Source organism: Chlamydomonas reinhardtii, chromosome 12 (assembly GCF_000002595.2).
Source record: "Chlamydomonas reinhardtii strain CC-503 cw92 mt+ chromosome 12, whole genome shotgun sequence".
Classification (NCBI taxonomy): domain Eukaryota; kingdom Viridiplantae; phylum Chlorophyta; class Chlorophyceae; order Chlamydomonadales; family Chlamydomonadaceae; genus Chlamydomonas; species Chlamydomonas reinhardtii.
In genome coordinates, this window is record NC_057015.1 from 44115 (window position 1) to 167500 (window position 123386).

Here is a 123386-nt window from a genome sequence, read left to right on the forward strand (position 1 = left end):
GCGCGCACGCCCTCCCGCTGCTGCCGCCGCCGCCGCCGCCACCGCCGCCACGGTCCGCTGTTACTCCATAATGGCCTCACAAGGATTAATGTGTAGTTCTTGTGCCTCGTTGAGAGCAGACTGATTTCCTGCACCTCGAGAATGCCAAGGCGTGCTCAGCGGAAGGCACGGCTAGCGTTCGAACCAGCTAGCAATCGGAGGGCATGCCCGGTGAGAACCAGCCTGAACAAGCGGGGTATCTTGCAGTACGACATCGCGACTGTCACCCGTGTCACCGGGCTACCGGAGATGGTGGTACTGTACAGGACACAAGGGCATTGGGTAGCCGTGTGTCGGGGGCTTGCCGCCTGCATCGCGATTGCACGTGTGCTGGGGCCAGGCAGTGAGGCAGTGAGGCAGGGGCCATCGGGGGGCCAGCCTTGTGTCCATGGCATGGAGAGTTCGTCCAACGCAAGCCGCTGTAGAGCAACAAGGTTTAGCCGCCGCAACGCCGAAGCGCGCACATTAATACGTCAAGAAATTTGAAGCAGGTGTAGTTGTTATTGGCGAAACGCAATTCCTCGGCATGGCCGCTGCGGTTTCCCAAACGGCAGACGCCTTGATAGAAGAGGTGCGATAAAAACTAGTATTGTAAGGCTTGACAGTTGCTTGAGATGCGTAAAACGAAGTGCACGCGAAATGGAAGCATCGCGACTACAACTGCCTTGCTCCCTACACACTGCAGCTCAAGCGCGATGCTGACAAAGGAGAGCTGCTGCTATGGGCGTCTGCTCGGGGTCTGTCCGCGGACGTGAGTGCTTTGACACAGTGGTACGCAGCTCCCCAGTGGCCTGCGGTGAACACTACGCCATGACGCCGTTGCCCTTTCTCCTGCCGCAGGTTGAGGAGCTGTTTCGTAACGGCGCCGACCCGCTGACTAAAGATAAGCATGGGCGCAGCGCGGGCCACTACGCTGCCAGCGGGGGCCACGCCGAGGTGCTGGAGGCGCTGGCAGTGCGGGGAGTTGATCTGGACGCGGAGGACCCTCTGGGCCGGGGACCGCTGCACTACGCGGCTGCGGGTGAGGGAAACGGACGTGCTTTCTGTTGCTGTCCGCCTAACTTGCGTTGTACTTATGCTTGAAGGTCAACGGGATGGGGGACTGCACTCTGCGGCTCAGGAAGAACTGAGCCGGATGCGAACACACCCCTGTCAACGACTCCGGACCCACAGGTGGCCATGCAGCCTGTGTGTCGCTGCTGCTGTCCAAGGGCTGTTGGCGGGACGCCCCTGACGGCGCCGACGACACGCCGCTGCACCTGGCAGCTCGGGCGGGCAGTGTGGCGGCGGTCAAGGCGCTGGTGGAGGCGGGCGCGGTGGTGAGGTGGAGCGGGGGGGCACAAAGACCAAGCCCATAACGAAAGCCAACGTGCTCTGGTCTTCACGGGTCCGGGGGGCGGGCAGTCGATGGCATGATACTGCGTGTACCTGAGCTGTTGCCTGCCCAGTTCTCCCATGTGTCCTCGTACGTGTGCCGTGCAGATGGCTGTTCGCAACAAGCGCTCTCTGACGCCTTTCGCCGAGGCGGTGTTAGCCGGCCGCATCCCCGCCGCCGAATGGCTAGGCGGGCGGGGTGAGGGCGGTCTGGAGGCGGCCCTGCACTGCACGTACAGGGAGGTGCCGCTGCTGCACTTGGCGGCGGGGCTGGGCCAGGTGGGGCAGCGGGCAGCGGCGGGGAACAGCAGCACGGGGAAACAGGGGTCTTGGACTGTTGGAAGGGGCCCTATGTGTGATTCCTTGCTTAAAAGGCCACGTTGTCCTTGGCTTGGTCCAGTGTGTCGAAACGTTATATGCCTGTGGTGCCAAGTGCTACTTCACCGCTGGGACGCCTGCTGCCCCTGCCCGTCGACCCAGGCCGCTGCGGTGGAGTGGCTGGTACGACGCCAATCGGCCGCCGCCCCCACCGGCCCCCCACCCACCTCCTTCACCGTGGCCGACACGCAACTGACCCCCCTGCACGCCGCGGCACTGAGTGGCGATGAGGCCACAGTGGCGGTCCTGCTGGACTTGGGTGAGAGCGAGTGCGCTGGGGAGCCGCGGGGGGATACCGGCATGGAGGGGCGGCGGCTGTAAGGGAGATCGTACTCTGGGTGATGCAAGCAACGGCCCTATTAACCCCTTGCGGTGCAGCCCATAATTGCAACCGCGTAACAAAACATATTGCCCTTGTCGCGCGCTGCCCCAGGAGCCGACCCTCTCTCCCAGACCTCTGACGGCAAGCTGCCTCTGGAGCTGGTGCCCAAGGTGGCGCCGCGCAGGCAGCCGCCGCCGCCGCCGCCACCAGGCAGCCTGGCGCTGCCCACGGACGCCGCTGCGGACGCAAAGGCCGCACCTGAGCCGGTTCTGGTGCGGTCGGCTCGGCGGGCGTTCAAGGCGCTGGCTCGGGCGGCCGCCGAACAGGGCGGCGTGGAGGTGCAGCAGGGGGTGGTGGCGAGGCGTGTGTGGGGCGACGCCCTTGCTGAGGCGGACAAGGCTGAGGCGGCTGCGGCTGCGGCCGAGGAGGAGGCGGAGGAGGCGGAGCACCCCGCGGCGGCCTTCCTCAAGTCCTTTGGCGCCATGAGCCACCCGCAGCAGGTGTCCAAGGTGGAGTCACTGGCGCGGCAGGACGAGCGCCAGCTGGCGCAGCTGCCCTATCTGCGAGGAGGCAGCGCGGAGGCGCAGGAGGCGGCGGCGGCGCTGGCGGCGTTACGTCAGGCCATGGCGGTGGTGGAGCTGTTTGCGGCGGTGTCGGCGCTGCGGGCGGATTACGAGTTCCAGACCGACATACGGGATGAGAAAGTGCGGACTGCGCTGGAGGAAGTCAAGAGGACAAACAACCTGGAGCGGTGAGTGACCATAGGAAGTGCAGGCCCCTGTCCGCGAGCAACCGAACACAAACATCACATGCCCGCACACACCCTCCCCTGTTCCTACTGGACGCACTTTATACTTTATGTTTTAACCAATCCGTTCTCCACATGCACGGCTGAACCCCCCCTCAGCTATGAGGACCAGCCGGCGGTCATGTCAGTGGCCGCCAAGTTCAAACGACTGCACGGCGTGACTCGCAGGACAGGGCTTAAGGTGAGAGGACATCACAGCACAGGTCTCCTGCATGCAGGCCCTCGAGCTGCAGGCCCTCAAGCTGTTATGGGATTATTATGGGAACCGGCTGCACCAACTGTGCAGATCCGGTCCACCCAGATAGACATCGCCCTCGCCATCGCCTAGGGGGTGGCCCACCCCGCAGCCCACCCCGGAGCGGCGCACGTGGCCACCAAGCCTAAGGCACCTATGATCGCAGCATGGCTGGCGGAAGCACCCTTGTTGCATCGCTGCATGCCCTGGACGAATCTGCCTGCAAACGATTGCCTCTCACCTCTAATGAGCTGCACGCCACGGCATATATGCCACCGCACATTTTGCGGCTGACCCAAGCTGCACACTCCTCCATACATACACAGGTAGTGATAGACGACCTGCGTGCGGAGCTGCCGGGTAACGACCCCGCCTCCACCGCCGCCCGGGCCGCGGAGCTGCGGGTCACCCAGGCCGCCTGCGCCGCCAACGCGACCAAGGCCCTGCTCGCTGCAGCCAGCGCCGCGGTTCCCGAGCATGTGCGCAGCCGGGCGGCCAGCCGGGCCGCCAGCCGCGCACCCAGCCGCGCGGGGGGCTCCGCACCGCCCTCGGCACTGGGGGCTGGCCGGAAGAAAGGGGCGGCCGCGAAAGGGGAGGCGGACAAGAAGAGCGTGGCCGGTACGCCTGCCCCTGCGGCTGCGGTGGCGGCGGCGGCCTCAGGGGCTGGTATCGCCCAAGCCGCTCTGGCGCCTGCCATTCCAGAGGCGGGCGAGGACGTGCAGCCGACGGTAGCCGCAAGGGGGCCGGGGCCGGTGGCGGAGGGCGGGGATGGCCAGCGACAATCGGCGGCCCTGCCGCCTGAGGCACTGGAGGCGGAGCTGCGGCGGCGGAAGGAGGAGGAGCGCGCGTTCCAGGGTGGGGCAATGAGCTGATGGGTAGCATTTGTTGGGGGTCCAGGTGTGAGAGGGACGCTGACGTTTTGGGTGCTGCGGTGCTCAGAACCCCCTGCACGATTTGTACGTCAGAGACTCTCTCAACCTGTTTCCTTGGAGCTACCATGAAGCTCATCTCCCGCTTCATTCCCCACCCCTCTGCACAGAGCGTCTGGCCAACAAGATGCGAGTGGACAAGCTGCGGGCCGCCGCCACAAGCGCCTGGGTCACGGCGCATTCCAAGGAGGACGACGACATCGGCTATGTCGACAAGTGGGTGGTGGGAGAGCTGGAGAGGGGAAGGGAGGGTGCACTGGGGGATCGGTTCGGATGTGATGCTGGCGTGTGCTGGCACAGAAGTGGCTGTGGTGTGATTGCGCGAACACTGCCGCCCCCCCCGGCATTGTGCCTCCATACCCAGGTTCGCCGCCAAGTTCGAGGTGGAGGCGTCCAAGGCGGAGGGCACCTACCGCAAGACCCTGGCGGACTACATCGGCGAGGAGGTGAGACCCCAGGGGGGTTGTAGATACCAGCCCCAGGGGGGGAGCGCGATTAAGGAGGATAACGTGCATGAGACTTCAACTGCGGCATGCGCCTGTCAAGGTCCTCCTTCACGTGCGCAACTCCCTGTCTGAACCCACTCCGCCTGAACCCACCTGCACCCAGGCCGCCCAGTCGCTGCGCCAGACGGGTTTGGCGCTGCTGTTTGCGCTGCTGGGCTTCGGGCTGATGTGGCTGCTGGGCCTTATGCCGCACCAGCAAACCTCATCGCTGCTGGCGCGGCAGGCGGTGGTTGAGGCGGCGCGGAAGGCGCAAGAGGCGGCGGCGGCGCTGGCGGGGCTGGAGGGGATGGAGGGGCCGGCGGAGGAGGCTGGCGGGCCGCGGGCTGCGGCTGCGGCTTCGGCCATGATGGGCGCGGACGCCGAGTACCGGGAGGGGGCAAGCGCAGGGGGAGGCACTTGCCCGGGGGTGTGAGGCGGCGGAATAGGTCCCCACTGGAGGTCTTCCAGGCGGCGCCTTTGCCGCCGGACTCAGGCACGAGTGCAACCATGGGCAACGGGCGACTGGCGCTGACTGGCGTTTGAGTCTGATAGTGGTCGTGTAGAACGAAGCATCTTAGAGCTGGGGATCAGGTCACTCGAGGTCATGTGTTCTATGGGGACGGAGGGAAGCACTGGTTGGCTCTTATGCAGTACAAGTCATGCGCATTGTAACTGCCTTGACTGGTTGTGGCCGCCCCATACACTGACTTGAACGCCATGTCCGCGCTGAGTCCGGAACGCGGAATCGTAATCCTATGGCCAGCCCACCGCTCGGAATGTGTGGTGACTCGTAAGAAGCCATAAGCCGAAATCTGCACTTATAGCGCTATGAGCATTCGGCAACGCAATCTGCCGCCATCCTGCCGAGTGTCGAACATCTAAAGCTGTCCTAAGAAGCAGCAGCTGCTGCACCTGCCTTCACTGCACACCCTAACGCGGCACAGCACTCAGGCACGTGCACTAACCGGGGTGAGGCGGCTCTCACACCACAAAATCGAACCTGCTCAACGACTCGATTGGCTTGACGCAATGAAGCGCCCAGATAAACATACAGGATGCCACCTCCATACACCGCACCCCACATCATCACCCGACCCCCTGCTGCTGCTGCTGGTGCTCCCCGGACTGCTGGCGCTCGTCTACCTAGTGTATCTGCCCAGTAATCCATGGCCTATGTAGCCGGCAAACTCACGGCTCGTCGTTTGAAATCGCCGCCTCGCCTCTACCACACAGCCCGGTCCGTAATACTCCTGAAAGGCCCAGCAGCAGTTCAAACTCGCACTGACCGTGTTGCAGCACCTCAGCAACGCTGAACTGCCAAGGAGCCCCGACCTGCCGCGTTGCCCACCCACAACCCAACCGCTCCGGGCCTCCCAATATGCATGTGCAGGGAGATGAGGACATCATAAACTAGCAGCAAAGAGCTGCATTTCTATTATTCGCACAGGTAAGGCCCCACCGCATTAGTCCTGCATCGGTGCTGGCTCCTATTCACTCGGGAAGCAGTCCTACGCCTGAAGCACACAGGCCTCTGCAGGAGTACCAGCCACACCGCAGCTGCACCTCATGTACGCTACCCGTGCCAGTAGGCCTTCACACCGCCACTGCACACCCCAACCGCACTGACGTTGCGTCCGGTGATGCTGCAGGGCGCTACCAGTGCGATTGGAGCCCCTGCCCCCAGCGTAGCAGTGCTCCCTGCCCACACTGGTCCACATGGCCATCAGCCCATTCCTTAGGCAAACGGGCACCTTTGCCCCACCAGCGCCGCCCAGCGCCGCCGGCTCCAGCTGCACTGCGTTCGCCAGCTCCATGTGGATTGACAGCCCAGACCAGCTTCGTCTTGCCAGGCGCGCGCCCACGCGGCTGCGGCCAACACAGCGGCCGCCCGCCCGCCGCCCGCTTCCCTGCCCGGCGCTCCAGCGCTGCCGCCCAGTCCGCAGACTCGGGAGACTTCGGACGGAGTGCACAGCGCCGCGCTGATTTCAGCACATACTGCCTTTTCCGCTCCGGTCCCTCGGCAGCAGCCCGCGCCGCCCCGCCTCGTCTCCAGCCCATGCCGCTCAGAACTCGGGCAGGAAGAAGCGGTGCGACAGCGCCTGGCTCACACTCAGGCGGCCGCGGTTGGCGCTGTCGCGCTTGGTGATGAGCTTGCAGGCCAGGTCCCAGCCCGCGGACTTGTTGCGGTCCAGCAGCGAGAAGTCGTACTTGGAGCCCTGCAGGGGAGGCAGGGCGAGATGGCGTGCAGCGCGTGATCAAAGCGGAATCTAGGCGGCCGTCACAGGACTGTTCGGTGCATCCTCCCGCACCTTTACTGCCCCCGCCCCCCACTCCAGCACATTTACCATCCCGTGCCGCGCACCACATCTGCCCGCCTACCTTGTACATGCGCCAGCGGTTGAGGTCGTTGTCGTATTGCCGGAGCTCCGTGTTGAACAGGCGGATGTTGGCCACCGGCCGCAGCTCAGGCACACACATCTGCATCAACAGCACGCCCACCGTGTAGCTGTCGAACAGGTCGGGGCGGCCGTACAGCCAGGCGAAGGGCGACAGCAGCGCAGCCACCGCGGGGGCGGGCGCGCGGGGGAAGCCTGCATGGACAGGAGCGGCCGTTTAGAATGCCCGTGTCGCTGCCCAAGAACAGAACGTCCATTATAGCCACATCCTCGCACTTCACCACATTGTCATTATCGTTCAGACGGTCCCCTCCAGCCCCCCCCCCCCGACCCGCCCAGCCCGACCTCTCCTGCTTGTCTGTCCTGTCCCTGATCGCACAGCCCACCCCACGTCTCCCGCCCGGCCCTTGCTGAAGAGGTGCCCAACGTTGCTGCAGCTCCCACTCCCAGTGTGCCCGCCCGCGCCCCCTGCTCCTCCTTCTCGCGGTCACCCACTTTGCGGCATGACCAGCTCCTCGGGCGGGCTGTACCGCGGGTCCAACATGCCGTACAGCGGGTTGAAGTTGATGCCGGTGCACATGTCCACAGCCGCGCCGAAGTCGATGATCTTGACCTACACCGGGGCAGCCAGGTAAGGAGTCAAGGGGGTGGCCAGTCATGCGAACGGTGTGTATTGAAAATGGAAAGGGGAGGGGGGCGGTGACGTGGTCGGCTTACAAGGCAAGCGGCCGGCAAGCTCATTTGCAGGCTCACAGCGCTCCGCATCCGCCCGCGCACCAGCCCTCGCCCGCCCGCCCACCTGTCCGTCCACGGTGACCAGCAGGTTCTCGGGCTTGATGTCGCGGTGCACGATACCAATTGAGTGCAGCTTGCGCAGCCCCACAAGCACTTGCCGCATCACGCTCTTGATCACCTGTACACGTGTGTGGTGAGTGCGGGAAGCTTCAGGCAGGCAGCGGAACCCAACTCTGGCGTCGCTGGCAGCACTGGGAGCAACCCGAGGTGGTAAAGTGCACGCCAACACCCTCTCCTTCGCTAGTCATTGCCCCCTGCCCATCCCTGACACCCTTTCATCAAGTGCCCACCGCCTGCCGGTGGGCACCGCTACTTGAGGTCTGCCAAACTGCGCAGGACCTATCATCGCAGCGTATTCATGCTACTCATGTCATGCTTTACACCCATGGGGCCTTAAACCTCGCCTTCTCAGCGCCCTGCCCCTGCAGCCCACCGTGCCCTCTCACCCACAACCGCATGGCGCCCGCCTGCTCCTCGGCACCTCTACTACATCCACCTCCCCACCCAGTGCCGCCCCGGCCTCCCGCTCCCAGCTCCCCGCTCACGTTGATGTCTCGCTTGTCCTGCGGCATGGAGTCCGGGATGCGGCGGCCCGCCATCATGAACTCCTCCAGGCAGCCGGGGAAGGGACCCAGCTTGCCGTCCAGCGCGTCGCCGAGTGTGGCGTCGCTCTCGAACTTCCATACCAGCCACTGACTGCCCTTGGTGAACGCACCGTCAGCAGTGGCTGGGGAGGGGGGAGCGGTAGGATGGGAGCGAGCACGAGGCGGGCAGGGGGGCCAGGTCAGCCGCATGCTGCGGATCAGCACACGCCAAGCGACCACCACCGGGTCAATGCCATCCATTCCCTTCTCTTGCTGGCGCCTACCGTATCCGCTGCCTCTCGCTTACCCAAAACTTTCATCCCTTGTCACCGCTCTGGACGGGTGGACACTTGTACCGACTTGTTTCCCTTGCTTCTGCTGTTCTGTCATCTCGCACCTCCCCCACATTTCTCTCCTGCCTTCCCCCCCTCCAAACACATACTCTTGACTCACTGCTGGTGAAGTACCCCAGGTACTCGGCGCATGATGACGCCACCAGCGGGTTGCGCTTCACTTTGGCGCACATGTACGCCTCCACCATGCCCGTCTCCGCACTGCCCTTGGCCAGAGTGCCAGTCTTCAGGAAGTCCTGCCTGTGGGGCCAGGTAGGGACGGAGGGGAGGAAAGAGCGAGGGAGAGGACAGAAGGCTGAGCTCTAGAGTCGGGGCGCCGTCGCAGGTGCTGACATGGGAGACAGCACAAGACCCGACAAGAGGCGCGCGGGCGGCGACAAGCACAAAACCATCTTGTTCGGCTTTACCCGTTCGTGCCGCCCTGTCGCCCACCTCCTCAATATCCTTTCAAACCCCTTCCTGGCTCCGGCCCACCTGACCCCCTGGCGGTCCATGTTGACACGCTTCAGCACCACGCGGCGCTTCTTCTGCTCTGGCGTCAACTTGCTGCGCTGCGTCACACCCTGGTCGTCCGCCTGTGCATCGGGAGGGAGGGAGCGGAGGGAGGGAGCGGAGGGAGGGTGCGGAGGGAGGGTTGTAAATACCAGCCCAAACTAAAACGAAAACCGGGAGGGAGGGAGAGGAGCCGTGGGGAAACGGAGGCACCGTCACAGGATGGCTCTACCACCTCGCCATTCAACTACCTTTATATCAGCACCTGTTCCAAGTTCCTTCCCACCTTGCCACCCCCAAACAGACGAAACCCCAGCCCACCTGCAGCCTCAGCCCCTCAAAGGTGATGCCGAAGTTGCCGCCGCCCAGTTTGTCGCGCAGCTGAAAGTTGTCGCTACTCCAGCGGCTGTTGGCGCCGTCAGTGAGGGGCGCGCCCACGTAGAAGTCCCAGATGTTGAAAAGCGGGTTGGGGTTGGTGAACAGCAGGTAGTAGAGCGCCTGGGGTGCCCAAGGTGTGGAGGGGTAAAGGACGTGAGGACTGCCGAAATGACCACAGCAGTGCTTTAGGTCGCACGAAAGGGACATATAACCGGAATGCAAGGCAGCCGCGCCGGGCCAGCAACCATGGTAGGGTGCGGGCGACGGCCGACGGGCACCGGACAACTCGCACACCCCACACACCCGTGCCACCGCACCGTGAGGCGCCCGATGCCCGGCAGCGTGGGCGACAGAGTGGCCAGTGCCGCGACATCTCCACCTATGGTGGCCACCGCTGGTTGCAGAGGCGCGGGCGCAGCCGCAGTGGCCGCAGCGACGACGGATGTCACTGCCTCGGCGAGCGATGCAAGTTCTGGACCAGTAGCCCGGGTCACCATGTGCTGCCCCCGCCTAGTACATGTGAAGCTGCATGGCTTGAAGGCTGCAGCGCGCGACGGGGCAGTCGCTTGCCGCGTCGAGCCAGCGCTGCTCCGTCGGAGAGTACCCTGCTGAGCTTGCATGGCGCAGTGCTACCGTTGGTATATTCAACGATAGATCAGTCTACTCGAAGCTATTGTGGGTGGTGCGGAGCAATGCAGCCCGGGTGCAAGCAGACGATTGCAGAAGCAGAACGACTGGCGTGGAGCGGGTTCTGCCCAAACGCCCCTGGTTATGTATCTTGAGAGGCGTCCCTCGTTATTGTATATGGATACAAGGCACAATTAGGCATCCAGTGCATCAAGAAGCAGCGGGGGCTCCGCCGCGGGGCGGGGTCGATGCAAGCAGACTGTTGCCGAAGCCCGAACACCTAGAAAGCTGCCTGAAAGGGCATTTTCCCCTCCTCAAGACACATGTGTTCCGTTAATGGTATTGCCAATCGGATTGGTTGAAGCCCTAAAGCAACCCCAGTCACCCCGCCACGTTCAGCCCGGCCCCCTGTGCCGACCCCTGCCGACTCTCCCGTCTCCCACCTGCTCCCGATGCCATCTGACCCCAGCATTGCCCCGGCACAATCCAACCCCTCAATCTGGAAGGTATTATGCGATTGGATGAAGACGCCAGCAGGGACTCAGCCAACTAAAGCGGTCAATGACGACCGCCCCACCCTGGCTTTCCCAGCAAACCGGACCTCGCCAACCTTCCTAAACCCTGTCCCATCGCACACCCTGGCTTTCCCAGCAAACAGGAGGACGGTCCCCAGGTCCTCCAGGCCAGGTGGAACACCTACACTGTGTGGTCTCCTCGGACGGACTTTTGCAGCTAGCAGCTTTGACTATTCGCTGATTTGCGTGCCATGCGTGCAGTCTGCGGGACCTTGCCCAACATGTGCCAACTGTTTTGTAGGGTGTTGGCACACCCTAAAACGGCACAGCACTCAAGCACGTGCACTAACCGGGGTGAGGCGGCTCTCACGCCACAATATCGAACCTGCTCAACGACTCGACAACCCAACCGCTCCGGGCCTCCCAACATGCATGTGCAGGCAGATGAGGACATCATAAACTAGCAGCAAAGCTGCATTTCTAGTAAGGCCCTACCCCATTAGTCCTGTATCGGTGCTGGCTCCTATTCACTCGCGAAGCAGTCCTACAGTCCAGGCACACAGGCCTGAGGCCTCTCTGCAGGAGTACCAGCCGCACCGCAGCTGCACCTCAAGAACGCCGTGTGTGCCAACACATTTCCACGAACATGCCCAATGGTGCTTACATTAATGTACTCGAAGTAAAGGCTCAGCTTCGAGGACACACCTGCAGCAGTTGGATGAGACCGTGCTGCTGAAACAGCATGTGGGCCAATTGATGTGGGCTGGAGTCAAGGGCTGAGTCTTCGTTATTGACGTATGTCGTGCAAAAGCCAGGGCCTGGTACTACATTTGTAAGCCGTGCAGTGGATTCGGAGCATCTTGTGCGTGCATGTGTGTATGTGTGTGTTGGGGGGGGGGGGAGACCGGCAGCCGCATAGCGGGTGTCGGAGGTGGCAACGACCTGGGCATACCTTTTCACGGGAACTCTGACCACCGCTTCCAGGAGGCCTGGGAGATGTCCCAAGATTAAACTGGATGCATGTATCCTCTTAAGCAGCGCGGAAAGCCGGGAACTCTTGCATGACCGGGATTGAATTTTCCTGGCTTGCATTCAAGGGCTCGGCCTCCACACAACCATGTCTTCTTTCAAAGGTTTTCTTTGGCCATACTCTGTGGTATACAACCAGAGCTCGACTGCCTCCTTACGTATCGGAGCCGCCAGACAACTAAAAATGCTGACCTTGAGACGTGCCCTGGTGCCATGCGCCGCCCCGCGCGTGGCGATGGCCCCTGTTCGTCTGGCTCCGGCCGTCTTGCGCACTCGGGAGGTCCGGGTGATGTGGAGCAAGCGCGACGAGACGCTCGCGAATTGGGAGCAACTCCGGTCCAACCCCGACGAGTGGTGAGCACAAGCGATTTTGGCTGATTGCATAGGGAGTGCTATTGAATGACGAGACTGCTTGTCGGCAGCTTAGGCCTGGTTGTGTGGCGGCCGCGGTTGCGGAGACTCGATTTTGCCGCGCAGGACTCTCGGCGCGACAGTCCCGGACTGCGCCGGCACCCCCCCTTTAACCCCCCCCCTCATGCACACGTTGGCCTTGGCAGCCGACACCTCAGTGTGACATGGTGGTTCAGGTTGTTTTACACGCGTAACAGAAAGGCGCCGGCTTTGCGCTGATCTGGCCGTGGCTGTGTGCCCAACCAGTTCCCACTGCCATTTTGGTAGGAGATTTCTAATCCCTGCATCCGCCCTCACCTCTTCAGGTACGACAACCGCACCCGCAAGACCAACCCCAAGGCGCCCGACTTCGTACGCAAGGATGATCGCGCCGTTGCTCTCTGGATTGACGGTGCGTGGAAGTGGGCGCACGACCGGGTACACAGCGTAGGACTGGTCCCATCCCACCCGGGGCAGCCCGCCGCACTACCGCCCCCATTGCATTTGTTTCTTCCGGCTCCTGCTGCTGCTTTCGCCGCTGGATCTCACCACCCATTTATCTCACCACCCATTGATACGATCCTAGGCCGCGACGTGCCCACCTGGGTCGAGGAGCTGCTCCACGACCTGGACTCGCGCCAGGTCAACCGCCGCCAGCAGCGTGACAGCGAGAGTGGGGACGAGCGCGGCGGCCGCGGCGAGCGCCGCAGCGGACCCGGAGGTGGCCGCCAAGCCGCGGAGGCTGCCAACTGGGAGGCCCTGCGCTCCAACCCCGACGAGTGGTGGGTGTTAGGCGGGGCTTGGGCTGTGGGTGCGCTGGTTGTGCCGGTTTAAGTGAAGAGCTGCCAGCGGGGGACAGCATGCTTGTACGGCATGTGATGGCATTGGTGGTCTGCTGCACATGTGTATCGATACGCTTGTGCAGTTGATATGGTCCGACCGGCCGACCTCTCGTGCTGCCCCCCCGTCTTGAACAGGTACGACAACCGCAACCGCAAGACCTCTGACCGCCAGCCCGACTTCGTGCGTCGTGACGACCGCAACTCGGCGCTGTGGCTGGACAGTGAGTAGCGGGCCCAGGCAGGCGTTCGGGGAACGGGCTCGGCGACTGCACCGAGGCCATCGATGTGGAGTAAAGGGTTGCAGCTCAGTCTTGATCTATGGCGCCGTTTTTGTAAGCCTCGCATGGTGGCGTAGTGCTGATTACCGCACAGTCATTCGCCAATGCCCTGGGCCCGAGGACATAGATGTAACACTTGTCTGGTTGCGTTCCTGTGCAGGCCGCGGCGTGCCCGAGTGGGTGGACGAGCTGCTTGCTGAGCTGGACGAGCGCCAGGCCGCCCGCCGCGAGCAGCGCGTGGCGGAGCGGGCGGCGGGTGGCGGCGACGAGCGCCAGGAGGGCGGCGGTGGCCGCCGCGGCGCCGAGGAGCTGGCCAACTGGGAGTCGCTGAGGGCCAACCCGATTGAGTGGTGAGTCAGAAGACGGAGGCGCATGGCAAGGCATTGTAGTGTGTGTTGCCACACAAGGCAATGCGGTATGCGTGCAGAGGTTGCGGAGGGAAACAGGTTGAGCTTTGAGGCGACGTGGATGGCGCGTCTTTGGCGTCTGGGGGTATTCGGTGTCTGCACCCCGTGCACGTACATGAGTATGGTTGCGTCTGCATCACATCTCATCATGCTTGTTTTGTACGGCCTGCTGCTCCCCGTTTTGAACAGGTACGACAACCGCAGCCGCAAGACCTCTGACCGCCAGCCCGACTTCGTGCGTCGTGACGACCGCCGCGCCGCCCTGTGGCTGGACAGTGAGTGGCTGCACCTGAGCAGAGGGGGGAAGGAAACGAGGACACGCATATGAAGGCCGCGGCACAGATCCAGGGTCAGCACATCATATCGAGTCCATCTGGGCATTTTCCTCAGCTTAAACGCATTGCTGCCCCAACCCTCCAGGCCGCGGCGCACCCCCCTGGGTGGGTGATCTGCTTGCTGAGCTGGACGCGGCCGCACAGGCTCGGCGGCAGCAGCGGCAGGCGGAGCGCAGCGCCGCCCCCTCCACGCCCGAGCTGGAGGCCAAGCGGGCCGCTGAGGCCGCCAACTGGGAGTCCCTGCGGGCCAACCCCGAGGCCTGGTTTGACAACCGCAACAACAAGCAGGTGTGTGGGGCGACCGGGAGACCAGGGGCGGAAGCGAGCGAGCGGTTAGGCGCACACAGGGTTGGGGTGGTGTCCCTTCCCCTGGAAGAGATTCCAATTTGCTGTGCCTGCCGTAAGCTCGTGGTACTTGTGGTCTGACCCGCTAACACTCGGAGCGCCATCTCTGGTCGCGCAGACGCCCAAGAGCCCCGACTTCCGCAAGAAGGACGACCGCACTCAGGCGCTGTGGGTGACAAGTGAGTGGCGGGAATGGCCTGGCGGGAGGGGAAGGGAGGGAACGTTCGCGTTCGAGAATGCAGCAGTTGCACTGCTGCCTTCTCCCACCTCGTCACTCAACTCCTCCCTGTCACCATGCTTCAGGCTACGGCGCGCCCGAGTGGCTCAACGAGCTGTTGTCGGAGCTGGACGCGCGCCAGGGCGCCCGCTACTAGTGGAGCGGAGGCATACGAGTCTGGAGGAAAGCGGAGGGATGGATGCGTGAGGTCTGGCGGTCTGTCGCCCAACAGAGGGCGTGCGGCCTCTGGCAGGCAGGTGGTGCGACAGCTGGGTGCAGCAGATGGCTACAACAGAACCTGTTGACTCCTCATCAGGGTCTTTCGGATTAGCGGTAACAATTGCGTTTGGTGGTGCTTTTGTTTCGCATGGTTACCTTCACTCCTTATAAAGCCGGTGGCTTTTTGTTTTGGTTGATGCGATGGATGTAGCAGCTCATACGGATGCACTTGCCACGGCCCCTTATTATGGCCGCGCACCCCTGCATGCGTGCTTCGAAGTTAGAGGCGCGCTGGTGCGAGGCGCTTTAGAGGAGCCCTGGTTCGTGGTATGACAGGCAGGCCTCGAACTGTGTGGTCAACCTTCCGGAATTGACAATGTTCCTTACTCTTGTTTGGGTGTTAGGTTCCCGTGCGTTGTTCGTCGTGAGATCGGAACACGTTTGAGTATGACACGCAACTGTGTGGGTGTTGGAGGCATGATCTGCGCCCGCACGGGTCGGGGGTTCCCTGACCGTGGCTTCGAATTGACCGCCAGGAATCTGCCTGAGTGTAGTGCCAGAAATCTTACCGCGGCCGATCGGGGAGGCCGGGCTGGGCCGGGTTGGTCTGAACTAGTCAGAACCCCCATGCCCCTGATCCCAAGTCCCTAAACAGTGCTGTAAATGAATGTGCTGGACGATCACGAGGATGTACTCCAGTTGTGTTCATGTAAGGGCTGCATTATACTGCCAGCGCTTGCTCTAATACGTGACGCACTCCGGAGGCAACGGTCAGAACCGCGTCAAAGAATGCTTTCCTCCCGGGCGAGCCTGCACGGCCCGCACACCAGGAATCGTTGCATCAGGACGTGGGTGCAAATGCCGCTGCCTCGACGCGTTGTCACTGTTGACCCGACTGCTGCTGGACGCAAGGATGCTCGGCGGTCCGGTGTCGAGGCGCTGCGGTCAGCAAGGGCGGCCGTCTACGCCGCCATCAAATCGTCTGGCGCTCTAGAAAAGCGTAATTACATCGAACTGGAGTGCTACACCTGGTCGGTGCAACCGGAGGAGGACGACATTGCTGCGCGCCATCCCTCGCCGCCCAACGCCATCCGAGCCAGCGGCTATCTGTATGGCTTTGGAATAGACGGACATGACGTTATTCGGGTGAGCTCAGTTGCAGACACGGGGCTGGAGGTCATGTCACCGCCACCGAGTCTGCTCTACAGGTGGCAGAACGGTCGTGTCTGCCCTGATGCTGTAACAGGTGCGGGCAGCTGGTTCCGCGGCGGAGGCGCTGCTCCGCCTGCCACCGTCCTCGCACGTCCTGGTCCAGGGGCGCCTGGCAGTGCCCCGTGACGCGCCGGTGGCGGCGCCAGCGAGCCCTGGACAGCCGGCGCCGCCACCGCCACCGCCATTCCCACCGCCACCCTACATCTGGGCCACGTCTGTTACCCTCAAGCCCAGTGCAGCCACTGTTGATAAGACCCCACAAGCAAGCAGTGCCAGCAGCGATAGCAGCGCCACTGGAGGCGGAGGTAGCAGCTTCGGTCGCATGGCTGGCGGCAGCGTCAACGGCCGCATTACCACAAGCACTACTGGCAGTGCCGTCAGCCACATTGACAACAACAGGGCCACGAGCAGCACGAGCAGCCCTTCCGTCAGCAGTCCGACTCGGACAGGAACACTTGGCAGTGCAAGTAGAGGTGGCGAGCGGGCTCAGCAGGTGGTGGCGTTCTGGGAGGACCTGCGAGCCAACCCCGGCGACTGGTGGGACAACCGGGAGGACAAGGCCAGCGGCCGGGGCAATCCCAACATCCCCGACTTCCGTAACAAAATGGATCGCGGCAAGGCGGTATGGATTGTCGGTGAGTGCCCGCGTGAATAATGAAGCGGGTAGGTGCAAGGCTGTGCTACGTTGGCTAGTGTCGGCATTGCGTTGCCGCACTCCCGAACGTGGATCAATCAGCAGATAAGCCAGCTTAGTGAGAGGGGGGCACACCAGGGGGAGTTAGTCCCTCTTGTTGCTGATGACACTGCCTTGCTTTGGGCCCGTGCTCCTATCCTGTTCGGTAATTTGCGCGCAGACCGTTGCGCACCTGCCTGGGTCCGCGAGTGGTTGCAGCAGCACCCGCCCGGCAGCCTGGCCAGCAGCACTGCCGGTGCCGCCCAGGGTGGCACGCAGGCCCAGGCGTCAAGCGCTGACGAGGCGCTGTGGGAGGACCTGCAGGCGAACCCTGAGAAATGGTGGGAGCAGTGCATGATGGCAGTCAAGTAGGGCAACGGGTGTCTGCGCTTGCGTGTGACCTGCACTGTCATGCAGTAGGTGCAGCAAGCAAAGTGGTTTCGGGCATGCTGTGTGTGTATGTGTGTGTGTGTGTGTGTGTGTGTGTGTGTGTGTGTGTGTGTGTGTGTAAAAAAATGACGAAACGAAGGCCGCCCAAGCGGCACCGGAGTTACTTACGGATACCTACCAGTTTACCGAGCGTCGCGTGGCTGCCGTGACCCAGGTAGTCATACTTACCCGCGATAAGCCTCTAACCCACACGGGCGACCATTCGGCCTGACCCCGCGATGTACCTGTATGCGTCCATGCTCCGCACCATGGGCGAGCTAAACAACGTTCACCCAACACGCCTAATTCCCAGATTCCCGCCCGCTGGTCGTAGTCGAGCGCAAAAGCGGAAGCATGGGCATAGGGCGGCAGCGAGGAAGTGTCACAGGCAGGCGAATGGCAAAGGCGACAAGTGTGGTGGCGTGCAGCAGACAAGCTAGGTATCACGCGTCCTAAATCCCGCCCACTAAGTACAATAAAACTAAAAGAAGAGGGCGAGTTAGTGGTGGCACTGTGTGTGTGTGTGTGTGTGTGTGTGTGTGTGTGTGTGTGTGTGTGTGTGTGTGTGTGTGTGTGTGTGTGTGTGTGTGTGTGTGTGTGTGTGTGTGTGTGTGTGTGTTAAAGAGCACAAGGAAAACGTAGCGCAAAGAATGTGTTGTGTGTGTGTGTTAAAAAACGAAACGAAAGCCCGCCCAATGACGCGACGGAGTTACTTACGAGCGTCGCGTGGCTGCCGTGACCCAGGTAGTCATACTTACCCGCGATAAGCCTGGAACCCCACGGGCGACCATTCGGCCTGACCCCGCGATGCACCTGTATGCGTCATGCTCCGCACCCTGGGCGAGCTAAAGAACGTTTACCCAGCACGCCTAATTCCCAGATTCCCGCCCGCTGGTCGTAGTCGAGCTCACCTGATAGTGAACACGTGTGTGTGTGTGTGTGTGTTTGTGTGTGTGTGTGTGTGTGTGTGTGTGTGTTAAAAAACGAAACGAAAGCCCGCCCAGACGACGCCGGAGTTACTTACCGATGTGTGTGTGTGTGTGTGTGTGTGTGTGTGTGTGTGTGTGTGTGTGTGTGTGTGTGTGTGTGTGTGTGTGTGTGTGTGTGTGTGTGTGTGTGTGTGTGTGTGTGTGTGTGTGTAGGGGAGCTTGTGCATAGGGCAGGGTGCCAAATGTATGGAAGTACATGCAGGTCTGGCCAATGGTAACCTTCAGCTGTGGTGCCTGCGATGCGCCTGGCTGGCCCCTGCTGCATCCCCCCTCCCGCATATGCAGGTGGGACAACCGCAAGAGCAAGGTATGTCGCAAGTTAGGAGGTGTTTTTTGCCTTGCATGTCCTCCTTGCACTTCCAATCACCTACAGTGATGCCGTTCAGCTCATGGTAACTCGCATAGAAGCCTAACAAACAGTTCGCCCACGTGCTCCAGACGAGTCCCAAGGCCCCTGACTTCAAGCGTAAAGAAGACGGCAAGGGGTTGTGGTTGCACGGTGAGGCAACGGGGCATGCAATGTCCTATGTGTGTAAGGGCCCCCCTCTTTTGTTCCTGGTATCCACCTGCTGTTGGTCCATCTTGGCCTTCACTGTGCCACCACAGTGGGCTCCATGGGTCCAAACACCCTGAGCACACGGTGGTGCTGATTCCCATGCTGCACACCCGCCGCTGCCATCCCGTACCCACTGTGTTGTAGGCCACAAGCCGGTGCCCATTTGGGTTCTCAAGTACCTGTTCTTCCTCGACCACCCCAACGCCTAGGGCAAGACACACCTGCTGGCGGGCCGGATCACATCCCCAGCACATACCGTAGTGCATGGCGGTAAGGCTGCTGAAGTGCTTGGAGCATAGGGTGCTGGCAGCGAGGGCCGGGATGGCCGGGGTGGGGGTAGGGGTTGGCTGGGATCGGGCTTTGGGGTGGGGCCTGCGGGTGGCTGCACTGGGTAGCCGTATGGGAGTGATGATTGAGAGAGGTGTTCCCGGATGCGATTTGGCTGTACTTGAGGTTAGGGCATGTCCTCCGGCCGCATTCTGGCCGCTTGTCCTGTGCTTGCATGCCCACGACCATGGCATGTGGGGCGAGGCGGGGAAGTGAAGGTTGAGGGTGCTGCACAGTGTGGATGGTGGATGTGGGGCAATCAGATAGGTGCTGGCATTGCCATAGTCTGAGCACAAGGTTGGGCCCGCGTGTCGCCTGCCTGCTACTTCCTTTGCTAGTTTGCTTTGCCGGTACGTACGCATACATGCGCACTGCTCGCGGCATGGCCCACAAAGGACATGGGTACAGGTATGGCTAGGGCATGTACAACGTACAGTGCGCGACAGTAGTGATCACAGGCCCACAGCTCCAGTATCACAACATGTACGGTATGTGCCAATGCCTTAAGGCGGGCTGTCGCTGTGCCATGCTCGTGTATCTTGGTCACAAGTGTGTTTCTGTGTGTTCGCATAAGTACATCTATGGAACGCCATTGGGGGGGACTGTGCGCGGCCGGAGGCACATGTGAGACAGGAGGAACAGCCCGTGCAGATGGGTGGGGCCGAGTCTGATGGGCGCATCTTACTCTGAACAGCCGTAAAACTATGCAACACTCCGGCGCAGCTTCTCAGCCTCGGACCGCCGTCCACCCATCCCCTAACGTACGTAGTCTGACCTGGGCCCAAGGTTCATCATCCATACCAGGGGCAGGAGAAACACCCATAATATTAGGAAAGAGGCAATCTTTTGACGAAGTGCGTGAATTGCGACGGACGCGGAGCACGGCTGAGGAGCCGTTGGTCGTAGCTAGCAGCAGTAAGCAGGGCTGACAGAGAGCGGGGTAGCGTCGCACGTACCGGTGTGGCCATGTAGGCATGTACCCTACCTGGCATCTGTTGGGTGCACACAGCGCAAGGAGCAACTCGAAAGGCTCTGGGCAGCTGAGCTGCAACCCCCGATGGGGGGGGGGGGGGGCGCTGGCATTAAGTGCCAAGGCACCTAGTTATCGCAGACAAGAAAGGGTGGTTTTTCCTCGCAAGGGAAAAGTGGGCTGAGCGCACGCCACGTCTCCCAGTCTGAGGCCGCAAGCGTCTACCTCATCTCCCGGACATAGCCGGGGTCGGTTCGTACAGGTATGGCATCGCGTAGCGGTCTGGAGCCCACTTACGGCTTACAGTTGAACGTTTCCCAAAACTCGGTGTGCAAACGCGTGTCGCTTGAATTATAAGCACCATCGGCGGTGGTACGAACTGACCCCGGCTATGTCCGGGAGATGAGGTAGACGCTAGCGGCCTCAATCTGGAAACGTGGCGCGGGCTCAGCCCACTTTTCCTTGGTCTGGCGCTATAAGGGCCCTCCAGCTCGGGCCATGGCTTGACAGGGACAGGAGAGCACGCATGACCCTGTGTGCATACCACCTATACCCACGCACTCGCGCACACACACACACACAAACACAAACGTTATCTGCCGGATCGATAAAGGCACCATTAAAACGCCCGCGGCTTTTATCGAGAGTTATGCATTGAATGTCATTAACCTCCCCTGTTCATTACAAGCACTCGGCACCGACTTCGGAACCTGCTCCTCCAACCCCTGGCGTACCCAAGCCCAGGTTGAGTCGCCCACTGCTGGCGTTACCTACTCCCCCACGCTCAGGTAGGCCTGCATTGGCCATGTAGCAAGTCCTCCTGCAGCGACTCGACTTTCCACACACATACACTCCCCCGAGGTACCGATATAGCCTATCGGGCTGCAGTTGCGCCGTGTCCCCCTTGCCCCATCAGTCCGGAGAGGCTATCGTTCCTCGCGCCGCCGTGTACGTATTCAACTACCACGGAACTCTTGGCAGTAGCCACTCCCCGAGGCTCCCTATGCACTATTCAATGCTTACATGTGCCGTAGAATCACTGCAGTATGGCTACTGATGCATGTCCTCATCCTCAATCCGTCCTCACCACCCGACCACCATCACACACACAGCGGCACGGCACCGTGAGCTTAGGTGCGCCAGCTGACCTTGGTCTTGCTGCGCCAGTCGTTATCTGTTTGGGCGTAGTTGCCGTACTTCGCGGCCATCTTGCTGCGCACCTTGTCGTACGCCTTTTCCCCCATGGTCTGCGGCGCAGTTTTAGGGTCAAACAAATTATTTAGCGGTCAGTGGCCAGCGAGTAAGCGATTGCGAGCGCGAGGGGGTCAGGGGAGACCTGCTTGGCGTCGGGGAAGCCCCCCCATCCGCACCCGGGAGCCATTCCGGCCCACGACGTGGGTCCAAGCGCCTACACCGCCTAAATGGCATCATGTGACAGTTATAGTTACAGTGACATACAATAGGTCTCTGCATGGTTCCCGGGCATAACTTTGACTAAGAGCCGAAGTCGATGTAGTGACCAGGATGTGTAGGGCAAGTGGAGGTCGCGGTAAGGTGGGGAGGGCAATCCGCATGACCGCCGCGGGGCAGAGGCGACGGCGCCGAGGCGCATCAAAATTGTCATACTATGATTTTAAGTATATAAATACACGCACATATATACACACGCACGCACCAACCACCGTGTCCGAGGCTGCTCTCCCCCGAAGCGCCTGCGCTATGCGCCCGACCGGCTGCAGCCCACCGAGCAGCTCCCCGACCGTGTAGGTCAGTGCTGAAAACCACCGCCAACCTTGAGGCTCGCCTCAAGAGGCTGGGCGCGCTGCGGCCCGGCCTGCTGGCTATCGGCTGCAAGCTGCACCCGTTGCAGTGCCTAGACCCTGGCAGTGCCAGCGTCTGCAGCTGGGGCGGCGCGTGGGGCCACGCCGAGGCGCTGCGGGCCGCGGAAGCCGTGTTGCCGGCAGCCGCGGTCATCGCCAGCGGTCACGGCCATAACCACATGCGCTGCGATCATCTCCAAAAGAAGACCGCAAACAATCTGAGCCGCGTGCTGCTGAACGAGATGATCTGGCCACCCTTCGGTTCGCAACCTGCACGGACTGGGCTACGATGAGATGAACGTGGAGCTGGTCGCCCGGTTTTGGGACAACCCCAGCTTGGGAACCAGGGCGCGTGCGGTTGTGCCATGCGCGTTACAGCGGCACGTTCAGCGTGCGGCTGTACAGCAAGGAGCAGCGCCAAGCGCGCATTGCTCTCGGCTTCTGTGCGCCATGCAGCGGTGGCTGCGTGGGCTGCACGCCTTAGCATCAGTAGCGCCGCTACAGTGGTGGGCTATGGTGGCGATCGCAGGCGTGGAGGTGGGCGTGGCAGCAGCTGCAGACCGGCTACAGCCCATTGAGCAGGCCCCAAAGCGGGTGTTTGCATTGCTCGAAGGTGTGTGGAGCGGTGTGTACGTGGTTGGGCCCGACATTCAAGTATTGACTAGCTGTGCATTGATGTGCGTTAGGGCGTGGCTGGGTTGCATACCTGTCCTGCGGCCATTGGGCGGCCTTGGGACATCCACCACACCGCGGGCCAAGCCTCCCACCCTTTCCCTATCTGCCCGCCCATCTCCGCCCCCAGCCTACCCAGTGCCCACCTTCGATTTGCTGGCAAACTTCTCAATGTCCTTGGCCAGGCTGGATAGCGTCTTGCCGCGCTGCTCGGAGGTCCTGTAAGGTGTGGCGCAATGCAAGTGACTTGAAATGGAGCTGGTTATGCGGTGCTGTGCAACAAGGTATGTGTAGCATTTGATAACTACTGCACGGCACCGCATCGTCCACGCACTGCGCGTCGAAGGCGTCGTAGGGCTGCTCCTCCGCGATGACGAAGCGCAGCGCAATGGCCAGCGCGATCGTGAAGATCTGCAGCACCACAAACCCGAGCGCCACCCAGCGCGCGATGGACAGCTGGTTCGACACTGCGAGGGTACAGGAGCAGCGAGCGTAAGTGACATACTGATTTGACGGTCGTGGGGGCAGCATTCATCTTCGTGCTTGGATTGGATGGGAGGGGGATAAGCTGAGCGCGGTCCTGTGCTTCGTTCTATGGTTCAGGTAGGCCCGTTGACAGCCAACCGCATCGCGCCACCAAAAGCCATTGGCGAACCCTCTCCTGCTGCCCTCGCGCTGCCTGCCAAACGCAAGCCAGGGCTCCCCTTCGCGCTGCCCCACCACACGTCAGTTCCTGCCCACAACATTGCCACTGGCACGCACCCTGACTGTACTTCTTCGGGTCTTCCTTTGGGTCCACAATCTTTGCAGTTACCGCGTCAAACCCAAACAGCAGCGCCAGCACCAGCGCAATTTGCAGCAGAATGGAGAAGCCACCGCACGCCAGGAAGCCTAGCAACACACGCTTCTGCGGGTTGGGAGGGGATGTGAGGTTGGAGCACAGGTCATAGGTGACACTTTGACAAATGTTGGAAGGGAATGGTCCTGCAATCGATTACCTCGGCGACGCGTGCCGCACACTTGCGTGGCATCTGCTGTCAGTATCTTGCGTGTGTATGCGCCCCCTCACCTTGTGGTAGCTGCCCCAGAAGCCCAGAAGCGACGCAAAGATGTTGAGCACGCCCAGGATGACGAACTGCAGTGAGTGGGGTTGGCAGCGCGCGCGGTGAGGACAGCTGTGTTCATTTGCCTTCATCCTAAACCGAAGTCATAGGCTCTGTCAGAACCGCGCAATTACGCAGTACGGTAGTTGCAATAGGAGACTATCAAATGGCGGCGTTCTGGGCGCGGCCACCCACCGAACCGTCACGAGTACAGTGCCAACGGGCACAGGACCATGCCTGTCGTGTACACCCCTGGTAACAGTGACACTCAAACCTAAGCGACCCACTTGGCCGCTTGCTGTGTTGCGGCTTTCCATCGTTTGCCCGCGTCCCTGCCGTGCTGTGCCCTTTCCCAACCGTGCACGCTCCTTCCTCTGCTCCGGACCCTGACAAGTGATGCCGCCCGCGTGCTCCCATGGCTCACCCTGTCCTGTCCACCCCTTATGCCCGCTCTCACCATTACTGGGGCAAAGTCTTTCGGGGGATTCTGCACCTTGCAGCCGAAGATGATATAGGCCACGCCTATGACTGCACTGAAGAATACCGCTATCCGCATAATAATGCCTGATGCTTTAGCACAGGAGACCATTTTTCAGCCGGCCCCGGAGCTCTGCAAGAGAACTCTGCTGAGCAAGAATTGACTGGACGCAGAGTAGGCTTTTCACGCTAGTACAACTCTATCAACAGTCAACTGATTCACGGTATTTTGTAGACAGAAATGTTTTGAGTGCAGACGTGGGAGTAGGTGAAGGCGTAGCGAGGAAGGTGGAGACAGACAGGCCGCGACCAAGGTTTGAGACAATAAGGAAGGAAGGCAAAGTTTGTAGTTTAACTATGTTCCTGGAGTTGCGAGAAAATGCAAATGCCTTGGCACGAACCCGTTCGAGGTTCGTGCACGGGGGCCCCCGGCCTCCGGCTTCCATCCGGTCGTCTGGCCCTCTTGCGAGGTTCGCGCCTCTTCGTAAGAGCGTTCGATGCCACCCAGCCAGCTGACATGGGCTGAGACCCACAATGACTGGGTTACACTGGCACGCATGGCACGCCGCCCGGACCCGGCACCCTTCACCGCCGTGTCCCGATCGGGATGGAGGAGTTCGCTGAGTCCCTGCTGGCACTGGTGGTATTGTTCTCACCCTCAAGCTGCCATAGCCCCCATCCGAAGGCACGAGGCACAGCCTTGAGAGAGTTGCCCCTCCCGGATGGTCCGCTTCCTTTCCCCCCCCCCCCCTCTCCCGCTGCATAGATTGCATTGGTTACAAGAGGGACTTGCTGACACGAGTCGCGAGCGACATCTGCTCTGGACCTCAGGGACGTGCCGCCTGCAACGCCGACGACCTACTCCAGTAGTAGGCTTGCTCTCGTAAGAGCTCCATTGTCTGCATAGTCACCGTTGGTACCACCAACCCTCCCTGTTTAGGAGATTTGAGGAGACTACGTCGAGCAGCGTGGCGGGACGACGTACGGGACTACGCCAACGGCCAACCTGCCCCTTAGCCTACGCGTCCACCAGCGTGTTCACACCTGCCTGCCCAGCTGCTCAACCCTGCTCAGCGCAAGGCTCAGCCGGCTCAGCCCTGCTGTATGCCCACGCCGACTCACCAGCTTTGTGCATTCCCCCTCTACAATTGGAGTATGACCCAACGTACCGATCCACACTGACAACCCCGCGGTATTTTGGCAAAGAACGTCCGTCACTCCGTCTCCTCGTCTCTCCTGAGGCGAAGCCGGGTTTCGTGTTGAGCGGCAATCCGACCCTCCGACAACTACTGGTGCCCAGAATGCGGTAGCATATCGTGTAGTTACTGTGTGTGACTACTGTGTACAGAAGCTACTCGCAAAGCCAGAGTCAAGTGGGCAAAGTGGCCTTCTAGAGCTTGGCAGCATATAAGCAACACATTTCATAGTTGGTATTTCGACTAGTCCTTAGTCGAATTAAGGACCATCCAGTTTAACAAAGTTTCAGACAAGCGTTCTTCCTCCCTGGGCTCTCTAGCACCGCCTGTGCTGCAAGAAGGCCTTTAGCTTACATGCTGGAGAATGTTTGAACACCGTCTGGTGCGTGGGGTGCTGCGAGGTTCAGGGAAGGCATGTCATGGGCACGGTCGCTGTCCTGCACCCGACCAAATGCGGCCAGCTGTTCGGCAGTATCTATCTTCCGTCAATAACGTCGGGGGTAGGGCCTCTGGAGGCCCCGGGGTGACCAGTCGGGTTGTGGTGGCCGGGCTTGTGTTCCCTCGTCGCCACCCTTCCTCATGTCACGCCGGCGCGTGCTATGATGCATGCACAGGCACTGGTGCTTGCGCCTCACCTGGCTAGGACGGAAACCCGAGAGTGCGCCCGCTCTACCGGTCCTTGGCCCCAGGGTGGGGTTGCCGCCAAAGTGGCAATCCTGCCAGGCTTGCGCTGGCCCCGCGTAGCCCTAGCCTGGCGCGAAGTCACAAGCAGCAGTTAACTCATGCTGCCCACTAGCTCCAGCGCTCTAAGCAGCTACACCAGTAGCATCAGCATCAGCAATGGCGTGCTGCCCCACGGAGCGGCGGCCTCCAGTGGAGGTTGGGAGCAGCCCGAGTCGGTTGCCGGTGCTGTGTTAGGGAGCGCAGGTGGAGCTCGCTATGGCGACAAGGGAGACAGCCATGGTGCACTGCCCCCCTCCGCCGCGGCGCAACCGCTGCAGCCAGCAGAGGCATCGGCTCTGGGTGCGCTGCTTCAGTCGCCGGAAGCCGGCAGCAATGTGCTGCTCGGCAAATGGGCTACTGGCGAGGTGCCGCTGCTGGTGCCGCTGGTGGGAGGTGCAGCCACCAACATGTGAGTGGACGGGAGTGCGCGGCAGCGGTGGGTGGCAGAGTGGGTGGTCGGACGTGGCTGGCCGTGCCTTTGTAGTGAGTCCTACTAGGCGGCTGTGGCGAGGGCGTGTTCATGGCGTGCCCAAGGGGGTGAGAGGGTGGGGAGAGCTGTGACCTCCTTGGTTGATACCAACTAGCACACGGTGACAGCAGTGCCCCTCTACTGTTTGATACACACACAGGTCGCTGGATGAGTCGTACGGTGATGCCCAGGATGCGCTCATTGCCCGCTACCTGCTGCTGCTGGGTGCGGGCCAGCACCTGCAGCAGCAGCAGCAGCAGCAGGAGCAGCAGCAGCAGCAGTCTGTAGCTCTGGCTGCGGGCGCCGGAGGGGGTCAATGGCAGCGGCAGCGGGCCCGTGGCAGTGTGGGGCAGCTGGAGCTCAGGCCCCACCTAAACGCTGCCGCGCCCTCAGCCTCGGGCCTGCCCCGGCCTGACCTGCACCTGGATTTCTCCGCAATGCCGCGCCGTGGCACGTCTACCGGCCCTGGGCCTGATATCAACTTGGGCAGTACTGCAGGCGGCCAGGGCTCCTCAGCTGCCGCGCCCTCACCTGCGGCTGCCTCTGCCTCTGCAGCTGCGCCGCTGCTGCTGCGGTCTCTGGGTCTGGACCAGGCCAGTCTGGCCGCCCGCCACATGCCCGAGGCGCTGGTGGGGGCGCTCCACCGCAGCCTGGCCGCCTCCGCTGCCGCCTTTTTCCGCACCTGTCTGGCGGAGAGGCGCAAGCTGGCGGCGCTCATGTCGGGCGGGGAGGCGGTGCCGCTGGCTGACCGGGTGCTGGCGTTTATCATCGGGACAGAAGGCGAGCTGCAGGTGGGTGGGGCGGAGGAGGAGGAGCAGCTGCACGTGTGTGCGCATTAGGTGTCCCTAGGTTGGCGCTGCGTGCGGCATGTTGCCAACCAACTCAATACCCCGGTGCAGAGGCGCCTTCTTTTTCCCCTCCTGACTCTCGACCTGCTCTCTGCCTCACCACCGCTACTCCTCCCCGCAGCCTGCCTCGGCGCTTCCCGACATGCAGGAGCTGAGGGAGGCCGGCGACGTGGAGGTGCGGGCGTAGCTTGGTGTCATTTCCGGGGTTGACAGGAAGATGTGAGAAACACGGCTGTCCTCAAGCTGCTTATCTTCCCTACGCGTCCGTGACCAAGTGCGCATCTCATTCCCGCCCTGTTCCTCTCTTCCTACCCCTCCTACCTCGCCGCAGCTGCTGCTCAACTCGGTGACACCGCCCGGCGCTGCACCGTACCGCCACGCCCACCTGCACCACGAGCTGCAATGGGAGCGGGCGCAGTCGCCGCCCAGCCCGCCGCCGCCGCCCGCGGAGCCTGAGCCTGACCTGGAGGCACTCATGGACATCGACAAAGTGAGGGGCCCGGGATTGCGGGATGGCAGGGCATGAAGGGGTTTGTGCCGACCATCTCTGCAGCAATACCAAGATGGAACCCTAGCTGACGACCCAATTTCTAATGGGAAAGGGGATGGAGAAATGATGCGCAACTTTGCGATGCTTGGTTACCGGAACACCGCTAATTCTTAGGTTTCAGCACACACCGCTGAGGAACCCGGCACTGGACTGACCTGGAGGATAATCCTTCAGGGGCCTTCATGTGCTGTCCTCACCCGACCACTCGCACCCGCCCTCCCACAGATCACCGCTCTGGCAGCCGCCGGCAATGTGCCCGGCCTGCGGGCCCTGCTGCGGGGTCTGGTGAACGCCCTGGCCTACAGCCGCATCAACCTGTCAGAGCGGCTGGAGGCGGAGGCGGCGCGGGCGCAGCGGGAGTGGCAGCGCGGCGAGGCGGCGCAGAGCAGCTGTATGCAGCTGAGAGAGCAGCTGGCGGGAAGGAACAGGTGGGTGTGCAGGGGTGTGCGGGTGCGCGTGGGGTTCGAAGGGTGGTTTAGCAGCATGTTAAATGCGGGTAGTGCTGGGAACTGACAGGCTGACAGGTTATACTTTGTGATTCCTTTGCAGCCTCCGCCCTCGCATACGGTACGCCGCTGCATCCCTGACCGCCGCCCTCATTTCGCCGCTGCAGGGTGCTGGCGGAGCGGGACGCCCAGCTGCAGGCGGCGGTGGTGCGGGCGGCTGCGGCGGAGGAGGAGCTGGTGGCAGAACGGGGCGGCGCAGCGGGTCTGCGGGCGCAGTTGCGGGCGCTGCAGGCAGACAGCGAGCAGCAGCTGGCAGGATTAAAGGTGGAGAGGGCAGGGGCCAGGGTGTGGTGGCTCACGGTGTGGGGTTTGAGGAGGCTTGTATGGCATTAAAAGGCAGGTGAAGGAGCTGGTGTGGTGCGATGATGCACAGAGGAAGGGTAATAAGAGGAGACACCTTGTTTTAAAAGTACAACTGCGTCCAGATCCATGACCGCCGTTTGCAAGTCCTGATCCTAATCACTCCTGCCGCCCCCAATTTCGAACCGCACAGGCGGGCCTGGAGGCGCAAATTGCCGACCTCAAGCAGGTGTGTGCGTATGGGCGCGTTTGGGCAAACGTGCTGGTGGGGTACCTGTTCACGGCCATGGCGGGGCGCTTGACGCCTGCAGCTGCAGCCATCCCTCTCTTCCTCTCCCAGCCATTAGTCATTCCCTCCCAACTCCTGCTCCTCCACTTAACAGGCTCTGCACGGCGCCACTGACGACGTTGGTGGCGTGGGCCTGGGCGCCCAGCTGGCCGCCGCCCGCGCCGACTTGGCGCTGGCAGAGCTGCGTCAGGCTCAGGAGCGGGCGGTGTCGGGGCAGCTGCGCGTGATGCTGGACAGCGCGAGGGGGCAGCTGGCCACACACAGGGACCGGGCTGCGGCTGCGGGTGCCGAGGTGGAACGGCTGACGCGGCTGGTGGCGGCGGCGCAGGACCTAGCCAACGCCTCGTCGGTGGGTGGTGGCTTGAGGGCGGGATGGGGGAAGGGTGGGGTTGATACCTGAGCAGGCACGCGCGCTGCGTCTGGTGGCACACACGATCACACCGGCTGCAGTCTTATGCTCACTCTCATGCACCGACTAACTCGCTCTTACCTCTGCAGGGAGGTCTGAGCCTGTTGGAGCAGCAACTGGGTGCGGAGAAGGCGGCACACAGGCGCACCACAGGTCAGAGGGGCAGGATAGGGGCCGGGGGCAGGAGGGGAACAACTGTAACTTACCTTGAGCACCGCAGTATCCGTGGTGAGCTATGTATGATATCTTCAACCTTGAGCATATCGGTATGCCTTCCCTCAGTCCTTACTCGTCGTCCTTCATAATTTTTGTCCGCCTCCTCCTCGCCCTGGTGCCCCACACCCCGACCTACAGAGCGGCTGCAGGCGGTCAGCTGGCGGCTGGAGGGCGCCCGGTGCTCGGTGGTGGACATGCGCTCAAGGGCGGCGGCGGCGCTGCGACGGCTGCAGACGGTGCTGGGGGAGACCACACTGCGGGCGGCGGCGGCGGAGCGCCAGGCGGCGGACCGGGAGTGGGAGCTGCGGGCGACGCGAAGGGAGCTGGAGGAATTGGGCGCATCGGCGCAGGTGCGTGCGTGAAGGAGAGAGCGTGGCATTTGCGCGAGGAGCATGCAGCTGTCATGCGGAAGGATGACAGGGCGTTGCAAACCGGTACTTTGCATCGCACATCTTCACTGCCTAACACCCTTGGGCATGCCGTCACTCCCCCCTCCTTGGCTCCCGCTCCCCGCCTGGCCCCCACGCCCGCCTTTCTTCCTCTCAGGCCCTCAAGGAGCGCAATGTGCGACTGGAGACGGAGGCGGCTGCGGCGCGGCAGGAGGCCATCACCGCCAAGCTGGACGGCGACGAGGCGGGGGCGGCACTGGCGGCGGCCAAGGGCGCGCTGGCTGCTGCTGAGGCCCGTGTGGCTGCGCTGCAGGAGCAGGTGACGGCGGGTGCCGAGGCGGTGCTGGCGGGCAAGGCGGCCAGTGCGAGGCTGGAGGAGCTGGACAAGGTGAGCACGGCGGGGTGTACATGGGTGGGGGGCTGGAGGCACTGGGGCGAGACCAATGCGGTGCCTGTGCATGCCCAATGCCAAAGCCGCATCAGGGCGCCTAGTGATGCCCTTGTTCCCAAGGCCCTCGATACCGTAAGCTCGCCTCTTACCCCACCCTCGTGCCCGCACCCATCCTCCCACTGCCACGCCGCCCTCCCGCACGTGTGTAGGAGCACGGCGAGCTGCAGTCGTCCTTCACGGCGCTGTCGGCCGCCCACCAGTCCCTGTCCGCCGCACACGCCGCACTGACGGGCGAGCTGGGCGCCATGCGCGAGCGGGTCACGGAGCTGGAGCGGCGGGATGCACTGCGGGTGGACCTCACGGTGCGTGGGTGGAGGGGGTGGGTGTGGTATGTCTGGTATGTGTTGGGGCGTGGCTTGCTTGTGTGGGAGAGGGGCCCAGGATGTAAGCAGTGTTGGGTTGAGCTCTGCAAGGCTTACAGGTAGTGCTCTCAAGTGAGCTCGCGCGATGTTAGGGCACCAGGCCTGTCAATGGCAGCGCATGCATTTACCAACATACGCAGGCACCCCTCCCTATGTATGTTCAGGCAAGCACACGCGCACTCTCACAAACACATCCTCAAGCACGCCCCCTTCCATCCACACACCTCCCCAGGCCCGTCACGACGCGCTGCTGGCGGAACACTCGTCTCTAAGGGCGCTGAGTGAGGAGCTGTCCAAGGAGCTGACTTCCAGCAAGGCTGCATACGTGGTGCTCAAGAAGCACGCCGACGCACTGGCGGGGCAGGTGGGTGGCGGGGGGCGGGGAGGCTTGACGTGTTGTGGAGGTGGGTGCATCGCCGCTGACTGGACAGGAAAGGCAAGGTGTATGCGCCGCGTACAGCAAGCCCACAACCACACGCGGCCGCCGATTTACCCAACACATGTGTGCACACACACGCACGCGCACACGCGCACACGCGCACACACACTGCAGGTCCAGGAGTATCGGTACAAGTCCGATCGCGCCTCCGCGGACCTAGAGCAGGAGCGTGAGGGCCACAGGGCCACCCGGGCGGTGAGTCGCCGAAGGTCTTGACAACCGTATTACTGAAGAGTCTGGCAGTTCCCTGGCGGTTGCGTGTGGCTGGTTAACGTTTCATGTGGCTCGCCATGCACACGTTGAAGCCATGGTGTTTGCGTTCTAACGGGCCTCTCTCGCTAGCTGACCCACATCACAGTCATGTACGTTGTGCTAGCCCGGTACGCCGTCAACAATGGACGCTCGCCCACCCACCCACACTCCCCTCCCTGCCTTCCCCTGCCCTGCCCTGCCCCCTCCGCCTCCGCCTCCGCCTCCAGGAGCTGGACATTACGGCCGCCCAGCGCGAGGACCTGTCGACCCGCTGCGACGCCCTCATGCAGCGAGTGGACGAGGTAGGTGGAAGTGGACGAGGAGGAGGAAGGACGAAGGAGATGGGAAGCTGTCAGAGGACGCATCTCTGTCTCGAGAGGCGGGTGTGTTCGGTCGGTGAGGTTTACGCCACCCTCAACCCACCTGACCCGCACCGCCCTTGACCTCCGCTCCCACCTGACCCCATCAGATGGAGAAGCACGTGGCCGTGGCTGACGCGGAGGCCGCCCGCTGCCGCCGCGCCGCCGACCTGGCTGAGCAGCAGCGTGCGGAGGCGTTTGCGCTGCGTGACGCCTGGACACGAGTGCGGCTGCTGGTGTCGTCGGATGTGCGGGTGAGCAGGCAGACCGGGGCGCCAACAGCCACATCTGCCACATCTTCTGTGTCCCCATCAATCCCATGCACTTCGCCCGCCCTCCACTCCACTCCCCCTGCCCCGCCCTAGGAGTACCTGTCCGCCATCAGCGGCCAGCTGGGCTCCCTGGAGTCCCTGCTGGGCTCCAGCCGGGCCGACCTCACGGCGCTGCAGGCCCGACTGCTGGACCTGCCGCCGGGGGCGCTGGACGGCAGCGGGCTGGCGGCGCCGCAGGTGCCGTACGAGATGGCGCAGAGGGTGAGCGGGGTGGGAGGGAGGGGGAGATGAGGGAGGGAGGGTGGGAGGGAGGGAGGGTGAACGGGTATCGGGCGCGTGTGGCTAGAGAGGACATAGTGACCAGGGCAAGGCCTCTTGTGGGAGAGGCAGGCACCAGCACACCGTGACCCTTTCACGCGGCGGCTTGACCCCCTCACCCGTAATGTGCCGCAGGTGTGTGCCTCGCTGTTCCAGATGGTGTCTTGCGGCGGCCAGCTGCTGCAGACACAGGCCGAGATACGCACAACACTGCTGGACAGGCTGGACGTGAGTGGAGGCACTGACTGCAGTGGTAATGCATACCGTACGGTGGCCGCGCGGGCGCTTCCGCCATTCACCGCTTCTTGCTGGCTGTGTCATCCGGCGGCTTGCTGCCGCGCAACATGCCTCGCTTTCCTTAACACTTATCACCGCACCAGCCCGTCAACTTGGCGCTTGCACTCTGGCCCAGAATCCCAACTCTGCTTTCCCCCGGTCTACCGTCTGCTACTTCCTTAACTAGTCATGAATGTAATCCCCCACCTCCATCCTTGCCCCCGCCCCCGCCCCTGTCTCCCGCCCTCACCCGCACTTCCCCCCTGCCCAGCACGTGGAGGACGGGCTGCAGGAGCGGCTGCGCTCCGCCACCGACTACTGGCGGCAGGTGCTGGCGCTGTCGCGGGGCTCACCGCGGGCCATGGTGCAGGTGGGCAGCCGGAAGGTCGGCTGGGGCAGGGGCAGGACTGGCGCGTGTTTGTGTATGCGTGTGTATGCCGTATGTGCGTGTATGTGTTGGCGATGAGGGCAGTACTGGAGGTGTGCGTGCATGGCTGCCATTTGCATGCCGTGCCTTGCCCAGGACCTGCCCATGCCCAGACTGCCCATGCGCCTCCCGGGCTCTCACCCTGCAGGTTGTAGAGCGCATGACGGGCCAGGTGTGCCGGGAGCTGGAGTTGGACCCCAGCAACCCCCTGGCGCGCATGGTGCCCATTGGAGTGCTGGAGGAGGCGGGAGTGGAGGTGAGGCGGGGGGTTACATTCATGATTAGCTAAGGGAAGGGGGGGGGCACGGGGGACAGGGGGGAGTGAGGGGCTAAAATTGTTGGGGGGTTAGTGCAGGCACACAAGCACTCTGCCCCCGTACACAATCATCTCCGCTGCCGTCAAGACTCGAGAACCCATCGTTGTAACCCCGTGTGAACGTTCCCCTCCACAGCTGAGCACGCAGCATGAGCGGCTGGGCGGTCTGCGCGGCAGCGCCCACGCGGCGGAGGGCGCCCGCGAGGCCGCTGTGAAACTGCTGGACTACGAGCGCGAGGTGGGGGGCAGCAGGGGGGTGGCGTGGCAGGGGCAGGAGGTTAAGAGGCAGGCTCTAGGGCAGTAGCCGTCCATGCACGACGGAATGTTTGCATCTGGATGGGGACCTTGAAAAGCGACCCGCTGACCGCTACCATTGCAACCCATAAGATTTAAGATCTTGGCCACCCGCCCGCTCGGGTTTGGGTCAGGTCGGGTCGCTGTCCAAACGGCCGAATGGGTTGGGAGTTGTCCGACAACGCTCTCCGCCTCCCTCTCCCCTTCCTCCCGCCCTAGGTGTCCACGGCCCGTGCCGCCGAGTACCAGTCCCTGGTGGAGGCCCTGAGCGGCGAGGTGGGGCGGCTGCGTGCGCGTGTGTCGGCGCTGGAGGCCAACAACGCCATGCAGCACAAGGCCACGGCCGACATGCAGCGCATGCTCACCGACGCCGAGTGGAAGGTGCGGCTTGCAGACTGGCAAGGGGGCGGGGGCAGCGCCTGGTCCGTTGCCTGCATAGCTCCTTGCGAGCGAACCTGCATGCCGGCTTTCGTTCTGCTCCTCCCCCTCACCCTACCTACCCATCCCCACCACCCCACTCCTTTCCTCAGGTGTCCAAGGCCCAGGAGCGGGAGGCTCTGCTGGGCGCCAAGTACATGGTGCCGCTGGGCCGCGAGAGCCGCGCCGTGCAGACCGTGTTCTCCGACCTGCACCACCACCACATGGTGGCGCCACTGCAGGGACAATTGCTGCTGGCAGCACCGGGATCATTGTCCGGAGAGGCGCAGGCAGAGGCGGAGGCAGCTGCCGCCGCCGCCCGGGGCCGCGGCCGCAGTCGTGCCGCTTCCCCGCGGCCCACTGCCTCCGCCGCGCCGTCCAGGCCGCTGTCTGCAGCCACCACCGCCGCCTCACAGCGGGCGCGGTCCGGGTCTGGGTCGCCATCGCGAGGGCCGGCCTCAAGGCACCGCACTCGCTCGCGGCATGTGACCAGCGGCGCCGGGCTGTCGGAACCGGGGGAGGCCACCTCGGCCGCGGAGGAGACGGAGGGTGGCGACTGGGAGGATATGCGTGTGACGGGCAGCGGCGAGAGCGAGGCCGGCGGGGTGGGCGGCGCTGCAGTGAGGGCGCTGGAGACGGCATTCGCAGGCGCGGCCGCATCGGCTGCTGCGGCGGCGGCCGCCTCCGCCTCCACGCCCACATCCTCGCCCGCGCAGCCCAGCCTGCCGCTGCACATGTTGCCGTCTGCGAGCGCGGGGCACGGTGCTCCATCACCGGACTCGCCTGCCTCCCTGCCGCCGTTGACCGCCCTCAACAGCCCCGCCGGCACACTAGCGTCATCCGGGCTGTCCCCCCGCCTGCCATCTGCAGCCGGCGGCTCCAGCACCGCTGTGTCCTTTAGCCCCACTGCCGCTGGCTCACACCGACAGCCGCATCCACAGCCCCAGCCTCAGCCCCACAACCAGCGGCCCGCCTCCGCCATGGTGGCGCCCCTCAGCGGCCTGTCAGAGGCGCGCCGGGCCGCCAACGTCCCCAGCCGCAGCAACCCCAACAGCCCCCGAGGCACAGGCGGGCTCGCTGTGGGTGGCCCCGGGGGCCCCAGCCGCCTGGGTGGCGCCAACTCGGTGCCGGGTGCGGCCGCGGGCCAGCTGTCCCGGCTGCCCCAGGCGCAGGCGCAGTCACAGCGGCGGCGGCACCCGGACCAGGTGTCACGTGGCAGTTCTGGAGGCGGTGCGGGGGCTGCGGAGGGCAGCTGGGCGGCGCTGCCTACTGTCAAGTCCACGGTGTCCTACGGGGATGATGAGGAGGAGGGTGAGGGGGAGCGAAGCGGCAGTGATGTGTACGGGGACAGCAATGCGGGAGGCGACGAGGGCGAGGACGAGGGCGGGTACGAGGACGAGGATGAAGGCGACGAGTATGACCTGCCACCAGCCGCAGCACGCACGCCCTCCGCCTCAGCCACGGCGGCCGCCGCAGCCGCATTCGCTTCCCGCACGTCACCTGCCGTGGGAGATGCAGGCCAGGAGGGTGTGTGGCAGCCGCAGTTGGTGCCGCAGCGCAGTGCGGCGAACCACAGCGCCGGAGCCGGCCCCGACTCCCCGCTCTCACCTCTCCGCCAGAACCTCCAACAGCACCAGCAGCGCCCCTACACCGCTGCACCAGGTGGCTCAGGCAGCGTGCACAACCACCCACCTTCGCCAGCGCCTGCCAGGGCCACCGCCTCCATGGGCGGCACAGTGGCCTTCGCCTTGCCCGCCGGATCCCCACTGCCTCAGCACCACCGCAGTGCAGGTGGAGGCGGCGGTCCCACCTCCCCGGCCCCGACGACCACAACGACAGCGTCCGGCATTCCGCACGGCTGGCAGCAGCGAGCGTGGGATTGGGTGCCTGAGGCGGCAGCGCTGGCGGCTCGCGGCGGCCCCGGTGGCGGCCCACTGCAGCCGTACAGCCGGCAGGCGCTGTTGGAGGTGCTGGCAGACATCCACTTCACCAAGGCCCACGCCGACCAGGTGTCGGCCGCCGCAGCCTTCCCGCAGGTAGGTCATCTGGGCAGCTGGAATGGGGCACAGCGGGAGCTTCTGCTGCAACCAGCAGGTGCCCCTCTGCCTCGGGTGCCTGTGCTCATGTCCCGCCTGCGTGCCGCTGCACTGTCGCCGTCATTGAAACTGCCTCGGCTGTCACGTGCCCCCTCGTGACCTGTGCCGTGGTCTGGTCGCCGTGGTGTCGCCCCGCACAGGTCACCATGCAGCAATACGTGGGTGCCTACTTCGCTGCCCGGCACGGCCCCCGCGGCAGCAACCCGCCCGCCACTGAGATGGCGCTGGCGCAGCTGCTGCTGTCGCTGGAGGTGTGTGTTCAGGGAAAGGGAAAACGCGCTTGCCCGGCAACATGTATGTATGTATGTATGTTGGAGAAGCACAAGGGGCAAGGGGTCCAGCCCGACTCCCACGATGCTCCCCGCGATGGGCTAAGCGCATCCCCCACCCACCCCCAGGCCCACTCGGCGCTGTACGAGGTGATGTTGTTCGCGCGGCTCGCCAAACTGGAGGTGAGGACGCCGGAGGCGGCGCTGTGCTGTGGCCGCGCCGAGTCACTGTCCCCTCGCGCGTCCGCCAGCCCCCCAAAGCCGCTCAGCACCATGTCCTCCTGCCCTTCTCCCGCCTTCCACTACCGCAGGCTTACACCAGCAAGCCCACCTCGCACCACCGCAACAGCCTGCGCCCCGCCACCGCCACCAGCCGCACCTTCAGCGCCTCCCCAGCCGGGTCCGGGCCCTCCAGCCCAGCCTCAGCCGCCTCACGTATGCGGCCCGGCAGCTCCCGCCCCGGAATCAACACCTCCGCCGCAGCAGTAGCGGCAACCTATGGCGGCGGCGGCAGTGGCGGCGGCGGCATGACGTCTCCGCGGTCCCCCGCGGCTGGCGGCGGCACAGCAGCGGCCCGCAGCAGTCGCCTGATGTCGGCACAGGCCAATGCCGCTGCGTATGGGGCCCAGCGAGGTGGCAACCAGCACCAACACCTGTTTGCGCATGCAAAGCAGGGGCCCGGGGCCGCAGCCGGGAATTCAGGCGTAGACGAGGGCCCAGCAGGCGCGGGTCCAGGGCCAGGTGGCGAGACCACCCTGCGCCTGCGCACCGGCGCCTCACCTGCAGTGACCAGCAGCGGGAACAGCGCTTACTCCAACGGGGGCGACCCGCAGCAGCAGCAGCTGGTGGCGGTGGTTGTGCCTGCCGTGCCCCGGCTGCGGCTGGGTGGTCAGCGGCAGCGGCTAGCTGAGGTGCTGGTGTCTGAGGGCCTGGCGCGGGCGTTGGCGGAGCTGAGGGGGGTGGCGGGCATGGAGCCCTTCGCGCAGTTCGCGGCGGCGGGCCGGCTGCTGGGGCGGCTGCGGCAGAGCGACCTGGGGGCGCCGCTGAGGGAGGAGCAGGTGAGGAGGAGAGGCCGGGGGGAGCAGTACGGTTGTTTATTTCAACCGACAACAGGGGACAGACTTGGTAGACTGGCATGTGGGTGCTTGCTAGACCTTCTCCAGCTTGCCTACATGCCGCTCCATCGTTTCACACGTGTATCCCCCCATGTGCTTCACACACTTACCCCGCCCCCCCCCCTCCCAGCACCCCGAGCTGCATTACCTGGTGTGCGGCTGCAGCGCCACTCTGGGTCTGGACGAGCCGCCCGAGCTGGTCATGGCGGCCGGGGAGCTGCCGTACGGCCAGGACGTCATGCTGCTGCAGGTGAGCGGCGGGGGCATATGTGGCAGGCCGAGGGGGGTTGCGCCTTCTTGCCAGGGAGGACGGTGGCGCTGCAGCCTTCGGCCAGCGTGTGCGTGTTCTAATAAGTGGCTGGCTCCTGGGTGTGCGGATCTTCAGTAGCCTTCCCGGCTTGCTCTCATCTCCTCCTCACACCCCTTCCCTCCTTTCCCTGCTGTGTGCCCCCCCCCCCCCAGGTGCCCAACGTGGCGCTGGACTCGCTGTCCTATCTGGCCGCGGACGACGTCGACCGCCCCCCGCCTGCAGGCGGCAACGGGCCTGGGGGCTGGCGCCGGCGCGCGGTGCTGCTGCTGTCGCCGGCCATTGTGGAGGCGGCCGCGGCATCCATGCCGCCTGGGGAAAGGCCGAGCAGTGGTGTCGGCTCCCACGGCCAGCCCTACGGCGCCTCCAGTGCTGCCCACTCGTCCGCCGCTGCAGAGCTGGCGGCGCTGCTGGGGTGTGCGCTGGCGCCCATGCTCATGCCGGGAGGCTGCGGCTGGCGGCTGGAGCTGCAGGGCGGCGGGCCGCTGGGGCCGCTGGGAGTGCCACCGCCCGCCTCTGCCACCTCTCGTCCGCTGTTGGCTGCGGCTGAGGTGGTGACGGCGGTCAACCTGGCTGCGCTCAAGCCAAGGGCGGCACTGGCGGTGCTGCCCAGCCAGCTGCAGGTCAAGTGGGAGCGGCTGCTGGCACACCTGCGGGGTGTGGCGGGGCTGGTGGCGGCGGCGGCGGACCGCGGGGCGCTGCTGGCAGTGCAGCAGCTGGCACCGGCGGCCAGGGCCACGTACAGGGCGGCGGCGGGGCTCAGCCTGGCGGTGGCGGCGCCCGGAGGCGGCGGTGGCGGCTGGGCGGAAGCAGGCGGTGGTGGCGGTGTGCTGCTGGGATCCGGGGAAGACCTGCTGCTGCAGGTGAGTTTCTGGCTGAGAGGTGTAAACACACGGTGTTGCGTGTGGACCGGAAAGCAGCTGCTGCACACGTCACTCGGTTGAGTAACGTCCCTCCTATCCTTGCCGGCTTCGGGCTACCGTACCTCCTTTCCGGGGCCTTTGAGCATTTTCATCACCTCCCCTTTTCCCGCATGTGCCCAGGCCCACGCCGCGCCTTGGTCCGGGGACGAGGAACTGCACATGCGCGCCGCGCAGCCCGCGCACGAGATGGCGGCGGGGGCAGCAGCTGCGGCGGCCGCGGCCGGCGGTCAGGCTCAGGCGCAGGGGCAAGGGCAGGGTGGCGCGCAGGAGCGCAGGCGGCACGCGCTGGCCCGTGTGGCTCTACTGGGTCGCTGGGCCGAGTCACAGGAGTACCGGGGCACACTGCGGGCGGCCGTGATGGGTGCTGGCGTGTAAGTGTGATCAAGGCTGGGGTATCACAAGCGTAGGATGGTCTGGTGCCAGTTCGGTCCGTGCATGCCCCCGCCTCAGGCCGTTCCGCCGTTGGGCTCGTGCATGTACCCCCCGTGATGTGAATGAATACGATGTAATGAATACAGCATCCGCGGCCTCTTCAGGTTCTCCTGGTCTCGGGGTTAGCGGGGCCCTCGGGCTCCACTAGGGCGCAAAAGTCGCGTCCAAACAGACACCGGCGCCAGCCCGACCTCTCCCGCGCGGGAGCGCGTTGATCCCGACCCGGTAAGTCCCATCGTGGGACAGTACCCCCAAGGCCCCTTCCATAGCGCAGATGTTCCTGGGCGCTCTCCAGCGTGCATGCGGGTTCTAGGTAGCCACGCCCACGCTGCGAGGCTGGGAAAAAGGCCCATTGTGACAGCAAGCCAGCTCTTGCGCCATTGGTTGCCGGCGACAGCCCTGTGGTGTAGCAGCTTGGGTATGCATAGCTTGTTGGGGTACAGGCGGGCAATGACTCCCAACCTTGCGCGCGTAGGATTTATGAGGGCATCCTGCCCCCTGCGCAAAAACATGAATTTGCACCCATGCAATGCGCGAGGGGAGCAGCTACCCACCGCGCGCTGCCCTGCTGCCAGGTATCAACTGGATTATCAATCCCAATACCCAGGCATTTAGCTGGCATGGCTGGGAAGCGCGAGGGAAAAACCGGCATTCCTGAAACCCGCCACTGACTGTAGCCTTTTCTCAACACCATTCAAAAGTGTTTGTCAAACCGTACAGCAGGCTGGACAATACGCGCAGGGCGTTTAATAGGGGTACGGCAGCAAGCGTTCTCGGCCTAGGAAGCAGCTTACAGAGTGCGGGGCAGTTCTGTAAATAGAGGGTATCAAATTTGATGGGCGGAGTGCCTTGGGGTGCAGGTCGCTGGACGTGACTTCTGCGCCCTAGTGCTCCCGCCGCAGTCCAGGCGCCGCGCCCCACCCGCACGGAGCGGCCATACGGGACCGCCTTCGCCCAATGCGTTTGCGACACTTGGTGTCAGTTAGCGGGTCTGGGGTTAGGCTATCGGCCGAAGGCCGAAGCGGCCTCCCCTCGATACGTTAAGCACATGAGCCCCGCACCGCATGGCCCAAGCCGCCCAACCCTGCTTGCATCCTCTTGCATGAGTGCCGGTCCGCATCCATCAACTTCTGGAGCATTAGGCCACCCAGCTGCATTTGTGTCAATCCTCATGATGCCATCGGGATACGTGTCAGTCGCGGCACGGTGCGGCCTTAGTGGCGACCCAGCTGGACGGTGTGCACGTACAACACCCTCCTGACACCCCCCGGGCTGGGCCCGCTTTCCCCAGCTGACCGTCCACCCGCCCCCTGCCCGGGCACGCCGAGGCGCAAATGGCACAAGTACTGTTACAAAAGGAACATGCGGCCCCTCCGGTCAAGCCCAGACCGGAAATTTTGTGTCCAGTTGACCCCAAACTCGAAGCTCCAAGCCTCCCCTCCTCCTCCCTCCTCTGCAAATTCTACCTATGGTCAGTTCCACACATGTTTATCTATCTAAACCTGGCATCGTCAACATAAGCCCGGGCCAAAGTCGGCCTAGTCGCAGCTCATTCTACCGCTGAGCCTCGCCAAAGACGACCAGCCAAGTGCCATAGAGCGAGCCGCCGGTCAGCAGGACGCCCTGGACGCGAGCGGTCAGCTCGCGGAAGAAGTAGTTGTACCTGCGCGCGGGGATGGGGCCCGAGACTCAGTCCAGCCCTCCGAAAACTGGTGACAGCGTCAAGCAATGGAAGAAGCGGAGCAGCATGCAGCGATAGGTTTGTAATTGCGCCCGGCAGCACTGCAAGCGGGCTCGCGACCTCCATCACGACCGCATCCGCCTTACTTGGGGTTGGTGAAGTCAGTGGCCTTGTAGCTATCGGCCGCAGCCTTCTGCAATGCGCAAGAGTTTTAAGTTCAGAAAACAAGCTCGAACCCAGGCTGCGGGCGGACTTCCGGGACGCTTGGGCACACCCACCAGAGCACGCGAAGGGAACATTTTCACGCCTGTACAACTAAATCTTGCGCTCTAGTTGCGGTCTAGGAATATGAGTAGCTGGTTTGGGGCTTTCTGCTCACGGATGGGCGCCGGATGGGATGTCATTGTGACTCAAAACTAGTACCTGCACCTCACCCTTACAACGAAGCATGCAAAGGATAGTCGCTGGCGATTTCCTGGCCTGCAGCGCCATCAAGTACACAACTGCACCCGCGCTCTCGCAAAAGCGTAACCCGCGGACTAAACGCCTTCCATCCTTGGCGCATTGCGATAATAGCTCAAAAGGGAGCGAGGTCTGCGCGGCCGGCATGGCCGGCTGGCAGCAACTGTCCCGCCGCTGTCCCGCGCCTTCACGCGCTGCCTGCTGCTGCGCGGCCTTAGCGCCGGCCTCAGCCCTTCCCTGCCACCCTAGCTACATGTGGTCACTCACCAGTGTGTCCTCCAAGTACTCCAAAAAGCCCCGACACATGCTGGCGCACTCGGCAGCCGGCGGGGACGGCAAGACAGGCGCATCCAACTCGGGGAGAGGTGTGTGATGACAGCACAAATGGGAGGCGCTTGCGGGCGCTTCGCCCATGCTTGGGCTGGTATTTACAACCCCCCCCACCCCCCACTACTGCCCGCTGCCCTCCTGACCGCCCCAGATGAGGCGGTGGTGGTGACGGCCTCCAGTGTGGCCCCACTGCCGCAGCTGCAGCTGCTGCATGGGGGAGGCGCAGGACCCGCACTGATGCGGCCCGACGGCACAGCGGCGTCGGGGGCGGCGGGCGGGTCCGGCGCAGCAGGCGGCGGGGGCTGTGGCAGCGGCAGTCCGGGGGTGCTGCACCAGGTGCACGTGCACATATACGGGGGGCAGGGGCACGTGTCTGGTCAGGGCAGGGGACAGTACGCGGCCGGCGGTGGGGCGGGGTCGCGGGCGGAGTTAGGGGGCGGGGCTGCGGGGACAGGGACGTCGTCTGGCCTGTGTATCGAGGAGGGCGGCGGGCGACTGGACTTGACCCCGGGTGTGGTGCCCAGTCCGCCACTGGGCCAGCCCTACCAGCGCCCGGGACACACACACAGCGCGGGCGGAGCTGGGCCCGGCCTGGTAAGCGGCCTCCTGACTGACCTGAGTCGCTGTGGGCGCGGCATTGGGAAGGCTTGGCACCAGCTTCGTGCTCAAGCCACTGCAGAAGTGTTGTACCAAAGCGACCACAAACGCCAATGCCAGTCTTACCCACCCGGGAACCTGTTTTGCCAATGCCTCTGTACCCCTGCAGCTGGCGGGCTCAGCCGTGGGCGTGGGACCGGCTTCAGCAGCAGCTGCGGCCGCTGCCGCCGCTGGTGGCAGTGTGGGTGTGGTTGGCGGCAGCAGTGAGTCTCTGGGCAGTCTGGATGCGGAGCTGGTGCGCACCTCGGCGCTGTCGGCGGCGCGGCGGGGGCAGCTGTGCGACTCGGGGCTGCCAGACCCAGACATGTGCGTCTGCGGGGTGCGTGGGGGGGGGGGGAGGGCGGGCCAGGACAAGGCGTGTGTGGCTGAAGGGGTGTGCCTGGCCGCCCATGTTTGATCGGGATAGTGGCATGCATGACTGGTCGTGCCACCGCCACAGGTGTGACCTCACGGATGAGAGCGGCCCGCCTGCGCCCATGCCCGTGGTGGAGGAAGCGCTGAGCAGGTGGGCAGGGGCCGGTGGCGGCAGAGCGGAGGGGCTGGGAAGCGGGGAGGGCGGGGGCGTACATGCACGTCATGTTTGTGTATGTGCGCTTGGGTGGGTGGTGGCGACACAATCAGATGGACACGGGTCCTGGGCAGGTGACAGGGTGCCGCGTTGAGGCGGGTGACAGGTGCCCATGAGGCTTCACCTCATGCCGCTCGCCGCATGTCCACGCCTCAGTCCGCCCCTGCTCCGCCTCCACTGGCACCCCGCCCCCACCCCAACCCCGGCTGCTCCTGCCCTGTCCAGGGGCCGCTGGCTGCTGGGGCTGCTGATTGTGCAGTCCACGTCTTCCTTCGTGCTTGACGCATATCAGGTGGGTTGGCGCTGCGGGGTGGCTGGTAGGCGCGTGGGCGCCCACATGAGTGCTGGCACAGGGGCCGCAGGATTTGCGGTCACGCCCGTGCCTGGGCGAGGACGCGCGCACCGTTGACACCGGTACCTGGTGTGGCCATGTGCTTGTGGCGCCTGCACATGCCCCGCCTACCCCTCCCTCCCTCTCCCTGCCCTTCCCCAGGAACCGGCTTAACCCCCCCCCTAACCCCCCTCCCCCACCCCTTCAGGACCTGCTCCGGGACCACCTGGTGGTGACCCTGTTCCTGACCATGCTGGTGGGGGCGGGAGGAAACGCAGGTGGGTGGGGCAGGGGGCAGGTGAAGGGGGTGCTGGGGCTGGCCGCTGCCCACCCGCCTGCGGCCTGGCGACCAAGGCCTCAGATGAGTGCATTACTCATACTTCCACACACACGCACTCATCCGGCCCCACACGTGACCTCTCGCCAGGCAACCAGTCCGCCATCAAGGTCATTCGCGGCCTGGTGGGTGACGCGTGGGGCAAACGTGTTTGTTAAGAAACAACAAAACGAAGCCCGCCCAGACGGCGTCGGACTTACTTACGGACAGTGTGTGTGTAAATGGGGCTAGGACTGTCTGGTTCCATCGCCAGGGTTGGGTTGGGTTGGGTCGGGTTGGGCCGGGGTGGGTTTGGCTAGGTCGGCACCTGATGGGTCTGGGTCTGGTCACGTGGTCTGCCTTTCCCCGATATCCTGCCTGCGCCTCGCTCCACTGCGCCCTGCACCTACGCCCCGCCTTCGCCCGCCCCCAACTCCACAACGCCCGCCTTCCTCTCCCTCACTCGGTCAGGCCACGGGTGTGATCCGGCCCTCCTGGCCCTCGGCCCGCGCCACCTTGCGGGAGCAGGCGCTGGTGGGCGTGCTGCTGGGCGCGGGTCTGTCTGCGGGCGGCTTCCTGCGCGTGTACGCCACACATGGTGACTTCAACAACGCAGTGGCCATCAGCATCAGGTGAGAGCGGGTGGCGAGGGAGGGGAGGAGGAGAGGGAGGGCAGGGGGAGGGAGGAGGGAGGGAGGAGGGAGGAAGGGGAAGGGGAGGGAAAGAAGGGGGGTTGAGGGGATCGGGGAGGAGGTTTGGAATGGCGTGCGTCATTTGGGGAGCACCTGGGCAGCTGTCTAACACCCGCCTTCTCCCCGCTCCTCGCCCCCTCCCGCCGCCCCCCGCCTGCCCCCTCCCTCCCTCTAGCCTGTTCCTGATCGTGATGACCTCAGTCGTGCTGGGCACCGGCCTGCCCTTTGCCCTGGCACGTGCGGGCGTGGACCCGGCGAATGGTAGGTGGGGGTGGGGGCTTCCAGGCATGCCTATTCAGGAAAAGGCTACGGCGTGGTGTGGCGTTGGGGTTGTGCTGTGTGAAAGGGGCGTGCACTGGTGCTTGTTTGCCAGTGTGCCTGCGGTGCTGCCCGACGTACCACTCGTGACTGCCCCACCCCCCGAGCTAATGCCGCCGCGTTGTGCCTTTCCTTGCCTCTCGACTGGCGCTCTGCTGCCCAAATGCAGCTGGGACAAGCATCCAGGTGGGTCGGGGTTGCTTGTGGCACAGGTGACCCCGGGCAGTCCCTGTACGGCCTCCACTGCGACGTCCCCGTCTGTGTCGTGCTGGCAGCAGCCTGTTCCCAGACAAACAGCATTCCATGTGCCGAGACGCGTGCCCGCCATCCGCCATACTATATCCACATACGGTATCCCAGAACTACTGTGTGCCCCTAAACTAGAAATGGTCTATACTGGGCTGTACATAGTCACATACCGTACACTGCCCGCCCCTCCTGGCCCACACCGCGCAGGTGCTGATGGACATCCTCGGAGTGGGTGAGTGTGGGGGCCGGTGGGGTTGCGGGGGCCGTGCGGAGGGGTGAAATGATGGATGATGAAAATGCCATTGAGCCGCATGGAACTTTGCGGCCGCAAATCCACCGCCTTTTCACCCCACACCCTCCATCCCCCCAACACACACACACACACATACATATGCCGCCCTATGCCCATGCTTCCGCTTTTTGCCTATAGGTGAGCTCGACTACGACCAGCGGGCGGGAATCTGGGAATTAGGCGTGCTGGGTAAACATTGTTTAGCGCGCCCAGGGTGCGGAGCATGGACGCATACAGGTGCATCGCGGGGGTCAGGCCGAATGGTCGCCCGTGGGGTTACAGGCTTATCGCGGGTAAGTATGACTACCTGGGTCACGGCAGCCACGCGACGCTCGGTAAATTGGTAGGTATCGGTAAGTAACTCTGGCGTCGTCTGCGCGGGCGTTCGTTTCGTTTTCTAACACACACACAAACACACATACACACACGCATACACAGCGTACACGCTGACCGTTTCTTGTGCTCTTTAACACACACACTCCTGCCTGGCAGCCATCACGTGCGTCACCTGCAACTTCATATTGGTACAGCTGGCCAGTGGCATCGCGGCCAGCAGTGCGGCGGCGGCGGCGGCAGCGGCAGCTGGTGCAATGTGAGGGCAGTGGGCGTTGGGAGCAGTGGGCGCAGCGTAGGAAGTGTAGGGTAGTTGGGGGCGCATGCCTTGGCGCAAGCCGGGCGCACGACCAGGCGGCGCGTGCATGCTAGAGAGAGGAAGAAGCTGACGGAAGGCCAGACCTGTGAGACTGCCGTGTGTTATCCTACTGTGCATGGGGTTGGGAGTGGCTGCAGCAGCCCTGCACAACTTCAGAGCCACACCATGGCAGGTTTGGGCATGGTATTTACGTATGGTGTTCATAATAGTGGCACAGTATTGGCCCGGCACGGCAACAGTGAAGTGCTCGTGCATTCGGCAGAGCGTATGCAGGAGGGTGCTGCCATGAAAGGTCATGGCGGGTTGGCACCGGCACCGGGGGTACACCTGGTTGGTGCAGAATTGCTGCTGGTGTAAGCAGTGACAGAGTCGCTCGTCATGACGCGCTGAACGTAGAAGTGGTAGTGGTGTTGCAAGATGGGACAGATGCTGGTGGACGTCGGAGCGGCTGAGCAGGGCCGGGGGGGGGGGGAACACTCGTCAACTAACAGCTGAACACTTGCCAAACACAAGGGGTTCCCGCACTCTTGCCTTGATCGGCTTTCCATGCTCATGGGCAGCGCGCTCGCACGTACAGGAGAGGTGCGGGCGCCATGGCATGCCGCGTGTGGGCTTGATACCAAGGGGTGCCTGTTTGGTTTCCCATTGTCCCTCGAAGGTCGTTACGCTTCACTACCAGAGCCAGCCATGCAAGCCAAAGAGCACCAAGCCAGGGGACATGCATACAGTACAGCACCATCTTCTCCTGGTCTCGGTGTTTAACGGGGCCCTAGGGTCCGCCCCTCGTCCAGGCGCCGCGCCCCACCCGCACGGAGCGGCCACCATCCAGCGACGGGACCGCCTTCGCTCTATGCGTTTATGACCAGGGCTGACGCAGGGTAGTATGGGGCTGAGATAATGCCGCCATGACGCTGATTCCCCGCCTCCCTCGCCGTGAGAGGTTGTGCGTGGTTGGTGGCTTTGTGTGTGGGCAGGATGCACGCGTGGGCAACCGTTCTAGTACCTGGACGCTTGCGCCCTGGTTAGTGCGTGCGCTGTGCGTGTGTCCTGCGGCCTAGACGTTTCCCGGCACTTCTGTGCCTAGGCTTGTGACGTTGAGGTACAGCGGTGGGGCTCTGGCGGGTTGAGGCTTGGCTAGGACTCACTGTGCGCGGAGTCACACGGACTTTGCCCGCGGGAGGGTTTGCAGCAAAGTCGGGGTTGGTGGAGTCATGTTGGGCCCTGATAGCATGTGATGGCTCGGCGTCTTCGGGTGCTGGGACTGTCCCCTCTGTAACATCCGCATTCATGCGGCAAACACCACTCGCATTCGCATTCGCATTCGCATTCGCATCTACGCAATTCAATGACACTAACAATCCATACATCATACAGTACGCGGCCGGCGGTGGGGCGGGGCTACGGGGTCAATACGCACACTCTACCAGCGTCAGCAGCACGGTCCTACGCCTAGCCCCTGTACATCCTTGCACACTCGTGCAGTGAGGGTCAACGTCTTCGCCCAACATGGTGTGGGCACGTGTACAACACACTGCGTGTCGTATGTGTGTGTGTGGGTGGGGTGGGGGGGGTATGTGCCCGAGCCCATTAGGTCCCAAGAGTCAAGGAATCGTCGCCCAACCCAGAAATGCAGTGCGAGCTCCACGCATATCCTGCGGTCTCGGTCATCTGGGAGGTGCTGTCGGTAGACGGAGGGGGCTCCCACGCCTGCCTACACTTTGGCTATGGACGATGCTTCAAGGAACCGAACGCGCACGATGCCAGACAAGGCGGCACGGCCTACCGACACGTCCAACACCGGCACGCCAACCCACCCACCATGCATCCACAGGCCAGGGCGAGGGCCATGGTGGCTGGTGTGCGGCGGCTGCACGAATGGGGCTCGCTCACCCGCCATCCTCCGCGAATCAATGCAATCCCGCATTGCAGCGTCCTCCCCAACAAGTCCCCCCCCTGCCCAGCCCCCCAGCTGCTCGCCAGTGGGGCGCGCGCGGCCTCATGAGCGGCCGCTGCAGAGCCCATTCTCCCGCCTCCTGTCCACCTGGCAGACACGTACCACAGCGGGCCCAGCTCCCTCCCGTCCCTCACCACTGCGCCCTCAGGCCCTCCCGCTCCCGTTCCTGCTCCCGTTTCGGCCGCGGCCAGCAGCAGCAGCACCCGGTGGATGGCGCCGCCCGCCGCGGACAGCCACTGCTCGCCTGGGGGCGGGGGCATAACTGGTGGGTGGTTAACGACAAGTATTGTGCGAAGTGCTGCGCTATTCTGGGCCCGCTGAGACAGCTTGCGTGGAACTGGTTGCCTCGAACCCGTGCACAGCCGCAACCATCCCCCGCTTTTTGAAGCCGCTGTTGTGGCACCTCCTTTGCAATCGGCACGACTGCGTTAAGGCTGCCCCGAGGCCCCCCCCACCACCCCCTCCCCGGTCGGGACTTTTCATGTCTACGTCACTGTGGGAATAAAACAGGGGCGGGTTAGTATTATTTGCAATTTGCTGCACAATTTGTGTCTGTCAGGTACGCCTTGTCACATGTCTTTGCAATCGTCAATCCGTGCCGACTCAAACTGCACGCTGCCAAACAACCCTGTCTGTGTACTTTTACCTGTTGACTTTATTGTAGCAGCCATGGCCTCGTCTACTTCCTCTGCTATGGCCAAGTGGGCCGCGCAAGCCGCGCGGGGCTTTGCTGCTGCTGCTCCGAGCTCGGGCAAGGGCCGCAAGGTCGCCGTGCTGGGTGCTGCTGGCGGTATTGGCCAGCCCCTGTCCATGCTCATGAAGGTGGGGTGTCGGGTGCTTCCGGGATTTCGCGCACACTCTCTCACTGCAACACTTCGTCGCGCGCGCAGATGAACAGCCAGGTGTCGTCTCTGTCGCTCTACGATATTGCTGGCACCCCCGGTGTGGCCGCTGATGTCAGCCACATCAACACCAAGGCGCAGGTCAAGGTGGGTGCGCATGCGCGAGAGCGATGCTCCGATTGGTCGTTATGCGACGCCGCGAGGCATCTTTCAGCCTAGATCTGACAGTTGTACCTTTGGATCCTCTCCAGGGCTTCGACAAGGACGGCCTGGCTGAGGCCCTGCGTGGGTGCGACCTGGTCATCATCCCCGCCGGTGTGCCCCGCAAGCCCGGCATGACCCGCGACGACCTGTTCAAGGTTTGTAGGCGCGCTCAAGGGATAGAGGACTGATGTCGCGCCGGGACAGGCGTTCAGGTGCATAGGGGGTGTCACCCTCGACCAGCATAAACCCCTGACCCCGCCTGACATGTGCCCGCCACCCACAGATCAACGCCGGCATCGTGCGTGACCTGGTCACCGCCGTGGGCCAGCACTGCCCCGGGGCCGTGCTGAACATCATCTCCAACCCCGTCAACAGCACTGTGCCCATCGCGGCCGAGCAGCTGAAGAAGATGGGCGTGTACGACAAGCGGAAGGTGATGGGCGTGACCACCCTGGACGTGGTGCGTGCCAAGACCTTCTACGCCGAGAAGAACGGCCTGGACGTGGCCAGCGTGGACGTGCCCGTGGTGGGCGGCCACGCCGGCGTGACCATCCTGCCGCTGTTCTCCCAGGTGGGCCGGAGTACATGTGGCAGCCCACGGTGTCAGCCCGACACCGAGGCAAGGGAAAATGTGGGACTCGATGCGAAGCGCAGGACTGATGTCATTATCGGCACGGCACCCGCAGCTCGCTCTGAACGCCTGCCAGTGGCCAGTCCCAGCTTGCTGCTTGCTCACTCTGCGTCTGCTATCCCCCTCACCCCACAGGCCACCCCCAAGGCCACCATGTCGGCTGAGGTGCTGGACGCGCTCACCAAGCGTACCCAGGACGGCGGCACTGAGGTGGTGCAGGCCAAGGCCGGCAAGGTGCGGCCGCGGGCCCGGGGTCGGGGCGGGTCGGCACTAGAGCAGGGAGCACAGGCATGTGCACCGGCTTGGCTGCTGTCGACCGCAAGTGGGAATGTGGAGCAACTAGGGGCGGGCACATCACAGCAGGGTGGGTCGACTGCAGGTCACCAATGTGCTGATAGCTGTCTTGGCAGCGGAATCCCTTCGACGACCTCCGCCCCTTCCTGCCCCCCCCTCATGCCTTTTCAGGGCTCGGCCACCCTGTCCATGGCCTACGCCGCCGCCCTGTTCGCGGACTCGTGCCTGCGCGGCCTGAACGGCGCCCCCGTGGTGGAGTGCACCTACGTGGAGTCCACCGTCACGGACGCGCCCTACTTCGCCTCCAAGGTCAAGCTCAGCACCGAGGGTGAGACAGCGCCGCAGCAAAAGGGAATGCCGTCGCGGGACCTTGTGGGGAAGGTTTGTTCAATGTGGGACGGGCTCCAAGCGAGGGGGGCCCTCAAGCACGAGGGTTACGCACGTCATTTTTGACAGCCAGTGGGGTAGTACGGGCCTGCAACCCCAACGGAGTGCATCCGCCGGGGTGCCGTTTACGGTGTCCTGACATCAGATGTGCTGTTCACGCCTATGCAGGTGTGGACAAGATCCACGACCTGGGCCCGCTGTCGGACTACGAGAAGGCCGGCCTCAAGGCCATGATGCCCGAGCTGCTGGCGTCGATCGAGAAGGGTGTGCAGTTCGTCAAGGGCGCCTAAAGCGGTGCTCAGCGGTGCAAGATGAGAGCGTCTGCTGCTTGTGGCGCCGCGTTACGGCCGGATTGGGACCTCTCCTAGCCTAGGGTGGGCTAGCCAGCCTGCAGCGAAGGGTGTGGTGTAGTGCTCGTATGATGCTTGGTGTTGTGTGTTGGCAGAGGCGGGGATGGTGTTTGTGGCGGCGGCGATTGCCGGCGCAGCGAGAGCGAGAGGGAGGATGCGCACCAGGCTTTACAACTTGAGTCAACGTGTTCGTTTCGGATTGTTTGGCAAACAGGCCACCTTGGGTGGGCTACCTTGTCATTGTGTGTAAGCTTCTTGACGGTGAGCGCGTCAACCAGTCTGTTTGGGCCAGGCCGTGATTATTCGCACGGGTGTGCGGATGGCGCACCAGCAAAGCAATGTGTCGCGTGTTAAGGACAGCCCTTGCTGTCGCCCTTGGACTGCCACTCCTTGATTACAGCGCAACTGCGGGGCGCGGGCGGCTCAGTGCGTTTTGGGGGCAACTCTGGCACCCGCCTCCCCGGGAGCGCACCAGCAACAAGATGGTCAGTAATACACGAGAGGTGCAGCCATCCAAGTGCGTTACATGCAAATAATGTCACTCCGAGCTGTGCTGCTAGCCTCAGCGGCCGTGCACGGGCTCGCGACGTCGTAATCGGTAATGTCGATCTCCGCCCTGCGGCAATCACTGCAGCCGCTGCTATACACCTTGCTGCCCGCCCGCCAGCTCTCAGTCTACAAGTGTTGTCGTGCGGCTCATCTACACCGGATGCTCGGGGTGCTGCATTGCACCGCACTCCGTATATGCTCTGCCTCGCGTCACCCCTGAGCCATGTTCTCACAACTGCGCCCCCAACGGGATGTCCTTGTGGGCGGTGGCGAAGTAGTCTCATCATTCTGCTCTCGAACATAAAACTCGTCACAAGGTCTCTCATAACCGCACAAACCGCCAAAATTGAAGCTGCCCCGTACGAGTGGGTTGCCAGCCACAGCCCCAAGCAGCTTATAGCATGGGGAGGCTCATCCCGCGCACACACACACACACACAGCGCACACGCAACACAGCACATCCCGACGCACCACGGCCATTCCGCCCGCACCGCGCACGCGCCGTTTATGCTCCGACTCCACGCCCTGTATACGCCCACCCACACCTCCTCCCTACATCCAAGCCCTGTTCCCGCCAGTAAGCCCCCACGTCAGCCCCACCTCCGCATTAGGCGGCCGCCAACCTCACTACCACCACCTCATCTGCTTTCTCTCCCCATTTACTTCATGCGGAACACGTACTGCATCTTGTCCTGCTGCGCCGCCAGCAGCTCCTCGGTGCGTGCCATCCACTCGATCTTGCTCTGCTTGGCCAGCTCCATGGCGCCCGGCAGCGCCTCCGGGTCCGCCAGCAGCTCCTGCAGGTCCAGCGGGGCGGCGGCGCCGCGCGAGGAGCCGCTGGAGGCCGCGTCGCCAGCCACCAGAGTTCTGAGGGTGTGTGCGCATGAGGATTGGGGCAAAGGTCATTCACAGGCTGAAAGCACGCGGCATTGCATTCGGGCAGTTTGGGACGCAGGGCTGAGACGGCGTCCGCAGTTAGTGAGCGGCAATCCTGTCCTGGATGAAGTGATGCATCTGCGAGTGCGTCTTGCCTCCGCCATGGCCCTCCCAGCAGCGCCCCCTCCTGCTGTCCAGCGTCAGCCCCCACACCCACCCCCACCCCCATGTGTGCTGGCGGCCTATGGGCTGCCACCAGCAGCTTGCCTGTCCCCAATCCAAACCAATATCCAAGAATCTATGCCTGGACTTTGACCGCCCCTGTTCAGAAGGATTGGTCCCGTATATACTATGTGCCGTCGTATAGCAGGTGCCGTCACCCTTTCCATCCATCGCATCCCTTGGCGCCCCGACGCCCATGCACCGTTTCTGCTTTCTCCCTGTCCCGCACACTCCTACAGCAGCAATGGCAGCAGCAGTAGCAGCTGTTGCGCTGTGTGACTCACCGGTAGCTGCTGACCAGCTCCCGGTAGGACACGGTGCTGCTGTCGCCCGCCACAGCCAGGTCCTTGCCGTTGCCGTTGCCGCCACGGCTCCACTGAGCCCAGCGGCGGCGGACCTGGACGAGGAAGACGTCCAAGGGAAACGGGATTATGGGGAGGGCGATTGGGAGAGCAGGGTTTGGTAATATGTCTTGTCTTGCGTCTGAAACCAGCAGGCCACGTCATACGCTCGCTTATCTTGGCCTTCCGCTTGCTATCCTAGCGCACCCAGTACGGTCCACCCAGGCCCTCCGCTGTCCGCTTACCTTCTCCTCGGTGGTGAGGAAGGTGCCGTGCTGCACGCCGAAGGGGATCATGCCGCGCTTCTTGTAGGGGGCGGCGCGGTAGAAGTCAATGATCTCGTACAGCGCGCCCTTGAGGAAGGAGCGCGGCACCACCAGGTCCAGCAGCCCGTGCTCCAGCAGGTACTCCGCAGTCTGGGGGGGGAGTAGGTGGAGGGCGGGGCAAGGGGGTGAAGGGGGCGAGGGTGAGGGAGAGGGGAGGGCCATTTCCAGGCCGAAGGGAAAGAGATATGGTGCAGTAGGGCCGTAAGAGCAGTTCCGAGGGTCGACGCAATAAGGCAGCCGCGGTGCGCCGCACGACGGCAACTGGCAAGCCGCTCCTCAGTCAACGCTAGCTTCCACATCCCACCTCGGGGCCACGCCATAACATATATATTTTCCGTACTGACGTGTTTCCTATCTTCGTCCTACTCGCCGACCCTTCCCCTGCCGCGCCTGGCCCCAAGTTGCACCCCAACCATCCACCAGCATTCCGCCAATCAGCCTATTCACCCAACCCCCTTTCCTCTTCTGCTTTTCCACCCGCGGTACACCCGACGCCATCTCCACACGTGCGCCCGCCTTTACCCGCCTTCTGCCACCCGCTGCGCCCCCACCTGGAAGTCGTCGGGCAGCTGCTCCTGCAGCGTCTGCTCAATCACACGGCGGCCCGCGAAGCCGATGATGGCCTGAAGTGGCGACGGTGGACGTGGGGTGGGCAGGGCGTCAGCGTCAGCGGCAGTTGGCAGTTTGTATGCAATACCCAACTCATATGAATTTGACCTCTTGGCTAGACCACCTAGGCCAAGCAGTGCGGTGCATGCCGGTTGATATACAACAGGCCCCTCCCTGTCGATGAGTACCGTAATGTGCTCGTCACCTCGGTTGCGCTCATCACCCGCGCATTGCGGAGTCAACGCTGCACTTGTGGCTATCCAACTTCACATCACACCTGGCCTAGGGGCGTCTGCTTCACGTCATAAGGCCGCTGGTTCCACACCGCCCAGCGCCCAGCCGTCTTAACACACATGCCAACCAACGCGCACATCTTCTTAACACCATGCGGCGTAACCCCAAACATATTCCCCTCGCTCCTTCCCCGTGCATACAACTTACTGATATACGCCCCTCTTGGCTCTTGGACCGTTACGCGCCGGCGCCCCAACAAGCACCCGCCCCCGCATTCCCACGGCCCCGCACGCCCACCGCACCTGCGGCTCGGCGATGATGACGTCTCCCAGCATGCCGAACGAGGCCGTCACACCACCGGTGGTAGGCGAGGTGAGGATGGCGATGTAGAGCAGGTTAGCGCAGTTCTGGTGCACGTGCAGCGCGGCGCTGATCTTGGCCATCTGCATGAGCGAAAAGATGCCCTCCTGCATGCGAGCGCCGCCCGAGGTGCACACAATGATGACGGGCATGCCCTCCTGCGTGGCGTACTCGATGAGGCGAGTCAGCTTCTCGCCCACCACACTGCCCATGGATCCACCCATGTAGGTGAAATCCATGACGCCCAGCGCCACGGGGATGCCGTGCAGCAGGCCCGTGCCGGTGCGCACGCCGTCCTGCAGCCCCGTCTTCTCCTGCGCCTCCTTGATGCGGTCGGTGTAAGACTTGAGGTCGGAGAACTCCAGCGGGTCCACGGGGCTCAGCGTCTCGTCCAGCGGGCGCCAGGTGCCGGCGTCAATGAGGTGGTTGATGCGCTCCATAGAGCTCATCTTGAGATGGTAGTTGCAGCCAAAGCAGATGTGGTGGTGCTCCTTCAGGTGCTTGATGTACAGGATGGTGCCGCACTTGTCGCACCGGGTCCACAGGCCCTTGCTGCGGTCCACAGCCTTGGCGGACTTGCCGGCCTCAGCAGCGGCCACCGGGTCCAGAGCGGGCGACATGGAGGGGTTGACGGAGATGGGGCCGGTCACGATGGGGCTGCCGTTGGCCTCGCCCGCGGCGACCACGCAGGGGGAGCCCGAGCGGCCGGGCACGCGGCCCACCATCGGCTTAGCCTGCGGCGCCTGGAGCAAGCGGGGAGGGAGTTGGGCGGGCAGGCGCACGCAGCAGGCATGCGTTGGGGTAGCACGACGGGCAAAGCAAGCGTGCCGGCGACCGCGGCAACTAGGAGCTCTGGAAGGAACACACGAGTGCCGGCATATCCATATGACGCAAGGCTGAACTTGGTTATAAGTACTGGTCCGGGGGAAGCGGGGTGCGCCTCGCAGCAGGCGTTTAAGATGGGATTCGCGCTCTAACGCCTCCAACGCTCCCAAAGCTCTCCCTTGAAGATCGGGTGCGATTCAACCCCCGAGATATCGCATCATTGACAATCTAGCTGTTCATATTCTTGGCAACGCGCGTAGAGGCGCTTGGCAAACGCTCGTGCAGCAAAAATGCCGCCGCGCCAATGCCACCGCTGCGCCGGACGCATGACCATGCCCGGCAAGCCCACACGTACCATCCTGACTCCATTGCAACCACGCTGCGAGCAGCAGGTCCGCGAGGTCTGGGCGGAGAGCATTTTGACGAGGACGCCCGAGCGTTAGATCAGTAATCTAGCAGCTGCTTAGCTCTGTGCAAGGCAATACCCTCAATTGGGTGGTAATTGGCGCGGCTTGGCACAAAAGCTGAGCTCGCGTGGGGCAAGGATAGGTAAAAGTGCTCGCTGACAAGGTGTCAAAACTTGCGTTTGGTGCTGCTGCGCTATTGCAGCAATAACAATGACGCAAAGCAAGGACAAAGCGTGCTGTGGAGGGCGTCAACGTTCCTCGTGCAGAGCAAACTATGCGATGGGGCATCGAGGGGCGACGAGGGCCTGGGGCCGATTCAACACGCCTCAGCAGACATTGGAAAATTTTCATTTGAGAGCCATGCAACCAATAATTGGGGCCTTCCTGCGGCTGGAGCTTCACTGTGTTTTGCACCTAAGCCCGCCTGCTGTGATGCGACTCCCTGAGCCCTTTGCAAGCGTACCAAGTCCAGGGCCTGACGTTGCCCGACCCCTTCACCCATCGCAATCTCGGTGTACAATGGAATGAGCTGGGGTCGCAGAAACGACACGCACCGTGGAAACACGTTGTTTACTGACCCATGCACGGGTCCCTGGGGGTCCCATCTGCCCGCGGCACTGTCTTTCCTTGGCTGTCAAGCGAGGCGTCGCCAGCAAACGCATATGCATTGTTCTCCCAACATTATGTGTTTTGCTGTCATCGCTTCTGCAAATCATCGCAGGTGACTATGATAACGCTGCGCGTGCGCCCCAAAGATGCTGACGCTCCTGACCCCTGCCTGCACACTGCGTCCTTCCCTCCCCCCCGGTCCGGGTGTCGGCGCATGGCTCAGCACTGGCTGGCACCAACCGCACATGCCACACTACTGCCCCCGGATGGTCAGTGCCCATGCACGTGCAGCCTCCGCTTCAGCGGAGGCGCCGCCAGCTTGCTTGGCCAGCAGGTGCTTGGCCCCGCATAACCAGCACCTGCCGCCGGATTCTGCCGGGCCCTGCGGCCGTAGGCAACGCCGCAACGAGCGCTGTGCGCTTCCCGCCCAGCCGCGCCATTGCAGACAGCCACCGTCCACCTTGCGCCGCTCCTGCAGCCCCGCTTCGCTCCGCGACGCTCCCCCTGCCCAACCCGCCATGCTGCTGTGCTGCTGGCTGCTCTATGCCAAGGCTCGCTGACGCTGACGCTGCCGTGCTGCGCTCCTGCAGTCCGCTACACGCGCACTACGGGACCCCAGACAGCGCCAGTCCCAACTCCACGCGTTACACATGGCAAGTTGCCGTGAGAGCCGCCACCTGGCTCCTTTACTTCTTCATCTTGCGCATCAGGCCCGCCAGCTCCTCACGCTTCCGCTTGCCGCGGATGTGGGTGCCCAGCTGCGAAAGCAATCCGACGGGAACGGTCGTCAGGGGCGCCGCAAAAGCATTTTTCCTTTTGCAAATGCGATCCCTAGCTTGCCTCAGCACAGGGCCTTTAACTGAGCCCGCAGGCGGCAGCCGCCAAAGATGCGTCGCTCACCTTCCGCTTGGCCACCTTCAGGGCGCGCTTATCCTTGCCAACCTTCAGAAGCTCCATGATGCGCTTCTCGTAGGGGGCCAGGCCGGCCACATCGCGAATCACCTCGCGGACGAACTTGACGCGCTTGCCAAGACGCTGCAGAGCACCGCCGAAAGCCCGGTAAGCATGAATTCACATGAATAAGGCCATATAATGCTTCTGATGCCTTTACAGCGACTTACCCCCTTGGTGCGAGACGGGCGCACAGCCTGCTCCCGCTTAGTGACCACATGGCCCTTGTTAAGGCCCACGGCCAGTCCGGTGGCGACCATTTTAATGCTTGTCTAGGAGAGGGAGGTATGCGGGGCGTCCGGCCTAGTTCAGGGCTCGCCGCCCGGGCAGCCGTACGACGCATTGTTTTCGCTGCTGTGAGGCCGCCCCGCCCTGCACTAAAAATTAAAACAGACTCCTGAGGTACCCATACTGTGTACGATAATTAACTTTCCTCCTCGACCGTCTTTTACGCCACTCCGGCTGCGCATCTTCTCGTGCGAGCGAGCCTGAGTCCTTATCTCCATCAGTCGTCTCACTTTGCATCACAAGCAAGCTTCACGGTCGGGGGCCACCACGCTGACGGGCCTTGTACCCGGACAACTTTTGAGCACGCTCTGGGGCCTCCCATACGCTTCTTGGGGCGCTTCATAACGCCCTAGTCTCCGCCCGCGGCAGCTCGGCAGCACTCAGATAGCGCATAGCGGAGCACGCTGTTGTAGCGCCTAGACAGCCAGAGGCACCATGGAGGGCGAGGCCACTGACTTCTTTGCGGCGACGTTCAGTATTGAGGAGGAGGACCATACCCTGGCCAACTCGCTACGCTTCTTCCTCAACAAGAAGTGCGTGGATAGGCAGGGGAGGGGGGAGAAGGAGGCGGGTGCTGGGCGGCAGTATATGGGCTGGAGAGTTTGGAGCACTGCGGTAGCGCCTTGGCAGGGCACCGTGCGTACCTCGACCCGTGGTGGCGCACGCAGGGGTGTGTGCAGGCGTACCCGCGTCCGGCCGTGTTTGTAGAACGTGTATGAAGACGTGTCCAGGAGGGTCGGAGTCGGGCATGCACCCGCTAATTGCTGGGTGGGCCTGTATCGGTTGTTGGCAGCACTGCTCTTGGCTGCGCTGGAAGACGCCACACGGCCAAGCCGCCCGGTCGGCCTCCAAACCTGCAAAACCCAGACGTGCGACCAACGCGCCTCCCCCCGTCATCGCCCCTCGCTCAGTCCACACGTGGCGTTCTGCGGCTACAGCATGCCGCACCCCTCCGAGGAGTTGGTCAACCTGCGCGTGCAGACCACAGGTGCGGCGAGGGGCGTTGGCCACACCAGTGAGGTGGAAAAGTCAACAGTAAGGGTGGCGGGAAAGGATGAAGGGCAGCGAGGGCAGAGAGCCGTAGGCTCGGAGAGCGGGACTGCCGCAACATAGGCAGCTTGTACGCGATGCCGCTGCAGGAGATGCCGAGTCTGGCTTAGTGCTTGTGGATACCTTATGTGCGGAGGAGTGTCCTAGTTGCCGTGGGGCACTACTGACCGTTTACGGAAGCCGCGGACATCAGCCCCAAGCACGGTAATAGGTAGCTTGCAAGCAGAGGGCTGAGCGCGCGTCCAGTTGCTCCACGTGCTTCGCCAGGACTGGCCGTGCCCACCCTCCCCCTCCTCACACTTTACTACTTCATCTGAGATGCTCACAACCCTACCCGTCGTTCATGGACAGCCATAACTCGGGATTGATGTCGACTCCCCCACTGTCCTCGCAGGTAAGGTGACGGCCATGCAGGCGGTGAAGGCGGCGTGCGAGGACGTGTCGCAGGTGTGCGGCCACATGCGGTCCACGCTGCAGGACGCAGTCCACAAATTCCAGGCAGAGGAGGCGGCACGCAAGCGGTAGAAGGTGCCAGCGGCAAGAGGCAGGTGTAGCAGGACGAGGCGGGCAGGCGTGTAAGCGGACGGTGCAAGGCTTTACATGAGTACGGAGAATCATCGAGTGCGTAGAAATGCAGAACAATGCGGGGAAAGCAGTTGTGTGCAGTTGACTGGACTTCATGGAGGCGACGGTCAGCGTCGTAAGGCCTATCGAACAAGAAAAGGTGGCTCTCTAATGGTGCATGCTCATGAGGCGCCCTTGGGACCGCTTGCTCCTACTTCCTCTCCAGACTACGTGCGCATTCTCTTCATAAAGCATCCTCGGTTGCTTGGACCTCAATCCATCCAGCGAGTGCACGAAGAAGAAGAAGATGGCACCCCACGGGCGCACCCCGGGAACATAATCCGATGGGTTAGGGAGGCAGATGGACAGATGTTACCGCACCATTGCTGTTGTTGTCTGGATAAGATTGCTGTTGAAAGGCGGGAGAAGGCCACGTGGAGGAGGAAAGCGCAGCGCCGCCCAAGAAGCGGCGCAAGCTCACAGGCTGAGGAGCCGGCTGGTGTCTAGGTAGCGGCAAGGGTAGCGGTCCGCGGTGGGGCTGGCAGGGCATGCGTAGCGGCATGACAAGTACGGTAGTGCGGCTGTTGACAACTATGCTGCGTCTGGCTGCGGTTGGCTCTGCTGTGGCATCGCGATTGCTATGCACCTGATTCGGCGATGTGCCTGTGGAAACCGACCCCGGCTATGTCCAGGCGATGAGGTTGTTCGGCCTCAGACTGTGGAGGGGCTCAGCCCCTTTTCCGTGACCGGGGAACACTTGTTAATAAATGCTACCAGTTCGGTCTGCAGCCGCAAGCCGCAACGACCTGAGCTGCTTCGTCCATCCGTGACGTTGACCTGACTTGACAGAAATTTTGAATCGTTCCAGCTGTTGTTGCCCACACAGTTCCTGGAGTACACGTGCAGGCCCACAGAGATATGCTAGGATGGGCCAGACCGCAGCCCATCTGTCCACCAGCATGTAGCCCCTAGCATGTGCCCTCGCCGGGTATGCCCCTGGCTGGGTCCTTTCGGGCACCTGTGCGCACTTTCCTCACTGCCTTCGCATAAGCACCCCGTACGGTATGTGAAACAGCTGCTCCGGACCAACCCCATTTGTGTCCCGCTGCCAATAGCAATCTGTACAGGCCTTAACAAAGCCACCACCCGTGCTGCCAAATCGACGCACGTCGTTGGCCCTGCCCGCCCCACCGGCACACTCTCAGCATGCAGACCCTAGCGAATGAATATACACGGACACCCAGCGGCGGACGCCAACTTCGGATGTGACCCTGGCACCACATGCGGCAGCGTGCACCACGCAGTCAACTCCTATCACGCCAGCGCTGCCGCCAAGATATCCAGAGACCATGACCCCATGCAGACCGTGGCCATCGAGGTCCCCTGGCAGCCGCGCGCATGGCCTGCGCTGGCCGCGCGGGGCAGACTGTACAACGCCACATTGGATGCCCTAGTCCAGAGCTGCCCTTCACACATGGCGACGTCTATGGCATTGGCTAAATGCTCCAGTACCTGATCTTGACGCGACCCATGCACATTATATGCTTTGTCCTACTTTGGGACAATGCGGCGACCAGACGGCACGCCACATGCCTTTGCGCCCCGGCGGCATCACAGCATGCGCCTGCACGGTTCATGGAAGCAGTCTAGTTTCCCGAGAGGTTGTTTCTCGCCTCGCCGACGTTGCCCGGCAGCCCTCGCGCGTCCTGGTTAACCGCCAAACTCAACAAGGCTTCAACGCTCACGCGCCCATGCCACCAGCTCATCACGAACACTGCACCGGAGCCACACCCGTTGTCGCGTCCAAGCCATGCTTCCGGAAAGCATCTGGACCTACTGGCGCTCAGCTCACGCCCTGCACAACCCACCCGACGCCACCTCGTGTTCTTCGGCCCCCTACAATGCCATAGACCAGTTTGGCTTCCACACCTCTGCCGAGCCGCCCATGCCGTCTGCTGCTCCGCCCTCCTCCTCGCCAATGACCATGTCCGTGGAGCTGCTGAGGCCCATGCCGCCGCCGCCACCGCCAGCAGCAGCACCAGCCTCGCCCGCCGCCGCTTCCGTCCCGCTGCTGCCGGCTGCCACGGCGCCTGCCCCGCTGCTGGCCCCTGCCCCGCCTGCTGGACTGCTGCCTGCTCCTCCGCGCCCCGGCTCCTCATCGTCGCTGGTGGCCAGCAACACCTCGTCGTCGTCCGGACCCGAGCCGGGCTCGCCTGCGGTGAGGTGCGGTGGTGGGGCGGGACAGGGTCAGTGGAGGAGAGGGCGCGCTGCATTTATACGCTTCTGCATCTTGGAGCGCGGCGCTCTGCCCCTTCTCAATCAGGGCGCTATCCGGTACTGGTGTACAGCCACAAACGCAAGCACACGGCATGCGCAGGTTGGCTGTCGCATGCTTGGGACATGCGTTCGTCACCCCGTGCCTAGGTCTGACACCACCAGCCCTACAGTTGTAGCGACAAAGCCCAAACCCCCAGTCTTGCTCACCTAGCCGTGCCCCTGGCCCGTGCGCAGATGTGCCCGGCTCCGCGTCCTCCATTGGCGCCGCCTCGCCGCCCGCCGCCAGCAGCTCCCGGTCGCGCAGGTTCATAGAGTGCAACGCCTCCGTCAGCCCGTCGCTGCCACCCGCCCCGTCCTCGCCCCCGCCGCCGCCCATCTTGTCTTCATCGTCGTCCTCCTCGCCCACGCCGCCTGTGGCCTCGAACATGGACGTGCCCTTGTACCCGCCGCCTGCGCCTCCCTCGTCGTCCTCGTCCTCGTCTTCATCGTCCCCCTCGTCCACCACGTTGTAGCGGTGGTACAGGGCCGGCTGCATGCCCTGAATCTCGCCCAGGTCCATGTCGTTCTGCTTTGGAAGGGAACGGGGAGGTAGAGGAGGAGGATGGGAAGGGGAAAAGGTAGGGAATAATGGTTGCAAGGCGGCCCGGATGAGTACGGGAGCTCGGTGTATGGGCTCCGGACAACTAGACATATCACAGCGCTTCGAGCCCTCAATTGCTGACGGGCCCCTGCGGCTGCTCCTGCCGCTGCCAGGGCATTTCAACGGTGCCATGGCGACTTGACGACATCCAGGGTCCCCAACCGGCAGCGCGTGCGGTGCCTGGCATGCAGACTCTGACACGTCCCTGGCGCCCCCTGGCAACGTTCCTGTGCGCCTTGTGCACCCTGGCATGTGCGCCGGCGCCAGTCCGTTTCTTACTCCCCTCGACCGGCCTACGAGCATCATTCCGTAGGTCTGTTCCGAATCCCCATTCTCTCCCGTCGCCCAACCTTGCATAGCCCCCAGCCGCGCCGTTACCTCTTCTTCTTGCCGCCATGTCCGCCCCTCGCTGCCCCTGCCGCACTGCGCACCTGGTACTCATCCCCGTCGCTGTCTATCCCCGCTAGGTCCGTGGCCGCGGGCCGGCCGCACTGCCACTTGGAGATGTTCTCCACGTCCTGCCGCGGGTGCAGCTCCGCAGCCAGCCAGGCCTGCCAGCTGGCGCTGGCCGCCAGGTAGGCCTCCACCGCCGCCCGGTTCACCGACTCCGCCGCCGACACGCCCGCGCTGGCGCTGGCCACGCCCTCCAGCGTGCTGCCAATCTGGATCACGTGGCCCAGGTAGCCCGCCCGCAGCACCGGTTTGCCCGCCGCCAGCGCCTCAAAGCCGGGCCGCGGCGCCGGCCGCACCTCGGTGGGCAGACTGGTAAGCCAGTCCAGCAGCTTACAGTGCTCAAACAGATAGGGGATGAGGCCCTCGCTGGGCCGCGCAACGCCCGCCACCAGCATGGCGGTCACATTGTGGTGCAGCAGGTTGTTGAAGGGGTAGGCGCGGAAGAGCTCCAGGCACACCGGCACCGCGTTGGCGCCCACCAGGCCACGCTCCGCCACCACGTCACCGCTGCGCAGCAGCACCGCCATCAGCTCCACCACTTTGAGCTTGGCGCGCCCCAGCGGCGGCGTTAGCAACCCGTACGGCGTGTCCAGGCTGGACATGGCCGCTACGCCCTCCTGTTGCTGCAGCAGCTCCACCAGGCTGGGCAGATGGTTCACGATGGCCGCCACCGCCTCCGCCTTGGCCCGCCGCGCTGACTCCTGCAGCGGCGAGCCGTCCGTCAGAAGCTCTGCGTTGCTGCGCTTAGGCTCCAGCAGCGCAATGCACACGTCCAGAGCCGCAACTAGCACTGCGCGGCCCGGCTGCAGCGCATGCGTGAACAGCGCGCCGATGCACTCCTCGCGCGTCAGCTTGGCGGCCAGCGGGCTGGGCTGCGTGTGCGCGATGGCGGACAGGATGTCTGCGGCGTTGGTCTGCACCTCCACGCTGTGGCTGGAGCCCAGCCGGTTTAGCAGCAGGTTCACCAGCGGCGTGTCCGCCAGCCACTGCGCGTAGGTGGGCATGAACATGATGCTGGATTGCTCGTCGGCGCCCACCAGCCGCTTCACAATCTCAGTGACCGACGTTGTGTCCACGTGGTTCACCAGCTTCTCCAGGATATGCGGGTTCTCCTGAGCGGCAGCAAGCGACGAAAGGGGCATGACATAAGCGGGCACCGTGAAACACGTGCGCCAGGCTACAGGCGGGTGGCGGCGGCCGGTGGGTAAGTACGTGCAGAATGGCTGCAGCTGGGGCAAACACCACGGGGCAACACTCAACCTGTCCTGGTGAGCCCCCACCCTAGGGTTTCTGCAGCCAATAGCGCCCCATTCCCTACGCCGCTGCTCCGGCCACTGTATGAGCGGGGAGCCCCGCGGGGAGCCCCGACGCGCGGCTCTTGGGAGTACCTGGAAGTACTGCATCATCTCATTGGTCTTTCGCAAGAGCAAATGCGACACGACCCGGCCGAAATAGCCCGCCGTCTTGCAAGAGAGCGGCGGTTCCGAGTCCAAAAGCGAGAATAGGAGACGCATGAGGTCCGTATCTTCCAGCAGCGTGTTAAACACGGCCTCCACCTCGCAGCAGAACACCTCGCAGGAGGTGAAGGGGTACCTGGGGAGGCAACAAAGCGTTCTTCCGGGCACCATAAGCGCGCACATGCATCATTACTTACTTGTACGTGCGCTTGGGGTCATCTAGCTCGCCGGGCGGCTCGACAATGTACCTGCATGCCGCTTTAGTGTTAAGCACGCACTCCTCATCGAGCTAGCTGCTACCCGCTATGAGCCCAGCGCTCTAGCTCACTTGATAAGTTGCTCGACAGTGCTCCGTTCACGTAGGCTGCGGCCAGGGGAAGGGCTCGTTGTGTCAATGTCGAGGGAGATCAGCCCCTTGACCCGGGCCCGCCCGAAGCTGGCCACTCACAAGGCAACTAGCCTCCCGTTAAGGGACTTGCACTCCTGCACGATGTCATCCTCCTCAAGCAGCTCCTCGAGCGTGAACTCCTCCTTGTCAAGGATTTGCTGCGCGAAAGCACCAGTGCAAAATCCCCGCCAGTACTGTGATTTCATGTCTCAGTTGAGCGAACACTCAGGTCAGCACCAATCATAGTCTGCAGGCTAAAAAGGAATGCACCCTCAAGCCACGCCCTGCTGCGCGGCCAGAACTGCTAGGACTGACCTCAACTGGCCCTGGGGATGCAAAGCCTGTGACCTTCCAAAACATCTCTCTCTATCGACCTACGGTCTGCGCATTCGGTTTAAGAGTCGGCGGTCCTGGGGTTTGCCATCAATGCAATGTTCTGAGCATATCATGCATGGCAAAGCGTATGTAGCGACGTTGAAATTTGCGCTGGTCTTCCAGAGTCAGAGGGTCATGGCAGGAGCGACCGATGCAGCGGAATGGCTCGCCAAGCACGCTGGCCTTCCCTAGATCTTCTGTCTTAAAACAATTGTGTAAGAAAAAGTATTGGTTAGTTAGTCGCGCCAGCAAGCATCCCTGTAATCCTCGTCGGTCCTGTTTTTGCACACAGCTCTATAGATAGCTACTGACCATAGTATCGCTGCAATAATACAAGGCTTTCCTAGCAAGACCACGATGCAGATGCAGCAGCAGCGCATGCGGTGAGCCAAAGTTCAGGGCTATTCGCTGTCAACGACGACGCGCTTCATCTTGGCCTTCGAATTGTGCTCATTTACAGGTTCTCCCGCGATGCCCGTCGGATCGGCGCCTCGCGCGTGCCTCTGGCCAAGGTGCGACCCAAATCGAGCCTGCCCTGATGTGTTGTGCCCAGTTGTGCTAATTCGCGCCTCGCTGGATCAATTGTAGGCTGCGCCTGGCCGCAAGGTTGTGGCCCAGGTTGCCACTGCTACTGCTGAGAAGGTCGACGTGAAGCAGGGTGAGGCTTGCATGTGGCGGCACTTCTGCTAGGGCTACGCGCTGCTACAAGCGTACAGTGTTACCTTGGTATAGGTCTACTCACCGCTGTGGTTCTACTTTGCGCAGCTGGATCCTTCGACTTCAACACCTATATGGTGGACCGTGCCAAGCTGGTGAACAAGGCCATGGACGAGGCCGTGCCGCTGAAGTACCCGGAGACTCTGAACGAGAGCATGCGGTAGGGAGGAGGGCTAGGAGGGGCCTCTGAGAGGAGGGTGCGGGAGGTGGAGCCGCTGGCCTGGACGTGGGTATGGGGTGCCATGAGGCGCATCAGCGTCACACGGGATCTGGCGGGCGGCACCACCCGCAACGCCAGCCACTCTACTACGACGCCGCGTCACTGTCACTGTCGCTAATGATCAGCACCTCCTTAGCCTGCTTCGCCTTCTCCTCCGCCTCCGCCTTCTGCATCTTCTCAATCACCTTGCGCGCCACCACCGCTAGCTCCGTCAGCTTGCCCTTGCACTTGTCATTTCGCTTGCGAATAACAAAGCCCTTCTCTCCGCACTGCAGCTGTGTTTTCTTATAACAATTTGAGTATAAGAAGTTGGGTCCAGCTCCCTCCCATGCTTTACGCCGGATCTCGTCCCCTTCCTGCACCGCAGCTACTCACTGCTGGCTGGCGGCAAGCGCGTGCGCCCAGCTCTCTGCCTGGCGGCCTGCGAGCTGGTTGGCGGTGAGATGGGCGCGCTGGGTGGCATGCGCGTGCGGCCCAGTCGGGCTTGGGTGAGGGGGCAGATCTTGAAGGCAGCCATGGCCGTAAACGCGTTGCGCATAACTACATGTCGGAAGGACAAGGCAGCGCAGACTATCCTGTGCGTTTGGAAAGGATCCAGATCTAACGGGCGCGTGGCTGCCCTGTGCCAACCCGACGCGCTGTGTGTTTACGGATATGGTTAGCAGTCCTGCGCGAGTCCTGCACGGCAGCATACCGCGGTCAGTGCGCACGAACGCACAACCTTGCGCGACGGTATTGGTTACTCGTTATGAATACGGGCCAATCACACGTCGAGCTGCAATGCCGTGTATGCCGACCATTGCGCCTCGCCCCCCTGACCCATAACACGCGGCGACCGCAGGCGACATCCACGCCGCGCTGCCTGCTGCGTGCGCCATGGAGATGGTGCACACCATGTCGCTCATCCATGACGACCTGCCCTCCATGGACAACGACGACTTCCGCCGCGGCCGCCCCACCAACCACAAGGTGTACGGCGAGGACATTGCCATCCTGGCGGGCGACGCGCTGCTGTCGTTCTCGTTTGAGCACATTGCGCGGGCCACGAAGGGCGTCCCCGCGGAGCGCGTGCTGCGGGTGAGTGATTGGTGTGGCAGATCTGGGGTGGCTGGGTAGGGTGACACGGATCTGGTGGTAGCGTGTTCGGGAGGCGCGTAGGGAGGCGCGTATACGGGCTGGCGGGCAGCAGTGACATCAGCCGGAAAGCCGACCGCATGAGTATTGCAGGGCGCCCAGGGACGGCGCCGAACGGCCGCCAACGTGTGGAGTTGCGTGGGAAGCAGCGATAACGGGTGTCAGGGCGGAAGCAGGCAGGAGGGGTGAGGCGATGGCCGGGCAGGCCAACAAATATGGGCCCTCGCTCTGCTTATCTCGGCAAGTCCTTGCATAGCTGTGGTATCCAGCCCCTTAGAGTGGCTCCCGTCTGGTAGCTGTCAAAAGGGTCACGTGGGGGGAATGTGGGCGTTGGGGCATTGCGCGTGCTTGGCCCTCGCTGACTTTGGCGACTGCTTCCAGCTCACTTGGCCGAGCCAGGCTATGCTCTGACAAAGCACGGCATGCCCCTTCCTGTGGGGCACCGTTGGCATGGCAGCGTGGCAGGGGCCCGGCGCCTTGTTATGTCTAGCGCACGACACCCGCCTGTGCCTCATCCCTCTCCATTAGAACGCCATCTCCGGCATGGCTGCACGTCCAGGTAATCATGGAGCTGGGCAAGGCTGTGGGCCAGGACGGCCTGGTGGCAGGCCAGGTGGTGGACATCCAGAGCGAGGACAAGGAGGTGGGTCTGGACGTGCTCAAGTACATCCACGAACACAAGACCGCGGCGCTGCTGGAGGCGTCGGTGGTGTGCGGTGCCATCCTGGGCGGTGCCGACGAGTCCACGATTGAGAAGCTGCGGAAGTACTCGCTCAACATCGGACTTGCGTTCCAGGTGGGCCGGGCGGGCGAAGCAAAGGCATCTAGGCGCAGCGTGAGGCGGGGCGCTGTACTAAAGTGCGGAGAGAAAGAGCGACACATGCTGACATGCACGATCGCTTCAATGGTTTCATCCTAGTTTATATGGAGCGTGCTTAAACATGGCACGGGCTACTTGCGGGACGCACTCAGGCAGCTGCTGTGCACCCAACATCGCGCCAACCGAGTGCCCGCGCGCCACCTGCTGTTCAGGTGATTGATGACATCCTAGACGTGACCGCCACAACGGAGCAGCTGGGAAAGACCGCCGCTAAGGACCTAGCGGTGAACAAGACCACCTACCCTAAGCTGCTGGGCCTGGAGAAGTCGAAGCAGGTGGCAGATGACCTGATCAAGGAGGCTATCCAGCAGCTAGACGGCTTCGACGCCGCCAAGGCCGCGCCTCTGGTGGCCCTGGCCAAGTTCATCGGCTACCGGCAAAACTAATTGGGCTGCAGCTTGAGACCAGATGCAGTCAGTTTATCCCGACTTACTTACCCCGCTAAAGCTTTGACCGGCGTCAGCGTCGTCAGACAAACAGATTTAGGCTCCCGATGTGGATGTGACGATGCGTAGACTTGGGTAGTGACATGGGGGCGCCACCGGATGTGGGTTTGCGTGATTTCCAGGGGCGCAGCTCGAGAAGAATTGATCCGCGAGCCCATGTGCCGCGCGTTTGGATTGGGGAGTTGTTTGTTGCCATGCTCCGGGCCAGCCGGGCAGGCGCTGTACGGGGACCACGCAGGCGGGTGTCGCCGCTTGGCGCCTAATACCTGGCCGCGGGCCGACACTTTCCGTTGCAGATTACAAGTTAGGATACGCGCGGTGGCAAGGGCGCGCACAGTAGGGTAATATGAGCATGCGGGGCGAAGGTAACGAGTGGAGCTGCGAAGAGCTGCCCGGAGCATGTTAGAAGAGAAGAAAGTTCACGTGATGAGTGGAGTGTGTTGCTGGATGAGTGTGCATTAACAATATTGACCATATGGGGGTCTGACTCGATCGCGCCAAGCCCTCACTCACCCACTGCTCGGAGGACGAGATTGTAATGGATAACAGGCGAGGGGGATTGCGGCATTCAGGCTGGGCTTGGGCGAGGGCGCGCAAGTGTGGCGACCGGTCGGGATGTGCCGTCATGGCGCATGCGGCGGCAGGTTGGCTGGAGCGGCGGTCCTGGCAGGTTCAGCAGGTTAAATCGGCAAGGCCGGTGGGCGAGTTCGCAGGCGTATTCGGGGGGAGGGGGGAGGGGCGGGCGGGTGCCCGGAGGCAGGCACGCTGCATGCAAGTGGACGTGTCAACTGGGCCGAGGCGGTGAAGCACGTGCGGCGACAGGGCGACTGCGCACCGATCTGCCCCACCTCAAATAATCAAGAGCACATGAAGGCATACTACTACAGGTACAAAAGGAATATGGCGGCAGCGGCGGCGGTGGCGGTGGCGGCGGGTGACCGCGCGGCGAAGGAGGGCGCCGAAGGGGCGGCGAAGGAGGCGGTGAAGGAGGCGGCATCCAAGCGCACGGACGGCACCGACGACGACAGCGATTTCGAGGCCTGAGCTGTCGGCCGGTTCACGGGGCGGTCGCGGGGCGGTCGCGGGGCGGTCATGCCAGGCAGCCCAGGCTTCGCACGGCTGCGCTCCCATCGTTTAAACCCAACAATTCTGTGCCCTGTGTCTTGTGCCTCTGGGTGGGGGCCTAATACAGGTAGCGCCGATGGTGCAGATGGAGACTGAGCCAAGGGCGATGGCTTAGCGATGGCACGCGGCACGCGGCAACGATACCCGCGCCAGTTTGGAGACCATACATCCTGAACTATTGATTTATAATATATATAAGAACGCGAAACAATCTAGCACGCCGCTGTCCATTGACTGCGAGCAAAAGAAACACAGTTTGCGGGAGCGACTTGAGCCTCGTCGCGTTGACCATGTGCCGCTGTAACTGTTGATATCAGGTACCTAGCAATGGACAGGCGACTCGAGTGGGTGAAGGAGAAGGCGTGCCTGGGCCTGGGTGTCGAGCCCAACTTGTTCGAAGCGGCTATTGCGAACCCGGAGTCACGCGCCAGGGTCACCGCCTTTCTCGATGGAAGTGAGTATATAACGTAGAACACACCCTGCCGAGTACCACCCTACAGAGCACGAGACGAGCTGAACAATTTGTGCCTCGTCTGCAGCGGTCACCTCGTCTGCTCTCTTGTTCGCCCTAGAGGAGGCAACTATTTATGTGGAAGAGTACCAGGAGGTCCTCGCTGAAGAGTAAGTCAGCAGATTCGAGTGTGGCTGTGTGTGCACATGTAGTGCACTGCAGTGTGGTTTACGGCTGGCTGTTTGTGATTTCAGGCAAGCTCCCGAAGCGGAGGATGGCGAGGGTGAGGAGCATGACGGCCAGGAGCCAGGCGAGGCCGGTGGTGAGGGCGCCGAGGGCTCCACGGCGCCCGGCGACAGCGGCGACGGGCAGCCTGAGGACGCGCCGGCAGCAGCAGCAGAGGCCAACGGTGCAAACCCAGAGGACGAGGCTGCAGCGCCTGCTGATGGCGCTGCAGATGGTGCTGCCGGAGAGGGCGGCGAGGAAGGTGACGGCGCCGAGGGCGACGAGCCGCCCGCGCCCCCCGCGCCGAAGTACGTGCGCAGGGTGATCAGCGTGCCAAAGGTGGTCAGCAAGCTGAACGTGGCGCTTGGCAGCCTACCGGAGGAGCTCAGCGTGTTCCCCGTCTTCTACTTCATCCTTAACCGGTCGGGGCACGTGGCCGCGGAGGAGCTGGACAGCGCTGTGGAGTTTGGGCTGCTGAGCGAGGGCCCCTCTTTGCGCATCCTGGAGCAGATGCTGTCCAGTGTGTTCGTGCCCATCCTGGTGCAGATGAGCGGTGGTGACGTGGCCTCGGGCGGCGTTCTCATGCAGTCAATGACGGACAACTCCCACCGCGAGCTGTTGGGCAACATGCAGAAGTTCCACAGCCAGGTCACACAGGCGCTTCAACAGCTCACCGGGGATGTAACGCTGCAGGTGAGGAGCGCTGATAGGCCGCATGTATGAGGCGGGAGTGGTTTAAGTGGTGGCATGGGTAGGGCTGAGTTGAGACAGGGCAGGGTCAAATCTGACGGAAGTGGGAAACCAAGAGCTAGGGCAGGCAGCATTAGCTGGCAGTGGGACTCACGTTCGGACCAGTACGACGGTCCCGGCACTGAATGTGGCACAAACGTCAGCTGTGGAAGGTGTAGTGCATGGCCACATCACACTTGACGCATGCCGCCTGCTCCTGCTACCCGACTTCTGCAGCTGCCCGACTTCCCGCTTGAGGATATGGACCGGGCCGCGGCGGACACCGACCTGGTGATGCAGCTGGAGCAGTACATGGCGGAGTGGTCACAGGTGGGCTGTGGAATGGAGGGAGTACATGGTGCCGACTGAGGGGGAGGTTGCGGCCGTACAGCTCAGTTCTTTGGCACTGGGCTTACGAAGACGCACGAGCCTCCGGGACCTGGAGTCGCCGTGCTCAAGTTGTGAAAGCTGGCACACACCTGCCGATCTCCCGACTCATCCTGACTTCCCTACCGTGCCTGATGTGACGCTGCAGGTGCTGGCTAGCGTGCTGCAGCGTGAGAGCCAGAAGCACCCCACGGGCAAGGGCCCGCTGGCCGAGATTGAGTTCTGGCGCGAGCGCAACGCGGTGCTGTCCAGCCTGTACGAGCAGCTGAACCTGCCGCAGGTGAAGCGCATGATCCTGGTGGTGGAGAAGGGCAGCGACGACCGCAACCTCATGGCGGGCTTCAAGTCCCAGCTGGGGGAGCTGACCAAGCTGGCCACGGAGGCGCGCGACAACGTAAAGTTCCTGACCACGCTGGAGCGCCACTTCAAAAACATCGCCACGGGCCCGCTGGGCGGCATCCTGGACACGCTGCCGCCCATGATGAACGCGCTGCGCATGGTGTGGATTATCTCCCGCCACTACTCGGACGACCAGCGCATGGGCAGCCTGTTTCAGCGCATCGCGCGCGAGATTGGCGACCGCGTGGAGGCGGCGGTGGACCTGCGCCACATCTTCCGCATGACCAGCGCCGACGCCGTGGAGCTGCTCAAGGTGAAAGGGCGGGGTTGAGGGAATGAGGCGGCGGGTAGGGCGGGAGGGCAGCGGGGCTGGGCGGCAGGAGTAAGTCGGGGAGTGGGGTATGGGAGGTGCGGCGCGGGAAGAACTGCCGTACACGGGCAAGGGCAGGCGGGGTTGAGGAACTGGACTAGACTACATGGGTAGCGCCCGCACTGCCCAGCATGGCTAAGACCAACCAATTAGCTGTGACGTGTGCACATGCAGGTGTGCAAGAGCGTGCTGGAGCACTGGCTACAGACGTACATGGCCATGCGCGAGAAGATTGAGCTGAGCGGCCGTGACGCGCGCTGGGAGTTCCCCAAGCAGCTGCTGTTTGCGCGCACCAACTACATGGCGGAGATCTGCACCGACCTCATCGAGATGGTGGAGATTGTGGACGACTTCTTCCGCTTCCTGGGCCCCGAGCTCAAGACCGTGACAGGTGCGTGCCCACACCCTTAGCTTTGGGAGTCGGGGGCGCGCAGCGGGATGACGTGCGGGTTATCGGGCGCGCACCAGGCGCCACGCCAGACACTTCCCGTTTGAAACTTGCCGCGGTCACCACAACAATTAAACCTCCTGCGTGCCCGTTCCCGCACACAGGCGACACCGCCGGCATTGACCGCGTGGTTCACCGCGTGGTGGCCATGTACGAGCCCATTGAGTCCATCTCCTTCAACGTATTTGACTACGGCAACCAGCACGAGTGGAAGGCTGCCAAGCAGCAGTTCTACGCCGACAACGAGGACATTAAGGAGGCCACGCGCGAGCTAATCGACACCTCCTTCCGCAAGCTGCGCTCCGCGGAGGGTGCCTGCGAGCTGCTGCAGAGCTTCAAGTCCATCAAGTCCAAGGGCGCCATCCAGAAGCAGGTGGGGTTGGGGAGAAGGGCACAAGCGGGATACGCGCGAAGAGAAGGTTAGCGAAGACGCATGCGTGACGCAGTTGCCTACATGCTGTGAGACCCGGCTGCGCACTTTAATGCGTCCTTGCGCCGCGCATCGTTCGTACCGTCCCCGTCCCTGTCGCCACGGCCAGGTGATGAACAAGTTCAACGATATCCTGGAGCAGTTTGCCCGTGAGATTGAACAGACCGCTGACATCTTTGAGCGCAACAAGGATGCCCCGCCCGTGACCAAGAACCAGCCACCGGTGGCGGGCGCGATCAAGTGGGTGCGTTCGCTGCTGGAGCGGCTCAAGCGCACCATGGCCAAGCTGCTGTCCACCGAGGAGGTGAGAGCGGCGGCAGAAAGGCTGCAAGTAGGGAAGCGTTGAATGGAACACGACTGCTTGGAGCGGTGCGCCGCGGCCTGAAGCAGCGACGCGGGCTGTGTATGATCCCGCAGCCGTGCCAAGTACTGCACTGTACGTCATGGGCGTGTCTGGTACCCAATTCGTGACTGTCACATGTGCAGGAGATTATCCGCACCACGGAGCTGGGCCAGGCGGTGGAGTCCAAGTTCAAGTCGTTTGCCCGCAGCGTCATGCTGACGGAGAAGAAGTGGTTCAGCAGCTGGAGCGACAGCATCAACGGCGTGGCCATGCAGCACCTCAAGCAGACCATCTTCCGCCGAAGCGCGGCAACCAGTGAGTCATTATGGGCAGGTAATGGGGACAGCGGTCAGCTCGGGCGGAGCAGTTTTGCCCCGGCCCACTTGCCGCACACCAGCGAACAAACCCACACCGGCATCCTAGCAAGTCGTACCTGGAACTCACACCCGCTGGCCGCCAACGCAGCATGCCACCGTGCCCTTACCTTTATCCTGTATGCGCCTGTGCAATTGCGTTTGCCGTCAGACCGCGTGGAGGTGAACTTCCACCCCGACCTGGTGCGCCTGATCCGAGAGACGCGGTATCTGGACCGCATGGGCTTCCCCATCCCCGAGATAGCGCTCAACGTGGCGCTGCAGGAGGACAAGTTCCTGCAGTGGCTGGAGGGACTCAACTCCATGCTGTTCAAGTACTACGAGGTGAGGGCGCAACGGTGTTGGGAGGTGGGCTGGCATTAGTCGCAGCTACGGCCCCTGCTCTTGCCCGTGCGCTCGCTGGCACGTGCATAAGCACACACGGCGCCGCGCTACTATGTTCTGTGCTCTCCCTAATACTGTACATATATGCGCACTGCTGCTCCCCACCCGCAGTCCATCGACCAGCTGACTCCGGTGGAGCGCGAGCTGATGGAGCGCAAGCTGGAGGAGCTGGAGAGCTGCCTGCAGCCCGGCTTCACCATCCTCAACTGGAACAGCCTGGGCATCACCGAGTTCATCGGCACCTGCGACAAGGCCATTGCCACCTTCCAGCAGCTAGTCAAGCAGGTGCAGAAGAACAGCGGCATCATCGAGCAGGTGGTGTACGCCATCGCAGGCGCGCAGCTGGTGACGGAACCGGAGGAGGGCGCGGAGGTGATGGACCTGCAGGAGTTCTACGAGGACATTGAGCGCCAGCGGCTGGCAGCGCTGGAGAGCCTGGTGAAGAAGTACCGTACCATTTCGCCGCTGCTGGGCAAGATTGAGGAGGTGGTGGCTGGCACCAACAGCGGCAAGAGCCCCGCGCTGTCCAGCTACTACTCCTTCTGGGAGCGCGCCATCTTCAACGCGCTCAACACCATGGTGCTGTGCGCCATGACCAAGCTGCAGGACATGATCGAGCAGCGCTCCAAGCACGCCGAGGGCGGCCGCAAGCCGCCGCTGTTCAAGGTGACGGTGTCGCTGCAGAGCGTGGACGTGGTGGTGCAGCCGCCGATGACCGAGGTCAACAAGGCGCTGGGCCGCCTGGTGCGCAGCCTGGTGGAGTCTACCAAAGCGTTCGTGCGCTGGATGGACGGCACGTGCGTGGAGACGCCGGAGCAGCGCGGCGCCACGGATGACGACGAGCCTATCGTGTTCACCTTCTACTGGGACGTTGCCGCCAACCCGCAGGTGCGGCAGGGGCCATTAGAAGGGAAGGAATAAGGGCAAAGTGCTGAAAGTTTAATACCGTATAAGCGAGAGAAGGTGCGGGGTTGTAATGAAAATAGGTTCGGACTGGTAGGGCAAGCCCGCTCCCTGGAGCACCTACGACATTTCACTGACGCAACGCGTGGCCTGCCACTCACGGTGTGCCTTTCTCAATTCCGCTCACCTTGCTCGCCAACAGGTCATTAAGACCATGCTTAACCTCAACCAGTCCATCCAGCGCGCCATCACTAGCGTAAACAAGTACGCGGAGAGCTGGCGGCGGCACCAGGCGCTGTGGAAGACGGACAAGAACAGCGTGCTGGATAAGTTTAAGGCGCGCGACCCCTCGGCGGCGCAGTTTGAGGACAAGCTGTCCAAATACGCCAAGGTAAAAGCGCCGGCGCAAGGCTTCTGCAGCTGGGCCAGCACGGATTTGTGCACGACCTGCGGTCACGGCACACACATCCCCGGCTTCAGACTCGCTCCCTACCCACCCCCTGCCGCAGATGGCCACCGAGATCTCGGCGCAGGCCAAGGACTTTGACCAGGACTTTATCCGCGTGTCCTGCCACGCGCTGGCGTCGTCCGTGTGCGACGAGGCGCAGGCCTGGGTGCGTGCCATCGCCCAGACCATGCGCGAGCTGGACGCGGTGACGGAGAGCCAGCTGCGGGACAAGATCGCCAAGTACCAGACGGCGCTGCATCGGCCGCCCGACACGCTGGAGGAGCTGAAGCAGGTGCTCAACACCGTCAACACCATCCGCGGCGAGTCCATGGTCATGGAGCTGCGCTACGCAGACCTGGAGGAGCGCTACCGCACGCGGCTGCTGTACGCCACCAACCCTGAGGAGGAGTCGCAGTGCGCTCATGAGCTGGCCAGTGCCAGCCAGGTACGGGCGCTGTGGACGGAGCTGCTGAACGAGGCGGAGGCGGTGGACTGGTCGCTGGAGGAGACCAAGAAGAAGTTCAGCGAGACGACCCGCAGCCAGGTGTCGGACTTTGCGGCCATCACCGCCGAGCTGTGGGAAAAGTTCCGCACCACCGGTCCTGGGCTGCCCACCGTGGAGCTGGCGTCCGGGCTGGACGAGCTGCACAAGTACGAGTCCAACCTGGCGGACGCGCTGCGGCAGCGCGAGCAGCTGGTGCTGGCGGAGAAGCTGTTTGGCATGGAGATCACCGCCTACCCCGAGCTGGCGCAGCTGGAGAGCGAGATCCGCAAGCTGGCGCAGGTGTACGGCGTGTACGCCGAGCATGCCGAGGCGGTGCGGCAGTACGGCGGCCAGTTGTGGAGTGAGCTGGATGTGGGCAAGATGATGGCGGGCACGGAGGCCATCCTCACCAAGCTGCGCAAGCTCAAGAGCCTCAAGCTGCTGCCCGTGTACGAGCTGGTGGAGAAGGAAATCCAGGGCTTCTACAACTCGCTGCCACTCATGAAGGAGCTCAAGAGCGAGGCGCTCAGGTGCGGGCCGAGGGGGAAACTGCTTGCGGCGCCGAGACACGTGGTTTCGGCGTGGTTGGGCACAGCGGCAAATGGCATGCGTAACATGGCTGGCCTTGGCCTGTGTGGATTGGCGTATACAGCCTATACCGCTTCGGCAGCTACAAAGCAAGCCCTGAACAGTGACCATGCATCCAACGTACGCGCTTCACAACCCACAGGAAGCGCCACTGGACGCGGCTGATGGAGGTGACGGGCCAGGAGTTCGACATGGACCCCAAGACCTTCACACTGGGCAACATGTTCGCCATGCAGCTGCACAAGTACGCGGAGGAGATTGGCAAGATCACCAACGCCGCTGTCAAGGAGTTGACGGTGAGCAGCAACGCAACAGCTGCAGGGCCAGCAGCGTGCACACGTGGATAGCTGGCTCTAGCTGGCGGGCTAGCTAGCTCGATAGCCCAACACTCCTCCCCATCTTGCTACGGCTGCGGCAGCTGCTTTGACACTCAGCTGGCATCTGCGCCTGGTTTCCCTCTGCCTTCCACAGATCGAGTCGGAGATCCGCAAGCTAGCGGACGTGTGGCGCGAGCAGCGCTTCGAGCTGGGCAAGTACATGAAGGGCCCCGAGGACCGCGGCTGGGTGCTGCGCAGCACCGAGGACATCCTGGTGCTGCTTGAGGACATGGGGCTCAACCTGCAGTCCATGATGGCCAGCCCCTTCGTGCGCCCCTTCCTCACCGAGGTGGGCCAGGGCGAGGGCGGGGGCTTAACCATGATGCGATGCGTGGGAAAGTGGGTGGGTGGGTGCGGAGCAGGGGTAATATGAATGGGAGTTGCGACAACTTACGGCTTAGCGCCACACTGATGTTTCCGCCCATTTCCCCCATTTTACTCACAGGTCCGCGCGTGGGAGCAGAAGCTGTCGCTAATTGGCGAGTGTATCGAGGTGTGGATGCACGTGCAACGCAAGTGGATGTACCTGGAGTCCATCTTCGTGGGCTCTGATGACATTCGCCACCAGCTGCCTGCCGAGGCCAAGCGCTTCGATAACATTGACCGCCAGTGGCAGAAGATCATGAACGACACCGCCAAGGTATGTAAGGGAAGGCGTTTGGCTGGGCCTTACCCACCCGGCTGCGGCTGGCTTGCCAACTGGTTTCCCCCTCATTCCTCTAATCCTCTTTCCCTGCTGTGATACCGTTACCATGCCACCACTACTCGCCTGCACGGCGGCGCTCCAGCCAGCACTCGGCTTTCCATCTGTCCCCTATCGCCGTGCGCTTGGATTCCGCACTCCCCCCCCGAAGACACCCACCACTAACACAGCAGACTAGGCACGCCACAGCCCCGACCCGTCACCTCCAAACTCATGCGTCTGCCTCCCAACACCCCCCTCAGAACACTGTGGTGCTGGACGCCTGCATGGCGGACGGGCGCCTGGACCTGCTCAAGTCGCTGAGCGAGCAGCTGGAGGTGTGCCAGAAGTCGCTGTCCGAGTACCTGGACACCAAGCGCTGCGCCTTCCCGCGCTTCTACTTCATCTCGGACGACGAGCTGCTGTCCATCCTGGGCACCTCCGATCCCACCAGCGTGCAGGAGCACATGCTAAAGCTGTTCGACAACTGCGCGGCGCTGGTGTTTGGGCGCGGCAACAAGACCATCACCGGCATGGTCAGCAGTGAGAAGGAGGGCTTCGAGTTCCGCAACGTGGTGCCCATTGAGGGCGCGGTGGAGCTGTGGATGACCAACGTGGAGGCGGAGATGCGCAAGACACTCTACCAGGTACGGCGCATGGACGGGGCGTGCCGGTGCTGCGGCAGCCTCTGCGGCAAGCCACAGTGTCTGTTGGAGGAAGCCCCTTGTAGCAAAACTGTCACAGCAACCGCCCTGTAGCTCTCCCGCCCCGTAGCTTTCCCGCACCCCTCACTTACCGTCCCGCCCACCCACCGCCTCCTCAACACGCCTCTGCCCGCAGATTACGAAGGAGGGCATTTTCTTCTACGCCAAGACGCCGCGCACCAAGTGGATCAGCGAAAACCTGGGCATGGTGACCCTGGTGGGCAGCCAGATCTGGTGGACGTGGGAGACTGAGGACGTGTTCCGCCGCGTGCGCGACGGTAACAAGCACTCCATGAAGGAGTTTGCGGCCAAGCTGACGGGCCAGCTGTCGGAGCTGACCAGCATGGTGCGCTCGGACCTGAGCAACGAGGTGCGCAAGAAGGTGAACACGCTCATCATCATTGACGTGCACGCACGCGACATCATCGACACCTACGTGCGCGACTCTATTGTGGACGCCCGCGAGTTTGCGTGGGAGAGCCAGCTGCGCTTCTACTGGGACCGCCAGCAGGACGACATCCTGATCCGCCAGTGCACGGGTGAGTGCTGGTGGCGGGTGGCTGGGGTCGGGGCCATGATCCGGTACAGCGGAAACGGTAGGCCAGGGTTGAGGCTAGTTTATGGCGAGCACGCGGGTTGTGTCGTGCTGAGGTAGCGCTAAGGCTGGCACGGCCTGAGCATGATGCCAAGACTTGGGCTCTTACAGTATAATGAGCCAACGCGCCGCTGTCACCTACCCTGACTATGCCGCCGGCCGCCTCGCCCCACCCCACCCTCTACCCTCCTGACTCCGCCCGCCACAGGCCTGTTCAAGTACGGCTACGAGTACATGGGGCTGAACGGCCGCCTGGTCATCACCGCTCTCACCGACCGCTGCTACATGACGCTCACAACCGCACTCACCTACCGCTTGGGCGGCGCGCCCGCTGGCCCCGCCGGCACGGGCAAGACGGAGACCACCAAGGACCTGGCCAAGTCCATGGCACTGCTGTGTGTGGTGTTCAACTGCGGCGAGGGCCTGGACTACAAGGCCATGGGTTCCATCTTCAGCGGCCTGGTGCAGTGCGGCGCCTGGGGCTGCTTTGACGAGTTCAACCGCATTGAAGCCGAGGTACTGTCCGTGGTGTCCAGCCAGATTAAGAACATCCAGGAGGCGCTCAAGAACGACCTGACGCGGTTCCAGTTCGAGGGCAAGGAGATTAGCATCGACCCGCGCACCGGCATCTTCATCACCATGAACCCCGGCTACGCCGGCCGCACCGAGCTGCCCGACAACTTGAAGGTGGGTAACTGGGCATACAGAGCCTCGGGGGCCACAGGAAGAGGGGAGAGCGGTGCAGGCAGAGCGGAGCGTGGCCCTGAGGTTTTGGTGAGGGCACATGGATTGACAATCTGTAGCTACTGCAGCGGCGCGCTGCCATTTGTTGCAGCTCAGCTTCACCACCATTCACTTCACCGTCTTGTATGAATGCCGACACCCTGCGCCCCTAACTCCGCCAAACTTCCTTACCCATTCCCCCTCCTAACACCCGCACAGGCGCTGTTCCGCCCCGTGACCATGGTGGTGCCGGACCTGGAGCAGATCTGTGAGATTATGTTGTTCAGTGAGGGCTTCGACAGCGCTAAGGTGCTGGCCAAGAAGATGACGGTGCTGTACAAGCTCAGCCGCGAGCAGCTGTCCAAGCAGCACCACTACGACTTCGGCCTGCGCGCGCTCAAATCGGTGCTGGTCATGGCTGGCAGCCTCAAGCGCGGCGCGCCCGACATGTCGGAGCAGCTGGTGCTGATGCGCGCTCTTCGCGACATGAACCTGCCCAAGTTCATCTTTGACGACGTGCCGCTGTTCCTGGGCCTCATCAACGACCTGTTCCCGGGCATGGACTGCCCGCGCGTGCGCTACCCTCAGTTCAACGACGTGGTGGAGGCGGACCTGGCGGACCAGGGCTTCAAGGTGCTGACGGAGCCCAGCGAGCAGGTGGACAAGGTGGTGCAGCTGTATGAGGTGATGATGACGCGCCACACCACTATGGTGGTGGGCCAGACTGGCGGCGGCAAGACCGTCATCCTCAACACCCTGGCTCGGGCCCAGACCAAGCTGGGCAAGAAGACGCACCTGTACACCATCAACCCCAAGGCCATCTCGGTGGCGGAGCTGTACGGCGTGCTGGACAAGGACACCCGCGACTGGACGGATGGCCTGCTGTCCAACATCTTCCGGTGAGCGCCGGCAGGGTGTTGGGGCTGTGGGACTTAGAACATAGGGGTTTGCTTGCAGATAAGAATTGAATGCAGGACAGGTGTAGGTTTGGGGAGCTCTGGCATTTATCTGCAAGGTGTATTAGCCCCCGGCACCTTACCTTCCCCTCCCACGCCCCTCTACCCCCACCACTCACTCCACAGTGAGATGAACAAGCCGCTGCCGGCCGAGCGCGATGAGGCCCGCTACCTGGTGTTTGACGGCGACGTGGATGCGGTGTGGGTGGAGAACATGAATAGCGTCATGGACGACAACAAACTGCTCACGCTGCCCAACGGCGAGCGCATCCGCCTGCAAAACCACTGCAAGCTGCTTTTTGAGGTGTTCGACCTGCAGTATGCTTCGCCCGCCACCATCAGCAGGTGCGTGTGTTACCGTATAACGTGGTGTGTGTATGCGTGTGTGACAAATACACATAGACAGGGTTCGGGTGTGCGTGGCAGGATTTGGGGGCCGAATCTGGGGCCGAACAGCAGCAAGCTTTGCATTCAGAGGTGTTAGGTTTGTAACCGTGTGACCAATCGCCGCCTACCTAACGGCCTACGGCCCAGCCTGTGCTGGTATCCAATGTCAGCGAGCGCTCCTATACTCCAGCGCAAGCCACCTCCCTGCTCGCTCACTCATCCCTCAGGTGCGGCATGGTGTACGTGGACAGCCGTAACCTGGGTTACAAGCCCTACATCTACACCTGGCTCAACTCGCGGGCCAAGCAGGCCGAGGTGGATATCCTGCGCGGCCTGTTTGAGAAGTACGCGGTGCCGTCCGTGGACTGGATCCTGGAGGGCATTGACGGCGAGGAGCTGGTGCGGCGGCCCAAGCAGGCCGTGCCCGTGACCAACCTCAACATGATCACGCAACTGTGCAACCTGCTCAACGCCACCATCACCGACCACCCGCGCATGAGCGACCCGCAGATCTTGGAGGCGATCTTCATCTTCTGCACAATCTGGTCGCTGGGTGGGTGTGTATGCGTGCGGAGCGGAGGGCTGCGCATACCGTACTGGTGGAGGAGCCCGCATACCTGTTAGCTTGTGTTGGCCGATAGATGGCCATTACCAAAAACGCAAAGCCCGTCAACCCGTCCTAAGCCCCGTCCCGTCCCATCTCTCAAACCCCATAATCACAGGCGCTGCAATCGTGCAGCGGCCCGAGAGCCCCGACCGCGACCGCTTCGACGCCTTTGTGAAGCACATCGCCTCCATGGGCTTGGTGGACGGCGAGCGCGTGGCAGCCACGCAGCTGCCGGCCCGCTCGCTGTATGAGTACTGCTTTGACACCAACGAGGGCGTGTGGAAAAGCTGGCGCAGCTACCTGCAGCCCTACGAGCCGCCTGCTGACGGCGCGTTCGCCAAGATCCTGGTGCCCACGGTGGACGTGGTGCGCTCCACCTGGCTACTCAACACCGTGGTGGCGGCCGGCAAGCCCTGCCTGTTCGTGGGCGAGAGCGGCACCGCCAAGTCCGTCACCATCGCCAACTACCTGGCGCACCTGGACTCCACCATCAACATTGTGCTCAACGTCAACTTCTCCAGTCGCACCTCCTCGCTGGACGTGCAGCGCGCCATCGAGGACAGCACCGAGAAGCGCACCAAGGACACCTACGGGCCGCCCATGGGCAAGCGGCTGCTCATGTTCATCGACGACCTCAACATGCCGCGTGTGGACACCTACGGCACGCAACAGCCCATCGCGCTGCTCAAGCTCTTCATTGAGCGCAAGGGGCTGTACGACCGCGGCAAGGAGCTGAGCTGGAAGAACATGAAGGACGTGCAGGTGGTGGGAGCCATGGGGCCGCCCGGCGGCGCACGCAACCCGGTGGACCCGCGCTTCATCTCGCTGTTCAGTGTTTTCGAGATCCAGTTCCCCAGCAATGAGAACCTGCGCACCATCTACCAGGCCATCCTGTCGCGCCACCTGGCCAAGCTGCCGACGGACGAGATCCGCGACCAGCTGGGCGAGCGGCTGACAGACGTGACGCTGGAGCTGTACAACTTCATCATTGACAAGCTGCCGCCCACGCCCAGCCGCTTCCACTACATCTTCAACCTGCGCGACCTGTCCCGCATCTATGAGGGCCTGCTGCTCACCGTGGGTGATGTGTTTAAGACGCCCGAGCAGTTCCTGCGGCTGTGGCGCAACGAGTGCCTGCGCGTGCTGCACGACCGCCTGATCAGCACGGACGACAAGCGGGTGATGACTGAGCGGCTGGAGGCGCTGGTGCAGCAGAAGTTCCCCAACCTGGCGGCGCACACGCTGGCATCGCCCGTGCTGTTCGGAGACTTCAAGTAAGCGGCGGTAGCGGGCGGAACGGAAGTGGGGGCGTTCAGGAATGGGACCTGAGGTCGGCGTAAGCGTGGGAGTGGGCTGTGCCGGGAGTGAGAAAGGGTGGCAGGTCAGGGCTTGAGGTAGGGAGCAGGGGAAAGCGGTCCAGTGGCGGGGGCGGCACAGCTGGAATCGGTGGTTCAAAGATTGCTCACAGGCACATAAGCTAGGGGAATGGTCTCTGTAGACAGCAAGGCATACAGCCCTACACTACCAAGCCCATGCGCACCCCAAACTCACCTGCCATCGCTTGCCTTCCCCGCCTCTGCTTGTGCCCGTGGTACAGGAACGTAATCAACGAGCTGCAGGGCGAGGGCGAGGTGGCCCCGCGCATGTACGACGACCTGGGTGACTACAACTCCATCAAGCCACTGTTTGAGGATGTCATGACCAACTTCTATAACCGCAAGCGCAAGCCCATGAACCTTGTGTTCTTCGAGGACGCGCTGGAGCACCTCACCCGCATCCACCGCACCCTGCGCCTGCCGCAGGTGGGCCGGGCTTGAATTCTTGCTCGCCTGCAATGATAGCAAATTGGATTGGGGCATGGGCGGTGGGGCTCTGCACGCTTAGCGCTTTGCCATGCTGTATTCCTGATTGGCTGTGTTGTTACGCTCCCGCTTCTCACAGGGCAACTGCCTGCTGGTGGGTGTGGGCGGCAGCGGCAAGCAGAGCCTGTCCAAGCTGGCGGCATTCACAGCTGGCTGCGAGGTGTTTGAGATCACGCTCACTCGCGGCTACGACGAGCTGGCGTTCCGTGAGGACCTGAAGCGCCTGTACGCCATGCTGGGCTCCGACAACAAGCGCGTCATGTTCCTGTTCACGGACGCGCACGTGGCGGATGAGGGCTTCCTGGAGCTCATTAACAACATGCTCACCAGCGGCATGGTGCCGGCATTGTATGACGGCGCGGAGAAGGACGGCCTTATCGGCAGTGTGCGCGCAGAGGTGGGTGGAGGGAGAGGGGCAAGGGAAGGCCTGGGCCATTGCTGGTTGTGGATGCAAGGGCGGTCTGCGCGTGGTTTGGGTTCGCTATGCGCCCAAGCAACACCCCCGCCCTTGGCCGCCCAACCGCTCTGGCTGCGACTGCGCTGGGTTGTAGCCCGCTAAACCCCGACGCCGCTGCCGTCCCTCTACACACACGCTGACCTTACAGGTTGAGAAGAAGGGCCTGCTGGCCACCAAGGAGTCATGCTGGTCCTACTACGTGGACAAGTGCCGCAACAACCTGCACGTGGTCCTGGCCATGAGCCCAGTGGGCGAGACTCTGCGCTCGCGCTGCCGCAACTTTCCTGGCATGGTCAACAACACCGTCATCGACTGGTTCGAGCCCTGGCCCGAGCAGGCGCTCACCAGCGTGGCCAGCGTGTTCCTTGCGGAGGAGGCGCTGCCAGAGGCCCTGCGGCCCCAGATCGTGGAGCACATGGTGACGGTGCACCAGAGCGTGCGCACCTTCTCCACCCGCTTCCTGGAGGAGCTGCGCCGCTACAACTACGTGACACCTAAGAATTACCTGGACTTCATTAACAACTACAAGCGCGCGCTGGCCACCAACCGCCGCACCATTGAGGTGGGTTGTGGTGCATGTGGGGCCGAGTGCAGGGCCAAGGGGACGAGAGGGAGGGTGCGAGGATGCTTACAGCGCACACACACCTTCTTTCCCACCTGCTTACCCGCACGTGTCCCTCCGCCTGCCCCCCACCCGCAGGACACGGTGACCCGCCTGAGCGGCGGCCTGGAGAAGCTGATCCAGGCGGCTGTGGAGGTGGACGCCATGCAGAAGGAGCTGAGCCAGGCGCAGGTGGTCGTGGCGCAGGCCACCAAGGAGTGTAACGAGCTGCTGGAGGTCATCAGCACCAACACCGTGGACGTGGAGACCAAAGCCAAGGCGGCGGCCATCAAGGAGGCGCAGCTCAAGGTGGACAGTGAGCAAATTGCAATTGAGAAGGCGGAGGCGGAGGCGGCGCTGGAGGAGGCCATCCCCGCGCTGGAGGAGGCGGCGGCGGCACTGCAGGACCTGTCCAAGGACCACATCACCGAGATCCGCTCCTACGCCAAGCCGCCAGAGCAGGTGCAGAAGGTGTGCGAGTGCGTGGTCATCCTGCGCAACATCAAGGATGTGTCGTGGCTGGGCGCCAAGTCCATGATGGCCGACGGCAACTTCCTGCGCTCGCTGGTCGAGTTTGACAAGGACTCGCTGACGGACAAGCAGGTCAAGAAGGTGAAGGAGTACTTCAAGGACCCCAAGGCGCCGCTCACCTACGATTCACTGCGCGCCATCTCCACTGCCGGCGCCGGCCTGCTCAAGTGGGTGCTGGCCATGGTCAACTACAACAACGTGGCCCGCACCGTGGAGCCCAAGCGCAAGAAGGTGGCGGAGAGCGAGAAGAACCTGCGCATTGCGCAGAAGGACCTGGCCTCCACCAAGCTGGAGCTGCAGTCACTCAACGACCAGCTGGGCAAGCTGCGCACACAGTTTGAGGAGAAGACGGCGGAGCAGCAGGACCTTAAGGCCAAGGCCGACCTCATGGAGCGCCGCCTCATCGCCGCCTCCAAGCTGATTGCAGGCCTGGGCTCGGAGCGCGAGCGCTGGACCCGCGACATTGCCGACCTGGAGTCTCGCCGCGACCGCCTCATTGGCGACTGCCTGCTGACCAGCTCCTTCCTGTCCTATACCGGCGCCTTCACCGCCACCTACCGCCACGCCATGGTGTACGAGATGTGGCAGGACGACGTCAAGGCGCGCGGCGTGCCGGTGACGCAGCCCTTCCGCCTGGAGGCGCTGCTGACGTCAGACGTGGAGACGACTGGCTGGGCCAGTGAGGGCCTGCCCTCCGACGAGCTGTCCATCCAGAACGGCATCCTCACTGTGCGTGCCAACCGCTGGCCGCTGTGCATCGACCCACAGATGCAGGCCGTAAACTGGATCAAGAGCCGCGAGGGCAAGATGCTTGAGGGCAAGGTGAAGACCTTCAACGACAGCGACTTCCTGAAGCAGCTGGAGCTGTCCATCCAGTACGGCTTCCCGTTCCTGTTTGAGAACCTGGACGAGTACATTGACCCCGTCATTGACCCCGTGCTGGAGAAGAACCTGGTGCCGGGTGAGTGGGGTGCGTGGAGCGTATGGGGGTTGGGCGGGGTTGTATCAGAATTTTTGGTGCTTGGGGCGTTAGAGTCGGGAGAGCGGGATGTAAGGAGTGGGAGAGGGCAGTGACATTTGAATGCGCGAGGTCGCATAGGATTCTGGCAAGGGAAGCGTGGCGAGTGTTGCTGCGGGACCTGAGGTTGTGGGGCGTGCCATGTTCCGCATGTGGGTAACTTGATGCACCTTCATGCTCCGCTTGCACTCTTCTCGCATGTCGACTCACCTCCCTCCCCTCGCCTTCTGCACCACCCCCTTTCTTGTATTCCTTCACCCCCGCAGGCAGCAGCGGCAAGTTCGTGATCAAGCTGGGCGACAAGGAGGTGGAGTGGGACAGCAACTTCCGGCTGTACATGACGTCCAAGCTGTCCAACCCGCACTACGGCCCCGAAATCAGCGGCAAGACCATGATCATCAACTACGGCGTCACGCAGCAGGGCCTCACGGAGCAGCTGCTGAACGTCACGCTGCGCCACGAGCGCTCAGACCTGGAGGAGGCGCGTGAGGCGCTGATCAAGCAGATGAGCGAGAACAAGGCCACGCTGCAGGCGCTGGAGGACACGCTGCTGCGCGAGCTGTCCAACGCCCAGGGCAACATCCTGGACAACAGCGAGCTGATCGCCACGCTGGAGAGCGCCAAGCTCAAGGCGGTGGAGATTGCGGAGAAGCTGGAGGCATCCAAGGTGACGGCAGCGGAGATTGAGGAGACCCGTGTGCGCTACTCGCCCGCCGCCAAGCGCGGCGCCATCCTGTTCTTCGTCATCGCTGGCCTCAGCGCCATCACCAACATGTACGAGTACAGCCTGGCGTCCTTTCTGGTGGTGTTCAATGGCTCGCTGCACAGCAGCCGCCGCGACGCTTCCATTGAGGGCCGGCTACGCAACATCATCGACACGCTCACCTACGACGTGTACGCCTACACCTGCCTGGGCCTGTTCGAGCGGCACAAGCTGATGTTCTCCTTCCAGATGACCTGCAAGATCCTGGAGGGCGACACGCCGCTGGACCCGCAGCTGCTGGACTTTTTCCTCAAGGGCAACCTCAGCCTGGAGAAGGCCGCGCGCCGCAAGCCCTTCGACTGGTTCCCAGACGCGGGCTGGCAGGACCTGATGCGCCTGGTAGAGCTGGGCCAGAAGAAGATCGGCGCTGACGGCCGCATGCACGCGCTGGGCAGGTGAGCAACGGGTGGACATGGGGTTTGGGATTTAAGCTGCGGGCCAAAGGAGGCTCATGCCGACAGAGCGGGGAAACAGCCGGAGAGCGGGTGGGAAGGGCACAGCGCGCACGCACACGCAAACACACACACACACACACACACACACACACACACACACACACACACACACACACACACACACACACACGCGCGTGTATGGTGGAATTTTGTTCCGTTTGATTCTTCGTTTCACACACACACACACACACACACACACACACACACGCACACACACGCACACACACTCGTCCCTTACCAGTCCTCCACCTGTCACCCACGCTCCCGCTCACACCTCCCTGTGCCGCATCACACTCGCCTATCCCGTTTGCCCTCCGCAGCCTGGCCAACGATGTGGAGAGCGACGAGGCGGCCTGGCGCACCTGGTACGACCTGGAGGCGCCCGAGGAGGCGGAGCTGCCCTGCGGCTACCAGTCCTTCCTGTCCGACTTTGAGAAGCTGTGTCTCATGCGCTGCCTGCGCATGGACCGCGTCACGGTGGGCATCACGCGCTTCGTTATCGGCGTGATGGGTGAGAAATACGTGCAGCCGCCCGTGCTGGAGTACCGCTCCATCTACAAACAGAGCACGGAGACGACGCCCATTGTGTTCGTGCTGTCGCCTGGCGCCGACCCCGCCTTTGATGTGTTTAAGCTGGGCGAGGAGATGGGCTTCCGGCCCGGCGCCAAGCTCAAGTACATGGCGCTGGGGCAGGGCATGGGGCCCAAGGCGCAGGAGCTCATTGAGACCGGCGCCACACGCGGCCTGTGGATCATGCTCCAGAACTGCCACCTGCTGCCCACCTGGCTCAAGACGCTGGAGAAGATCCTGGAGAAGATCACCAAGCCGCACGCTGACTTCAGGCTATGGCTCACCACCGAGCCTACCGACCGCTTCCCGCTGGGCGTGCTGCAGCGCTCGCTCAAGGTTGTGACGGAGCCGCCCAATGGCCTCAAGCTCAACATGCGGCAGAGCTACAGCAAGATCACGGAGGAGGTGCTGGCAGACTGCCCGCACCAGGCCTTCCGGCCGCTGGTGTATGTGCTGGGCTTCTTCCACGCGGTGGTGCAGGAGCGGCGCAAGTATGGCAAGCTGGGCTGGAACGTGCCGTACGACTTCAACGAGACCGACTTCCGTATCTCTATGGCGCTCATCTCCACCTACCTGACCAAGGCCTGGGACGCGCAGGACGACCTGATCCCCTGGGGCACGTTGCGCTACCTCATTGGCGAGGCAATGTATGGCGGCCGCGTGTCGGACTCGTACGACCGCCGCATCCTCACCACCTACCTGGACGAGTACCTGGGCGATTTCCTGTTCGACACCTTCCAGCCCTTCCGCTTCTACGCCTGCAAGGACTACGAGATCGCCATCCCGCAGACCGGCAGCCGCGACACCTACCTTAAGGCCGTGGAGGCGCTGCCGCTGGTGCAGAGCCCCGAGGCGTTCGGCCTCAACGCCAACGCCGACATCAGCTACTACACCTCCGCCACTAAGGCCATCTGGACCGACCTGGTGGACCTGCAGCCGCGCACTGGCGGCGGCGGCGGTGGCGTGGCGCGTGAGGAGTTTATTGGCGGCGTGGCGCGGGATATTGCAGCCAAGATCCCTGAGCCCTTCGACCTGCCGCAGCTGCGCAAGGAGCTGGGCACGCCCTCGCCCACGCAGGTGGTGCTGCTGCAGGAGCTGGAGCGCTGGAACAGTGTGCTGGGCGTCATGGTGTCCAGCCTGCGAGACCTGCAGCGCGCGCTGAGCGGCGAGATCGGCTTCAGCAGCCGGCTGGAGGAGCTGGCCAGCTCGCTGTACAACGGCAAGCTGCCAGCCATGTGGGCGCGGCTCAACCCCGCCACCGAGAAGGCGCTGGGCGCGTGGATGCTGTGGTTCGGGCGGCGCTATCGGCAGTACAAGGACTGGACGGAGCACGGCGAGCCCAAGGTCATCTGGCTGAGCGGGCTGCACATCCCCGAGACCTACATCGCGGCGCTGGTGCAGGCCGCCTGCCGTGACAAGGGCTGGCCACTGGACAAGTCCACGCTGTACACCAAGGTCACCAAGTTCACCGACCCCTACCAGGTGTCGGAGCGGCCCAAGTACGGCTGCTACATGAGCGGGCTGTACCTGGAGGGCGCGGCCTGGGACCTGGAGGCCAGCCAGCTGCGCAAGCAGGACCCCAAGGTGCTGGTCAACGAGCTGCCCATCCTGCAGGTCATCCCCATCGAGGCCAACAAGCTCAAGCTGGCCAACACCTTCCGTGCGCCCGTCTACGTGACACAGGCGCGCCGCAATGCCATGGGTGTGGGCCTGGTGTTTGATGCTGACCTGGCCTCCGCCGAGCACTCCAGCCACTGGGTGCTGCAGGGTGTGGCGCTGGTGCTCAACATCGATCAGTAACAGCATAGGCAATGCGGGGATGATGGATTGGACAGTGGGTCTAGAAAGGAAGAGAGAACGTGCAAGGAGCAGGCAAACATAGGTTGCTAATGTGGGGGGCGCAACGTGGGCTAGCAGAGACCCCAGGAATGGTGCGGGCGCTGCATGGGTTGGTTACGTGAACATATGCGCGAGCGATACTGCTTGACATTTTGATTGATGCAGGTCCGTTGCGAGTACTGGAAAGCTGTTATGTGCGTGCGTGTGCCGGTATACCAGTAATATGACGCCTGTATGGGCACCTGTTGGATGGATGACAAGGCGCCGATAAGTGTGAAGTACTAAACTGCATGCTGTTACACGTGCTTGAGGCCCAGGGAGGGCCGTGCCGGGTGCTTCCGTGTACGATGTGGGGGGGGGGGGGGGCTTGTGGGGACCGAACAAAGTACCGTGGCTAAAATGGTGCATAAAGGGGCACGCAGCAGGCTATGTAACGTGTACTGCAGAACTCTCCTCAACCGTGCTCAGCGTTCGCATTTCTCGCACTTCGATGACAAGGATACAGGGCAGGGTAAGGATGCGGATTACAAGTGAAGGGACAGCCCGACAAGCGGGGGCAGGGTAAGACAAGGTAGGACTGAGGCGTCAGGAGGCGTGGCCTGCATCGAACGGTGCCTGCGTGCAGACTCAGCTCCCGCGCCCACATTTTCCTCTGCCGTCGGTTCGCTCAAGCTCACTGCTAGTCCTAAATGGGGCAGCAGGGAGAGAGGCTCCGCAGGTGGCTGGCTCATGGGCAGCATGGCAGGGGCAGGTGCAGGGGCCGGAAGGCCGGGCCTCTGCGGGATGCATGGCGTCATCGGCCTGTGACTCGTAAGTTCAATTGGCGCAGGCCCGCCGCTGAACTGTGTGAATGCGCCTAGCTGTTCCATAGCAAGTTAGACCTATGTGCACCGATGAATTCTATTCCTCTTTCGCTGCTTGAAACAGCCGCCCTCACTGTTGCTTCCAACGTTTCCAGCTATTCCAGCCTCGACCGAGTTCCAGAGGACTTGCTGCTTTACATCTTCACGGTAAGCCAAGTGAAGGCTTAGGGCGTGCTGCAGGAAGAAGGTGTATGGGGTGCATAGATTGAATTGCTGACGTCCTCCATCTTCTCTTCTAGGCCGTGCTGCAGCAAGGAAAGCTAACTCCCAAGGTGTTGCGGCTTTTTAAGGAGTCTGGACGAACGGCGGTCATCGAACAAATCAAGCAAGTCGCGGCGGAAGGGTTTGAGGAAGAGGAGAAGGGCTGGGGAAAGGGGTCTACGGTCCTGCTAGCGTGGTCCTGCGCTGCGGCCAGTCCCTCAGCCCTGAGATTGGGCGGGCTGTACCGCTATCACACATGGCTGGCGCTGGCAGGGCGTGATGCAAAGGGTCGGGCTATGGCTAGTACTGTACAGGAGGGCGTGTAGAGGGCGGCGTGTGCGCCATCGGCAGCGGAGTTGAGGTCGAGCCTCTGGTGGTCACCTGCGCCAACCTGCGCTGCGCTCCCTCTGCATGTCTTGTGCCCCCTTGCAGGGCTCTGGGCGTCAAGGACGATCTGCCGCCAGTCATCCGGGACAGCCGCAACCCCTGGCTGGGCGACAAGCCGAGCCTGTAGGTGGTTGATTGGTGAAGATTACAGCACGGGGTTCTTGCAGAATGTATTGCCAGCCCGCCATGCTGTTGCGCGGCTGGCCTGAATGCATCTCTGTCTCTCTGATACCCTGTGCATTTGTGTAACCTTGCAGGTTCTAAGCTGGGGTACTGGTGCTGGGACGGCATGATCGGGCAGTGACCAGCTGCGCGACGTGCCGGCGCCAACTGTTATCGTACTCATTGCCTACGTCGACAGCGGCGCGGGCTTCATTGCAGATGACTTGACACCGGGCACTCTGACGCCAGGGTTATGCATGTGGCAGCGCGGCGCGGCGCAGCTATGCCTCCAGTGCAACGGCGAAGCATGCGGGACAGTGGCTGGCACTACGGTTGCCATAATTGACATCAGCTGGGTGCGCGCTGTCACGAGGCACGGTGCGCTGCCAGCCAGTTGACGACCGCGGGATGGCGAGAGTGCTGGGCCTGGAGCAAAGGCTGAGTGTAGCGGGCTAGGAGGACGGAGCCATGTTACGGTGCTGTTGCACATTGAGAGCTCGTATGTGCACATTGCATCAATGGATGCAAGGCTCGTGTGTTTCGTTTACTGCACCTGTAAGCTGTGACACACATGCCACTCCGACAGCTGCGTTTCTTGGGTCGGGGCATGGAGAGTGATTGGTTTTGAGGTTCTAGGCCAACGGGTGCGGCACCCAAGGCAGCTGGAGCCGGGCGGCCAGCTCGACCAGGTGGCGTGGGGCAGGGCGGCGCCCCGCAGGCCGCAGCCATCGCGCTTGGCCGGACACAATGACAGCCGCTCACTCACTCAGCACCTCAGCGCTGCCGCTGTGCCACAGAAGGGGTGGGATGCGTTTGGGATGTAGCGTAGTTGCTCCCAGCCGCGACGGTTGATTACGGTCATCGCCAGTGAGCCGGCAGGCACAAACGCACAGTGCTGCCCCCCACGCTCCACCAGGTCAGGACCGCTAGGTGGCGGCCGTCTGGTCAACACACGATGACACGAGTACACCAGTAAAGCCGCACAGCACTTTACCACGCGCCGAGTCTTGGTGGGGTAGCTCTACATCTCATACACATACGAAGAACGCAACTCATTGTTAGCAGTCGCCATTTTGTTACAGGTGGATGGCATATGTGCGCATGACCATCATGCTACCAGTGATGAGGAGCGGCTTAGCTGCTAGTCTGCGGGTTGCCAGTCCGACATGCGAGCAACCGTTTGCCCGGCCCCCCTAGTTTCGCCCGGTGCGCGACAAACACACGTCGCCTAGCTCTGCTGGCGTGTTCCCAGGATCCGTTGGGCAGGTTCAGCCAATCTGCTTTGCGCTCACACGCATATACACGTCACGTCCGCATCCCCATGCCACTCCTGCTTGCTACTCTTATAGGTGACTAAGTCGTTATGGGCGATGCTTGGTCGCACGCCTGCCACCCGCGCGCATATCCACGCAAGCGCAACCCGCTGCGTCCATACCGTACGCGTAGGGTGCAACCGGCCAGGCGAGGCTGCGCCCTGCCTCGTGCCACGCAGCCGGCATCGCACAAGCTCGCGCCATGTGTGCGGCGCTATCAGACGTCATCCGTCAGAACACGGTAATCAACAACTCCACACAGGTCGTCGTCACACCCGGATGCCGGGTGCCACAGCCTTGTCCACGTGACGTGTTCACAGGTCCGGAAGGAAGTGTCGAGGCGGCTACCGCCAATACGAACGGTTGCGCGATCACCCTCAAACATGGAACACACCTCCTCACGGCCGCCGGCATCCTAGTGCACACTAAAGTAACACACACAAAGGCAGGCATGTGGACAACGCCTCGCAACACGCGGGCTTGGAAGGCTACCGGTGGTTGTGGCATCACACCACTGCTGCACACGTGGAGGGGTGCAGTCCACCAGATACGCGTTCTCGCGTAGCTCCTCGTCCCTCCTGCCTCATTGGGCATTATCCGTATGCATCCCTAGCTCTAGCCATCATAGCACCCTCCCCACACCCAAACCCCACTCATGCTTTGGGCACACATGCCGCCGCTGATCCGGCGACATCCGGCTCTTGCCGGAGCAGAGGCCGCCAATGAGGCATAGTCAGCGGCTCCAGGGCTCAGGGGCCCGCCAGCATCTACACGTCCCGCCCTGCCAGGGTCGGGTTCAGGCGCAGGCGAAACGCCTCGACGGGCGTTGCGCAGCAACTGCCGCGGGCAGCCGGTGGCGGCGGCACCGCCCTACCCCGCCACTGCAGCAGCACCACAGCCGCTGCACCTCCACCGGCCCAATCGGCCTGCTCCAGCAACCCCGCCCTCCGGTAGGGCTGCCGGCGGTGCCTGCAGCCTGCTGGCCACCGGCTGCGGCCCTGCCACTGCCAGCCAGCTGCGGCATGCGGGCGCACCCGGGCGCAGACCCAGGCCGCGGCCACACCGCATGCCCGTGGCTGCATGCCCTGCTCCTCCTCGTGTCCTCCTCCTCGGCCCACCGCCTGCTTACAAGAACAGGTACTGCGCCACGTCGCTGAGCGAGATGATGCCCTCCACACGGCGGCTCTCGGGCGTCACCACGATGAGCCGCCGCACGCCCGGCACCGCCAGCCGCTCCACCACCGTGCGCAACGTGTCGTCCTTGGTCACCACCCACACCCGGCCGCCCGACTGCGCCGTGATGGAGCCCGCGCCCACGCCTAGCCCCGCCATGTGCGGCGAGGAGCCGTGGTGCGGCTGCCCCCCGGCGGCCGCGGCGGCAGCAGCAGCCGCGAACTCCGCACTCAGGCCGCCCATGCCGGGCTGCGGCGGCTGCGGTGCCGGGTTGCCCAGCGCCGACTGCGAGGCGGACCCCGCCCCTGACTGCGACCAGGGCTGGGGGCTGTTGTTGGCGAGTGCCAGGCCCTGGCCCACCTGCACAAGTGCAAGGTGCAGTCGCACGGTAGGCAACATCGTCGGTCAGTAGGGGCCCAGGAGCAATTGTGAGAAAGGAAGAGCCGCAGCGCAGACATTAACGTATCCCGACATACCTGCCAATCAGTACTATCTTCCCTTCCGCTATCATCACGCCCACTCCATCACCCCTCGCCCGCACTCCACTCCTACAGGGTGCTCCCCACTGCCTGCACACCCCAGTCCCAGCCCCAGCCCCCCAGTCTCCCCTGTCCACGCCCCTCCCCCACCGTGACGTCCTCCCACTGCAGGCGGTTGTATGCGCCGCCCTTGCACAGGTCCGTGATCTGGCTGCGCGCGTAGCAGTCTACCAGGCAGCGCCGCTCGTCCACCACCGGCAGCGCGCTCACGCCCGTCTCAAGCAGCATGGCCAGAGCGGTGGTCAGCGGCGTGGACACGGTCACCGTGTGCAACGGCTGTGGGCACGTGGGTGAGGAGGGGTGTGGACGGGGTGAGATTCACAGCGATGGAGCTGCGCGGCCACGACTGTCAGCAGGAGCCTCCCCGCGCAGACACCGCCCATGTACATACCCGCATGCGTGCTCCCCCACACCCGCCCTGTCCCGTCCCCGCCCCGCCCCATGGCCCCTGCCCCCCAGCACGCCCCACCTGCAGCTTGCGCCACTGTCTCCGCTCCTTGGAGTCGGGCAGGAAGTCGGTGTGCGCCACCGCCGCGTCTGGGCTCCAGGTGCCCAGCGGCAGGCTGCCCAGCGGCTGGCTCAGCAGCGGCAGTGAGGCCAGCGAGGCGCGGAAGTGGCGCATGAGGCAGGCCAGCACGCCGCTCAGGGTGGCCAGGTGCAGCACGTGGGGAGGTTGCTGCAGGGGGGAGGTAGGGGTGGGGCATGGTGGGTTGGAAATAGAGCTGGGTTAACAGTACGATGAGCTTTTGGAGTGAGAGGCTTGCAGCCCGCGCCAGTATGCACAACCCTGAGCCAAGCCACAAGGTCCCCTCTCAACAAGCACACACACACACACACACACACAAGGCGGCTTTGCTCCGTTTGTTTTGTGTTTAACACACACACACACACACACACACACACACACACACACACACACACACACACACACACATCCCATTTGCATTTGCCGTCATGCATGCGCCCATGCCGTCCCGCGCCTGTTTACTTGCTCGTGGTCGCCCACCGTCCGTCTCTTTCCCAAATCGCGCAACCCCTAGTATAGTTAATTGGGCTGGGACTGGGCTGCGTGTTTGCTCTTGCTCGTCGCGCGCCGCCGCGCTAACATGTTCCTTCGCTCTTGTTCGTGACACTCCCCTGCTGCCGCCCTGTGCTCTGTTGTTTTCTTATTCGCTCGTAGGTGAGAATTTCATCGAGGATTGGGCGGGAGCTTGGACTTAGCGGCCAGGAGTAGCGACGCGGAGCTAGGAATCGTAGGAGTGCCTGGGCCTCACGGTACCGTGAGCACATGCATGGGTTTGCACCCTTGAGAGCGTGTGGACACTAATCCCCCCTCGAGGTTAGAGTAGCGGGGGTTGCGCGATTTCCGGTTGGTAAGACCGGCGGCTCACCGCAGCAGGTATGCGAGGTAACTTCAGGTAACATCCGTAAACCGTCGCTTTGCTGCATCGCATACACAGTCTTTGCGCAACGTTTTCCTTGTGCTCTTTGACACACACAAACACACACGCGCGCGCGCGCACGCGCGCACACACACGTGAGCCTTCGCTCTTGTTCGTGACACTCCCCTGCTGCCGCCCTGTGCTCTGTTGTTTTTTATTCGCTCGCAGGTGAGCATTTTATCGAGGATAAGGCGGGAGCTTGGGCTTAGCGGCCAGGAGTAGCGACGCGGAGCTAGGAATCGTAGGAGTGCCTGAGCCTCACGGTACCGTGAGCACATGCATGGGGTGCACCCTTGAGAGCGTGTGGACACTAATCCCTCCTCGAGGTTATGGTAGCGGAGGGTTGCGCAATTTCCGGTTTTGGTAAGCCCGGTGGCGGCTCAGCAACGGGTATACGCGGATACTTCAAGTAACATCTGTATGCCGTCGCGTTGCTGCATCGCATACACTGTCTTGCGCTTTTGTTTTTTCTGTTGCTTTTCAACACACACACACACACGCATACACGGGGGGCTTTGGTTTCCTTTTTTAACACACACACACACACACACACACACACACACACACACACACACACACACACACACACACACACAGGAGCGGGAGGCCAGCTCCCGCCAGCCCATGGCGTCACACGCACACACACCAGCCTGTGTCTGACACTTGCGCACACATGCGGGATACGGGTTATGCGCGGGTTCGGGGGTGACGGGCACACGCCCTTTTCTGCCAGCCGAGTCAGCCCGACCCAGCGTCTCTGCAACCGCCGCCCGCCATGCGCCCCATGCAGTCGGGCGCTATTTGCAGCCGCGCGGCCCCAGACTCGTTCCCTTTCACGGGCATAGTCAGTGGGTGGGCTTTGGGATGCGTGTTAGGACATTAGATAGCTTGCTTGCTGCACGCCGCCCTCTTCCGCCGCTGCCATTTCACATGTCCGTGACACTTCTGTGCTGCCGCCCAATGCCTTTCCATTCCCATGCTTATAGGTGAGCTCGACTACGACCAGCGGGCGGGAATACGGGAATTACGCGTGCTGGGTAAACGTTGTTTAGCGCGCCCAGGGTGCGGAGCATGGGCGCATACAGGTGCATCGCGGGGTCAGGCCGAATGGTCGCCCGTGGGGTTACAGGCTTATCGCGGGTAAGTATGACTACCTGGGTGACGGCAACCACGCGACGCTCGGTAAATTGGTAGGTATCCGTAAGTAACTCCGGCGTCGTCTGGGCGGGCTTTCGTTTCGTTTTTTAACACACACACACACCACACACACACACACACACACACACACACATACACACACGCGGCTATGGCCCTGGTGCGCACCTCCGGTCCTCCCGGGTCGCCGCTGAGCACTGGCGCCATGGAGCACTTGTGTTGCGCCAGGCGAGCCACCACCTGCGGCAGTAGCAGCCATACAGGCAGCAGCAGCAGCAGGTAAGGGCGGCGAGCTGACGCATAACAAGCGGCGAGGCGCGCGGCGCCAAGCGGGGGCTGGGGCACAGGGACGTCGCTGGTCGCCCGCTACACGCGTCCCACCCCCCTGTGCCAGCTCCCTGCTCCCAGCCGGCGCCCGAGGCCAACCCAGCACCCCCAGCGCCGGCCCTTCAGCACATGCACCCGTTGCGCCCCTGCCTCCCTCCGCCCTCTCCAACCTTCCATCATGAGCGCCCGGCCACCTCTACCCCCCTCCCCGCCCACCTTGGCTAGGTCCTCATCTGCCAGCACGTACACCAGGCCCTTGGGCTCGCGGCCCTCCGCCGCCGCCTCCTCGCGCAGCCCCCGGATGGTGTGCGCGTCCATCTCCGCCTCGCTGAGCGGGTTGGCTCCCGCGCTGACGCTGTGTCGCAGTCGGCGCAGTATGGTGATGAAATCGGAGGCGCTGATGACGCCGGGGATGGAGCGAGTGGTAGTGTCCCATAGTGGGGCCGAGGCAGTGCCCTGTGCACAACACAACACCACCACCACCACGACAAAATGCAACGGGCAGGCGCTGCTGTGGATGCAGTTGCATGTGCTGGGGGCGTGGCGGGTGTTGATGCGGTCCCTGCCCCTTCCGTGTCTTCTGGCTCCCCGGCCCCCAGCCTGCGACCAGGGCGGTCCGGCCTGGCCTTGTCTTCTATGCCAGTACACACACGGCCCTGAGATGCCGCCACACCCGGCATACCCCGACGTCGTGGTACTGCCTACAGAGGCACCTACAAGGCCGCCCGTCACACACCCAGCACTCCGACCTACTCCTACTCCCCCTCCTCGCTCTTTTGCCTTGGCTTCGGTTTAGTTTGGGCTGGTATCTAAAACCCCCCACCGCTCCCCCCTGCCCACGCCTTTGATGCACTGGAGATTCCTGGAATGCCTCGTACTTTCGGTTCCCACGGCATTGATGCCAACCGCTGCGCCCCTGCGCCCCTAAACGCCTTCAGGCCGCTCGCACCTGCTCGTGCAGCGCGTGGAAAGCCTGGCGTACGGGCAGGTCCACGTCCAGCACCACCACCTTGCCGCTCTCCGGGATGAGCTCATAAGCGGTGTGGCTGTGCAGGAAGTCCGCAATCTTCTTGCGAGTGTATTCCTGCACAAAGGGCAGATGGCGCACCGGTAGACCCAGCCAGCCAGTCTGTACCTATCATATCTCCGTCTAGCCGGCGCGCCCCCCTTTGCCGCCTCTCGCCCGACCCCCATTCCCTACCCTCGCAACCCCTATCCGGCAGTGCGGGTTTGCAGGCACCGACAGCAGTCAGGGCGGTGAGCTCAGCGCCGGTGCCACCACCCGGAGCTCCCCACGCCGCCACACAACAGCACGCGGGCCGGCATGGGCCCCAGGAGCCCCCGCCCCGGCCCCACAAAGCGTCCCATCCACATCACCCTTCCGTAGCAGCAGGCTACACCCGCCCGCTCTGCCTGCCGGCCACTGCCAGCCGCCCCACTGCCCCACCTCCCCACCACCCCTCTGCTCGCGCGCCGCCTCCCTCACCGGCTCCTTGGGGTTGTGTATCACTATGGGCGGCACCACGGCCGCCTCCGTCCCGCCCATGTCTACGTCGCCCTGCTGTGGCGCAACCTGTGCAGCCACGGGGGGCTGCAGGGACAGGCCCGAGCCGACTGGGACGCCGCCGGGGTGCTGCTGGCTTTGGCCCGGCTGCTGCGACTGCTGCGCCGCCGGGTGCTGCAGCTGCTGCGGCGTGAGGCACGGTCCCAGGCCCACCGCCGTGCTGTGCGGCTGCGGCTGCTGCGGCACGTGCGGGTGCTGGCCGAGTCCGCCCACGCCGATGCCTGTGGCGAGTGTCTGCGCCGGCACGCCCACCTGCAGGCCACCGGACACGCCCGGTGCGGGCGCGAGGGAGGCGCTGGCAAGCGCGGGGTGCAGCTGTTGCAGCTGCTGTGCCGCCGCCTGCTGCTGTGCCGCGGCCGCCTGCTGCTGTGCGACCTGGAGCGCGGCCGCTTGTTGCGCGGCTACGAGCTGCTGCGGGTCGAAGGCTACGTTGCTGCGTGGGGTGAAAGGGGGGGAGGCGAGGCGCCACAGGCAAGGGTTGAATTGGGCGTGTTGCAAAGCGGTTCCTGTGTGTTTGCAAGGCAACATACACCCCCGTCATCCCCCAGCGTGACATGTAATGCTTCTCGCGTCCTTCAAAGGGCATCTGCTTCCCTTGTGCCGAGCTCGGTGCCCAGCGGCAAGAGAATTGCGGGCATGTGGCGCGCAATTCCCGCTCGAGTCCCTCAACCCGGCCTCACTTTGCTAGGGGTGTTGGAGAAGGATCTATTCTCCGGACAAAGAGCCAGTTGTTGACGTTGCCAAGCGGGTCTGGCATAAACGGGGCGGTCTCGTCGTGCCGCCACCTGCCGTCTACAATGAACTTATACTGATGATACCTGCAAGTCATGGCAGCCAATCGTCTCATTCCTGGCCATGCAAGACACCCGGCTTGGCCAGCCTACGAGGGACAGCGTTCCGACATGCTCACCCGGGAGGCAGGTGCACGACTACTGCAAACAACCCAGGAGAGCCGTCCACGGGTGCCATCGGTACAGTCTCGACCCAGCGGGTGAAGGAACCACATAGGTGGACCTGCATGCGGGACAAAACGACCGGGTCTCCGTCCGTGCCGGCGTCACAGCTTGCGTCCCGCCCGCGCAGAGCCCGCGACCGCCGAGGCCTTGTGCTCACCTGACGTCCTCCGAATCGCCATACAAATCGGGTCGGCACAAAATAACTCATTTACGTTTTAGAGCCTCTGAGCCTTCTCTGCAGCCTGTCTCCGCTCCGCACGACTCATACTGGCTGCTCCCTTAACAACCAAGGAATGAGAACATTCTTGAAGTACAGCTCAAGCTAAAATGCAGTCCTTGCCCAAAGGGCCTCTGTGCCCCTGCCTTGCCTCCCAAGAGCTGGACTTCGCGGCCAGCGGTCAGTTATAGAAATTATGTGTCACCATGAAGCAAGTTTGATGTTTAGTATGCGCATTGGTAAATAGGGAGGACTGCCCAGCATTGCTCTGACTCTGAGCATTGCTGACTAGGCCAACAATGCAGTTGTAGGCGAGCTGCTATGCCAAGCGCAGGTTTATTGAGACGGAGTTCCAACAGAACTGTAAGCTACAGTGTACATTTGGCTAGCGCACCATGGGCAGGGGTGTGGTATGGGTGGGAGTGGCCAACGGACTGCGCTTGGCGCCCGAAACAGTTCCGGTGACGCTTCGCCGACTTGAGCGGCCAAGCTTCCCTATCAACAAGCAACATCCTGCCGCAGCATATGTGGGGCACTCGCCAGACTGTGGTTCGCGGACACGGTTCGCAGCAGGCCGGAAATGTCCACCAGGACTAATGGCTCTCGTACTGTCGGACACCACCCGCGTCAGCCGGCGGTGCATACGTGCCAGCCGACTCAGACGCCCAGTTGCTCCCATACACCCACCCCGCGCCGGTGATTACAGCTTTACCGTTTACCGGGTCGCGCGCTACGGTATGTCACAACGGAGTGTCCGCTGGCTGGCCGGCGCAAGCCGGCAGGCTGGCAGGCTGGGAGAACCTGGCTGCGCAGCTGACCCCGATTACGCGGAGGCGCTGTCTTGCCCCGTGCCCACTTGAGGAGCACGAGCATGAGCTTTTACATGGGTTAGAGTCCATGTGGCCCCGCCTGCCGCTACAGTGCCCAAGCCCGCCCGATTACCTGCGGTGATGTACAAGGACTCGCTCATGCACCTGCAGTTCTCCTTGCCGCGCGACGGTTTCCTTACGGGATCGGTTAACCCCCACTAACTCCTTTTGAGTCCGGAGGCGCAACACGGTAGTTGCAGGTGCTTATCAATCCCTGGTAATGGCCAGTCCTAAGCGATCCTACGTTTCCGGGCACGTGATGCGCGCTCCTCCTTTCCATGGGGCCATGTGAGGCGCATACAGCCATTTTGGCCATAAGGGACACGGGCTTTACATGTCCACGGCCTTTCATCTTCTCCTGGTCTCAGAGTTAGAGGGTGCGATGGGACATGGTAAGGGGCAGGGTGGAGTAGTCCCGCACTGTGCAACATATTCCCACCGTATTGGGAGTTAGATACTTAGCGGGGCCCTCGGGCCCCTCCACGTCCAGGCGCCGCGGAGTCGGACATACAGGTGTTTGACTACCTGCAAGTACCCGCAAGTACCGTAATTACAACAGTTACGCCGCAAGTTACGCAACCCGGGTACGCAGGCGATGCTGCACAGGGCCCTGGCAACCAGCCCCTTGCCAGGTCGGCAGCTATTGCAGCTAGTGCGTGCACTTGTATGCATTTGCTGTACTAGGTTGTAGGCTGTGGCGTGATTAGGCCGCTTTGTCGACGAGCGGCCTTTTTTTTGCGGCTGGAAGCTGCAGGTAATTAGACAGGTAGGGGGAAGCGGAGCGGGAGGGGCGGGAGGGAAGGAGGGAGCAGGTGGCAGTCGAGAGAGCCAGGCTGCCAGGGAAGATACAAGATGGGGGCGGGGCTAGTGGACGGAGGAGAAGATCTGAGAAGGTAAAGGGTAACAGGGGGCGGAAATCATGCCGTCCGGCCCAGGTCCGTGATGTGAGGAGCTACAGACAATCTGTTCAGCGCTAGCCCTCGTACTCCCGTTGGTGTAGGACAGGTACATTTTTGCATCGTATGGAACGCGTCGAGTGCAAGAGGGGCTCGGCGGATGGCGGATGCCCGGCTGAACAGTGACAGTCCGCGGGCGAGGGCGGCCTGTAACACTTGTGCATTAGCAGAAGCGCTCATAAGAGCGCTCAAAAGAGAGGATAGTCAGGTCAGGCACCAGGGCACAAATGCGCTCGGTGTTGCGGTTAGGTGGCAGCAAACTCATGTCCACAGGCGCTGTTAGTCAAGGTTGCGTCTGCCATGCTGTCACGGTCCTGACACGTTATCGACACGATGGCACCGATACCTTAGGAACTGAAAACCGCAGCACATCCGTATCACACCGTGTAAGACGTGGGCAAGGTTGTAGCTCCTGCAAGTGTGGTCTGTGAACTGTACGACACGGCGTGTCAACCGCAATTTTGCCCCATTATCCCCTACCCTCACGGACCCCCCCCCGCGGCGGCTACCTGCCCCAATACGGCAATACGCCAGGTATGGGTAATATGAAGCACTGGCGCGCTGGGGAGGGAATGACTGGAGGCATAGCCCCTACCCTCCGCAGGTTGCGGGCCTTGTTGGGGGCCTGCAGGCCTGCCCAGAAGGGCATATGCCGATGCCGCAGCGTCTTATCCTCCCAATATGAACTTAGAGCATCAAAAGCAACTCTTAAGTGGGCTCTGGCCTGGAAATTGCTGAGGAACACGTGGGCGACATTTCCACACATTTTGCCCTCGCTTTCGCGCTAGGAATGTCCGCTTGCTTTCCAGTCAGCACCTAGAGCCTACACATACTATACATAGCTGACGGTATCGGTCCTGGGTCAAGAATAGAATGGCCTTGCGACAGACATGCGGCAGTGCCGAGCAAGCGATTTTTGGGCCCAACGACCTAAAACTCTGTCTTAAGCTATGAAGTATCATGTCGTCTATCGATTGGCTACTTGGCTTCACGTGCGTACTGGTGTTGGTGTGGAGCGTGTCAGGAGCGTGCCCTCGTACCCCATTCGGGACACGCATGCCCGTCGACAACGCCCCCGAGCGGTTCCAGACGTACAAGCAAGTCCCAACAATGACTACTTCGTTCAGTACCAATCATGTACAATGACTTATTGTTTGGGGCAGCCTTCGTGGGGGCGCTGGTGGTCGCGTGGGCGGCAAGGATGCCATTACCAGTCTGTCCGGATGTATCGTCAACAATTGTCGACCCGCTTTTCACGACTAACGAGAAGCCACAGCTGTTTTACAACTGGCCAGATGTATACGCGCGAACTCTGGAGCTGCCCTTCTTCACACCCGGTAAGTGGATGCATGGCACGATCGCTGGCGTAGCTGGCGGCGCGCTCGGTCCCGAATGTTTCTCAGCGGCCTTGATGCTTGAAATCGGAAATACTGCTCCGCGATCCGGGGTCCTGCAACGCAGTGGCACTCCGCATCAACCTTTCCCCGAGTCATAAGCTAGCGCAGGGCGCAGCGACGATGAATTTTATGCTGCGAAGCAACACAAGGTGCGCCGAGTACCGTCGGGGGGAGGCGGGGAGAAAGGACAGGTAGGGGCTGGAGGGCTGGTAGTGCGCTTGCCCGTTGCGGACACGTCGTCGAGTGCAGTTTCAACGGGTTTCTCGCTGGGTTTCTTGCTCGCTGCTCCAGCCTCTTCGTGTTTTATATTTCAAGGGTTGTGCCTTCAGTTCTTTTTAGTACTCCCTCCAGCCCAAGCCCTGAGCGCAAGCCCTCGTAACTTTCCTCGCCCCCATCCCCCTGGCCCGTCTCACGGTCTCTGCCCCTGCCCCGAAGTAAGACCCCCAACCTGCGCCTGCCACCTCTTAAACTTCCTGCCCTCCGCCCTGCTCTTGTCCCCCCCGCCACCAGTGACTTTGCTGTTCTGGAGCAGCACATCTGCAGGTGTGACTTCTGCGGCCTGGGCCGACAGCTGCCCCTGGAGCGGCACTCGGTGCTCAGCGTGTTGGACCTGGGCGGCAACTGCGGACTGGCCGCCAATGTGCTGGCGGCTGTGTACCCCAACGTGCGGTGGGGGGGCCTAATGGGGGAGAGAGGGAGGGAGGAGGGAGGCGCGCAGGGGGCGGGGGTGGGGTGGCAGTTGGAGCTGTGCAGTTGGAGGTGCGGGTGTAGGTGCGGATGAGGACGTGAGATGCGCGGTCAGCCGTGTGGAGCTAGGAGCTGTTGTCCGCGCGCAAGTAATGAGCGGCGGTGTGCCTGCATGAATGCGCCCCCCCTCCTGCCGTCGTGTGCCTGCCGGGCGCACCCGCAGGCGCGTGTGGTGACAGTGGAGCCAGGCACCTCCACCTTCCAGTGAGTGCAGCAGGGAGGAGCCGCACGGAGGAGCCGGGGGAGGGGGAGGAAGCCGGGGTGGGAGGGGCAGCGTGTGCCCGAGTCCAGTGAATCCGCGTGCTGGGCCGTGTGGGCTGTCGGCAGCTGGGGCCGGGTAGTGCGGCCCGATGGAAGCCGTGGGAAAGGGGGGAGGGGCAGGCATTGGAGTGGTGTGCTGCGGCCGACTGCTGCAGGCGGCGCTGCTGGCGCTGCCGTCACCCCGCCACCCCAGGCCCACACCAACCCGTGTGTCACCCGCATGCAGGCTCCTAGCCGTCAACACCGCCCACAACCGGCGTGAGTCGGCAGGGGGTACCAAGCGTACGCGACTGCTGCACCTGACCTGACATCCTGCCTGACTGCCCACGAATGCCTCACCAGCACACACGCACACACACATACACACGCACACACACACACACACCGTCGCTTTGCTGCATCGCATACACTGTCTTTGCGCAACGTTTTCCTTGTGCTCTTTAACACACACACACACACACACACACACACACACACACACACACACACACACACACATGCGCGCGCACACACACACATGCGCGCACACGCACACGCATGCCGGGTTCCCTTCAAACGCCTCCCCACGCACCGCTGCTGCCGCTGCTGCTGCTGCCACCCCAGGCATCCAGGCTGTGTACGGCGCGGCCTGGGGCAGCAGCACGCTCATCACCCTCAACGGCCCCATATACGACCACGAGGTCAAGCAGGAGGCCGCTGACTGGTGGGGTGGGGCGGGGGTGGTTTATGGGGGAGCGATGGGTAGGAGGGGAGGCGGCACTGCTATTTTGGTGGGCTGCGGTGTGCGTGTGGCGTGTCAGCGGGTATGTGCTCTGGCACGTGTAAAACTACTTCCATGTCCAACTTCACCCCCGCTAGTTCGTGCATTACGTCAGGCATGACAAGCAGATGAGAGCCGGTTGCAACGCTCCACTAACTGCCGCACTCACCCACCACTCTCCCCTCTCCCCCGGGAGCTGTGAACGTCGTGATTTCGGGGATGGGGACTAAGCCGAGTGCCGCTCCGTTGTCAAAGCATAGGCTACGCTCTCCTGCTTGCTCTTTTGCATTGGGTTCGGTTTAGTTTGGGCTGGTACCTGCAACCCCCGCTCCAGCCCCCCCTTGCTGCAGCAGTGTGCATGGCTAGAACTGCGCTTCTTCTTTATTACTTATGAAATTGTGCACAACCCCCACAGGGCCACGTCTGTGGGCCCCCTGCAGACCGCCGCCGCCTCTGTGTCGGACCTGGTTCCGGCCTGGGCGCTGGACGACCTGCTGGCCAAGTACCACCTGGGGGCTGTGGACGTGCTCAAGGTGGACGTGGAGGGCTCGGAGGCGGTCATGTTCAGCGACAGCAAGAACGTGCAGTGGCTGAGGCGCGTCAAGTGAGCGAGTGCGGGCCAGGCTGGAGGCGGAGGCGGATGTGGGGGCGAGTGGCTCGCTGTTCGGGCGCACTTGTTGGTGCCATCTAGACCTGGACCTCAACCTCGGCCTCCAAGCACGGGCAATCTCGCACCACGAACCCCTGTGCAGATGCCTGGTGATCGAGTGGCACCACCGCCACCTCAGCGGCAGGCAGTACGACAAATTCCAGGCCATTATGGACAGGTGGGCAGTGTGTGTGGGGGGGCCTGGGGGGGTCAGTGGCGGCCAGCGGGCTACTGCCACCGCTTGACTGGCTGCACCGGGTACCGCAAACTGAACGGGGCAGGCAACTGTGCTGAAGGCACGTGAGTGCGCGCGTACACTCCCCTCTCTCACACACACACACACGCACACACACACGCACACACACACACACACACACACGCTCACACACGTGCGGGGTCTTTGGGCGCGTCTTCTTCCGTTTGTGTTTTGACGCGCGCGTGTGTGGCCACACCACGACCGCAGGTACGGGCTGAAGCCGCTGGGGCGCTTCGGGGAGCATGAGGGATTCTGCAGGCCCCAGCCGGGGCCCAGCTTTGGTGGCATCGGCAGCAGTAGCAGTATTGGCAGCGGTATTGGCGATGCCTTGACTGACCTTTTAAGTGGCGTGTGAGGCGGCCATGTTGCAGCATGTGGCGGGCCGCCTCAGGCAGGCTGTCTCTGGCGGGGGCGTCCCGAACCCGAGGAAGAGACATGCACATCTGCCCCGCACCTGATGACAACTGCATCCGGTCAAGGGGCAACTGAAGTGGCCTGTGATGGGAGAGCTCTGCGTTGCGTGATTAGGGTAGCCGGGCGGTGTGTGCGATGGGACAGTGTCAAGGCAGGGCAGCCGGGCGGTGTGCATGTAGGTTTGAGGGTACAGGGCAAGGGGCAAATGCGCGCGTAGGTGCCGGTGACACGGTGACTGTTAACGCTTGCGTAGGTGGGGCTGGCCGCATGCCGGCCCTTGCCGGCATTCATGACGTGTGCGTATTCATCACATTCTGAGGGGCACGAGCGATCCCTTCCAGGTGTGTGGAGCAGCAGTGTCGCTGGGTTGCTCCACTGCGCATTTGACGGCGGAGGTCCTGGCCGCATCTGAGAAGGCCCCCCGGCCCAGTCTTAGTTGTTGGCAGAGGCCGCCGCCCCAAACTTGAAACCCGCATCAGCCACAACTAAGTTATTGACGTGTGTTGCGGAACTAATGCGTACGTAGACCAGCGCGGAAGGCGGAGTGGGCTTGCAGGCGGCACGAGAGTAGGCAGTCAGTAGCGCAAGTTGCGAATTCACATGTTACCTCGTAACCGACGGTAAACACTGTGGACGGTCGCGCCCATAGCTGGCTGACGGAAGGTGGCTGCTGTATTGGTATGGCTGGGCTGGACGACGGCGCCCGGGCTGGCGTCAAGTTGCTGTCACACCCCGGTTTCCACAACTGTATGACCATACACAATCCAGAACTTTCCGGATTTCCCACCCTCCGGGGACGACGGGGATGTGCCCGCGCCGCAAGCTCGCAACATGGCATTCGCATGAAAGTATTTCAGTGATGGGGCTGGCAGGCAGGGGCGAGGGACACGCCAAGCCATTTGCCAGAGGCCTGAGGCCAGGCATGAAGGATAACGATTGCATGGTGGAGGGAAGATTGTTTGTCTGTGTTCGTATCTTGAGATGTCAAAGGAAGGATTGCCGTGGCTGCGTACAGAGGTGAACCCTAACGGCGTTATCGGAGACGTGTGACGGCAGGTGACGGCCAACACGTCCAGCCAGGTCAAGCGCGTCTAGCCTTGCTTTAGCCCTTGGCCTAGCGCCCCAGCCTAGCGCGGCTGCGTGCTGGCGTTGAGTGCCGTACTGCCACGCTCAATTGGTGATTTTATAATTGGTGACAGTAAGAAATCGCGTTGGAATTAAACAGGCTGACACAGACTTTGGTGATGGGCTCTGGCAGAAGCCAGGCCGAATTGCACCCGTGTCACAGAATTGGTGATGGGACCCCCCGAATCGTACCCAGCGTCTCCGGCCCCGGCAGCTGCAACACAAGCCCCGCGCTTGCAGGCGCTCTCCAGCCAACGTCTCACAGTACTTCTGCTGCTCAACTTAACAACCACGCACCCAGCAGCACCGTACCGTACGGTATGCAACACAAGCCCCGCGCTTGCAGGCGCAGTCAGGCGCTATCCAGCCAATGTCCCACAGCTTAAGCTGCTTACGGCCTTTGGGGGCTACACTGAGCATTGTGCGTACACTATTGCTTAGTATAGGAATAGCGTCACTAGCCAAAGCAGCCTGTTTGCGTGTTGTGGATTCAGAGTGCACAGGAATTGGTGACGGGCTCTGGCAAATCCTAGTCGACATTGTTCCCTGCTACCAAATTGGTGATTTTCACCAAATTGGTGTCACCAATTGAGCGTGGCAGTACGGTGTGATGACCGCGTGGTCCAGACGCACACCGGTCCTGTGCTGGGCAAAGCATGACTTACAATTGAAGCAGGATCAGGTTCTGCCCGGCCCAGAAACAATTGCCCAAGGCTCATCAGGATGGTTTTGACACGCGTTGCATTGTGTTTTCAACGCCGCGGGTAAGCACAACTTCTGAACGGCGCTGCACCACGGCATCGACATAAACATAGTACTACAGGAGTAACAATCGCCCTCATACAGCTGCCCCGCGGGCGCAACGTTCTCGCCTTGACATTATTTGACCTAGCTTGCAAACTTAAGGCAAATGTAAAGCCGGTCGCACAATCTTCCCACTGACGACTTGAACACGGATAACGCTGCTTCGTTTCGCTCGTTCTAGTGGCCTTTAGCTGCATTCCTGAACCCGGTTTGCCGTTAAGCACTACCTGGCGCGCGGCTTACCTTACAGTGATGCTATAGGATTAAAAGCTGTGCATCAGCTTATAGGCGAAGGTAGGTCAAATAAGGGATTCTGTCTTCACATGCGGACCTAAACCGTAAACGCCGCTCGCTGTTTCTCTCACAAGGGGCCAGCTCGTCCCTGGGCAATTACAGTCATGGTCTTAACAGTCAGTTGCGGCATGGTGTTGCAGGCGCGCCTGCCCTAGCCAGTGCGGCAACATGCCGGTGGTTCAGGCCGTCACTGGGTTGTGGGGCTCCAGCAGCTGCGCCGGCAGCTTCAACTCAATTGCCGGCGGGGTCTCGGGCGCTGGGGACCCGCACAGCCTCCAAAACCTCTACAGCCCCCCCAGCCCCCAGCCGCGCCACAGCATCGACACGCCGCTACCTCACCCGCTGCTGTGCGCCTCCCACCGCCACGACCCCGAGGCCTGCACCGAGATGTGGGAGCCGGCCTCGCCACGGCTGCGAATACAGGTGCCCGCTGTGCCCCGGCCCTCCACACCCACCGGGGGCGGCGGCGGCAGTCGGCCCACCTCTGCGGCCTCGCCTCTGAGCCCGCGCTTCCAGCACCGCCACCACCTGACGCTGGACGCGGCCCCGCACCCGCACAGCCACCTGCAGCCGGAGCCCGCACAGCCCGTGTCGCCCTCAGCAGGCCACACGCGGGCAGGGTCGCGCTCGCCAGGACCCGAGTGCCCAGCAGGACCAGGCGGGGCAGGTGGCAGCGGCAGCGGCGGAGCACATGCCAGCAACTCACGGCCGCAGTCGGCGTCCCCGACACGTGCCAGCGCGGGGCCGGGCTCTGCCTCGGGCTCAGGCCAGGCGCCGGTGGTGCCGATGCTGCGGCTCACAGCACTGGGTGGCAGACTGGGGGAAGGAGGCGGGCCCGGCGGCGGCACGGGGGCGCTGCCGTCGTCGCCCCGCACCACCGCCATCCTCAATCAGGCCGCCTGGCTGACCGCCCGCACAGCGGCAGCCGCCACAGCTGCGGCCACCGTGGACGACTGCGGCGCAGCAGCAGCGGCTTCTGCTTCTGCTACTGCTGCTGCTGCTGCTGCTGAGGGGGAGGGCCCCTTGATGATGGTGCGCAGCATGCGGACCCAGTCCATGTCTTTGGCTACGTCTACTTCGCAGTCCAACTCACCGGCGGGCGCGGCAGCAGCGCACACGCCGCAGCCCCCGCCGACCGCGTCTGGGGCGGCAAGCGCTCGCGGCAGGCGTGCCGGCGCCTCGACGGCTGTGTCCCAGGCCCAGGTCGGTAGCCACTGCAGTACGCCCCAGCAACACCCGGAGCAGTACCAACAGCAGTATCAACAGCAGTACTTGGAAGCGGGGAGCGGCAGCCCTGCGGCGGCGTCACCGCGCGTGGGTGCAGCTGCCAGCGGCGGTGACACGGCGCGGCGCGGCACGCGGGCGTCCAGCTCCCAGTGGGCTGTGTCGCTGGGCGGCGGTGGCGGTGGCGGCGGCGGCGGGCTGTCCGCCAACCCCTCCTCGCCCTGGCTCAGCAGCCTGCCAGGCTCACCCGGCGGCAGCTTCACAGGTGGGCCGCGGCCGCTGCACCTGTTGGGCGGCCTGTTGGGCGGCCTGCTGGGCGGCGGCAGTGGCGGTGGCGGCGCGCAGGGCGTGGCGGCCCCGCCCGCGCAGCGCCGGCACGATGGCGGGTCGGCGGGGCTCAGCTTCGGCGGCGCGTACCGGGAGCAGCACCCACAGCATTGCCAGCAGCAGGGCTGGTGCGGCGACCCATATGCGGATTGGGAGGCGGTTGAGATTGTGGCGGAGGAGGGGCAGGGGACGGGGACGGGGACGGCCGTAGGGGCGCGCGCGCAAGAACTGATTGGGCCAGCGGCGGCGGCTGCCGCTGCCGCGATGAAGGCTGCGGCGGCGGCGTTCGGTGGCGGCGGGGGTCAGGCACGCGGTGGTGCTGGTGGCGGTGCGCCGCATAGCCCACGGAGCTCGCTAGGCCAGGGGCACCAGCGGCCAGGCAGCGGCCGAGGCGGGCCTGGCCCTAGGGGTGGGGGTGGTGGAGCCGCCGTCGTGCGCCCCTCCGCCGCGTCCTTCACCGCCGGCCTGCAGCCTCACGCAGGTGGCCGCGCGGGGTCCGGCGGCTCCCACCTGCGGCCGCACCGGCCCCAGCCGCACCCGGGCCACCCCCTGCACACCGCCGCCCTCATCAACCACCACCTGTCGCACGTGTCGGAGGCGGGCGGACTCCGCTCACCACGTAGCACAGCACCGGGCGGCGGAGGCGGCGGAGGTGGTCCGGGACTGAGGCCCCGTTCCGCCTCCGTCACCACTACCATGCGCCCCCGCTCTGCAGCGTCTTTCAGCATCAACGGAGGTATGGGGAGCGGCGGCAGCGGCGGCAGCTCTCGGCCCGGCTCTGCGGCCGGCCCGCGCTCTCCCTCACTGTCACAATCCCTGGTAGGGACAGCCAGCGGCGGCGGGCCCGGCGCTGCCATCGCTGCCGCTGCCGCCGCTGCCGCCGCCAACCCCGCCGCAGCCTTTGAGATTGTGCCTGACGGGCTTGCGGCCAGCCTGGGCATACTGCCAGGCAGTGGCGGCGGCGGCGCCGGCAGCTTCACTGCCGGTGTGGTGGGCGTGGCGGGCAGCGGCCGTGTGGGTCGGGCCATTGCCGGCATCCTGCCGGGCGGCAACCCGGGCACCTTCAGCCTGGGGCTGCAGGAGCGAATCAACCTGGTGCGTGCGTGCGGGCCGGGTGGGGCAGTGGGGCGCGGTTGATGCGATGCCGTGTAGGGGCGCGAGGGGCATGGCGTATGCACCGCAAGTACACATCCGCACCTGCCCCGCCTCCTGCAGACGCTAATGGACGCTGGAGCAAGGCCACCGCCGCAGCCCGCCCCGCCGCCGCAGCCCAACCCGGTCGTTAACAAGATGCTGAATGTAAGCCCCCGTTCCCCACCCTAGGTGGTGTTACACTGCCCTCCCTGCCTGCTGCTGTCTGGATGCCTTCGCGCTGCCTGCCCTCCCTACCCTGTCTCTCAAGGCCTCACCTCATCTCCCTTCGCAACGCCCTCATGCGCCTGTCACCTCGCCCCGCCCCGCCCCGGCCCGCTAACAGGAGCGCGCCGAGGCGGAGGCGGCTCGCGGTGTGGTGGAGTCGGCGTTCGCCAGCCCCAACCCGCACATGTGGATGCACCAGGTGACCCGGGCTGGCGAGTCCGGCGGGGCGGTGGGGCAGTGGGGCACTGGGTCGAGACGCACACGCACTGCTGCACTGCTGCACTGCTGCACTGCTGCACTGCTGCACTGCTGCACTGCTGCACTGCTGCACTGCTGCACTGCTGCACTGCTGCAAGCACCGGTCGTATGGCCACACTCCACATCCCAACGCCTCCACCCCCACGTGGCCGCCAATCAAACTCCTACACGCCCCTACCTCTACTCCCCCACCCCATCCTCAAACAGCTGCTGGTGGAGCCAGCAACGGCCGCCGCAGCAGCGGCCGCAGCGGCCGCCGTCGCGCCGCCGCCAGTGGTGCCCCGGCACACGAGTGTGGAGGCGGGCCACCTCACCAGCCGCTGCTACCTGGCCGCACGGGAGGCCTGCCGCAGCCTGGCCGCCACAGGGGCGCCGGGGGCAGCCATCAGCCTGCGGGAGGCGGCGTATGGGGAGGGCGCCGGCGGTCCGGGCGGCGCGCGGGGCAGCCCGGCGCGCATGGGGCGCAAGTGAGGGGCGCTGTGGGGCTGCGCCAGACTGGAGGCAATTGGCGCATTGTTAGTGTGCGGCTGTCGTTTGTGGGAGCCTTGCTGCATTCATAGCGTTTGAGGCAGTCATAGAAATGTGGCTGCTTCAAGGGCACTGAGTTCGCAGCAGTCGCGTGGGTGCCCACAGGCATGTGTGTATACCAGATGATAGGGCACCATCGCAGCCATCTCGGCGGCTGTGCGTGGATGTGACCGCCTGTTGGGCCAAGCTATGATATACGCTATACCTTGGCCTGTATTGCAGCATCACAGATGAACGTTTTCAATCACAGTAGTATGATAACAGTACAAAGTATGTGTTCTATTTGGATTGTGGCATGTTGCATACGGTGGTGGGTGTTGACTGTTGAGCGGGAGGGGCATGTGAGATTAGCTTGTCGACGGACGACGGGTAACTCGGCGGTGACATGCAGGACAGGCATAGAACCGTGGAAGCGCCGTTATTGCGTGTATTTATATTTTATAATAAGCACAGTCGTGCAGAACTGGTTAGCGCTGCCCGTGCGTGTGCTGCCCGTCGGCCATGCCTGCCTTGAATGCCGGGAATTTTCGCATGCCTCTGTCCCTGCAGAATACTTTGTAAGCATTATAACATTACCTGTCTGCTCAATTGGAGCCTGCCTTGCAGCGCCGCCCAAACGTCGCGAGAATCCATTAACGTCTGCTTTTGTCACCCCAAGCCCGCTTGCATTGTCATTTTCTTAACAACGCCTGAGGCCAACAAACATGTCAGGGGCGCCGGCTGAGACCGTTGACCCTGAATGGGTCGCTTTCTTCATAGACGGCGCTCGCTATGGCGATATGGAGGACATAGAGGCTGGGCTAGCGCAGAAGGTACCGGTGGATAGCAAGGATGGATCTGGGAGAACAGGTGCGCACTATGGAGAGCGACGAACCGCCCTCGTCCCCGTGCAGCACACACCGGCGGTGCCTGCTTGTTGAGAGGCTGCTGACGCTTGCCTCCGCACCCGCAGCACTGCACATGGCGTGTGCAAATGGCCACACGGAGGTCATTGCGCGGCTATTGGAGGCAGGGGCGGTGAGTTGGTACGAGGAAGGCCTGGGCGGGGGCGGTGGAAGGGGCAGGTGTAGGGCCGTCTGGTGGTGTTGGTGCCAGCCCGGAGCAGGCAGCCGCCCACCTGCTATCTGTCGGCCTGAGTGTTGACGAGTGCTGGGCGACTATCCGGGACCCGGTGCTACAGCTTGGAGGGACAATCCGGGCGCCTGGCCCTGCCGCGGCCCTTCACATGACCGATGCGCTGTCCTTGGCCCGCTCCTCACCACCCCTGTCCCTGGCAAGTCGCAAGTCCCTTCACGCCCCGCCCCCTCCATACACACACGCCACATACGCGCACAGAGCCCGGACGCCCCCAACGACCAGGGTAACACACCGCTGCACTGGGCGTGTCTCAACGGACACAAGGAGGTGCGGCGCGGGCCATGGCTGGACGGAGCAGGAGGGAGGGGGCAGCGTGGGCAGGAGGGAGAGCTGAATGACAAGTGGAAGGATTCGGGAACTGGTGGGTGGGGAAGGAAGGCGTCAGCTGCGGGGTAGGGTGCGGCTCTGCAGGACTGGGCCCGGGTAGGGCGTGCCGCACTGCGCCTGCTGCCGGTAGGCAGGCCACGACTGGGGCTGGGGGCAACTGGGCCCAGCGTTTGGGCGGGGGTGATGGGCTCCAGACGATGGTGTGTGGCAGTGCGCGCCTGTCGTGCCGTGCTTTCATCCGTCTGCATCCCAACCGCACATACGTATCCCAGCGGCTTACAATGCAGCCCAGCGCGCTTTGTTTTGGCTCCTGTGATATCCCCACCCCACCCCACCCCACGCACAGGCAGTGAAGCTGCTGATGGACAAGGGCGCCAGCGCGGCAGTGCTCAACGCGTGAGTGTGTGGGGGGGGGGCGGCGTATGGGGGCGGGGGCAGGGCACAGCTACAGGACGCCTCTCTCGCCCTCGCTCGCCTGTCTCAGGCAGGCATGCACCACCCACCCCTGCCCCTGCCCTCCCTCCGCGTCCTGCCAACAGGGTGGGGCGGACGCCTGTGGATGAGGCGCTGGGCCGCGAGAACCAGGTGCGTGTGGGTGGATGTGGGCGGGTAGGGGTGGAAGGTGGCCTGCGCGGATGCGGGTTGGGGCTGGGGCGGAAGTGACACATGCGCACGCTACAGCCGCCTGTGTACCAGCAGACGCTACAGCCGCATATGTGCCGTCGGGTGGCGCAGCCGTACTCGCTGCTGCGGCCGCCGTCGGTCCACTAATGCCGCGCCCGAAAGCCAGCTGACCGTTGTGCTGCCGCCCTTCCTGCTGCTCCCTGTCCTGCCCCTTCGGCGCCCACAGGACATCTTCGAGCTCATCAACTCGTACAACACGGCGGGCTCTGTGGCGGTGGAGGTGGTGGAGGAGGGCGCGGAGGGCGAGGGCGGTGAGGAGGGCGCCGAGGAGGAGGGTGGTGAGGAGGAGGGTGGCGAGGAGGAGGGCGGCGCGGCCGCGGGCGGCGATGCCATGGAGACCTGAGGGGCCCCTGCGGTGGTAGTGGCGCACAGCGCTGCTGCAGCGGTGTCATGAGGTGGGATCAGGAGCTGGAGGTGGAGGGGCAGGAGTGTGTGATAGAGGATGTGGCGTGCTTTTGACTGCACAGCTGCTGCTTCCAGCGACGTGCGGGGCGTGAGGGTCGTATGAACGCGCGGACAGAGTAGGTGGAACGTAGGTGCGGAGGTGGGAGGGGGGGGGTCAGGAAGGTCGGAGTCAAGGGGTAAGCGATGCACGGCAGAGTAGCCAGCATGTGCGGGACTAACGGTTTGGCAAGACGAGGGCGATGCAGGGTTGGCAGGATGCGGAGCAAGCAGTGATCTAGTGGACGCAATGTGATCTTGAAGAGCTGGCAGCAAAGAAAGGGAAGGCGCAGGCCAGAGCTCGCTGGCAGGGACCTGGTGACGCATCGGCCCGGTGACGCCGCGGAGCTGGCGGTCCCTTTTAACGGCATCCTATACCTCCTGTTCCCAAACCTCCCACTGATTGCTTTACACAGCTTATCTTCAGCTGCATTGCAATTAGCGACGTGGAAGCTTCACAGCCAAACAGAGCCTTGCAGGCCCGCGCCAGCAATGCTCGCCGCTGCTGCGCACTGCATCCTCCGCGCCTCTGCCGCGTCCGCCAGCAGCGCGGCTCGCCCAGGGGCCCTGCTGCTACAGCCCCTGCTGCAGCACCAGCATCCGTATCAGCTGCCGCTGCTGCTACAGCCGCTGCTGCGGGGTTACGCCGGTGACGCGGGCGACCGCGGCGAGGGCACTACTGCGGTATCGGAGCCGGGGGCCACGTCGCCTCGCTCCAGCGGCCTCAGGGACGGCGGCGCGGGGCCGCAGCAGCAGGATGTCAAGTTCGACCCCCGTGACGGCACCGCGTTTTCGCGCAACGATATGCCCAGCAGGAAGTCCGGAGAGGTAGGGGTGCTGCTTGGCCATCCGATGAAAGTAGCTCTCTCCCTTGTCACCCCCTGACCAGCCATCCACTTCCTCCCCTTGCCCCTGCTACTCCCCTCCTGCCCTTCACTCCCTTCCTGCACTTCCTCCCCTTGCCCCTGCTACTCCCCTCCTGCCAGGTCGATGACGACGGGTACTGGGGCGGCGGTGGCGGCGAGGCCACCACTGACACCGCCCGCATCCGCCAGGTGAGACGGGGCTGGTTTTGGGTTGTGCACAGCGGGCAACCACTCCACTTCCCCACTTCAGTCCACACCCAATGCGCATCGACTGTGCACACACCCCGACCCCCTAGCCATCGCTGCGCCCGGCTGCTGGTGCCGCTGCCGCCTGCAGGAGATTGAGTCTCCCGCGAACAGCTACGACAGCGGCTTCCTGGCAGGCATGCACCGGCCCGGAGACATGACGGTGCGGGAGCTGGACGAGCAGGGCCGGGAGGTGGGCGCGGTGGGGCCCGACCCCGGGGCACCTCGCGGCTACGTATGGTGCGTGCGGGTTGGGTTGCTTGGGTCGCAAGCGGGATGGGCGCGTGATGGCTTGTCGGCTGAGTGATTGTAAACCCCGATCATCAAGGGTGTGCGAATGTTCAGTAGTAGTGTATGTGTCCGGGGTCTGAGCGCCCCAGTGATGCAGGTGACATGCGCGCACACATCTGTCCGGCTACCACGCTGTCCGGCTAGTCCGCGGGCCGGCTACCACGCGGTCTGGCTACCAGCTTTGGAAAACCACGCGCCATGCACACAACACCCCGCCAACCCCGCCCCACACATCCCGTAGGCACCGGCAGACGGTGGAGGGCGCGATGGCCGCTGACAACGACAACCACCAGGAGGGACTGCCTGCACCTGACGGCGGCGCGGGCAGCATCAGCCGCACCCAGCCGGGCGGCACCCCGGTGGCGGGGGGATTGGACCCACTGCGGCCGGACGGACCCGCCGGCGGCCGCGTCATGAGCGCGTGAGGACTGGGGAGGCATGGGACAGGAGTGTGTGTACATGTGGGGCGACTGGGCGGGCGGGTGGGTGCTTGGCCATGCGCAGTCCGGAACTGCAACTGCGCAGCTGTTGAGGCAGCCTTCGTTTGATCTGGTTGGCACACTGCCGCACTGCCACACCCGCCCGCTGTTCGCCACACCGCTGCCGCACACCCACGCAGGGACCTGGGTCTGGGAGTGCGCTGCACACTACGGAACTACGCCAACCTGCCCCTTACCCTGTCCCATCGCACCCACGCAGGGACCCGGGTGCGTTTGCGCGGCAGCGGCTGAGCGAGATGGCCAGTGAGGCGTGGGAGACACTCAAGCACGGCGTTAACAACGCGGGCCAGCCGCAGGTAGGTGCGAGTGAACGAGAAGAAAGATTGTGTTGTGTGTTTTTACGTAGGGTGGTTTGGCGGCATTCGGAAGCACTGGGGGGGCTTGTTTGGGTTAGGCCTTTGGTAAAGGATTTGGGACAGCCCACCTGCCCTACGGGCTACGGCCCGCACCACCCGAGAGGGCGTCTGAGACAAAGATCAAGGCGACACTTCCTCCGCGCTCAACGGGATGGACTGACTCGGGTTCGGGTCCTCGTCTTGGGTCCCGCGCCCCCACTCGCCGGCCCTGCAGGTGGTTGAGGAGCTCAAGCGCGTCACGCCGGAGACGGGCGGCGGCGACAGCGGCGCAGTGCTCGACCAGCCGCGCAGCACCGCCAGCCGCCCGGATGAGCGCACGGAGAAACTGATCAAGGAGATGGCAGAGCGCAAATAAATAAAAGACGGAGGATTAGATTGCGTGAGGTGGGGTGGCAGAGGCGGATAGCAGGCGGGGGAGGAGCAGGCAGGGCTGTGGGAGGAGATGGATGGGGCCAAACGCCGAGGCGGTGGCCGCGGCCCAGTTTGGAAGCGGCAAGGAGGCGGCCGCCCAGCTGGCGGCCCAGTTCGGCGGCGAGGACGGCGCCGACCCTGTGGAGGCCGCGAGTGCCAGCCACAAGGCACAGGGCAAGGCACAGGGCAAGCCACAGGGCAGCTGCGCGGCGTGTGAGGTGGAGGGGCGGGAGAGTCAGGCGACGGTGCGCTGGGAGGCCAACGGCCTGCTGATGTGCCACCGCCATTACGGCCGGTTTAACCATTGGAAGCGGGGCTGCGGCCGCCACGCCAAGCTGGCGGACGACCTGGAGCTGGCCAAGGCGGTGATGGCCCACAGCGCTGGTTGGGGCCGCAGCAGGTTTCAGGTTTGGGCCGTGGCAGGTTTGGGCCGCGGCAGGTTTCAGCAGGTTCGGGTGCGCACCGTACACAGGTACGTGTGCACTGACGGCACCGGTTGTCCAGGTTGAGTTATTTGGCGCATTGTGATTGTACAGCGCGCGTTGGGGGCGGTGTTGACGAGGTGCCTTAGGGGCGGTGTTGACGAGGGGCACTTGGGCAATACGCGTGTGAAATGGAAGTCACATAACTTCAAGAACTCTTGCTGCTAGCTCTTTACCGTAATAGCTGCGTGCAGCACAGAGCTGGTGTGCGCAGGCAGGTAGGCCATTTGCCGGGTTGGCGGGTTGCCTGCTGGCGTGTTGTCTTCCAGCGCATCACGTGTCTGGCAGGACCCGAGGACCTTGTACCGGTAACTCCGCCAAGTGAGCGGATCTGCGCAGTCCCCATGGCTCAGACACGGTGTTGCGAGCTGACGAGCTGTAACAGGGAGCATGCTGCCACGAAGTAGTCGTTGTTGGGACTTGCTTGTACGTCTGGGACCGCTCGGGGGCGTTGTCGACGGGCATGCGTGTCCCGAATGGGGTACGAGGGCACGCTCCTGACACGCTCCACACCAACACCAGTACGCACGTGAAGCCAAGTAGCCAATCGATAGACGACATGATAATTCATAGCTGACCGTTTGTTCGTGGTGGTGTTGACTGGGACGTGGGAGGCGCTACAGGACGATTGATAGACGACGTTCGAAAGTAGGTGTCGTCACCGCCCCATTCGGCACTCGATGCCACAAACACTAGCTCGTCGTGGGAACCTGCCTTCTCCGATGCATACCGTATACTTCGCTCCGAGCAAGTCAACATGAACTTCAAAACTCGCGTGCCGCACCCAACGGCCAACGCAGAGCCAGTCGCTGCCAAACTTGACATGTATTTTGCAGACGTCCTAGGTACCCCCGCTCTCGGGCTTGACATTAGCCCCGCCATGCCGCATGGCTCAGACACAGTTCACACCTCGCTCAGACAGATACCCATGAGAACTTGTCACAGCGGAGCGCTGCACACCAGCGCTTCCAGTGTTCAGCACATTTGCCCCGACCTGTCTTGCCCCGTACCCCTGCCTCCTCACGCCTGCTCCTCCCCCTCCCCCGCCGCCTCCCCCTCCTCCGCCGCGAACAGGTACTGCAGCAGGTGCGCCGCCACGTCCACGCTCAGCCCATTGCCCAGCAGGGCGTACTGCTGCCGGGCCGCACCCACGCCCGCCGCCGCCGCACGGGCCGCCCAGCCCTGCGGCAGGCCATGCAGCGCCGCCACCTCCTCCGGTGTGAAGAAGCGGAGACCCACCACCACCGCCTCCAGCTCCCGCTCCCGCTCCTGGCCCCGACCCCGGCCCTGCTCGCAGTCCTCGTCCTCGTCCTCGTCCTCGTCCTCGTCTGAGGGCCTGCTGCGCTTGCGGCCGTGAGCCTGCGCCCGACTGTGAGGCGGCCGCAGCCGGAACGCGACCGGCATGGGCGCTCCTCCTGGGGGAGTTGGCGACATCGCTGCAGGCGCCGAGCAAGCATGGGCCAGTGAGGCCACACCGCTCATGCAAGTGCCAGGGCCGGCCTCGGCACCACCACCCCCAACCCCACTCCGCCCCTCGTCGCCCTCCCGCCGCCGCCGCGGCTTCGCCGGCGCCACGGCAATGCCGAGTCCGGGCGGCAGGGGCGGCGGCACGAAGAAGTGCAGGCGGCCGCGCGCGTCACGGCGTGTGTAGGCTGCGGCAAACTCCTCAGTGGCCAGCACGGAGCCCGCCCCCAGTGCGTTGTCGGCGTAGTGTTTGGTGAAGCAGTTGCTGTAGGTGGCGGTGGGAGTCACCACGTCCAACACCCGCCAGAAGCGGCCCAGCAGCGCCGCTGGCACCGCGTGTGACACCCAGGGGTCCGACTCATCACCGGCCAGTCCGCCCGCCCCCGCTGCCTCGCCGTGAGCGCCCGCTGCACCCGGCTGTGGCGGCTGCGGCTCATGCGGTGGCGGTGGCGGCGTCCCATCACCCAGGTTGGCTGCCGTCGCAATGGCTGCGGCAGCTAGGGCGGCCTGCCCTGGGGCAGCGGACTGCAGGAAGAGTGACAGCGGCGCGGGCGTGTGCACGGGCGTGGCCAAGGGGCGGCGTGGGCCGGGAACCTGCCCAGCTGCACCCGCGTTGCCGCTGCTGCAGCCGCTGCTGCTGCCACCGTGGTCACCTGCACGCCTGGGCCCCGCATCATACACGCCAGCCCACCGGCTCTCCAGCTCCGCCTCCTCCCCGCCCGCGCCAGGCTCCGCGCCGGTGTCCCGCTGCGGCGTGAGCAGGGGCGGGTGCGGCACTGGCCCGGCGCTGCAGTCGTAGCGGCGGGGGAGGCGCAGCGGCCGCCGCACTGCCAGAGCAAAGTAGCGGGGCCTGGGCGGGTGGGAGGCCGCGAGGGTATGGGAGGCCGGAAGGGTTGGGTGGGCGGGATTCGGGTATGTCCGTATGTGGGACCACCTTCACAGCCCATAGCATCGTGCGGTAAGACTGCGACTCTGACGCAGCAGCCCGGTGGGTGCACACACGCTCTCCCTGCCTCTGTGCCTGGCCCCTCCCGGCCTCCCCTGGCCCCCACCTGGAGTAGGGCACCCCCAGCTGGTGCGGCGACACCAGGAACTCCTGCAGCCCATAGCCGCAGCCCGCCAGCGCCGCCGCCAGCACACGGCGGCTGTGACTGCCCGCAAAGCCCGGCACGTTCTCCAGCAGCAGCCGGGAGGGCGGCCGCCGCATGGAGGGCAGCACAGAGGCCTTGGGGGGGACAGGAGGAGGGGGAGGATTGCAGCTTTGTGCGAGGTGGCAGCATCGGCGAAGTGGCACCTGATGTTCCTGGCCTCAAATGTCCCCGGCATCCGATTTCCCCGGCCTCCCTGGACCTCCTCCCTGCAGGCAGCCGGGCGGCCAGGGCACACCCGGCTTCCCTCCCAGTGCCCTCCTTCCCCAACACCACAAGGGAGACAGCAGGCGCCGCCTCTGGTTGCGGGCGCTGGCCTGAACTCATTTGGCATGGAGCAACCCCTTTCCCAGCAGGCCCAGCCGTCACGCACCCCACACCGCACACATTCCGCATCACACGCACCAGATGCAGTAGCGAGGCGGCGCGCGGATCCGCTGTGTCCTTCCGGCGCGCGTTGGTGGTGGTGGTGTAGGGCTGGCAGGGCGGCGTGAGTAGCCACACGTCCGCACACAGCGCGTCCAGCTGAGCTGCAGTCACCTACACAGGCGCAACACACGCGTGTGTGTATGTGTATGTGTACGGCGGTCACCACATGCGGCGCTACCTATGTCTGGCACCAGGGGGGTTCTCTTGCATGCCCACCCTCACCAGCGCCACCCGCCCCCTGCACCCTCCCGCCACCCGCCCCCTGCACCCACCCGCGTCAGGTCCAGTGCCCTCGGCTCCGTGCCGTGCTCCACCGCGTACACGGCATTGGCTGCGGTGTTGATGTCCACCGCCGCCGCCACCTGCACCTGCGTGCAGCCGGGCGGCAACACGCCCGGGCGCCCCAGCGCCGCGTGCAGGCAGCCCACGCCGCTGTACAGGTCCAGGATGCGGACCACACCACCATCATTAGCACCACCGGTACTGGTGCCAGTGCCGCTGCTGTTGCTGGCCGCTGCCTGCGTGTCACCGGCGGTGGCCATGGCCGTGGACCGGCAGGCGGCTTGTGGGGCCGCCATAGCCGGTGCCGATGCTGTCTGCCGGGTGTAGCTGGCTGTCTGGTGCGGGGAGCACTGCGAGCTGCTACGTGGGAAGGCACGGCGTGTGAGGCGGCGCGGGCGGGGGATCGGCGGCCGAGAAGAGCACGGCCGCAGGGCCGTCATGCGCGCCCTGCGTTCGTGGCAGCTGACAGTACTCAGCAAGCCTCAGCGGCGCGTGTTCCGCGCTAATCGATTGGAAGGTCTGCGCTGAATTCGCGACCGATTGCCACAACTGGCAGATTGTAACAGGAATCAAATTATCGTATGAGCTTTGCAGCAATAGATTGTATATAGCAATTGCTTCACACCATCCGACCACTAAGGCCGTTTTGGTGGTCGATGCCCTGGTCCATGCACAGGCATGCACTCCAGCATGCCTGTGACGGTTCCTCACTATCTCACCTTGCTGGCTGATACGGTGTCAGCTGCAGCGATGTCTTCACCTTAAAAACACGCCGCCCTGGGCCCTCTGCCCTGCCTAGCCCTGCAGCTGCTGGTGGAGCCAGCGGGCTGCAGCCGCCGCAACCGCCGCACCGGGCTGCAGTCCCCCATCAGCTTGCCGGCCGGGCCCATCACGCCACCAGGTCCGGGTGCTGGTGTGCGTACCGGTGCTGCGTCACTGCTTCGTGAGCGTCCGCTCAATCCACTCTGCACTGCCGTTGAAAGGTGCTAGTCAGCTATCCGAGATCCACTGTTGCGGACGTTTGAGGAGGTTTGAGGACATGGGCTGGGGCAAGGTTCACCTGGAAACGGAATCTGATTCGATTGGATGTCTCAAATTATACTAACCGGCAAAGTCCCTGTACTATACTATTCCTACAGCGTAGTATGGGGAAGTCGCGACCGGGGGTGGGAGGGCCTCGGGGCAGGCTGAAGGGCTGCCATAGCCATGGCAAAGGATGGAGTCAATCGCTGTTAGAACCCATTTAAGGAGGAGCCACACCCGTCCTGTTTATAACTCGCTTTTGCCGTCATTATTATTACGCCCCCAACGGACGAAACGTGCATTTAACCTGCGTGCAGAGTCAGATACGGTCGTTAATATGGCTCGGAGCGCTTAAGCAGATGCAGCAGACAATAGCATTTCCAGGGCAGATTCAGCTGCCTGGATATCATACGAATTGCCCTTTCACCGGGTGAGGAGGCTCAGGGTTCCGCGCCCGCCCGTCGACCGCGCACGCTCAGGCTGACTCTTGTTGTATGCTATGGTCACAGGAAACCTTTTTGCGATTGTCCATTCGCTTCCCAGAAGCCCCAAGCATGGCTTCGCGAGGTAACTTTGTGATAGCGTCAAAACCTTGACCGGATTGGCTTGTCCATTCTATCGTCGCAATTTTCTGTTGGTAGTGGCAAGTATCGGTTGAGAAGAGGAAAGCGGCTTGCTTGCTGACGGGCTGTTTTCGCGCTCCCCGGTTGGCCTTTGCCCCGGCAGGGTGTGATGCAGCGACCGGAGGCAAATGGTATGGTAACTATGGTACAGCAACCATCGATGAGCCCCGCAGGTGCGGCTTTAAAGCGAGTGCAAGGTGGCATGCCAGCATGCCTCACGCTCTGCGTTACGACGTCCTTTCAAACGTTTAATGTTTTGCTTTCTGAAATGCGACATTACGGCTTGCACCTAGACGGCAGGGACACGTCGAAGCTCGGACGGCAGGTTGCGGGCAGTGTCAGACGGCCCCGACGGCCTCGTCGCGTGCCGGCGGAAGGGAAAAGCCGCAGCCCCGGCATTTATTAGGGCGCCGCCCTCGTGCTCGATGGACAATCCCACTTGATGCCACTCGCTCCTATTGCTGCCGCAGTGGACCGATCGGGGCTTGAGGAGGCGCTTCGGAACCTGGGCAGGGGGCTGGAGGACGCGAGCGCGCGGGCCGCGACGGCGGCGGCGCAGGCGGGGTACTCGTACAACGCCGCCTCAGGGGGATTCACACCCATGGTGGACGCGTCGTCTGGGATAGAGAGTTTGGAGAGCTTACAGGTGTGTGCGAGGTGCCTCCCCTGAGTCGACCGCATTTGCGGGCGTCAGGGGCACGGGGCTGCCTCAGAGGGCGGTGACGACAAAGTCCATTAGCAGCAAGAGGCGTTACTCCCGGCTACCCATGTTAAGTGCATCACGCCTCCAGGGCAGCACGGCCATGATCCTGTTCACGTCCTCCCCTCATCGCTTGCCTAACCCCCACCCAGGCCCGGCTGGCGGCGCTGCGGGAGGAGGTGTCCGGTGCCGAGGCACAGGAGGCAGCGGCGGACGCAGCCCTGGTGGCGGCCTCTCAGGACCACCAGCAACGGCGGAGTGAGGCGCTGCAGCAGGTGCGTATGTGTGGCAGCACTGGGGGTGTGGTGGCTCATTGCCAACCCCCAAGAATTGGAAACCGGCTAGCCCCGCAAAGGCGTCGAGTGGCAAGTAAGCAAGGCACTCGGTCACACCTACGCCAGAAGCGACCCCCTGTTTGCGAGCTGAATGTTACGGAAGTAAGCGCGTTATTAGGAAGGCGAAGTCCTCAGTAGCGCTTCGCACTGCTTGCCTGATATACTCCTGGTGCGTGGCCCTTGGCGTGTACCGCTCGGTGCCCACAGGTGCAGGAGGCGGAGCGGCAGGTCAAGTCCTGTCGGGAGGCGGTGGCAGCGGCGGCCGCGGCTCGTGCACAGCAGGCGCAGGCCCAGGCGCAGGCAAAGGCGGCGGCCGCACACGGCGCCAAGG

At 63.3% G+C, this 123386-nt stretch overlaps 25 protein-coding genes across 28 annotated transcripts in view; 16 read left to right on the forward strand and 9 right to left on the reverse strand.

Annotated features, from left to right (window-relative positions):
• Positions 1 to 481: 481 nt before the first annotated feature.
• Positions 482 to 5203, forward strand: CHLRE_12g483600v5 (uncharacterized protein). The gene is made up of 12 exons (XM_043067798.1): positions 482 to 610; positions 725 to 790; positions 880 to 1060; positions 1213 to 1358; positions 1522 to 1692; positions 1894 to 2050; positions 2225 to 2864; positions 3021 to 3102; positions 3483 to 4011; positions 4196 to 4301; positions 4450 to 4531; positions 4695 to 5203. The coding sequence occupies exons 1-12, from the start codon at positions 566 to 568 to the stop codon at positions 5001 to 5003; spliced, it is 2514 nt and encodes an 837-aa protein (XP_042917893.1). The 5' UTR covers positions 482 to 565; the 3' UTR covers positions 5004 to 5203.
• Positions 5204 to 5205: 2 nt separating this feature from the next.
• CHLRE_12g483650v5 (uncharacterized protein) lies at positions 5206 to 10391 on the reverse strand. Its single transcript, XM_043067799.1, has 9 exons — positions 9886 to 10391; positions 9512 to 9688; positions 9173 to 9273; positions 8799 to 8938; positions 8307 to 8488; positions 7766 to 7879; positions 7462 to 7579; positions 6950 to 7161; positions 5206 to 6786 (listed from the first exon to the last, which is right to left on the reverse strand). Exons 1-9 carry the CDS (start codon positions 10063 to 10065, stop codon positions 6634 to 6636), a joined length of 1377 nt encoding a protein of 458 aa, XP_042917894.1. The 5' UTR covers positions 10066 to 10391; the 3' UTR covers positions 5206 to 6633.
• Positions 10392 to 11831: 1440 nt separating this feature from the next.
• Positions 11832 to 17523, forward strand: CHLRE_12g483700v5 (uncharacterized protein). 2 transcript variants are annotated; one of them, XM_043067800.1, is made up of 9 exons: positions 11832 to 12093; positions 12456 to 12541; positions 12716 to 12911; positions 13107 to 13192; positions 13410 to 13599; positions 13846 to 13931; positions 14077 to 14279; positions 14455 to 14515; positions 14640 to 17523. In XM_043067800.1, exons 1-9 carry the CDS (start codon positions 11924 to 11926, stop codon positions 14708 to 14710), a joined length of 1149 nt encoding a protein of 382 aa, XP_042917895.1. In that variant the 5' UTR covers positions 11832 to 11923; the 3' UTR covers positions 14711 to 17523. The 2 variants fall into 2 exon arrangements, with proteins under 2 accessions (XP_042917895.1, XP_001703164.1); XM_001703112.2 differs by having other exon boundaries at positions 14640 to 17283.
• CHLRE_12g483720v5 (uncharacterized protein) lies at positions 15542 to 19663 on the forward strand. The gene is made up of 5 exons (XM_001703113.2): positions 15542 to 15918; positions 16019 to 16619; positions 16839 to 17020; positions 18514 to 18574; positions 18776 to 19663. Exons 1-5 carry the CDS (start codon positions 15631 to 15633, stop codon positions 18838 to 18840), a joined length of 1197 nt encoding a protein of 398 aa, XP_001703165.2. The 5' UTR covers positions 15542 to 15630; the 3' UTR covers positions 18841 to 19663.
• Positions 19664 to 20216: 553 nt separating this feature from the next.
• Positions 20217 to 24351, reverse strand: CHLRE_12g483750v5 (uncharacterized protein). Its single transcript, XM_001703133.2, has 6 exons — positions 23981 to 24351; positions 23490 to 23555; positions 23183 to 23327; positions 22755 to 22887; positions 22567 to 22639; positions 20217 to 21175 (listed from the first exon to the last, which is right to left on the reverse strand). Exons 1-6 carry the CDS (start codon positions 24110 to 24112, stop codon positions 21059 to 21061), a joined length of 666 nt encoding a protein of 221 aa, XP_001703185.1. The 5' UTR covers positions 24113 to 24351; the 3' UTR covers positions 20217 to 21058.
• A 440-nt stretch (positions 24352 to 24791) lies between these two features.
• CHLRE_12g483800v5 (uncharacterized protein) lies at positions 24792 to 39309 on the forward strand. The gene is made up of 30 exons (XM_043067801.1): positions 24792 to 25578; positions 25811 to 26328; positions 26549 to 27179; positions 27358 to 27411; positions 27568 to 27726; positions 28012 to 28214; positions 28400 to 28556; positions 28786 to 28821; positions 28976 to 29230; positions 29380 to 29443; positions 29645 to 29856; positions 30053 to 30283; positions 30496 to 30648; positions 30941 to 31072; positions 31262 to 31342; positions 31627 to 31701; positions 31869 to 32012; positions 32124 to 32291; positions 32484 to 32576; positions 32896 to 32994; positions 33200 to 33307; positions 33504 to 33605; positions 33881 to 34042; positions 34192 to 36114; positions 36315 to 36425; positions 36573 to 36626; positions 36755 to 37501; positions 37689 to 37808; positions 38021 to 38728; positions 38909 to 39309. The coding sequence occupies exons 2-30, from the start codon at positions 25979 to 25981 to the stop codon at positions 39161 to 39163; spliced, it is 7587 nt and encodes a 2528-aa protein (XP_042917896.1). The 5' UTR covers positions 24792 to 25578; positions 25811 to 25978; the 3' UTR covers positions 39164 to 39309.
• Positions 39310 to 40557: 1248 nt separating this feature from the next.
• Positions 40558 to 41251, reverse strand: CHLRE_12g483850v5 (uncharacterized protein). The gene is made up of 3 exons (XM_043067802.1): positions 41180 to 41251; positions 41048 to 41094; positions 40558 to 40883 (listed from the first exon to the last, which is right to left on the reverse strand). Exons 1-3 carry the CDS (start codon positions 41198 to 41200, stop codon positions 40775 to 40777), a joined length of 177 nt encoding a protein of 58 aa, XP_042917897.1. The 5' UTR covers positions 41201 to 41251; the 3' UTR covers positions 40558 to 40774.
• A 100-nt stretch (positions 41252 to 41351) lies between these two features.
• Positions 41352 to 46443, forward strand: CHLRE_12g483900v5 (uncharacterized protein). 2 transcript variants are annotated; one of them, XM_043067803.1, is made up of 13 exons: positions 41352 to 41728; positions 41845 to 42287; positions 42460 to 42656; positions 42790 to 42855; positions 43144 to 43210; positions 43458 to 43527; positions 43677 to 43711; positions 44037 to 44197; positions 44433 to 44518; positions 44745 to 44761; positions 45032 to 45056; positions 45255 to 45305; positions 45609 to 46443. In XM_043067803.1, the coding sequence occupies exons 2-13, from the start codon at positions 41931 to 41933 to the stop codon at positions 45710 to 45712; spliced, it is 1236 nt and encodes a 411-aa protein (XP_042917898.1). In that variant the 5' UTR covers positions 41352 to 41728; positions 41845 to 41930; the 3' UTR covers positions 45713 to 46443. The 2 variants fall into 2 exon arrangements, with proteins under 2 accessions (XP_042917898.1, XP_042917899.1); XM_043067804.1 differs by lacking the exon at positions 45255 to 45305.
• A 572-nt stretch (positions 46444 to 47015) lies between these two features.
• Positions 47016 to 48211, reverse strand: CHLRE_12g483926v5 (uncharacterized protein). Its single transcript, XM_043067805.1, has 2 exons — positions 47857 to 48211; positions 47016 to 47809 (listed from the first exon to the last, which is right to left on the reverse strand). Exons 1-2 carry the CDS (start codon positions 47980 to 47982, stop codon positions 47765 to 47767), a joined length of 171 nt encoding a protein of 56 aa, XP_042917900.1. The 5' UTR covers positions 47983 to 48211; the 3' UTR covers positions 47016 to 47764.
• A 100-nt stretch (positions 48212 to 48311) lies between these two features.
• On the forward strand, positions 48312 to 50933 carry CHLRE_12g483950v5 (uncharacterized protein). Its single transcript, XM_001703115.2, has 7 exons — positions 48312 to 48544; positions 48613 to 48711; positions 48816 to 48923; positions 49052 to 49339; positions 49535 to 49633; positions 49865 to 50021; positions 50249 to 50933. Exons 1-7 carry the CDS (start codon positions 48392 to 48394, stop codon positions 50368 to 50370), a joined length of 1026 nt encoding a protein of 341 aa, XP_001703167.2. The 5' UTR covers positions 48312 to 48391; the 3' UTR covers positions 50371 to 50933.
• Positions 50934 to 50940: 7 nt separating this feature from the next.
• Positions 50941 to 55404, reverse strand: CHLRE_12g484000v5 (uncharacterized protein). Its single transcript, XM_001703135.2, has 6 exons — positions 55128 to 55404; positions 53890 to 54690; positions 53296 to 53367; positions 52664 to 52834; positions 52362 to 52474; positions 50941 to 51846 (listed from the first exon to the last, which is right to left on the reverse strand). The coding sequence occupies exons 1-6, from the start codon at positions 55128 to 55130 to the stop codon at positions 51639 to 51641; spliced, it is 1368 nt and encodes a 455-aa protein (XP_001703187.2). The 5' UTR covers positions 55131 to 55404; the 3' UTR covers positions 50941 to 51638.
• A 111-nt stretch (positions 55405 to 55515) lies between these two features.
• CHLRE_12g484050v5 (uncharacterized protein) lies at positions 55516 to 57051 on the reverse strand. The gene is made up of 3 exons (XM_001703136.2): positions 56910 to 57051; positions 56689 to 56823; positions 55516 to 56546 (listed from the first exon to the last, which is right to left on the reverse strand). The coding sequence occupies exons 1-3, from the start codon at positions 56997 to 56999 to the stop codon at positions 56475 to 56477; spliced, it is 297 nt and encodes a 98-aa protein (XP_001703188.1). The 5' UTR covers positions 57000 to 57051; the 3' UTR covers positions 55516 to 56474.
• A 100-nt stretch (positions 57052 to 57151) lies between these two features.
• CHLRE_12g484100v5 (uncharacterized protein) lies at positions 57152 to 59393 on the forward strand. Its single transcript, XM_043067806.1, has 3 exons — positions 57152 to 57560; positions 57939 to 58015; positions 58472 to 59393. The coding sequence occupies exons 1-3, from the start codon at positions 57463 to 57465 to the stop codon at positions 58600 to 58602; spliced, it is 306 nt and encodes a 101-aa protein (XP_042917901.1). The 5' UTR covers positions 57152 to 57462; the 3' UTR covers positions 58603 to 59393.
• Positions 59394 to 59395: 2 nt separating this feature from the next.
• On the reverse strand, positions 59396 to 64351 carry CHLRE_12g484150v5 (uncharacterized protein). Of its 2 annotated transcripts, none has more exons than XM_043067808.1 (8): positions 64172 to 64351; positions 63917 to 64014; positions 63797 to 63832; positions 63666 to 63716; positions 63400 to 63604; positions 61990 to 63123; positions 61126 to 61483; positions 59396 to 60854 (listed from the first exon to the last, which is right to left on the reverse strand). In XM_043067808.1, exons 1-8 carry the CDS (start codon positions 64214 to 64216, stop codon positions 60538 to 60540), a joined length of 2244 nt encoding a protein of 747 aa, XP_042917903.1. In that variant the 5' UTR covers positions 64217 to 64351; the 3' UTR covers positions 59396 to 60537. The 2 variants fall into 2 exon arrangements, with proteins under 2 accessions (XP_042917903.1, XP_042917902.1); XM_043067807.1 differs by having other exon boundaries at positions 61126 to 61486.
• A 110-nt stretch (positions 64352 to 64461) lies between these two features.
• On the forward strand, positions 64462 to 68179 carry CHLRE_12g484200v5 (uncharacterized protein). Its single transcript, XM_001703117.2, has 8 exons — positions 64462 to 64614; positions 64692 to 64743; positions 64820 to 64889; positions 64997 to 65108; positions 65536 to 65606; positions 66010 to 66245; positions 66862 to 67098; positions 67335 to 68179. Exons 1-8 carry the CDS (start codon positions 64589 to 64591, stop codon positions 67566 to 67568), a joined length of 1038 nt encoding a protein of 345 aa, XP_001703169.1. The 5' UTR covers positions 64462 to 64588; the 3' UTR covers positions 67569 to 68179.
• A 782-nt stretch (positions 68180 to 68961) lies between these two features.
• CHLRE_12g484250v5 (uncharacterized protein) lies at positions 68962 to 89473 on the forward strand. Its single transcript, XM_043067809.1, has 29 exons — positions 68962 to 69207; positions 69293 to 69374; positions 69459 to 70122; positions 70396 to 70488; positions 70694 to 71197; positions 71429 to 71645; positions 71807 to 72075; positions 72242 to 72436; positions 72619 to 72790; positions 73001 to 73173; positions 73345 to 74121; positions 74339 to 74527; positions 74646 to 75598; positions 75799 to 75952; positions 76128 to 76322; positions 76479 to 76673; positions 76979 to 77362; positions 77556 to 77958; positions 78223 to 78701; positions 78957 to 79636; positions 79820 to 80038; positions 80308 to 80633; positions 80803 to 81961; positions 82285 to 82489; positions 82629 to 82946; positions 83155 to 83568; positions 83707 to 85099; positions 85423 to 86314; positions 86695 to 89473. Exons 1-29 carry the CDS (start codon positions 69081 to 69083, stop codon positions 88742 to 88744), a joined length of 13881 nt encoding a protein of 4626 aa, XP_042917904.1. The 5' UTR covers positions 68962 to 69080; the 3' UTR covers positions 88745 to 89473.
• A 158-nt stretch (positions 89474 to 89631) lies between these two features.
• On the forward strand, positions 89632 to 90967 carry CHLRE_12g484300v5 (uncharacterized protein). The gene is made up of 4 exons (XM_001703119.2): positions 89632 to 89793; positions 89886 to 89971; positions 90280 to 90357; positions 90492 to 90967. The coding sequence occupies exons 1-4, from the start codon at positions 89677 to 89679 to the stop codon at positions 90496 to 90498; spliced, it is 288 nt and encodes a 95-aa protein (XP_001703171.1). The 5' UTR covers positions 89632 to 89676; the 3' UTR covers positions 90499 to 90967.
• A 246-nt stretch (positions 90968 to 91213) lies between these two features.
• CHLRE_12g484350v5 (uncharacterized protein) lies at positions 91214 to 99302 on the reverse strand. Its single transcript, XM_043067810.1, has 10 exons — positions 99023 to 99302; positions 98820 to 98923; positions 98590 to 98727; positions 97832 to 98342; positions 97295 to 97429; positions 96562 to 96801; positions 96187 to 96258; positions 93891 to 94097; positions 93512 to 93697; positions 91214 to 93242 (listed from the first exon to the last, which is right to left on the reverse strand). The coding sequence occupies exons 1-10, from the start codon at positions 99071 to 99073 to the stop codon at positions 92835 to 92837; spliced, it is 2052 nt and encodes a 683-aa protein (XP_042917905.1). The 5' UTR covers positions 99074 to 99302; the 3' UTR covers positions 91214 to 92834.
• A 2319-nt stretch (positions 99303 to 101621) lies between these two features.
• Positions 101622 to 102223, forward strand: CHLRE_12g484375v5 (uncharacterized protein). Its single transcript, XM_043067811.1, has one exon. The coding sequence runs from the start codon at positions 101868 to 101870 to the stop codon at positions 102051 to 102053; it is 186 nt and encodes a 61-aa protein (XP_042917906.1). The 5' UTR covers positions 101622 to 101867; the 3' UTR covers positions 102054 to 102223.
• CHLRE_12g484400v5 (uncharacterized protein) lies at positions 101622 to 106693 on the forward strand. The gene is made up of 9 exons (XM_043067812.1): positions 101622 to 102244; positions 102369 to 102453; positions 102815 to 102968; positions 103215 to 103255; positions 103539 to 103570; positions 103916 to 104015; positions 104488 to 104676; positions 104825 to 104899; positions 105185 to 106693. The coding sequence occupies exons 1-9, from the start codon at positions 102043 to 102045 to the stop codon at positions 105330 to 105332; spliced, it is 1026 nt and encodes a 341-aa protein (XP_042917907.1). The 5' UTR covers positions 101622 to 102042; the 3' UTR covers positions 105333 to 106693.
• A 278-nt stretch (positions 106694 to 106971) lies between these two features.
• Positions 106972 to 111883, forward strand: CHLRE_12g484450v5 (uncharacterized protein). Its single transcript, XM_043067813.1, has 5 exons — positions 106972 to 107614; positions 107755 to 110260; positions 110381 to 110464; positions 110643 to 110723; positions 110990 to 111883. The coding sequence occupies exons 2-5, from the start codon at positions 107783 to 107785 to the stop codon at positions 111251 to 111253; spliced, it is 2907 nt and encodes a 968-aa protein (XP_042917908.1). The 5' UTR covers positions 106972 to 107614; positions 107755 to 107782; the 3' UTR covers positions 111254 to 111883.
• A 58-nt stretch (positions 111884 to 111941) lies between these two features.
• On the forward strand, positions 111942 to 114273 carry CHLRE_12g484500v5 (uncharacterized protein). Its single transcript, XM_001703120.2, has 6 exons — positions 111942 to 112159; positions 112263 to 112327; positions 112646 to 112714; positions 113121 to 113170; positions 113314 to 113359; positions 113625 to 114273. Exons 1-6 carry the CDS (start codon positions 112015 to 112017, stop codon positions 113799 to 113801), a joined length of 552 nt encoding a protein of 183 aa, XP_001703172.2. The 5' UTR covers positions 111942 to 112014; the 3' UTR covers positions 113802 to 114273.
• A 78-nt stretch (positions 114274 to 114351) lies between these two features.
• CHLRE_12g484550v5 (uncharacterized protein) lies at positions 114352 to 117633 on the forward strand. The gene is made up of 6 exons (XM_001703121.2): positions 114352 to 114727; positions 114886 to 114954; positions 115103 to 115251; positions 115544 to 115723; positions 116002 to 116098; positions 116373 to 117633. The coding sequence occupies exons 1-6, from the start codon at positions 114392 to 114394 to the stop codon at positions 116511 to 116513; spliced, it is 972 nt and encodes a 323-aa protein (XP_001703173.2). The 5' UTR covers positions 114352 to 114391; the 3' UTR covers positions 116514 to 117633.
• Positions 117634 to 117665: 32 nt separating this feature from the next.
• Positions 117666 to 120941, reverse strand: CHLRE_12g484600v5 (uncharacterized protein). The gene is made up of 4 exons (XM_043067814.1): positions 120365 to 120941; positions 120069 to 120203; positions 119568 to 119740; positions 117666 to 119365 (listed from the first exon to the last, which is right to left on the reverse strand). The coding sequence occupies exons 1-4, from the start codon at positions 120812 to 120814 to the stop codon at positions 118072 to 118074; spliced, it is 2052 nt and encodes a 683-aa protein (XP_042917909.1). The 5' UTR covers positions 120815 to 120941; the 3' UTR covers positions 117666 to 118071.
• Positions 120942 to 121501: 560 nt separating this feature from the next.
• The window catches only part of CHLRE_12g484650v5 (uncharacterized protein), a 6322-nt gene continuing 4437 nt past the window's right edge, over positions 121502 to 123386 (forward strand). Inside the window, exons 1-6 of the mRNA XM_043067815.1 lie at positions 121502 to 121827; positions 121907 to 121964; positions 122124 to 122193; positions 122491 to 122666; positions 122873 to 122995; positions 123263 to 123386. The exon at positions 123263 to 123386 is cut by the window's right edge and continues 27 nt beyond it. Of these exons, the coding sequence (XP_042917910.1) occupies positions 121757 to 121827; positions 121907 to 121964; positions 122124 to 122193; positions 122491 to 122666; positions 122873 to 122995; positions 123263 to 123386 (622 nt within the window). The 5' untranslated portion in view covers positions 121502 to 121756. The remainder of the gene's footprint in view (positions 121828 to 121906; positions 121965 to 122123; positions 122194 to 122490; positions 122667 to 122872; positions 122996 to 123262) is intronic.

Bases quoted from the DNA above. Each gene is read 5' to 3' on its own strand.
- CHLRE_12g484150v5 (XM_043067807.1), bottom strand. From the start codon at position 64,216: ATGTTTTGGAAGGTCACAGGCTTTGCATCCCCAGGGCCAGTTGAG. The intron at 63,717-63,796 runs GTGAGCTAGAGC...AGCGGCATGCAG, and splicing joins ACTGTCGAGCAACTTATCAA to GTACATTGTCGAGCCGCCCG. The intron at 63,605-63,665 runs GTAAGTAATGAT...TTGCCTCCCCAG, and splicing joins GACCCCAAGCGCACGTACAA to GTACCCCTTCACCTCCTGCG.
- CHLRE_12g484400v5 (XM_043067812.1), top strand. From the start codon at position 102,043: ATGTACAATGACTTATTGTTTGGGGCAGCCTTCGTGGGGGCGCTGGTG. The intron at 102,245-102,368 runs GTAAGTGGATGC...CCTGCAACGCAG, and splicing joins GCTGCCCTTCTTCACACCCG to TGGCACTCCGCATCAACCTT. The intron at 103,571-103,915 runs GTGAGTCGGCAG...CTGCCACCCCAG, and splicing joins CAACACCGCCCACAACCGGC to GCATCCAGGCTGTGTACGGC.
- CHLRE_12g484375v5 (XM_043067811.1), top strand. From the start codon at position 101,868: ATGTCGTCTATCGATTGGCTACTTGGCTTCACGTGCGTACTGGTGTTG.
- CHLRE_12g484300v5 (XM_001703119.2), top strand. From the start codon at position 89,677: ATGAATTCTATTCCTCTTTCGCTGCTTGAAACAGCCGCCCTCACTGTT. The intron at 89,794-89,885 runs GTAAGCCAAGTG...CTTCTCTTCTAG, and splicing joins TGCTGCTTTACATCTTCACG to GCCGTGCTGCAGCAAGGAAA. The intron at 89,972-90,279 runs GCAAGTCGCGGC...GCCCCCTTGCAG, and splicing joins GCGGTCATCGAACAAATCAA to GGCTCTGGGCGTCAAGGACG.
- CHLRE_12g484200v5 (XM_001703117.2), top strand. From the start codon at position 64,589: ATGCAGATGCAGCAGCAGCGCATGCG. The intron at 64,615-64,691 runs GTGAGCCAAAGT...GCTCATTTACAG, and splicing joins ATGCAGCAGCAGCGCATGCG to GTTCTCCCGCGATGCCCGTC. The intron at 65,607-66,009 runs GTGAGATGGGCG...CGGCGACCGCAG, and splicing joins GGCCTGCGAGCTGGTTGGCG to GCGACATCCACGCCGCGCTG.
- CHLRE_12g483850v5 (XM_043067802.1), bottom strand. From the start codon at position 41,200: ATGTTCCCTTCGCGTGCTCTG. The intron at 41,095-41,179 runs GTGGGTGTGCCC...TGCGCATTGCAG, and splicing joins TGTTCCCTTCGCGTGCTCTG to AAGGCTGCGGCCGATAGCTA. The intron at 40,884-41,047 runs GTAAGGCGGATG...CCCCGCGCGCAG, and splicing joins ACTGACTTCACCAACCCCAA to GTACAACTACTTCTTCCGCG.
- CHLRE_12g484250v5 (XM_043067809.1), top strand. From the start codon at position 69,081: ATGGACAGGCGACTCGAGTGGGTGAAGGAGAAGGCGTGCCTGGGCCTG. The intron at 76,674-76,978 runs GTATGTAAGGGA...CACCCCCCTCAG, and splicing joins TCATGAACGACACCGCCAAG to AACACTGTGGTGCTGGACGC. The intron at 78,702-78,956 runs GTGGGTAACTGG...ACACCCGCACAG, and splicing joins AGCTGCCCGACAACTTGAAG to GCGCTGTTCCGCCCCGTGAC.
- CHLRE_12g483650v5 (XM_043067799.1), bottom strand. From the start codon at position 10,065: ATGGTGACCCGGGCTACTGGTCCAGAACTTGCATCGCTCGCCGAGGCA. The intron at 7,880-8,306 runs GTGAGCGGGGAG...ACACGTGTACAG, and splicing joins AGGACAAGCGAGACATCAAC to GTGATCAAGAGCGTGATGCG. The intron at 6,787-6,949 runs GTAGGCGGGCAG...CCTCCCCTGCAG, and splicing joins ACCGCTGGCGCATGTACAAG to GGCTCCAAGTACGACTTCTC.
- CHLRE_12g483900v5 (XM_043067803.1), top strand. From the start codon at position 41,931: ATGCGGCCCGACGGCACAGCGGCGTCGGGGGCGGCGGGCGGGTCCGGC. The intron at 42,657-42,789 runs GTGCGTCTGCGG...CCACCGCCACAG, and splicing joins GGGCTGCCAGACCCAGACAT to GTGTGACCTCACGGATGAGA. The intron at 45,057-45,254 runs GTGAGTGTGGGG...TTTTGCCTATAG, and splicing joins GATGGACATCCTCGGAGTGG to GTGAGCTCGACTACGACCAG.
- CHLRE_12g484050v5 (XM_001703136.2), bottom strand. From the start codon at position 56,999: ATGGTCGCCACCGGACTGGCCGTGGGCCTTAACAAGGGCCATGTGGTC. The intron at 56,824-56,909 runs GTAAGTCGCTGT...GGTGCTCTGCAG, and splicing joins GCCCGTCTCGCACCAAGGGG to CGTCTTGGCAAGCGCGTCAA. The intron at 56,547-56,688 runs GTGAGCGACGCA...TTGCTTTCGCAG, and splicing joins TGAAGGTGGCCAAGCGGAAG to CTGGGCACCCACATCCGCGG.
- CHLRE_12g483800v5 (XM_043067801.1), top strand. From the start codon at position 25,979: ATGCTGCCCACTAGCTCCAGCGCTCTAAGCAGCTACACCAGTAGCATC. The intron at 29,444-29,644 runs GTCAGAGGGGCA...CCCGACCTACAG, and splicing joins GGCACACAGGCGCACCACAG to AGCGGCTGCAGGCGGTCAGC. The intron at 38,729-38,908 runs GTGAGTTTCTGG...GCATGTGCCCAG, and splicing joins GGGAAGACCTGCTGCTGCAG to GCCCACGCCGCGCCTTGGTC.
- CHLRE_12g483720v5 (XM_001703113.2), top strand. From the start codon at position 15,631: ATGCCGCTGCCTCGACGCGTTGTCACTGTTGACCCGACTGCTGCTGGA. The intron at 17,021-18,513 runs GTCAAGTAGGGC...CACGTGCTCCAG, and splicing joins GGGAGCAGTGCATGATGGCA to ACGAGTCCCAAGGCCCCTGA. The intron at 18,575-18,775 runs GTGAGGCAACGG...ACTGTGTTGTAG, and splicing joins CAAGGGGTTGTGGTTGCACG to GCCACAAGCCGGTGCCCATT.
- CHLRE_12g484000v5 (XM_001703135.2), bottom strand. The intron at 52,475-52,663 runs GTAAGCGGACAG...TTCCTCGTCCAG, and splicing joins TCCTCACCACCGAGGAGAAG to GTCCGCCGCCGCTGGGCTCA. The intron at 51,847-52,361 runs GTGAGTCACACA...ACACACCCTCAG, and splicing joins GAGCTGGTCAGCAGCTACCG to AACTCTGGTGGCTGGCGACG.
- CHLRE_12g483950v5 (XM_001703115.2), top strand. From the start codon at position 48,392: ATGGCCTCGTCTACTTCCTCTGCTATGGCCAAGTGGGCCGCGCAAGCC. The intron at 48,545-48,612 runs GTGGGGTGTCGG...TCGCGCGCGCAG, and splicing joins CCCTGTCCATGCTCATGAAG to ATGAACAGCCAGGTGTCGTC. The intron at 48,924-49,051 runs GTTTGTAGGCGC...CGCCACCCACAG, and splicing joins CCCGCGACGACCTGTTCAAG to ATCAACGCCGGCATCGTGCG.
- CHLRE_12g484100v5 (XM_043067806.1), top strand. From the start codon at position 57,463: ATGGAGGGCGAGGCCACTGACTTCTTTGCGGCGACGTTCAGTATTGAG. The intron at 57,561-57,938 runs GTGCGTGGATAG...CCCCTCGCTCAG, and splicing joins CGCTTCTTCCTCAACAAGAA to TCCACACGTGGCGTTCTGCG. The intron at 58,016-58,471 runs GTGCGGCGAGGG...CTGTCCTCGCAG, and splicing joins CCTGCGCGTGCAGACCACAG to GTAAGGTGACGGCCATGCAG.
- CHLRE_12g484600v5 (XM_043067814.1), bottom strand. From the start codon at position 120,814: ATGACGGCCCTGCGGCCGTGCTCTTCTCGGCCGCCGATCCCCCGCCCG. The intron at 120,204-120,364 runs GTGGGTGCAGGG...GCGCCTGTGTAG, and splicing joins GGGCACTGGACCTGACGCGG to GTGACTGCAGCTCAGCTGGA. The intron at 119,741-120,068 runs GTGCGTGTGATG...GTCCCCCCCAAG, and splicing joins CCGCCTCGCTACTGCATCTG to GCCTCTGTGCTGCCCTCCAT.
- CHLRE_12g484450v5 (XM_043067813.1), top strand. From the start codon at position 107,783: ATGCCGGTGGTTCAGGCCGTCACTGGGTTGTGGGGCTCCAGCAGCTGC. The intron at 110,261-110,380 runs GTGCGTGCGTGC...CGCCTCCTGCAG, and splicing joins TGCAGGAGCGAATCAACCTG to ACGCTAATGGACGCTGGAGC. The intron at 110,465-110,642 runs GTAAGCCCCCGT...GCCCGCTAACAG, and splicing joins TCGTTAACAAGATGCTGAAT to GAGCGCGCCGAGGCGGAGGC.
- CHLRE_12g483750v5 (XM_001703133.2), bottom strand. From the start codon at position 24,112: ATGGTCTCCTGTGCTAAAGCATCAGGCATTATTATGCGGATAGCGGTA. The intron at 23,556-23,980 runs GTGAGAGCGGGC...CACTCACTGCAG, and splicing joins AAGACTTTGCCCCAGTAATG to TTCGTCATCCTGGGCGTGCT. The intron at 22,888-23,182 runs GTGCGTGCCAGT...GTACCCTCGCAG, and splicing joins CCCGAAGAAGTACAGTCAGG to TGTCGAACCAGCTGTCCATC.
- CHLRE_12g484550v5 (XM_001703121.2), top strand. From the start codon at position 114,392: ATGCTCGCCGCTGCTGCGCACTGCATCCTCCGCGCCTCTGCCGCGTCC. The intron at 114,955-115,102 runs GTGAGACGGGGC...TGCCGCCTGCAG, and splicing joins ACACCGCCCGCATCCGCCAG to GAGATTGAGTCTCCCGCGAA. The intron at 115,252-115,543 runs GTGCGTGCGGGT...CACATCCCGTAG, and splicing joins GCACCTCGCGGCTACGTATG to GCACCGGCAGACGGTGGAGG.
- CHLRE_12g484500v5 (XM_001703120.2), top strand. From the start codon at position 112,015: ATGTCAGGGGCGCCGGCTGAGACCGTTGACCCTGAATGGGTCGCTTTC. The intron at 112,328-112,645 runs GTGAGTTGGTAC...ATACGCGCACAG, and splicing joins GGCTATTGGAGGCAGGGGCG to AGCCCGGACGCCCCCAACGA. The intron at 113,360-113,624 runs GTGCGTGTGGGT...CGGCGCCCACAG, and splicing joins CGCTGGGCCGCGAGAACCAG to GACATCTTCGAGCTCATCAA.
- CHLRE_12g483700v5 (XM_043067800.1), top strand. From the start codon at position 11,924: ATGCTGACCTTGAGACGTGCCCTGGTGCCATGCGCCGCCCCGCGCGTG. The intron at 12,912-13,106 runs GTGGGTGTTAGG...CGTCTTGAACAG, and splicing joins CGCTCCAACCCCGACGAGTG to GTACGACAACCGCAACCGCA. The intron at 14,280-14,454 runs GTGTGTGGGGCG...CTGGTCGCGCAG, and splicing joins ACAACCGCAACAACAAGCAG to ACGCCCAAGAGCCCCGACTT.
- CHLRE_12g483600v5 (XM_043067798.1), top strand. From the start codon at position 566: ATGGCCGCTGCGGTTTCCCAAACGGCAGACGCCTTGATAGAAGAG. The intron at 3,103-3,482 runs GTGAGAGGACAT...ATACATACACAG, and splicing joins CTCGCAGGACAGGGCTTAAG to GTAGTGATAGACGACCTGCG. The intron at 4,302-4,449 runs GTGGGTGGTGGG...CTCCATACCCAG, and splicing joins GACATCGGCTATGTCGACAA to GTTCGCCGCCAAGTTCGAGG.
- CHLRE_12g484350v5 (XM_043067810.1), bottom strand. From the start codon at position 99,073: ATGAGTTATTTTGTGCCGACCCGATTTGTATGGCGATTCGGAGGACGT. The intron at 98,343-98,589 runs GTGAGGCCGGGT...CACCCCACGCAG, and splicing joins TCTCCAACACCCCTAGCAAA to CAACGTAGCCTTCGACCCGC. The intron at 93,243-93,511 runs GTGGGGGAGGGG...GCACTTGTGCAG, and splicing joins TGCAGTGGGAGGACGTCACG to GTGGGCCAGGGCCTGGCACT.
- CHLRE_12g483926v5 (XM_043067805.1), bottom strand. From the start codon at position 47,982: ATGCCCCCGCCCCCAGGCGAGCAGTGGCTGTCCGCGGCGGGCGGCGCC. The intron at 47,810-47,856 runs GTGAGGGACGGG...CGTGTCTGCCAG, and splicing joins GAGGGCCTGAGGGCGCAGTG to GTGGACAGGAGGCGGGAGAA.